This window comes from Synchiropus splendidus, chromosome 12 (assembly GCF_027744825.2).
Source record: "Synchiropus splendidus isolate RoL2022-P1 chromosome 12, RoL_Sspl_1.0, whole genome shotgun sequence".
In the NCBI taxonomy this organism is placed as follows: domain Eukaryota; kingdom Metazoa; phylum Chordata; class Actinopteri; order Syngnathiformes; family Callionymidae; genus Synchiropus; species Synchiropus splendidus.
This window is the reverse complement of record NC_071345.1, coordinates 3,461,431-3,605,609: the sequence shown is the minus strand read 5'-3', so window position 1 is coordinate 3,605,609 and position 144,179 is coordinate 3,461,431. Positions and strand designations below refer to the sequence as shown.

At 43.4% G+C, this 144,179-nt stretch overlaps 7 protein-coding genes across 9 annotated transcripts in view; 4 read left to right on the top strand and 3 right to left on the bottom strand.

Annotated features, from left to right (window-relative positions):
• Window positions 1-39,546: 39,546 nt before the first annotated feature.
• rragca (Ras-related GTP binding Ca) lies at window positions 39,547-47,949 on the bottom strand. Its single transcript, XM_053882027.1, has 7 exons — window positions 47,580-47,949; window positions 45,747-45,950; window positions 45,418-45,617; window positions 43,859-43,973; window positions 42,519-42,661; window positions 42,293-42,441; window positions 39,547-42,210 (listed from the first exon to the last, which is right to left on the bottom strand). The coding sequence occupies exons 1-7, from the start codon at window positions 47,760-47,762 to the stop codon at window positions 42,056-42,058; spliced, it is 1,149 nt and encodes a 382-aa protein (XP_053738002.1). The 5' UTR covers window positions 47,763-47,949; the 3' UTR covers window positions 39,547-42,055.
• A 2,778-nt stretch (window positions 47,950-50,727) lies between these two features.
• Window positions 50,728-53,174, top strand: mycbp (MYC binding protein). The gene is made up of 6 exons (XM_053881679.1): window positions 50,728-50,822; window positions 51,194-51,370; window positions 52,327-52,399; window positions 52,531-52,579; window positions 52,678-52,795; window positions 52,862-53,174. Exons 2-6 carry the CDS (start codon window positions 51,356-51,358, stop codon window positions 52,907-52,909), a joined length of 303 nt encoding a protein of 100 aa, XP_053737654.1. The 5' UTR covers window positions 50,728-50,822; window positions 51,194-51,355; the 3' UTR covers window positions 52,910-53,174.
• Window positions 53,171-56,487, bottom strand: gja9a (gap junction protein alpha 9a). 2 transcript variants are annotated; one of them, XM_053881678.1, is made up of 2 exons: window positions 56,108-56,487; window positions 53,171-55,027 (listed from the first exon to the last, which is right to left on the bottom strand). In XM_053881678.1, the coding sequence occupies exon 2, from the start codon at window positions 55,006-55,008 to the stop codon at window positions 53,569-53,571; it is 1,440 nt and encodes a 479-aa protein (XP_053737653.1). In that variant the 5' UTR covers window positions 55,009-55,027; window positions 56,108-56,487; the 3' UTR covers window positions 53,171-53,568. The 2 variants fall into 2 exon arrangements, with proteins under 2 accessions (XP_053737653.1, XP_053737652.1); XM_053881677.1 differs by having other exon boundaries at window positions 56,203-56,487.
• A 2,143-nt stretch (window positions 56,488-58,630) lies between these two features.
• Window positions 58,631-65,598, bottom strand: rhbdl2 (rhomboid, veinlet-like 2 (Drosophila)). Its single transcript, XM_053881315.1, has 8 exons — window positions 65,227-65,598; window positions 63,621-63,879; window positions 62,686-62,834; window positions 61,867-61,979; window positions 61,700-61,800; window positions 61,570-61,630; window positions 61,436-61,497; window positions 58,631-60,204 (listed from the first exon to the last, which is right to left on the bottom strand). The coding sequence occupies exons 2-8, from the start codon at window positions 63,846-63,848 to the stop codon at window positions 60,025-60,027; spliced, it is 894 nt and encodes a 297-aa protein (XP_053737290.1). The 5' UTR covers window positions 63,849-63,879; window positions 65,227-65,598; the 3' UTR covers window positions 58,631-60,024.
• A 12,421-nt stretch (window positions 65,599-78,019) lies between these two features.
• Window positions 78,020-112,067, top strand: kcnk3a (potassium channel, subfamily K, member 3a). The gene is made up of 2 exons (XM_053881043.1): window positions 78,020-78,376; window positions 108,483-112,067. Exons 1-2 carry the CDS (start codon window positions 78,094-78,096, stop codon window positions 109,391-109,393), a joined length of 1,194 nt encoding a protein of 397 aa, XP_053737018.1. The 5' UTR covers window positions 78,020-78,093; the 3' UTR covers window positions 109,394-112,067.
• Window positions 112,068-126,620: 14,553 nt separating this feature from the next.
• slc35f6 (solute carrier family 35 member F6) lies at window positions 126,621-132,462 on the top strand. Its single transcript, XM_053881191.1, has 6 exons — window positions 126,621-126,790; window positions 128,496-128,568; window positions 128,639-128,810; window positions 128,880-129,092; window positions 130,427-130,537; window positions 131,618-132,462. The coding sequence occupies exons 1-6, from the start codon at window positions 126,714-126,716 to the stop codon at window positions 132,103-132,105; spliced, it is 1,134 nt and encodes a 377-aa protein (XP_053737166.1). The 5' UTR covers window positions 126,621-126,713; the 3' UTR covers window positions 132,106-132,462.
• Window positions 132,463-141,044: 8,582 nt separating this feature from the next.
• hlx1 (H2.0-like homeo box 1 (Drosophila)) overlaps window positions 141,045-144,179 on the top strand; it is a 4,526-nt gene continuing 1,391 nt past the window's right edge. The window contains exons 1-3 of one of the 2 annotated variants that reach the window (XM_053881354.1): window positions 141,045-141,559; window positions 143,395-143,577; window positions 143,662-143,846. In XM_053881354.1, coding sequence (XP_053737329.1) covers window positions 141,133-141,559; window positions 143,395-143,577; window positions 143,662-143,846 — 795 coding nt within the window. In that variant the 5' untranslated portion in view covers window positions 141,045-141,132. The remainder of the gene's footprint in view (window positions 141,560-143,394; window positions 143,578-143,661; window positions 143,847-144,179) is intronic. The other variant, XM_053881355.1, reaches the window with a different exon arrangement.

The window sequence follows — 144,179 nt, the reverse complement described above, 5'->3', positions numbered from 1 at the left end:
ATGTTTAATATCTGACAGATAAATGGAAGAATGAGATGGATGAAGGCAAAGGAAAGTGAAAAACTAGATGTCCCAGCATGTGTCTGAGGATGGGCTGGATGAAAGAGGAGGGCAACACTCACAGGAGCTCTCAGGCGTATCCAGAGCATGAGCCCAGTACTCCAACCAAGATCACGTACACGTAAACACACATTCGCACTCCCATGCATGCACACCTACATTCACCACCCGCCTTCTGACACACGGGCTGAATATTAAACTCCAGACTTTCTAGCTCCGGCACAGTTCTCGAGTGAGTCTGTTCCAGCCGCGGAGATTGGCGAGGAAGGATGAAGTCAGAATGAAACCGTTACAAATTTAGGAGTCGATTCTTCGACTCTTTTAAATCAGATTTTGGACATTTTTCAAGGGAAAACGTGTTTAATCCGAAGAGAAAAGCAAATTTGTAAGAATAATTATAATTTCTTGAGAGAAAAAAACAGATGTCTTTTTCTGAAAGACAAGTTGCTGATGTTCAACAACTAAAAGGTTGATATTCATTCAAAAAGTTCAGGTTACCAATAGCAGCTGGTCAATACAACTTGGTAATGAAGACAAAGTACGGTAAATTCCAGACTATTAAGCGCACTAGAATGTTAGCCGCACCCACGAAATTTAGGACAGGTAATAGATCCTGTCCATACATACGCTGCAGCGGTGCAGTGGTGCTGTCTGAGCCGTAGAAAGGTCAGTGAGGATCCCTTCAAAACTAGTTTTGTAAACGGGGTCCAGCATGGAGACTGACTCACGAAACAAACAATGGGCAATGTTCAGAACTTGAATCAACGCGTGACATCTTTTATTGAAAAATGCGCTGTTTTCGTCCTTGTGTCCAAAGTTCCAACACCACAGCTGCTGCTGCTGCTGCTTCTCGCCTCTGGTCCTCCAGGAGATCGGCTCTGTGGGCGGAGCCTCGGACACACGAGCGAAAACAGTGCATTTTGAGCGTTTTAAGGTCAATAAAACTGCTGCGATTTCATCGGTTTGATGCGACAAGGCTCAATATTTTGGCAGCATGACGCTCTTTAGCTTGTAAAAATCCCTAAATTAGTTGCGGAAGGGATGAGAGAAAAGAAAAAAAGCAGGTTGTAGTTCGTAAACTATGGTAATAAATTGTTGAAGATCAGTCACAGCATAGCCCAGGAAGGGCACACTTGTAGCTTGTTAAACTCACGGAGAGGACACTTTTTAGCTTTACCTTTCAGGGTACGACCTGAAAATGTTGCAGCAGCAGCCTATGTTATATAACACTACTTGTCGGTGGTTCACGGGTTGCCATTTTGGGTCTTTGGTTCCACAGTGTGTGTATTGAAAATACAGGCAATAACGCAGGTAAACCCACGCATTAGAGTCGCACCCCGCGGAGCTACTTGCGTTACAATGTTTTTATTTGTTCAGCTTGTACATTTGAATAGACCGATTCACTTCCCCCACTTTTATCAGTTCACTTTTTCTCAGTTCCAAAAAGGTTCTAAAATGAGCACATGGGACCTTAAACACAGGTCAACATGGTTCAGTGCAGTACCATCTCAATACAGCACAGGCTTAAATCAAAACCTTTGCTGGCTGTAGAGTTGTTTGGTCTCCAACAGTAGAAAGGCAGGATGAAAAAGCTCTAAGAATATTAGACCACTAATATACAGAGCCAACCGGAACCAATTGGCAGCTGATGAAGTGAGCTGACTGAACCTTGTCGAACACAAATCCATGTCTTACACCGGGGCATATACACCGCATCTTTGCAATTAAATAGTAGATGGATCAATGTTTGTATATGTTTGTGTGTTTGGGGGGGCCTCAGGGGCCCATCCTAATGAGCTATCTGTGTGCATTTCTAACAAGTGCTTGGTGCAAGCGCCCACGGCACTGTCATCCCAGGCCGCGGCTGACCTTGCTCAGCTTCCAGGCTGAGTGTCGTTTGCTATATTTATGGCACAACCACCACCTTGCTGTGTGTTTCTGGCTGTGGGAGTGTGTGTGTGTGTGTGTGTGTGTGTATTCGCCAGTGTGAGCATTCCATGAGGGTGGGAGTGCATGGGGGCTCACTCAGGAAGCAAATACTGTGTATATCAGCATAATGAATCAAGTGGCAGAGGAGAGAAGGAGTGAGAGAGAAAGAGAGTAAGGGATGGAGAAAGCCATTATCCCTCTACTGTTTTCCCTCCTCCTGGCAACCAACCCCTGTGGTGCCTTTTCTCTCTATTCCACACCGGCTTTTTCACCATTTTTTTCCAAGTCTTTGAATGCGTTTGATCACAGTGTCGCTTACTACCTTGAACACTATTAAATACTAGACATTCAGGAAACGGACTGGGAACGGACTCACTCAGAAGAGTCAATACTAGTACAGAATATTTTTAGTAGAAATGAGGAAAAACAGAACATTATGTCTTCGGTTCGTTGCTTTGTTCGCTTGTCAAGAGCATTACTCTAAAAGTGACAAATGGATCTTCATCGCTGGTTCAGAACTTGTTCGAAAGGGGTCCAGTTTTAGAGATTCCAAAGTTTGTTTGGTTTTTTTTGCGATCATCACACAGCTGTGTTCAGAACCATCTAAAAACCCAGAAACGTCACGCAAATGTGGCCATAAATTGTGTTCTTTAGTCATCATGTTTGGTCGGTGCCACCTCAGAAAAATCACGCCGGCTCAGCTAAAATGATCTCGCAAGCGTCGTGCCTTTGATGTGAATTTTGTTCATTTTGTAAAGCTCTTTCATCCCTACGCTATGATCAGCTATAGACAATGTAAACACGATGACATCAGATAAACCAATTTATCCACCGCTAATGCTTTCACGCTGTTTTACGGCCGGGCGATCCGGTTGAATTACCATCGGCAGGTAATTTATAGCGGGTATGTGGTGGCTCAACCAGACCCCTGCTAGTTCTCATCGCAGGGGAGATTGGCCAGTGCGCACGCACGCACGCACACATGCACTCAGACGTGGCCTCAATATGCAAAGCTGGCCTGTGTTGGGTTAAAGAAGAGGGGCACGCTGCTGCGAATACTCATCTGAGCCTGGCAGAGGGAGCGGTGTGTATCCCCCCATAACCTCAGGGTGAGGGGCAGTGGAGGGTGCGCCATTTGTGTGGGACACATTTGCCTACACATGCACGCTCACGAGCACACACCTACTGTAACACCCATGCATACACACATGCCGGAGATAAGCAAAGGAGCATGATGGGGAGGGGGTGCCGTGACCAAAAGTAAAGTTTTAATTCGGTCCTCAGGGACAATGCTTACTCATCCAACTCCCCCAAGGACCGACTTCCTCTGAAATCTATTCAAATCACATCTCTCCTCCGCCTTTTATTGCGTTTCTCATATCCCCCCATCACAAAGTGACAAATCACCACACACTTCACAAAACCAACATCGGTTTTTCTCCATTTCGAGGGGGGTGGGGGTACATTTTTGGCAGGAATAACTTCTCAAGTAATTAGGGATATTCACCTTCCATTCCTGAACGTCTTTTTCTTATGACAAACGTTACCTGCCAACAATTTGTAAAATGAGAGGAGAGGAATCCAGTCAACTTAAACACTTGTTTTCATGTCTTTTTTTCCCTGGTTCCTGGAAATATTTAACGTTCCATTTCATCTGTGTTAGCAGAGTGATTATACACATGATGAAATGGATTCACAAGTGGGATGTTTTGGCTGCGGTCTCACAGCAAGAGTGCAGCTTGAAAAGAACCCTGGTTTGGGGTGGACTTGGGTCCTTAATGTGTATAGATCCTGGTCTCAGTCAGGTAAGTTGAGCTGCTTATGTTTGTTGGGTCAGTGAATGGGAAACTGTCTAGAAAGCCTAGCAAGTACTTCAACTTTGGAGCGAGGTGTCTATCACTGCCAAGAAGAAATGATGAATATGTGGTACCCAAGTCACATGACCAAAGAACAACTATTTAGTAATGACTATCCCAATAAACTTTTCAGAGGTCCTGCACCGGCGGGTAGAGTTCAAATACATGGCACGTGTACAGATAAGAACTTAAGGGAGAGACTGAGAACATAAAAATGAGGCCTCCTCCACACAATGTCTGGACAGTCCCTTGTGCGATACGTTGCAGAGTGGAAGCCACAGATTGAGACCTATGATTGCCACAGGGACACCTAGGTCTTTTTCCCCATAGAGAAAGGTCTGAGGTGCCATGACCTGTACTTGGTAGGAAAATGGATGATTGTCAACTACACGTATTGGCGCTACTATTTTTGTTTTTTTGGCTTGGAGTCAATGGCTGAAGGCCGATTTCCTCGTGGTATCTATAATGGAGAGGCCATGTCATTTTTATCATATCAGTAGTTCAAGTTACATTCTCTATTAAAATACAAAAACATCAAAGTGAAAGTCAACAAATTAAAATAATAGGTGCAGAGCTGAAAAAAAAGTTGGATCAGCAGGTGACATAACCAAACACAAAAATGGTTTTACAGTTCAGTAACCAAAACAAGGCCATATTTTATTTACCATACACAGCCCCTGTTGGCAGAGCTGAATATGAGATTCATTCCTCCGCAAAGCAGGATTTTAAGAAACGTAATGAAATTCTTAACTGAATTCAGATTATTGTAAAGTAGATTTCTGATTTAGCTGACTTGTTTGACAACAAAAGTGATTTTTAACACAAATATTTGTATCGAATAACCCCCCCACATGAGGCAACAGGCATTTATACCACTCTAATATCCATTAAACAATAATCTCAGCGCACGCACTTCCCCTCAGACAGGTGCATGAGCACCGCAACTCAAGCCCAACATCAGCGCCGGTGTTCCTCAATCCTTTCTCAATAAAGCAGGTGATGAGAGCGTCAAGGTCTAATTAAGTTTACTCAGACGTATGAAGCTGGTGGGACAGACAGAATTGTTATTATTTCCCTGCCAGCTGCGCGCAGACAAGTGTGAACACGCACACACAGCACAGTGGCGCTTGCGACGTCGCCTGCCGTTTTCCCCGACCACAGCGCTGAAATGGTGCCGGCGGATGAGAAAGAGACTGTCAGAACCAGAGAATCACTGCGAGAGCGCGAGAGGAGAGAGGGAGAGAAGCGGCACTTGATATATTCGTAATGTTCCTTAATATTTTCATTTTGATGTAATTTGTGGCCCCGGTTTTTTAAATATCCGCTCTGTAATAATGTTTAATTTCAAGGGTCAGTCTGCCAAGGAGTATATTAAAGCTGATAAAACTCATTTTCCACAGGCCCAATATCGCGCCCAGATCAGGTTAGGAGGCCAGCCTCCCTGAATATTTCATCTTTTATCATGCCGATAATGTGAAGATGACAGAGGCGCATTATTACAATGAGAGAATTGCTCATTTTCCGGGCGGGGAGGGCTGCCTGGCTGTTTGGCAGCCGGCTCCATCGCCTGGATGGCACTCCAAAAAGCTGAGAGCTCCATAGAGTGTTTGTCGCAATAAAAGCAATTCTTTCCTGGAAGAAGAGAGGTGAGGAGGCAGAATAAGAAATTAGAGGCGAAAGAGAAGAGGAGAGACGGAGAGGGGGGGGTTTGGGAACTTTCCTCAACCACCTCACTTATTTGATTGCGATGAATAATAAACGGGTGGGCTCGCAGACGGGGGGCGAGCAGTGTGTGTGGGGGGGGCTAGGTGATAATCAGAGATTTGAGGAGAGGTCTGTATTCTGAATTAACCTGTTTAATTGAGACATTAGGATAGAACAAAGCTTTGGCTACAGGGCAGGACGCGGGGGGCACGGCGGCCCGTCAGCAGCCTTGGGAATGGAACCTGCCCCGCACGCAAATGACTCGCCGGACCGTCTCTGGCGCCACTGCAGCTTAATAAATGGACCCAATCAAGGCTGGTCGAGGGACCACCTGTGTCCCGCACAGGTCAGAACCATTAGACCCACATTAGAGGGCTTTGATGGACGCAAGCGCCGCGGCAGCCACGCCAGTAATGAAGATAATATGAGCAGCATAATGGCTTATTTACGGGCTGGCCAGAAATAGCCTGGCTGGTGAGTTTTTGGGCCACTCTGAACCGAAGAGAGTCAGACTGACAGGTTCAGGGAGAGGTGGCTTTTACATTTACGGAAATCAGCGATCAATAGGAAGCGAGAGTGCGGCAGCCTTCACGGTACGGTCTGAGGAACTGGGTCCACTTCATGTCAGGATAAGTTTAATGTCTACGAGTCGGACCAAAGTCTTGGCGATTGACAGCTCAGTTTCTCACCTGCTCTGCTTTTTTTAAAGGCAGGAGATAAATATATTTAAAACGACTATTTAAATATAATTTAAAATTTACATTTAAATGGCAACCAGTTTATTTGGGGTTACAGACCGCTTATAATTATTACTAAAATGTTTTCCTAGCAGAGTGTAATTTACTCGAGGTTTGTTTAAAAACTAACAATGAATATTTTTCATGTTTATTCATGTTGATTTCAGTTGCAGTAAAACAGAAATGAAAGCAAGTAAGTTGCTGATGTCACTTTCACATCACACGAGTTATGTATCATTGTATATATTGAATTTTTATTGCATAAATATGCCGACATACACAACCCCCCCGTGCTACTGTAAAATTGATAAAGCCGTTGACTTAAAATTAGAAAGCAAATAAGATCAATTTGCAGATCTAACTTAAAAAAAGACAGTGGCAATATTAATAAAGTTACTTCCTAAATGTCTGTACTTTAAGAAGAGAATCAGGGAGTAAAAAGTAAGTTCAAAACTGACCAGTGTGACTGCCAGAACCCCCCGTGGCAGGAGAGGATGGACGAAATGTGACTGTACCCACATGATCAAAAACTAAATCTGTCACGGTGGTGGAAGTGTTGGGTGGCTGGTTGAGCGGTGGCGGGGGTAAGTGCGAGTGGGTGATGGTGGGTACCAGACTAGAGCACCTCAGGGGACTTTGGAGAGGAAGAGCCATGCACCATGTCTCCTGCTACCAACCGTTGTTCCCTCATTTGATTGTGAGGCCATGAATAATGCATAACGGATGGGACTGAAGGAGGGGGGACCTCAACCTTAAAGGGGCCCTGCCACAGTGGGAGTCATTACCGATGAACAACCACACTGATGAGCCACATAGAGGGAGAGAGCAACATCGAGAGAGAGGGTGTGAGTTGAGGAGAAAAACAAACATGCTATAAAAAAAAGGATGCCCATGAAACCAGGCTTCACAAACATTTCAAGTGTGCCGCTTATCAAGTGTTTTTCCCTCATGTTTTCATCATTCTGTCAATGTTTTGTTGTTGTTTTCATCTGATCGTTTGTTTATTTATAATCCAACTGTGAACGACACTCGGTGTCTTTTTACTGCCTCTTCATATTTGTCGTCAAGTACGTTTGGAGTAGGGGGCCTTGGCTTTAAAGCATTTGAGCTGGAGTTTCCTCAACACTTCTCCACCTCATTCCAATGACAGGATTACAGAACTGCACGGGCAAAATGTGCTTCTGGTGTAACACTAGCTATTCAATATACTGTAATTCTTGACGTTGCAGGACGGTTGAGATTAGTACACAAAAAATACATGTGACCACAGAAGACATTTTTCTAAACAAATGCAGTGAAGTTTATTTAGAGTGACACTCATCGACCACTGTTACACAGTGATGGGTTGTTGAGGTTTCGAAAATAGTGTCCTCATTTTTACAGCACTGTCAGTGGAAATCTTGGTTGAAAAAATACACCTAGTCACCTATGACAATGTTCCACGAAACCTCAAACCACTACAACACATTAAGTCATTAATTCAATAGGGCAATATCATCGTTGTGACGTGCTCATACGCCTAGTAACTATCACAATTGTGAGTCAGCTATCAAAGGTTATCAGTTTCTCTCATCTCAGGAAGGAACTAGAAACAAAGTCGCTACAGAGCTTAAGTCGCGCTGGACTGTATGTGGTATTTTTCGGGGGGAATTTACTCCCGGGTTGAACTGCGACATGGAACGGAACATGGCTAAGAAGGGAGCCACCTGAAAAAAGACTTCTGGCATAGAGAACAACCTCCTCATTCGGTGGTAGGACAGAATCCAGATTATTGGGGTGCATCACAGGTGATGTTGGTCAGTCTGAAATAACATTTAAGTGAAATGGTATTGTTTTTAATGTTTGAACTTGAGGATTTATCACAGTGAAACTTGAAATAGAACTTCGACTTATAGGCCCGTAAATATGGTACTGATCCAAACTCAGTGTGGTCACTGAGAAGACACACAAAACACATTTTTAAGCCACATATGATCAGTGGAGTGTAAAGAGTCACAGCTGAAGGAGGTAAAGACTGTCATTCTTCAACACCACGAATCAGTGCGAGTCTGGAGCTGCCCAGAAATGTACAAGGTACATTAGCATTAGACACAGTATCCACATCCAAGTTTGAAAAACCGATCAATATGCTCGAATTTGTCAAAAGTTACCATTAGCTTCAACTCCATTTCTTCTTCCGGTTGATGAATTTTCCATCTCAGCATACGTCATGCTAATCTGGGCAGTGATCGGCTATCACAGAGAGTTCAGAACTGCATGTCACATCCCCCAACTCCATATTGCAGCATGACACTTTGCGGCTTCCCATTAAAAATATTAATAAATAATGAACCTGCTTTGAACGCATAGTTTGCGTTTGGTGCCAACATGACTTCAGAATGGATGAGATGACCTCCGCAATGGTTTAGCCAACACTTCATATCCCATCGTATTCACCGATTCAAATGAAATTGCTACTTTATGACAAGATCCATTTGAGCGTTTTAACAGTTTGCCAAATCATTTTGAACTCTAGTACCAGTACTATCAAGTGGCTTCACATAATTCTAGTTAAGGCTCAGCTGCTCAACAAAGAAAAACCAGTCCTCTCACACCTTACAAATAAAGTATTTTGCAGTCCTTCCTTAGTCTGCCATTCTTTCAGTCTTTATATCACTATTTCAGTGTGGCGCGGCAAACTAGCCAACCTTGACGGAATACGATGCAGAGCTTCTCTATTGCCGGATGGGATTTGATAGATAAAGAAACAAAACAGCGAAACTCAATGTTTAACTCATTTTGAATGGAGGGTAGCTAATGGGTGTCGCCATCAAACTGTGCAACAACTTCTTCATTCTAAACAGACCAATACAAATCGCATTGCTCTCACCTCTGGACAATGAAGAAGACGCACACCATTTATTCTTGGAAATCTATTGAAACCCAATTTATTCCTGCATATGCAAGTTGAATTGGCGGAAGTGGGAGGGAACAGGAAATGAGCAGTGTTGCTGCTCTGAGCAAAGCGTGCATATGTCTGCGCAGGTGTGCGTCTCATGTTTTGTGTGCACTGGAGAGCAATTCCTGCGGCGGCAGCTAAGGCGCTGTAGTAGGACTCGGTGTTATCACTCATTCTGATTCCGTATTACAGCATGACGGATGGGCCCCCGCGGGCCGGCGAGCGACACCGTGCGCTTATTACCGCAGCCCTTAAGTGGAAGTTGATTTAGCTTAAATAGGTTGTTTCATAAGGAGAAGACACCGGTGCTGTCACCAATGCTCTGCTTCTCGCTACAGCAAACCGCCAGTCTAATTGAATAATGCCTCCTCTACGTAGCTATTAGTGAGCTTCGGTACACAGTGTGCCCCAATAAATGCTTATACGATCTGGCTAATTTGTATTTCACCTTACACACACACACACACAGATCAACATTAAACACACTCAAGGTCAACTCCACCTTCGTTTTGGAAAAGAGTGGGTTTTAGAGACTCAATGAAATCGAAATATTTTTCAGGTATATTAGCGAAACAAAACAAATGGGTTCGTGTTCAAGCCATAAATTGAGGATTTGACACGGCACATCTAATCTAAGATTCCTTAAACCTGAAACCAATCTAATCCATGGTTTGTCAAAGCTATTAAGGTGCAAATGGGCCTGCAGTGTAGAGGATTAGTGTTTCATTAGCATTTCACAAGGAAATTCCTTGACTTGCATGTTTTGACAATACAAGTTTCATGGTGTTTTAGCGTGGACCTGGTTTATGACAGGAGGAGGTTCAGTCGAGGGAATTTCGATGAGCAGGAGCTTGATCCGTTTCCCTCTCGGTTGGCTTTGAGAGATTATTGCTGATGTAACTGTGCAGCGGCATGTGAATTGTGCGCGGCTGTGAAGTGGAACCTGCGCCAACTCCGTAAGTGAACAAGGCATCATGGACTCTTGCCAGGAACATCATCCTCCCGGGAACGCCAAAGTTTGCCGTCAATCATGAGCCATCAGATGGAAACAGACCCCATTTCTTTCCCCCAGCCCAGCGCACTCTAAGCACTGTTTACACGCAGTAGTGACTCTACCTGTGGGGAAAAAAGTGGGCGACTAAATTGATGAGAAGAGAGATGGGGTTCAAGCAGGCGAGCTTAACCAGCTGGAGAAAGCTTCTGCTCTTTTGGGGCGGGGGCAGAAGGGGAACTTCACTTGGTCCAGGTAAGAATTACTTAAGCCACATGCTAAATAATTCCTAAATCAACTAATACATCAAACTATAATCACTTAATGTTTTGGCAAAAAAATGTATTGACTTGTTTTTCTTTTGACCTTCAAGCAGCATAAAGATTTGCTTCAATATAGGAACAGTCTGAGTGAATTTTATTTAAATAACCTAAGTCTGATACACAAGATAAAGGTTGTTTCTCACAAGTAAGTGTTTTATTCTAACTTCTATGAGTGAACTGTGAGGTGTTTTGTATATCTTCACCTAGATTAAGTTAATACACAGAAACTGTGGAATGGTAAAATGATGCAGAGACAACCATTTACTACACTTCAATAATGTCAATAATGTATTTCACAATGTATTTTGTGTTTCTAATTTATAGCCGAGTTGCCGCAGGACTGTTGAGTCGGCATTCCTTTAGAAGGAAAGCGCCGAAACAAAATGGTACATCATCAGATTGCTAAGCTAATTATAGCATTAAGCATCTGTGTGGCTAGTTTTAAAATAAATGAATTGCACTGTACCCTCACCAGCAACATCCTGGTTTTCCTGGTTGAAGCACATGCTGCTCATTCCCATCTTTCATTGGTTACATGTTTGTAAATGTATATATTCCTACTTGACCTGTATAACAGCTGATATTTCTCATAGCTGCTTGCTAGAAATCGCCCTGTTGACTGGTGAAACTTTAGTGCGCATATCTTTATTTTCAAACGGCTTTAATTCAGCCCTGAATTGAATTTTGAGCCATCTACATGTACTTCAAACTCTTGTAGGCCACATAAAAAGGATGCACCCAATGGGCAGCTTCTTATTAGCTACTATCATAGTTAGCTACAGCAGCTCAGGAAGAAACCTCATGAAAACATTGCCATAATATAGATAGAGTATACTGTATAGGGGAGCCTCACTATATAAAGCTTTATCATGTTATTTGTCTCTCAAAAGCAGGCGAAAAATTGGGCCGATATGAGTCATAAAATAATTTCCTTGAACTCTATGAACAACCTTTTTTTAAATTCTGAATATATTGTTTTTTAAATAAATAAAATAATTGCGTTTCAGCTCATACAGGGGATACAAAAGAGGTATATATAAAAACTGTACATACACGCGCTCGCCCTGTGGCTCCTTCGCTGTGCCACGGCGTTCACTTCCCCGTGCACGCTCACTGTGCCCTCTGGTTGGCGATGATTGATGACAGTCGTGGCAAGGCAGATCATTGGGGTGGCCCCTTCCACACAGGACGTAAATCAAATCAGCACCGCTAATGATTCTCAGATGCTTGTCTGGCAGCTACAGCGGGAAAACGATCAGTTCTTTTCATGGAGGGACAAAACAAAACACCAATACCGACTGGAACCATTTGACCGGCTCTTTTGGAATCAACTTCAGACAGTCATCACCTCTCGCGACACTTGCACCGACCGGAGCCACGACGTGCTCCATTTGATCTCAGAGTCCTGGTGGAGCGAACCCTGTTGCTGGCCGTGTCGTGATTGATAATCCTGATAGGAATAACTGCTGCAGCCATGGCGCCCCGGGGGGTGACCCATTACAACGTCGCGTTTAAGCCTCAGTCAATTTCAAGAGTCTTGATTTGTCCATAATTTACGATGCAATTACAAGACAATTAGTGCCAACATCCGTGTGCCCTTCTCCACACGCCAGGACCTCAACAGAGGCCGCTGAGAGATCATGTGATTTTCAGCATGTAGCCCTAAAATAGAGAACATGAACATAGCATGCATTGCTAAACTTCAAACAGAATTCCTCATGTTCCGTTTGTAGCCGTTGCTCACGTATGAATCCTTGCTATAGATTCAAATTGCATTCCAGATGTCATGGCGTTTTCTGCTCCTGAATTCATCATTTATCTCAATGTTTTTTTCCTTTAAAAACTGCTCGCAAAAGTTAGTTCAATGAAAACAAATGGACTAACAAACAAAGATAATGAGGCGAAAGTCAAGAAACACAAAACATGTTTTGACTTACAACGACTTTCTTCCTTATTAAGTTATAAACCCATCCATAATGAGGCATTTGCAAAAGGGAATATGATTCAAATATTGGTGGCGTTTGAACACAACAAACAAAGTTAACTTTCTAACCGAGGGGCTGAAAGCAAACAACACCTTAATCCATTCACTACTGTTTTAAAATCATTCATTTTCATTGCAGTCTTACAGGTAATAACTGGGCTTGTTAATCAATTAGGCAATTAAAATATACATTCTTAATGTTTAGTATAAATGGTAAGTGGAGATCATTGTTTCACAAATGGTCTTGATGACGATGACATTACTGACCATTGAAGGTGAAGTTCCCGTTTGCTCAAGAAGTGCTCTTTTCATCAGCCTTTGTGACCGATGCGATCACAGCTCACGCCACCTCCCAATTTATTCTCAACAAACTGCTGCTGCAGTTCATTTAAGATGCATTACTTCTGAAGCGCCACAGGATTTCACCCCTGACTCCACATGTGGAGAACAAATAGGTTGAAATAATTGCTTATCAGTGGCATGGAGGGAGGATGTGGATACACCACCAGACAATGTCATTTACACTGATTCCCAAAGTTCTGCTGATGTGATGGTGAGCGGCTGGACGGAGCAATGTACAGTTATTTACAGTATTTGAAACAAAGACTTGTTCATGCACACCTCATCCTGGTGAGAGCGTCAATTATAGGGGAAGGTTTTCCATTGAACCCAGAATTGTGGAAACCATCTACAGGACTGGATAATCTATTACCGCTGTGGTCACTTATATTGGCTTCTAGACTTCTAAACGCAAACCACAAAAAAGATTACAGGGGAAAAAAATCATGTAATTTGTAAGGGACGGACAAAATCAAGACAAAAAAAGCCTTGTTTTCACAGTGACTGTACATGGGCTGTCATTAATATTCCATTTATAGCATACATACCGCACATACCAATAGATAAATGGTGGTACTTCCTCGCTATATTCATCAGTTTGACCAAAGCGGGTGGTTTACAAATTGCGTGCATTAGCGCTTCTGCGATAGCAAGTGTGTTACAGCGAGGCAGATTGGGACTGTCCTTCCTCAGCAGCATGTCTATAAGATTGGATGGGAGGTGGTGGGCTTTTTGGGGGGGTAGGGGGGTCTCATCAAAGCCAGTTCACCCATGCATGAAAGTCAATCCACTGCTTGTGTGTGTTTTATTTATTCATTAGTGACACACGGCTTGAAAAGGAAGCAGAAAAAAGACAAGAAAGTTCCATTCAAATAAGCATGGCCTCCCTGGAGCGGCATGTTGGGAGAATGGGTGTGTGTGTGTGAGACGATACGCATGTGTGTGTGTGTAACCGGGCGCAAAAGGAAAAAGGAGATGAGGGCGCAGAAGAGTGGGATGACTTCTTTTAATTTGGGGGAAACCCTCAAGGGAAATCGGGTTTGTGAACACACAATTATGACAGTCATCAGCCAAGCGCACACGTGAAAAAGTGGGGCGTAAAGACGAGGCAGGAAAATTGAAATTGAAGTATTATGATCTCAACTCTCACCCTGGCAGCCCTTCCCATCGACATTAGGAAAGTAAATGCCAAAAGGACTCTTGAACAAACACGGATGACACGTTACAGTGAGCGGATTCCGTCCACGAGTGGGGAGAGGGATGGAGAGAGCCATCATCATTGGCCAATTATCCTCTTATTATGGGTGTTAAGCTGCCTCATATCAGGGTCAGCGCCCTTCATTTCAGAGAAAATCATTGTTAACCCCTGTAACAATGATATATAGAAACTATTTAACACACCCTAGGGGGATCTCATCTGGTCGCACACACTCACAAACTCGCACACTTGAGCGGATAATGATATCACGTTTCACTAAGATAATTTATTTATTTAACACCATATTGAGAATGTCCATCTTCATATTCAGCACAAAGAAATATGCTCGGTTGCTACCGGAATCACGGTGGAACTACATAATATCCAAGTTTCAAAGGATTATTGAAAACTTTTTTTTAATTCAAATCATATTGTTGAGATAATGGAGAGGTGTCAAACTCAATCACACAAGGGGCAAAATCTTCCAAGTCCACAAGAAATGTATGTTTATAGAACAGTGAATGACAGGAATAAACACAACAGGATGAAAAAAACACAATATAAACGTCCCTTTCAATGACCAAACATTACAAAAATGGGTGGTTTCAAAACGTATAAATTGTGCCCTCTCCATCATCACCAACTCTACGTCCACCCTTCAATCTTCCTCAAAGTTTCAAGATATATTCATGACAGTATTGAGCATAAAGTATGAATATGCATTGGTAGTGACAGAATAATAATTAATTTTGAGCCAACTGTACTAAAATCTCTTCATTAAATTACATGGCGCACCAGATTTGGCCCCTGTCAATCTATAATACTTCTATTGTCACTTGTACAATAGACTTGTAGATTGAATAAATAAAACAATTTCCTTGTTTCATTTCCTCATTCTCGACAATATAGCCTGTGATCTAATACTGCTATGATACAAATCACTATATCACTCACATGAAAATGATGAATCAACTCCCACCTTCTATTTTGGCGTGGGCAAGACAAACAGGCCACATTACATATTGTGATCAATGTAAGCCAAATGTACTGAAGTCAAACTCTTACATTTTACGACAATAGCAATATAAAATGAGGAGATGAACAATATGTTTGATTATAATTACATTGTAATAGTACACATCATAAAAGCACTTTTGACATTTGTTATTTTATTTCACTGGTCATGTCAATATAACCACAACAGACCGATAAAATGGGAACCTAACAAATAATTTATTTTTGAAATTCAAATCACAATGAGTAAGACATTAAAATTTAAAAAGTACAATATGGGAATTTTGACCCGACTTCCCGAGTCACACCTCACCCACGTCTGATCTATGACTAACTTATTAATTTGGGAAGTGACTTTTTAAAGTGATCAAAACTTTCACTTGTTGCAGGAAGAAACCTAATTCAGATTCGACCGCAACTTCTAAAGCAGATTTCCATCTTTTGAATGAAAATTGGAACTCCACAAGGATATACGCGGCGCTGCAATTCGTTCAGCGGCTGACAGGCAGAGGGACGAGACCTGGTGAAGTGCATTTTCCAATAACTTTTCCTTTGAGTCAGGTAAAACTAAATCCACTTAGCGTGTAGACAGCCGTCAGTCTCATATGAATGACTCTCCTAAGTTGGCCAGCCGTATCTGATTTTTGAAAAACGCTACTTGCAAATAACTTTCAATTTCTCGGCAGTTTAAATTGTGTTTTTCTGAAAATTCTCTTTGTGTTTTATTGCATCTGGCTACAGGGCCTTTATTGCCCGGCTCCCATGTGGGCTTTTATTGAGGAAGGCCAGACCCCAGGGTCCTGTGTCGCCTCTGGCTTATATTGAAGCAGACAATGAATTCACCAGCTCCCCAAGTAGCTCTCACTCAGCAAATCCTCTAAGTGAGTTACGTGTCCAGGAAGGTGGCTTAGATAGAATGAAACACTCACTTGTCACTTTTATTAACCCTCTTATGCTCCCTTTCCCCTGTTACATCACCCGCTGAACCCCACAAGCCTGCACTCTCGCTCTAACCCTCTTCTTCCCACCAAACAAATCTCCATCTTTCTTTTCTTCTCTCCCCTACATTAACCCGCAATTCTCCCTATCGTACCCCCTGAAGCCAAAATCATCTCCATTTTGCATAATGCTCCATTTAAACTGATAGCAGGGACATGAGCTGAGGGCAGTAGGGATGGATGGAGAGGAATGGGACCAGATGAATCTTTGGCCCCCTGCTCTCCATCAGTCACTCCCTCCCTCTGAGGCTAGCAGTAACACCAGGCGGAAATTATTATCCACAGGGTTGCTCCCTTGTCCCAAGAGCCGGACACAACCTCCACTAAATGGTGTCTGCCAACAGACCCAAGAAGCCATGAACAGGAGGTCTACATATTTATCTGGTGGAATGTTTTTCTTCTTCTGAAGTAATCATATATTTAAATTCATTTTTAAATGCATAAACTTTTGCCGAAGAAGCTACAACTGAGTGTGGTCTGTGGCTCAATAGCTATGGGGCACCAAAGGTGCTACGGTGTTGGGCTTGTGTCGCATCAAACACAGGGCCCAGGTGCCAGTCGGGCCAGCCAAGTCAGAGCTTGACACATGTATGTAGATATCAAAATCAGATCCGATATAATTTTCAAATGCTAGAAAAGCAGATCCTGTGACAGATGAGACGGCAAATACAATACAATACAATAATACATCTATTCAAAAGTTTAAAAAAAAGGAAAAATGGTTTGGATGATTCCTCATATAAATTCGTTTTAGACAACCCATCCTCGAGATATTGACGTGGATTTTGGTGTCCTATACTGACACCAAAGGCAGCCTTCAGCATTGCACGTTGACGTATATGCAGAGGTGTTTCAATGGACGGGAAAAAACGTTTTCCTTTGAAGGTGGCGGATGTACAGTATATGGTGTGAGAGGGGAGACTCCATTCATTCCGACCTCTGTCTTTATTTTGTACGTGTCACACTGCTAAGGAAGGCGGAACACGTGCTTCAGTTGAAAACCTAATGTGTCAACATCCAACACTGGAGCTGCCTGCCTGGACGCAGAAACACAGTCAACTTTCCCAACGTCAACAAATCACGCCACATGTTGCGACCAGGAACTTTGGCTCCCTTAAAACTCGACCAGTCTGTTTCAGACACCTAAACATTATTGGTGCTCTCGGATAAGTTTTGCTTGGCTGTTTCAAAAGCAGCAGGCACATGATCAGATCATATAACAAAGGCCTTTTGTAATGAAGACTAACAATTGATTTTTGACCATAGAAACTTGCAAAACAAGGATAAAGGGACAAAACTGATGTCTCCATTTGTCTTGCTTTATGTAAAATAGCATGCATTGTCTTGCCTTAAATATTCCAATTCTGGAGTGGGCAGAGGCGCAAAGCAACCTCATGAATTCAAATGGTGGGCGCCTGGCTATGGCAATTTTCATGCTTTCCTGCTGCTACCAATTTATATTTTCCATACGGGTCCTTAAACGACAAATGGAAGTCAGTCTTTGCCCTTCTGCCCCTCCCTGCTTCTCCCCTGGAAACCACACTGGTCAAAAGTCAAAGAAATTCTGATTCCTCAGCATCGCACACCAAGGGCACCTAAATACAAGCCAAACAGCACCCACAATGCTTCAGCGTTGGCAAACTTATCCTGTGTGCTAGTATTCTAAATGGTAATTATTGCACACACCCGCTGGTGTGCACGCACACTTCAGGACTGTATGGATGAAATGCAAAAGACAAAAAGGACACAGGGAGGAGTTTATTGAAAGACAATAGATCAGGAACAGCGTGAAGAAATGGAAACGTTGAAAACAGAGGGAAAGAAGTCGTGGATATGTAAATGCGAAGTCAGAGAGTTCAAGAGGAGAGAGGATTCATAATGTGACAAGCTGACCTGTGCGCTGCAAGGCGGAGTGTCCAGGGGCCGGTGGGGGACGCTGGCCAGATCTCAGTGGTTGTCATTACGGCGAGGAGAGGTCTCCTCAATCCGTTCCCCTGTCCATCTCACACTTTATTTCTCTCTCAGGACAAAACGCAGGGGGCCGGGGGAATGGCGGAAGGTAAAGGGTAATGCGGGGCAGGCGTGAGGTCGCAGGCTGTCGTTAGCGATATAGCTTGACCTGCTCACCCCTAAGTTTAACTCTGCCAGGTTTTATCTCATGTTTCTGTATCCTGTAACAGTCCAGGATGTGAATTTTAACGTGTCAAAGCAACCCTCAATAAAACTCTAGGAGACAAAAAAGATGTTTCGATTCCTGCCTCGACAACAGGTGCCAGCAATTCATTTTTCCATGGGGCAACATTGAGGCAGAGGCAGGAGAGCGGAATATCAGATGGGAAAAAAATACCAATCAATTTTTTAAAAAAGTGTAAAAGTAAAAAAGCATAGGCCGAGTAAAGGTACTAGGGGATGTCAAAACGACTCATAGCACTCAAACACAATTAGTCATCCAGCAATATAACATTGCCATGCCTCAATATTTGCAAACATTGACCTGCATTTTCTAACATTGTTTTCCAAACTTGCAGCAAGAGCGAACAACTTCCTACCATACGCCACGTTTATATTTGAGAACGCAAGAGTGTCCATTGAGGAGTTATATATCAATGTCATAAGAATCTCTGCACACATTGCAAAATAACTATTGAAAAACTGAGTGAGAGAGTGAGGATTTGTTAGGCTTAGTGTACTATAATCATCGACTTAATTCGTGGCCAATGTGTTCACTAGTCATCTAGTCGTGGTGTCATCATTCTCCAAGTGCCGTAAAAGGAAAAATGCCTGACGCTCAGGGACCACCGCAACCAAAAAACCATTTCTTATGGTCGAAACCTTTTTCACCACATTGGGAGAAATTAAAATTGAAATATAAAGTTTCAAAACATTTGTCAACGTCCAGTTGAACTTGCGCAACACCAAAATGTAATCATCTGCTTCATGTCCGATTTTTGTTTCCTGATAATTTCATTGAAATTAAAGCTCTTTTTTTCCATTTTGTGAACAGACAAACACAAGCAAAAACAGTGTCTTTGGATACGGAGAAGCAGTACCGTGCATGGCTAGAATATAACAGCATCCCCTATGGTCAGTGTTGCCATACCAGTTAAGAGGTTATATTTTTATTCAAGGGATTCATTTCCGTCCAAGTTTTTATATGAAAGAGATGATCACACTGATGGCAAAATTACAAAAAGGCTTGATAAGGCGATAAAAAAAGAGCAGTTCAAGTGGGAGAAGACACGCGTGAAGTACCCCGCATCTTTGATCTGAACGATCAAACCGCACTCCGTCTAAAACACATGCCACTTTCCGCAGATTAGAGCTCATCTCTGGCTACAAAAGCCTCACGGCACAAAAGGTGTTCGTTCACAAAGGCGAGGCCAACGGCGTAGAGATGAGCCCGGGGCATCTTTTATTGTCAAGCTTCAGCTTTTTCTTTTCTTTCCCGCCAACAACATACTCCTCTTTATCAGCGCAATTACGAGCAAAACAGACCCATCATTGAGCCAACCGTCCTCTTCTGACGTCTCACTTCTCACATGCAACCTAATTAGTCCGAAGAGAGACGAGAAAGACCAGCTATCGTGTCCGTGCGCGAGCCATGTGCTTGTGTGTGCTGTGTTTTCAGACCCTCTCTGTTGTTCTTCCTTTCTTTCAGTCATTGTTGCCCTCACTCTAGCGCCTCTTTTTCCCGGCGAAAGAAAGCCTTCAAAGGCATGAATGTGCAGAGCAGCTGAAGTGGTTTGTTGGTAAGCGGACAGCGGAGCATCACAACAAACATGGCTAGCGCTAATCAGGGGTCCCGGCTAATGTAAACAATGTCATTTTTTGCCCTTAATGAGCCAATTTTCCGCAGATACGAGAGGGCTAACAATTGGGGCAGCGTCTTTGATGTGATTCATCTGAAGGTTTGTTTGTGATCGCGTGGCACTTTTTGTTGGAAGCCCTGCGCCCAGCTGCTTTCATCTGCTCCTGAAAAGGGAGAGCCACGATTCACTTGGGTACAGAGGGAGGGGGGGGATAAAAAATAATCATTTTCTTTACACCCCCCCCTTTTAAAGACAACCTCCCTGGCCTGTGTTATTATAACCTAATCAGCTGACCATCCCCTCCTTCTTGTCCCACCCCAGTTTTGCCACACACTTGTGTGAACGGCTACAGATGCACAAGAATGATGGAGCATCATCCGGGCGGGATAAGAGAAAGAAAAAAAAAGAGCATCATTGGTGCCGGGTCTCTACAGTGATCAAATAGCGATCTCATTAAAAGGCTCCCTGGTGTGCGACCGGTGGACACTGACAGGGTCTTCATTAACATGGTGCTGACAAAAGATGGTGAGGACCAAAGAGGCAGCCGGCTGGCCAGGTGTGTGGAACCTTTTAAGACAGCACCGGCGCCAGAGGCATACAAGCCTGGCAAATGGGAGACCAATCAAGCCGAGGCTCTTCCCAGAGAGTGACATGAAATATTGAAGAGATTGTTTTACTTTGTGCTGGTTAAATAAGTCTACTTACTCACCAACCAGTTTCATCGACAAAAAAAGCCTTCTGCTTTTGTGTTAGTGAGCTGACAGACAGGTTCTGATATGTTTAGTAACTGACACTCTCCATTAAACACTTACACAAGACACATACACAAGATGGTACAAAGAGGAATCGAGGAGAAAATATCTCGCAGGGTTCCATTATGCTGTGACTCAGGCGGAGGAATATCAAAAATATCGATCAAAAATAAGTTAACTTCTTTTTAAGTTTGCAAAACGAGAACAAAACAGGGCTGAGGGGTTATATTGATGTAATGAAGGTAGTCAAAGGTAGCGACCGAAGGCAACACATCACCCCATGTCCAGGCCGATTCAAATCAATCACTGAAACTGAAGTGAACTCAACTCCAGGCTACTCAGTCAGCCTGGCCCCGGTTACATGCCGAATACAGAGACAGACACTCACCTCTGCCGGCCTCTCTGGTCATGAGTCAGGGCTCCTCTAGGGGCCAAACAAACACACACACACACACACACACACATATATATATTTACACTGCACCTGCTGGGCCCTGCAGTTACCAGCTGTCAACCTCACGTGTTCTGACGCCGTCCGAGGAGAGCGTGTTGTGGAATCAGACGCAAGTGGAGCAAAGTTACTAGATATGAGAAACCACGGACAAAATTAGACAAGGTGGACTTTACCAAGAACCCAGAGCTCCTTTGAAGCACACAAAGTTGCAGAATCAAAGTGTAAAAATAAAGTCATTTTCTGCTTTAATTATCTATTACTTTTAGGTCCAGAACAAATTCATTCTCATATTTCTGATTTCTTTTCTTGTACTTTACTTGTTTTCTACATTTGAACAAATATCATTGGACAGTAGGAAACAGCGCTCGCAAAACAAAACGCAAGCGTGAAGAAGAGTGAGGAATCCTCCACGACGTTTGTGGCTACAGAGGACAGACCTCTATTGTGTGTAAGACCAGCAATATTGGCCAAAAATCACATTGAAATATGTAATTATTTGTTTTTGTGTTATTTTGCTGACAGAAACGCAGGCCATCATATGACCTTGATGGTGCAGGTTTTTTAACTTGTATACATCACCTGTTCAACAGCTTTGTCATGCTATATATATTTTGATTATGAAGACAAGTTCTGCTTTGCCGAAATAGCTTCATATTGATGTTTCATATTCACAGTAAAAGCATTTTTTTAAATCTTTTTTTTTGCTGTTATCAGCTGAAGTTGAACGCTCTACAGCTTCACACAGTTCTCAAGTAGTTCACCAGTTATCCAAATATATAAATTATTTATCAAAGAGACAAATGTGATGATTCAAACCAATGCATTTGGAATAGAAGCTACTTCAGTTTCAGCTAAGATCAGTTTCTTCTCCGTAGCTGCAGGCATCATGACTTACCGCACTTAATTACAAACTGCACTTTATGAAGACTATTTTCATAACCACACTTAACTACTGTTCTTGAAGGTGCCATAAATGATGCAGCCGAACAGAATTTTGTTGCATATATGCAATCTAACAATAAAGATTCTATTCTATTGGCAGGGTACTGCCGTCGTCCGAAACTCCATCCCTGCATCTGTGACACAAAGATGGGAGGCTGGTGTGGCGCTACATTTTAAAGGAAGCCTTTTTTGGTGTAAGAAAATCAATAATGTGTTATGATGTGAAACTGATTCCCCACTGGATTTGCCCGTGCTGTGTTGCGAGCCCATTTTCGGTGTGGCCCTGAGGTAAATAGTGTACTTTGTAACACTGCGCGGCAGTAAGCCTTGGAGACCTGCGCGACGATTAAGCCGTACTGAAGCGCATTACGCCCTGGCCATGTCACGGCAGACTAAAATGGGCCTGGCAAGGTGCCGGAAGGATGAAAAGAGAGGCCACACCACAGGGAAACATACTATGAAAGACGCTGAAACAATGATAATAGCATTAACATTTCACAAAAACATCAAATATTAAAGAAATCGCCACGTAGACCTGCACCAACAAGTCATTTTGATTAAGATTAAGAGCTGCCGTCAACTGGAAATGGACGGAACGAAGAAGTCCAAGCTGTTGGAATATTTTTGACCCAAAGTTTGACTCTCATATTTTAGTTGTTTCAGCGAAACTTTGCTGAATTACCATCTCCTAACTCCAGGATGGTGGTAGGCTATCAAAATGGCTCTGGAAGGAGTTGGCCTCATCCTGTCCAGATGGGCCCCTGAAAGAGAGCCATGGTGTCACTGCTGACAGTAAGATCGAGAGACAATCCAGATGACTAACAGAAGTGAGGGAATGGCGGATGCCAGACTGAGCGGGAGAGACAAATCTCCTGCTGATTGCTGTTTACAGGCTATTCCACCTCCAGCAGAAACAGCAGGCCTTAACCCCTTTTCAGATTTCCTTCTCTATAATTTCCTCTCTCCTCCCCTTCTGTGGTGGATCTCCCACGTTTGCATAACGGTGTGATCAGTAGAGAGACAGTGAAAGACGTAACCGTGGATGATGACAACAGAGAAGACAGCTTTTGTCTGACCATCTTTCCCCTGGTAACACTCAGTCCCCCTTTTGGCCCTTTTCACCCACTTCTTCCCGCCCTCCCTTCCTCCCATCCAGCCGTCCGACTCTTTCACTTTCCCCTTTTCTCTCCTTCGCTTCTGCCCACCCCTCTGCCTCCCGTGACTCTCTAGGAGGCAGATGTCAATCATGTGCGTCTCCCACAATCCCTCTGGAGCTCATTGTGCCCGCGGTCGCTGGCGGAGGCAGGCGTTGCGAGGCGGCGGAGAGCCGCAGATGGAGGGAGCGCTGTCAATCATTGTCACTAATTATTAATTTCTGTCACTCAGGCCCCCGTGGCAGCCACATAGTGGGGGCCTCTCATTCCCTCCCTGCCTTCCTTCCTCCTCAAGCCGCCTCCTCTCCTCTCGTTGAGCAGGTTTGTCCCTCCCATGTTCAGTCCCTCCCTTGTCCCTCGTTAGGTCTCTGCGTCTCCACCTTCATTCAGGTCTCCAGTTCTCCTGCCACACTCCCTCTCTCTCATGCCCTCTTCTCTCCCACCACTACCAGGGTTGCTGCTGCTTGGTATGCAACCCTGACTCCAAAAAGTTCAACCTTTCATTATGTGGTGCACGTGTACAGAGAAGTGCCCCTATCCCCTCCCCTCCGCTCCCATCACCAGGTCAGTCCCCTTGACTCCCTTGCTCCCTTTTAATTGTATTCTGCCCCCCCCCCCAGCACCCCACCCCACCCCTCTCTGACTCCCGTTCCTCACCCTGCTATATTCTCCTATCATTCCACAAGAATACCAAAAACAAACCTGCTTTCTCTAACATCTCACTAGGTCTCAGTTCGGCTTCCATTCGGCGAACCCGCCGTCTTTAATTTGCTCGCTCATGTTTCGGCCTGTGATGTCACTATGATGTCAGATAATGAGGGAGGCCTGACCTGCGTGTCGTGAAAACCGGCCCAGTCCACTCCACTAAGGGTTCTGATCTGTTCACCTCATTACCGAAGGTACCAGATCGGAAGCGGAGAGACAGAACAAGTGAGACGCAGGAAGGAGGCGGTAATTAGGATGCGCACACATTTTGTAAAACACACACACTGCAACATTCAACATAAATACACACAGAGAAAACAGTTATCTCCATTTATGACAGTCCAACATGTTAAATGCACACATTATTGACACATCACATACACTGTTTACCACTCTTTACAAACTATGCAGACCTTTTTTTAAACAATGATTACGTAGTCAGAAGCAATTTTACCTGCTCCAATATTGCAAATAAAAACTGGTGATCTGTAACCATTCTACCAGTCAAAGTAAATTCTACTAGTGTGACCACTAGTAATGACCACATGTCAAGCTGCCAGCAGTACAAGCTCCAACTTATTTTGAGTAGACTGCATAAAATGAGCATTTAAGGTTATAAATGTTGATGATTTTGCATTATCATTCATGCACACACACACTCACGTTTGTATCCATCTTTGTGAGGACCACTCACACCCACCCTTGCCTAAAACCAATGACCAAACTTAAACACAGTGATAATAACCGGATACCACCGAACCTCAAAACATCATGCAGACCGGCCAAAATGGCCTCACAAAGCCAAATGTCCGACCAAGATCAGTCCACAAAAAACATTAATACTTACACATGCACACACACACACACACACTTGGACTGCTATTCATAACCTGTGCTGCTCTAATGAGGGTCAGCATAAGAGGCCAGCTGGACACCAATGATCCTTCACCTCCTTCCAGCCTCGCTCGCTGCATCTATCAAGCTCCCCGCCCCTCCACCCACACACCTTTGCTCCCACAAGCAGACCCATGCCCCTCATTCCTGCTATGCATAGAGCCATTATCACCCCTCTACCCCAAACCTTCTGTCTCTGCAAAATCCTCCAGCATCCTGCCTCCTGGTTCCTGTCTGCTTTCTTTCCTCCTGTCTTCTCTCCTTCCTGTCGCCCTGTTTTCCCAGCACCTGTCACTCTTTCGCTCACGGTCTCCTCTGCCCCCCCAGTTCTCTCATCTCTGTTGTTTCTTTTCTCTCTCATCTTCTCTCACCTGTCACTGTCTGTTCTTTCCTATTTGATTGTCTCTTTACTACCTTTATCTATCCATCCTCTTCTGTATTGCTAGCCAGCATGCACTTTCTCCATTCCTGTGTGTGTGCGTGTGTGTGTGTGTGTGTGTCAGCATTCAGCACCTCAGTGGAGACAGGGTTTATTGGGGTAATGCATTTATCACTGCTGCACGCCAGGGCCTCACCTCCTTCTTTGAGCCGGTGAGTAATGAAAATGGGATCACTTCTGACAACACTCTGCAGAGACACACACAAATGCACTTGTGCACACACAACAAAACTAAAATGCAGATCTGGACTTGTTGGGACCGGTTCGGATTAAGATGTATTTGCTGACACGCAACATAAAAGACCACAAACGCAGTGCACGATAAAGGCAAACAATACGTCTATCGTCAAGAGGTTCTGATTTAAATACTTGTGATGATTCTTCGAGAGTTGTAAGCTGATGGACCTTGAATGATATAGGTGCACTTGGCGAATGTCTTTGGCAGTAAAGCATTTCTAGAACCCAGTTTCCTGCAGAGGTGTGCGGTGGCATGGCGTGCAGCGGATGCACCTCTGCTGCATAACAAAAGCAGGAACGGCTTGACACAACTTGATGAATCTTCGCCAGTGAATGGCAAAATGACTCTATATTACTTCTGCTTTTGAGTTTTCACGATAACACTCTTCAAACCAAATAACCAATAATAATCGCAATTAATACATTTTCATTGTATTCCATGTGTTGGACACTACAGTCGCTCTTGAAAATATTTTATGATGAAACTTAACGTGGAGTTTGCCTCCAGCATCATTATTTGTTTATGTTTAAATATAATATTTAAACTAAGAGATGAGACAGTCAATGTTTCACGTCTCTGGTAGAACCCGTACTGTCTGACAGACTGCTCTGCCAGATTTATTTAGGGGTTAAATTGAGCCGTTATACAAACTGCCAGTCCTTTGTCTTGTGTGATGAAAAACCTTTTCACGATTCTCTCCCCTAAAATGGTTGTTTTTCATTGCCTTATTGAAGATTTCGCTAATACTTTGAGGCTTTAGAATTTGTTGATGGTCCCTAATTGATGGCGGCTCATAGCATTAGCGCTGCCTGTGAGAGTGTGTCCGCGATCAGTGAACCCTAATGGGGACGCGGAAGAGGACGCCGCCGCCAATACCGGAGCTGAGCTCCGTCCAATATATTGGATGGTAAAAAGACGACTGCGTCAGAGAACCTATGAGGACCACTCCATCTAATAATAAACACAGATCCTTGAGTTGACTCTGAATTGACCAGTGTAATTATCAAAGGTTCACTGCATTAAAAATAAGTTTAAAACTACAATCGTAAACCAAAGTCCACCACACTCTCCTCAACTGTCACACGCCGATGTCGGCAGTCAAATGTCACAGAGCTGGAGGTGCGTCGTCGCAGTCTGGTCATGTTCGGGTGTCCGAGTCCAATGCGTTGAGTGAGCCGCGTGTTTATTGAATTTATCTTGAGATGCAGAATTGTCATCGTGGAGATTGTGTTTGGCTGTATATCGTGTACGATAAGTTATCGCCCATCACTAAGGGACATGCAATCGTTTTACAAAGTTTCTTTACCTTTGGAACATAGCCGTATAGTAGCCGCAAGCCTCAACGCTGGAACACAATGTATCTGCGGTGAGTTTGGCTTCAAAGTACACACAGCAAACATCTGAGGTCTTTGGTTTAGCTGTGAGAGAAAACATCAAGATGGTGGCCAAAAGATTAACATCACACGAAAACTATCTCCAACTATTCTGTGCAACAACATCCAGAGTCACCGAGAGGCAGCATCTCCACCTTCTTCAAGAGCGTGTTTTTAGAGTGATACAAAGCAGGTAAGGATCAAGCGCTAATGGCCAGGGGTGCCTGTCTAATCTCATTTGATCCAGCAGCGGCAGGGTGAGTGGGGGAGGTCTTCACCACGACCATCACAACAGGTATCCCATCTCAGCCCAGATTGTTCTTGACAGACCAAAACATTGCTGCAGCCATCCACTCCTGCAACTTCGGCTGCATCCAGTCAAATCGGCAGTGACAAAAAGTTTAGCTTGAGAAACAATCCGCGCGAGACAAAGCGGCGCTAATGTGGCACGAGCCGATCAAAGAACTGCTGACTAATGTGTCGAAATTGCTCGAAACACTGCGTGGTACTGCAGACGGCACAAGTATTTGTTATTCATATGACCCTCAAGGTGCATCTCGGAGGCTTGTGTCTCCGAGTGTGAATTAAAGTGGGTGACTTGTGCTGCATCCGCACTGCTGAGGATGCCATTAATGCTTGCTGCTGATCGGCCTCCACATTTAAATAACAATAGTGCAGTCAGAGAAAGCACCGGTGTGAATCCAACCTGCAAAACACCCAGGAGCTGCATGCTGTGTTCCTGCTGTGTGTGTCTCCAGATGAGAGTGTGTGTCTAAACCTGCATGTTTGTGTAGAAGTGTGATTCACGTTTTCTTTGCAATGAAAATGCCCTCACAAACACAGGTTCCGGAGGAGATGGTGAGCTGGACTCTGAGGCGGTAGGAAGGAGCACACAGTGAAATGCACTTCTTAGTAACGCCATGCTCTAGCAGGAGGATCTGCAAGTGCAGAGGATCCACTGTCTTGACCTGAAGTTCCATTAAGGTTGCCATAAAGAAAGTGACCTGTGTTTTATACTTAATTGCTGTTGCTTCAAAACATAAAGGTAAAACTGAAATTTCTATGACTGATTTTCTCCGTTTATCCAAGGGCAAGAGCAGCAGGTGGAGCAAAGTGACACAGACTTACCTCACCCCAGAAACCATCTCCATTTCTTTAATGCCGAGCGATATAACTTCCTAAGTTCCACTCTAGATTATTAAATTGCACTTTACGTTCGCCTAAATACCGTAACTTTGACATATTTGAAAGCTATTTTAAGGCCTTTTTTCCTTGGGAATCTAACAATTCTGGCACCCTATGTACTGTTTCCACCAGAGGCAACACTTTGTTTAGGCTGGGACGTGGATCTTATCACACATCAAAGGTCATTTTATTCATTTTTAGCATGTGGTTAAGGTCATTTGGATAACTGATAGGAAGGTACTTTACTTGCAGTTGAAAAACATTTTAATCGACTGAAGAGTTCTAATGCAAACCAGTTGAAGCACAATAAATGGCACATTTATAAAAAGACGAAAAGCACCAGAGAGGTGACACAAAGTCAACTTGAAACAAGTCATCCCCACTAATGTGAATCACACCCATGCAACTGTAAGAATAGCTAAAAGACTTGGAACGACTTTCAGGGACAAGTAACATTGAAGCCATGAGAACTTCTCACCAAAACTGCAAATACATCAGAGGACTTGCTTCTGCGATGTGGGATTAAAAAGCAATCCATCTCATATTGTATCTTTAGAAACGTACTTATCCAGCGTTTTCTAACCATGTCACATTGGACTAAGAGGGACAGCCTGTTGGGGTCACCCACGTGCTATATTTGGACACATAGTGGCAGAGGCCGACTGGTTTAGCTGCATGACATCTTATTTTACATTCCATTAACTGCTATTTAGAAGTTGCAACTGTTAACTTGAACAGACATTTTATGAAACTTGCTAACAAGGAAACAGATTCAGAAAGGGCCCTATGACAAAAAAAACAGTTTCAGAGCATATGAGCTACCAACATCATATAAAGTCAGTTTCTGCCGAAATATAAGGCACTTACTTTCAGAGATGAGGAGAACGGGCAGCAGAAACAAGTGTAACGAAGGCAACACACAGAATCTCCTCCTCAGTCCTTGTGGAATTCAATTAACTCCTTCTGTGACTTCATTGTCAGTTAGATCTGAAAAAGAAAAGAATAGAAGGTGACTGTGACAGCAATCAAATACTTTACATGAACATTACCTTTGAGTGTGAGCGTGTAGACAGAATGAAATATAGTACTGTGGCTTTGATACAATCACTCTTGAACTAACACCTGCAGCAAAATAAGTTTATGGTTTTCCACATGACAAAAATGTCCTCCTGTATGACGACGTTGTGACTATTGTTAGAGAATATAGCTCACACGACGCACATTATTCATCTAAAAACGAATACCAACGTTACGAAACCGGTGTCTCGGAGTCTTCTTGCACAGACCAACGAGTGAAACTAGCGGTTATTAGCGTCGAAATGTCTCTGACTCCATCTCAAGAAGTCTCACGCCGGCAATACTTTAAAAATAAAAAAGGGGATAATTTACCTCAGTTCATTTCACCACCTGATTCTTTTTAGCCGATGAAAACGCGCTACTCAAAGGGGAGTTTGTAAACAGCTGCGTCTGGATCGCGATGAACTTAATTGGCGCATCTTACGTAATTGACGTAAGCTAAGTCTGACGTAACTGGAGCAAAGAGATGCATCAAAACAAATAAACATCGAATATAATCGTAGGAAATATTAGATTAGATTACATACGTATTTCGTTTGACTGTCATTTCCTTTATATTTAAAATGCATATTCCACGATTGACGATTAAAACAGCGTTTGTTGTGTGTCATAAACGCTCCTGCAAGGGTCATATTGTTTTATGATATTTCATACCTCAATAACGTAGTTTTATGTCAAAACCATCCATTATTAACCATTATTAAAAAAAATAAATAATAGTGCATCACTTATTTATATATCATTGGCATAGTATATATAATGTTACCAACATGTTGGTATATTCTTATATATAGAGTAAACATCTCTCTGCTTCAAAAATGTGAAAGAAACTTCCAGATATTCATTTTCCATTCCCGCCTCTGTTCTCATAATGTAACTCATCCACTGCTCAGTGCCAGCATCCTACATAAACCGGCAATCCCACTCGCAAAAACAGGATGCAGTCAGCCTTCTGTCACACTTTTTTTTTTTAAGGAAATGTTGAACGCCCACCATCCTGTGAGTAACTCTATGATAGTCACATACATTTCTGTGAGGACACAGGCATCCACAGACGCTGTTTTCACCAAAATATTTTATCTATTATAAACCGAACGCAGGGCAAACAGTCATAAGCTCAGATGGTTCCTTCACTTGCAAGGTTTCTTAGACTGTGTATGGTTCCGTATTAGCTTGGCGGGCGCATACCATATCCAAACCCTAAAGAGCGGCATCCTATGGCTCAGCTCATAAGCTATAACCTAAACTCATAAGTATGGTTTTAGCTAGTCTTTCTAACGTGTGCCACTGCATTAGCAAATGCAGTGAGGAAGGAAACATTTCAGAGTAAGAATGTGTCACCCAAAAGGGCACCTAGTCTCCGTGATAAAGGCGTAGAGCTCAGGGGAGAAAGAGGAAGTTCATGACTTCATATCATTGTTTTACCTGCAGTGCAAACGAGGCCACCCAAAGGTCACCATCATAGCTTGTTTGCAGTGACTCTTAAAAATATAGGGCACAGAATGAAGGCAAAAAGCCCATACTACGGCAAAACCTTGTAAACCTTGTGTAGCATCAGGCCTCAGAAATATTTTCATGTGAGCCTCAATTGGCCCACAGGCTGCAAGTTTGACACACAGGGTTTAGGTCATTTCAGTGGCCTGTCATAAGTTATAAACTGGTGATATCAAATTACTGGATTGAAAATTGGACATTAGAGGGATAAAAAAAAAGGTGAACAACCCCACTGTCTGAGTTTGGGAAGAAAGGAGAGAAGTCCAGTCAGGATCATGACACAGAGCGCGCGTGTCTTGTGGTGTCATTAGAAAAGAGGGCAGCAGGAGTCCGTGTTGAACAGTTCTGCACTTCACACTGCATCACCGTCAGCAGGGACCGGTGCTGGTACCACTCTGTTGGAGTCTGACACGCACACACACTCGGGCCTGTGTGTGGGTGAGCAGCAGAACCGTGGTCCTCATTACTCAGCCGCTCTAATGTGCTCTGCTTTTCTTGCTCCCCACATCGGAGCCGGGTTTCTCACTGCTGGCTCACTGAGTAGGAGAGGACCGGCCTCGGCCCGGGTTCTGAATGCATTACCACTCATCATATTTCCAATCTAGACCTGAGCACTGAGTCCTCGGCTAGTCAGTCGTGTGTATGTGAGGAAGGTTGCAGTAGCTGCGCTCCTGTCCTGGACTAACAAGTCACGAGGAAGCGCCAAGCCAGACGGGTCAGAGGGAAGCCGATAATCTGCATTGAATATTTTTAGCTAATGAAAAAGTTCCCTTTCCAGAAGTCAAAGTATAGCACACTCATCCTCCATCACTATTCCATGAGCTTGGACGCCTCATTTTCTTCCTTTATTAATGTTGAAACACTGCTCACTAGTGGCGGGAGGTTGTTACTTCACAGATATCGAGAGAATTTTAATTCAGTTCAACCATTTAAACTCCACTCAGTGGTTGTTGCAGTCAGTCACAGCTACTTAAATTTATTTGATTTTAGACACCTAATTAAAAGTTTTAATGTAAGATCACACCGGAATCTCATTTACGTTTTTGATGGCAGCCTCGACCCCCAGCGTCTTGGTGTGTAGCCAAATTAAATGAAAGCATCCATCACATATTTCTCCGGGATTCCCACCGAGTCAATAACATTAGACGACACACAGAAATCTCCTCCTGCATCTTTAAGCAGCTCCTAATATTTCAGCCCAAAGTCCCTCACATCATTGTGGGACACTTAGAGTTTATTAGCCCCTCCATTAATGTTGTCCTTTTTTATGCTCCCTCTTTGCCGCCCGGCCGTGTCCTTTGGCGATCTGGGTTTTTATTTTTCATGATTTAATGTTCCTAAAGAGATCGGCGGCAGCCCCAAGAATACTGAAGTAGCTGCTATTAAAACAATAAATAGGCCCTCTGCTGCCGATCAGCAAAAGAGCGGTAATAGCTGTCAAAAATGGCCTCGGAGGATTCCACGTCAGCTGCAGAAGGCGGGTCCAAGTAGTGCAAGGAAAACTGTTGGGAGAAGACAGAATGAACGTGAGTGGAAGGTTAGTAGAGGTGGTTTTTTTTTTGTCAAATGTCTGAATTGTTTATTTGATGTTCATCACTTTTTAATGTGTTTGTATCATTGGGATTTGAGCTCAAACATGAGTCAACGTAAAGCACTTCATGAGGGAAATGACACTTTTGAGGAGCCCCCAATTGAATCTCTGCTAAGAAGAATGTCACTCAAAGATGCATCCAGAATGTCTCACAGATGACAGAGTCTATATCAAATTTGCTGTCCATGCACTCGTCTTGTGAAAGACTGGAACAATGTTAAAAATACTTACAACTAGAGGTATAACAACATAGATAGATAGATGGATGGATGGATGGATGGACGGACGGACGGATAGATAGATAGATATATAGATGGACAGACAGACAGACAGATAGATAGATAGATAGACAGACAGTTAGATAGATAGATAGATAGACAGACAGACAGACAGACAGACAGACAGACAGATAGATAGATAGATAGATAGACAGACAGACAGTTAGATAGATAGACAGATAGATAGATAGATAGACAGACAGACAGTTAGATAGATAGATAGATAGATAGACAGACAGACAGACAGACGGATGGATGGATGGATGGACGGACAGACGGACGGACGGACGGACAGATACATAGATAGATATATAGATGGACAGACAGAGACAGACAGACAGACAGACAGACAGCTAGATAGATAGATAGGTAGATAGACAGACAGACAGACAGACAGACAGACAGACAGATAGATAGATAGATAGATAGATAGATAGATAGATAGATAGATACTTTACTAACTAACGTGTTTACTAAAAGTAAACACGCACCAAAATAACTGCATTTTTTATTTTTCTAATAACTAATTCTAATAAAATAGCAAACAAAAACAATAAAACAAACAAACAAAAAAAACTGAAAAGACAGACTGAAAATAATGCAGTAAAAAAGGAAATCAATCTAAAATTTGGGGTTATAGCTGGATTTAAACTGGTAGTCAAAAGTTAAAAAAAAACAGCTATTAGTTGTCAAAAACATTTCTACATTATTAGTATTATTGTGTGACGTCATGGAGGCTGTGTAAATGCAGTCGAGAGGCCATATGGGCCCTAGGCTTGTTATGAATAGCAAACGCTTTGCAAGTCACATTTGATGCATTTTTATTCAAGAGGAGAGGAAATTGTGTCAGAAAATAGTGATGGTGCTGACGATGACTTGTATGTAGAAAAGCAGTGGCAGTTTCATGAAGTGATGTACATTTGTGTACAAAGTTTAAAGTACAGACTTGTCAGTAATTATGAACAAATTCAGCAAGATATTTGTGAATAAACAAACAGCGACGTGCCAATACCACTACGCTTTATTTTTACATGATCAAAAAGGTCACATTTAACATTTCGTGATTCTTCAGCCGGGAAAAAGTCTTGAGCTCTGAAACATATTCAAAATCCTACCACTGCTTCTTCCTTCCTTTTCATGACAGTATAATGAGAGGAGTAGCCTGATTAGTCTGGCGCCATCAGTGTCAGATTCTCAGCGTGACATCCACGTGTGTGTTTCTGTTTTGTTTTCCTGACTATCGCTCTATTTCCCCATCTTGTTTCCGTCCTCCTCTAAGCTCCCAACACTCTGATCCGTGTATTCACTCAATCTGGCAAATGACTGGAGGGTCTCTCACTCCAGTGTCAGCACGCGCCGCCACAGTCAATATCACTGTCCCATGTCACCGCGCTACACTGGCTAAAGCTCACATTTCTTATCCTTCACCAGAGGAAAAAAAAAATGCTGCTTAACAGCCCTTCTCTGCTTTTCCTCGCCAATCCTGTTAAACATATCGCCATATCCTCCCGCGCACTCTCTCCCCCCCGGACACATTTTTGGTTCTCCAAATGACCAGAACATCCTTGGATGAAGTGAACGCTGCATAATTTAAGACCAAGAGTGAAATTTCGGGGACCCAGTGTGGATTTTTTGGCGATGTCCCTGAATCTGAAGCGAGTGATGGGTGACTGATCTAGCTGTCTCGCTGTAACAAGACATGTTGGCTGCACACAGGAACACACACACGAATTGCATGCGACCATTTATATACATGAGTGTGGGCATGAGGTGCACTGGAGCTCAGAGAAGTTACAGAGTCTCCTCCCTAATCCACTTCTTCTCTATCATGTTTCATTAACCTCACAGGAAGTCCACATCTGTCAGCGTCACGGCCGGTGTCACCCGCCACAGTTTTTTCCGGCGTGAGGCTGAGATAATGGCATCCGTCGCTGTGGCTTTTTGTCAACCGGGTCCGCGGCCTCTGCTCGCTGTTGGTCCCCATTAGCCGGCTGCTGGCCTTCCCTCAGCTTCTGTCCCTTCCTCTAACTCCCGCTCCATTGTCACGTTACACTTCATGTCCTTCACCAGCACCTCCCAGAGCACCGCTGCAGGTAAAGGTGACTGAGTCGTTCAGGGATTTCTTTGATGCAAACAAGACGAAGAAATCAAAAGATGTGGTTCAAGTATAGTTGGACGGGAAAGGCAGCGACAGGTGAGTCGTTCAGATGGTGCCACATAAGAAACACAAGTCATTTCAATGGGGGCTGAGCTGAGCCTGTGTGAAGGATCCAGTGGCATCCCAAACAGAAGATTCAAATGAGGGCCACCTCATAAGAACAAAATCCCTTTTCACGAAACAGCCAGAGAGAGACTCTCATTTTCAGTCATATCTCGTCACCTGAAGACAATTTGAGCATATAGCATCTCTGTGGTTTGTTGTGATGGGTGATGAGGCTTCATGAAACACTGTCCTCATTTTCTGCGCCCAGACGGTGGCGCCGTTGGCTTAAAAATGAAGTGAGGCTTCATTGAGGTAGTTGTTTGAAGCCAATGATTTGAGAGCAAACAGTGCCATCTGGTGGGCTCTGAACATAAGGACACTGTTTCATGAAGCCTCACCAGCCCACAGTAGTTTGTGTAAAAACATCCCGTTTTGCTACTGACTCCTCTGTCTTTGTGGAGAGCTATTTATGTTACTAGTACTTGCGGTCCATGATGGGGCAGATTTGGCGTATTAACCTTGCGTTAGTGCACTATAGCATCACGAAAGTTTGCATTTTTAACTGGGCCCATTTGAAATTATTTGGCCTGATCTTAAATAATGGTGGACATAGGAAAGAGCGCCATCAACAACTCTGTGGACACAGCGAAAAAAAGTCCTCATTATCCCAACCAAAGACTACGGTCCCCCACTGGAAGTTCAATGGCTGGTCAACAGGGGGCACTGGGGCACAGGTCCACACCTTGTAGAACCTGGATAGAGCCGTATGGGACATTTATTTTTATTTTATTCAAGGAACATTTATTCATTCTTTTAATGTTTTTATAATCATTAGTGTTTGACAGAGAGGGTTCAGACTCTTTGTGGGCTAAAACAACCTGTTTTGTCAGGAAAACTCACCCATAAATTCAGTCACAACTCTTTTCTGCTTCCGTTATTTTTGACATTGCCTTTAATACGAGAATGGTGTGTTGCTGTTCTGCTATTTTTGGTCTCACCTTGTTGCTTTCTTTCACAACAATATGGAATGATATTATTACAAAAAGTGAAATGTACTCATCTTATCTGATAACGAATGAAAACACAGCGAGGGCGAACAACTTCATGGTTGTGTAACCTTCATTAGTTTGTTCCAAAAACTTATTTTCCATTTAGTTCAAATTCCACTGAACATTTACTCAGACATCCAAGTGAGTAAGGCAAGTTTCTTAAGTATATTTGCTGGAAGGGCACAGTATTCACCGTAAAACGCTTCATGCACTTCCTCTCAGTGTAACACGTGTATTACCACTTTCTTCTGAATAATTACACACCAGCCACACAATACAACAAATGAGCTCTGTATTGCTTCTGTGGGTATCTGCGACGTCTAAAGTCATTTTCGCCTCATCTCTCATAAGTTAATAAAATGTACAGATGAGAGATAACACGGAGGCTGACCGAGTTTTATTAAGGATATAATGGCAATATGATGACGGCAGGAGGACGTGACATCACTGCCGAAGAATGCGCCACCTGCAAGAGGCACTGCCGCGTTTGATCAATAACATTTTCACAGATGTTACTTTTGTCCATTATTTAACTTGTTTCTCTGCTTCTCCTAACTGGAGCAGATGTTCGACTTTTGCTTTTTTTCAAAGTGAAGACTGAGTATAAGAGGAAAACAGCATCATCTAGTGGCTTCATAATGTTTGTGCTTTTCATGATAATTATATTTTACATTGTATTTTCAGCAGTGAGTTTAAATGAATTTGGTCTTTTATCAGCGTTATTTCACGTTATTTTTTTTGAAGAACCTAAGACACAAACTCAAGCCATATGACTTACTGTTCAATCCTACACACCAGCACCATCTTTTACCCACAAAAACTTCAGTCGGAGGTTTCATAGTGTGTTGTCAAGCATTCGGATATTAGTGATTGTTTTTTCTTTTCTTATGGCATGAGTATGTATTAATGGAATTCTGACTTTTGGATGACTTTCACATCTGTTTCCACTCATTCTGAACTAATCCTCACAGACATTTCACCAAATATTGTAATGTATTATAGGACAACGTGGTGATGTAAATTTTCAATATGCCATATACTCATGATATTGACTTTCTGATTTATTTTCAGCAATATGTTGAGCAAGCCTTTAGTTACAGCTTTCATAATGACACATTTATTTCACACTAATACTTGTTGCCCTGCATGATCTTATAATGTGTCATTTGTATTTTGATTCACCGTATTAAGTCTCTCATTATATGACCTGCTCTAACAGTTAGTGTATGTCATTTTTCTTCATCTGATACTAATAATATTTATATTTATATTTTTTCTATTATTCGTGGCATCATCTACAATATTTGTAATAAACAAATTGGCATAACTGATTCGCCAATACGTCTTTATTTCCTGGTTAATAAATAGTTTTGTTTTTTTTTCTCATTGCTAAAACAACCTCCTTCACCATTAGGACACATCAAAGACCATGTTTAACATGAGTTTAGCTTGTTTTCATTGAGCACATTCATTTCTTTTATTTATTGAAACGTTTTTATGGATCCAATTGTTAAATTCCACCTTTGAACATTCATTCTTTAAGTTCTAGATATTCTCACTCCCAGTAGCTGCCGCTTATCCCAGCTACCCAGGGCTAGAGGCAGCACCTCAGTTAGTCCATCACAGGCACAAACCTGTACATGCCACTCACACTGTCGAAGAAATTACAGTTACCAGTAGACTAAACCTCCTCTGTGGGAGGAAGCCAGAGTATGCTGATCTTACACCTATAATAGAGCAATAAACCAAGCGTATTACCATCTGTTACCAAGTGAACATGTGTGAACACCAGAGCAGAGCAGAGTGACGCCACGAACGTGACCTTTATGTGCCTTTCCACGCCTGTGCTAGATCTTCCTCTGGCCCAAGAGTGTCTGCCACCAGCCCTCGGAGACTCCCCTCTCCGCTTTAATTCTCCATCTTTCAGGGTGTCATGCTTTATATTCCCTGGCAGAGCTCGGCTACATGTGGCTGCATAATTCATCTCAAATTAGCGCCTATTTGAGTGAGCATCAAAGCCAGGCGGCGCTGGTAGGAGCAGAGCTTAAGGAACGGCAGGAGAAGCATCAGCGGGATTAATGCAGGAGATTTTTATAAGAAATTACTGGCTTAATGAAGTGGATAAAAAAAGCTGTCAGTGTTTTATTGCGCCGAAATTGCGTGGAAGTGGTGTTTAGTCGCCTGGCTTTTCCCTCACTTAATGGGTTATGACAGCAGCTGTGAGGCTGCTTTCGCTTAAGCAGTGAATGCATCACGTGTGAGGCAGCAGTATGGCGTATTAATTCCATAACATTATGAATGGAATCAGGGTTTAAATACAACACATCATCACTGACCTACGAAACTCACTGGAAGAACATATAAATACCATTTGAAAAAAAGCAAGGCTAGTGCCTGTAACTTATTTATAGTATAACAGAGATTATTTAAATAAAGAACAAGGCGGTCTTTATTTAAAATAAACTATAAATACTATTTGTTATCCATGGAGGAAACGGTTGAATGAATAGCGATGCTACACTGATACCTAGTGGTCATCAAGTGTACTGCAATATGTTTGCAGCGGGGGCGCATATGTAGTATGGGACTTAAGCTAAAAGTATGATAAAAGTACGACACATTCGGACACCTACAGTTAGCTTGCTGGTTGTTTAAATGCATTCGTAGTAGCTGCACCAAGTAACTTAATCTACGTCGTCCTTGTCGCTAGCCAATATTAAGGCCGGTAACATGACATTTCTTTTAGATATGAACTTATTGTCATATAAAATAGACATTTCGTGACATACCTTAAACGATGATACGCAAGTGACTCCACATTAAACTCCTTGAGTCGTACAGTTGCAGTTCTCCCAACTACGGTGGCCTGAGGAGGACAAAAAAACTGACGTCTGATCAACAATTCGTTATGTAGAAACGAAATTCTAATCTAGTGTTTCGTGTATGGTGTCACGTAACAATGAATACCATTAAGGCCGTAGAGGAAGTTAATGAACTTCAGTCTTGTTTCAGAGGCAGAAACAAATGTATTAGTTAGTTCCTCTCAACTCAAATGTTTTAGCGGAACCATAATTTCATCGATGTTCTGAATACTACGGAGCCCTGGAAGTGACATGCATGTGTTTATTTTTTAGGGATGTGGCATGCATGACTTCATTTTTTTTTTGCCCGAGATAGCAATTACCTCGAGATAATTTTTATCTCGTGATAATTTTATCTCGAGATAACTGTTATCTCGAGGTAATTTTTATCTCAAGATACAACCGTGAATGTCAGCGCCTGCGTAACTGCATCTCTGGCAAAGCATTTTGTCTACGTCCTCCTGGAACCACTACGCCTCCCATGGCTTCGTAACTGTTTGTCAACGTTGTCAATCACTGTCTGCAAGTCTGTGCGCTTTTAACACTCTGATCAAGTGCTTTATACTCAGAATAATACCATATGTGGCGAAGCTATACGCATTATGCGTCCCTGGGAGTGACATGTAAGACTTTATTTTTTTTTATCCCAAGATAGAAATTATCTCGAGATAACTGTTATCTCGAAAAGAAAGTCATTACTTTTAGTAGAAGCCACTTGATCAGAGTGTTAAAAGCGCACAGACTTTACCATCTGCTATATTCTGACTTGCAGACAGTGAATGACAACGTTGACGAACACTTACGAAGCCATGGGAGACATAATGGTTACAGGAAGTAATCGTTTCTTGGGATAAAAATTTTCTCGAGATAACTGTTATCTCGGGCTAAAAAAAAAAAATAAAGTCATGCATGTCACATACAAAAAAATAAACACAAGCATGTCACTTCCAGAGCTCGGTAGAATACAGCTCTGAATATTTTGTTTGTATCGGAGTGAACCCAGAAAACCATCACATATTAACATAAATCCCTGCTTGCCGTTTACTCGGACCTACGGACCTTCAGTCCTGGAAAGCCTTTTGAGATCTTTTCACGTGTCACATGTGGAGAGTTGTGCTGCTTGTCACCTGTGAGAGTCACCAGGGAACTTCTGTTCTTTCAGCTCTTTTATGATGAAATCATCTGTGATGAAACACCAGAAAATCATACCAAAAACAGAGCATACCAGGTCTCCCTGGTTGTGCGATTGAGTGCAAAGACATCGGTCAACAACGTGTTTATCAACAGGTTGCATCACCAGCGGTCTTAAGACTGAATCCTGCCTCGGGGTCCTCGTGTGTGTCTTACAACATTCCTCCAGTGGGTTGCAAAAGGCTTCACACCCATGACCAAAACCTCAGTTTCTCAGATCAGTGCAAAACGATCCACCACGGTTTTTGTTGGAAAGAACTCTTTACTGTGAATTCTGTCGTTGCAAAAGTGTTCACACCCTTGCACAGATGATATTTGGAGTTGAAAATGATTGCACACCATAAACTATTTGCATCACAGTGTCACAGCACATTTATATAGGCCTGATTTCTCCCGATAAATAGTGTCCACTATGCTCCTATCCACAGTCATCCTATGCTTGTCAGTAGTGACGGGTTGATGAAGCTTCATGAAACAGATTTTCAAGGGCCACCAGAGGGCACAGTCTGCTGTAAATTGTCTGGGTTTGAACAACTAATACCATGGAACCTCACATCATTTGTAAACCAAGAGCGCCATCTAGTGGCCTCTGAAAATTTCATCAACCCTGCAGTACTGTTTCATGACACCTCATCTCAACAGCCATAAAGCTCAAGGAGGTGTCAGAAGACCTCAGAAAGATACTGTAGCTGTAGTTGAGAGGGGCAAGGCAATGCAGTAGTGATGGACAGATGAGGCTTCATGAAACAGTGTCGCCAGTTTTTCAGCCCTCTAGACTCCCTGGTCAAAAATCTTTGGATTTTGAACAACCATTTCCATGAAACCTCGACTCATTTTTTATCCAACAGCGCCACCTACTGAGCTCTCAAAACAAGGACCCTGCTTCATGAAGCCCCATCAGCCCATCACTACTTCTGAAGAAGCAATACAAGATGAAACTGCTCAGGGAAGCCAAACCTCTTGAAGAGTGACAGTGAGAGATTTCTCCTTGTACCAGGAGAAATCAAGCCTGTAGTCTCACGTGACTGAACACAGTGCTGACACCATGATACAATAGTTTATAGTGCACTATCGTTTTCAAAAACCTTTTCACAGCCCAGAGTCCTACTGAACAAAAAAGCATTGTGTTTGTGACTTTTCCTTCTGTCTACACTGGAGAAATTTTTTTCATTTTTTTTCCTCTGCTCAGTTCTGAGAGTTTCCGTCTTGGACGTTTGCAGCCCACTGCACATGATGTCAACAGTAGTATCTGTGTGCCTGATGTTATCCGTACACCTTTCAAGAAGTGGTGCAACACACTGAATCACTTCTCCAGGTCGGTCCAGATGTGCATGTGTTTATTTTTCATTTCGTTTTCGAGCAGTACTGAAGCAGAGGACTCACATAGTTCAGCAAACCTGCCAATCCTGCATGACCAGACCAGCTCCGCCTCCGCTGACAGCATGTAAACAAACTAGGATGTTGTGACTCTGCTTCCGTGTTGGTTGAACATTGCTGACACGTACACGACGACAATCACACATGGAATGAGTACATGTTGATCTCAGACGGTGAAAGTGGAAGATTTGAAGGATTCAATGTGGGAAAAGACTGATGTTGTAGCCATGTTTCAGATCAGACAGAAGAGTAAATCAACACAAGCCGCTTGGTGAAAGTATTCTGGCAGTGCATTTCCAGCCGTTTAACAGGAAGTCGATCAGGTTCAGTGGAGCACACACTGATCGCAGAGTTTATTAGCTAGTGGTTAATGAGAATGAGCACGCGCACATAAAAGAGCTGACACATACATTCATGAGTATCTACAGGCATCCCTCTCACGCGACAATCCCTTTTGGTGTATCCCTTCAGAGGTGAATTGTGGGCAGCATCCAGGTGAGCGAGTGAGAGAAAGCGTTAGCTTTATCTACATAAGGCCATCTTTGAACAGGTTCCAGTCACTGGTGTGGGTGTTTTTTCCTTTTTTTTTATTTCTTTTTTTATTTTTTTAAACACGACCTGAATCCTAAAAACTCCACAGTGAGGAGACGACAAATGTTTGCTCTCGTTGGTCATAGTCGGGGACCAGCAGCAGTTAAAACGCTCCAGGAAATCTCAGATTTCCCGTCGGGTAAAGCAGTTTTTGGATTTCCTCACATCCAGCAGGGCTCCTCGACATGGTCCCTGGTGATTTCAGTGTTTATCCCACACTGTCTTGATCCGTTTGAGCTAGTGGGAGCGAGGGGTGGTGAGCTCCGGGTTAAGAAGTCTCTGCTACTCGGGTTCCTCCCTGCGTCTGTTCCTATCTTGCATCAGTGTTTAGACGGTGTTACGGGGCGTGCCGTTGAGGGCGACCGCCTTGGCGCAGGGCGAGCCCACCGCCTGAGGGCCGGCCGGACGCTGCGTGGACACGCCAACCTCAAATACCTCGTGGATGGCCTTTCGGAAACAGTGGAAGTTGTAGTCTATCAAACCTGGGAGGAAAAAGACCACATCATTCCTTCCGTCTATGTGCAACTCATGAACCAAAGAACTTAAACGCCGCCCATGTCTCACCTTTGCGCTCAAAACTTTCTTCACGCAAGATGCAAACCAGAGCCAGGAACTTGGTGACTTCCTTCAGGTAGAGCACAGTTGTGTTGTTGAGTTTGATGATAGCCATGGACTCTTTGTCGTAAGCACTGCCACTGCCGTCTTCACTCAGACTCCAGAGGAGGAAAAAGAAAGAATCTTTTAAAGGACTGTGAGGTAAAGAGGGCGACAGGAGGGGAGCCAAACTTACCCATAAATACAAGAGACATCGATGACCACGTCGATCATGTCGCAGCACAGCTCGTACGACTGCATGTCAACAGGCGAGCTGTCGGTGGCGATGTAGATCTTGCTGACCACGTCGAACAGAAAGGCTTTCTCTATTCCTGAATTCTGTTGGACGAGGAGAGAGAAGAGTCAAATGGACAGCTGCGATGAGAACTGAGTGACAAATAAGTCAGAGATGTAATGAGAAAAGAGGCTGAGTAGGACTCATGGAATTGAACATTACACACAGGAATGTGCTTTGATTCACTCACTTTTTCACAGACAATATGACTTCATTTGAGGAATATTTATGCATGGATTTGAATGGTTTTAATCACAACAATAGGGCTCATATGCCCTTTAAAAACCAAGTTATAGAGCAAGAAGAAGGCTTTAACAACGTGGAGGAAGACTGGTCTGCATTCAGTTCTACAATGCTCTGCTATCTATGAACTTAAGTTCAAAAACAAACTGGATGGATGATGGCCTTGGAAGACTAATAAAATACAAGACAGTTATGATATCACATGAGTGACCCCTCTTTAAAGTTACAAATGAAGCCACATACAAAAGGTTAAAACAGACCTCACATTTTTGTGATTGAAAGTTAAAATGTTGAATACAAAAGTTTTAAAAAAGTGTCACGGACAAGAACAAATGCCAATAAAAACAAAAGTTTTAACCAGTGATTGTTAACCACAGGGAAAGTTTTTGTTTTACACCTTTGGGCTGTGAGACACTCAGTTTTACTACACATATGGCAGTAGTGTGTCACTCAATTGACTTGACAGCTACAAATCTGTGATAGTTACCAACTATGGAGAAGTTCTTGAGAAGAAGAAAAAATGATAAAGAAAGTGATGGCGCCCACAACAGTGGAAACTGTTCATGAAAGCACCTGTTGAAGCAATTTTGAAAATTACTTGAAATATTGGAGTTTTAATAAAATATATTATTTTTATCATATGATATTTCATTTTATTATATTTACTTTAGTCAGAATTTTATTAATTTTTTTTCCATTTTTTGCATCAAGTGTATTTTTTCCCCTTTTTTCTATGGTAAATTTGATTCAAATGACTTGCACCTGGTTCTGCTGCTGGTTGGACTTATGATCACATTTTACCACGTTCTGGTTTGTTTACCTGTGAGTCGATTAAATATGGTTATTGATCACAAACAAAATCAAGAGTAATGAATCACTTCCATTTGTTTGGGGAAAGGTGGGCATCGAGGTCAGAAAGGTTCAGAACCCCAGGTTTAAAGTAAACCTGGTACAGTTTGTTTACCAGTGGAAAAAGGACTCCAAGTCAGTTGACTTACAGAAATGAAGATATTTAAGAGGTTCTCCAGCGTGGGAAGCTGAGGGATGAGTTTCTGCACCACTTTGCTGAAGGCCTCAAAGATGGAGTGGTCGTAAATACTCGTCAAGTAGAAGCTGAATGTGGGAGGAAGAGAAGAGGAAGTGAGTCGTCGTTGACATCATGAGAGAGTTTTCCTTCCTCAAGTCACGCACACTGAATGTAGATCAGCGACATCTAACACACACATCCACATCCTTTATCACAGGTGTACGAAAACATGTGAAACCTAATAAAGTACATGGTGCCGCTGACAGAGGTTCAAATCTCCAGAGAACCTTAATGTTAGAGACAGCAGCAGCGAAGACAAAGGAATTCAGGAGTTCAGGAGTAAGTAAATGCTGACATTGTAGTAAATGCTGACATTGGAAGGACCCGCAGTCAAATGTAAAATACATGCTTCATTTTTGGGTGATGAGAGCAAGCAACGTTTTTAGATTTGAATCAATCATATAAAAAAAGCACATACTTGGAAAAAAGTCCATTCATTTAAAGTTGAATAATGACTATGGGAAAGAGAAACAGTTTGTGCTTCCTTGTACCACCTGACCCTCACAGGAAACATCCGCTCCTCCACTGGCTCGGTTTCTACATTAGGAGGCTGAAGAGAAATGTCACGGAGGCCCTTCAAATATGCTGACGTCAGCACGTGACTTCATAAACAACCCAAGAAAATGCCGTCTGATCAGTCTGTTCTGTGCAAACACAGTGAACAGCATATAATAAAGTATTCAAAAGACCAGTTCCCAGGTCACAAGGCGAGTTTATTGGGCTCAACTGTGAGTCCAGTTCCGCTCACTCTTGTTTAAATCACTATCTGATCTACTTTTAACTCATCTAAGCTTGAAATGATGAGCAAAACATGGATAACATCGAGGAAAAGGCGACATTAGTAACTCCAGCGTCAGTTATAAAAGAAGTGTGAAGCAAAAACACACCTTCATGCCCTCAAGGTTCCATTTCTACAAGCCTCAATATTGAGAAACGCCAAGACTTTTCTCTTGCTCAACGTGTCTCCACCACCATTACAGCACAAGTGTGGAATTTCATGAACGCACTGAGTTTATTAATATGTAGGTGGCGCTAGACTTGCTGAACACCAGGACAAGCTGGTCAGGAAGTCATCAGGACACTTGTTAAGCTACTGAGGAAGTAAGTTCACTGTTCTAGTTCCTCACATCCAACCGACATTTGTACTCATGAAACCAAGTGGATTAAAAAAAAAAAAAAAAAACACACACACACACACACATTTCAGTGCCTCGGAAACTCGCAAACTTTGTTGGTTTCATTCATGAATAAATTGCAAATGAATGTTATTATTAATGATGAGTCATCTATTTACGGCCAGAGTTTCCTGCCAGATGATCCGGTCCCCACATGCTGACAATGGCAAAGCATTCAGAACAAAAATGTCTATGAATAAATTTAACAGATTTTTTGTTTAATTTCCTTGTTGACAGATGTTCAGTTTGATCTAAGGGACCAAGTATTGAAACTGGTCAGCAGGATTTCTCGTACCTGAGGTGGAGCTTCTCTAAACTTGCGTCGGCCAAGTCGTCGTTGGCTCTCTGGTGAATGTCTCTCTGGGTCTCGATTTTGTGATCGTCCGAAAGGCCGTCCACCTTGTGGATGAACACCTCGAAGTTGATCTCGGGGTTGACCCGGTAGGCCCGCGACACGGTGAGGTGCAGTCTCCCGAGGGCCTCCACATAATCATCCTGAACCAAATTTCACACAATTCAACGCCGTGTAACACAAAGAAACAACACCGCGATTCAGTTTAAACCCTTTAAATTGCGGTGGATAAGTAGGATGCCGTAAAAAAAAAGAAAAAAAAGGTGAGTCACCTGAGCGTCAATGACAAATATCAAAGCTCCCGTGGCTCTGAAGATCATCTCATAGTCAAAGGTGGGGTCGAAGAAGTCCACCTGGCCTGGGAAGTCCCAGATTTGGAAGTTGACGAAGGAGGTGCTGGATATATCATCTTTGTATATCTTGTTGGTGCTTTCCAAGAACAAGGTCTCGTTGGGAGACATTTTGTGGAAAACTACCTGAAAGAGCAAGGGAGAGAAATGTGAATTTTAAGAGCAGGAAACAGAACAAAGGCTCTCCTGTGGAGCAGTCATATGACATGTGAAAGGTAAACGTTGACAGTGAGTGCACGTTGCTGCCAGAGTGTGTGATTCCAGTGAACCAGCAGGAAAGCCAAATCACATGCTGTCCAGCCCAAACACGCTGGAACTGGGAAATGAATCTGCAAGCTCGGAGGATCAGTGGAAGGCGGTTGTAAGAAGAAAACTATTAAATCACTCAATGTACTGGCAATAGAGAGCAATGGTTGGGTTTTAACATTAATAATACATGGCTGGCATGACAGCGTTGCATACAGTTTTCAAGCAAAATGAAGTTAGGCCCTTCAGGTCCCCTCACAAAATCTTTTCTGATGCTTTTAACTTCTTTGTGGAAGTAATTAACCACCTGACAGGAGGAGAATTCAAAGCGTTTCGAGGGCAATGGAACCCACTGAATGTTTCTCAAGAAGGTTTAATGAAATAAAGTTCTGGTACCTTGAGACACCTGATGCACTTCTGCCACTAGTCACAACAAGCGAAGCATCTCACTGGTGCTCACTTCCAAAGACAATTCACAGAATCCCCCCCTGAGAATTACCACTCAAGTTCCTTCCTTTGACTTCATGTCCTCGGCCTGGGTGGGCATCACGGGAGTAGCTTTTTAAGATTGACTACAAATCTGGATTATCAATCCCTTCATATATCCTTCATTTCTACCATTGAGATGCTTCTAATAATGTGATGAGTTCAACCGAAGTCTTTCCATCACAAAGGCTGAGCGCCACAGGAGGTCCCGTCGTCCTGTGGCAATAAAACTGTACATCATTGAGGAGTTTTGGCACTTTGTCCTCCTCAACGTGCTATTATATTTTGCATATAGCCTGCTTCCATGTTCGTCTTTATGTCCACTATATGCACAGCCTTCTTTCCACTTTCTTTCACTGTCTGTTTAAAAAAAAAAAGAGATCATTTCGTATTTTGCATTTTATATTTTACATTTCATATTCATATTTTCATTGTTTACGGAGCATGAACAAAATTTCTATGGGGATTAATAAAGTTTGTCTGATTCTGATTCAGAAAGTCTGTGATGTAACCTGGATGTAGATCGCCAGATAAAATGTAATACCTTAATATACGACAGGGGTTACAGCATTTTATTTGGGGAAAAGGGCCCATTTTCCTTCTTCAATAAACCAGTAGTATGAGTCAAAGTCTGCTCAGGAATATGCCCGTCACTTCGGCCGAGCCGTAAAACAAGGTTGTGCCTTGTGATGCTCGCTCCTTCTGCGTTCACCTGACACTTCCTGTCACCTCTTCATCGTGAAACTATATGAATGGAGGTTCTGACGAGCAGGATGGGAAGGTGGGGCTGCCGTCATGTGAGGCTCCAACATCACACACTAGATCTGGCATGTCGGACAAGTTAGCGACACAGATGTCGATGCTGCAGCGCTCAATAATCGACTGCTCCGCCACAGACACACAGCAGCTGGTGCTGAGTCGAGAGAGGGCAGTGAAGGCACCACCACTCTGCGGCTAAGTTGCTATCCACTCCAGCTAACGCGAGTCCGAGGGAAGCGCCAGAGACCTGGCGTCTCTTCGTACCTTCTGAATGGAGGATTTCCCACTTCTCCTCAAGCCCATGAGGAGGATTCGCGGCTTGCTGTCGGAGGGAGCCGGGCTGTCCTCGATGTCGGCCTCTTCCTCTCCATAACCGAAATCTTTGGGGAAGGAGTCCGCAACCCCGTAGCTGTCAGCCAGCTGTTCCACCTCGTACTGAATCGACATTTTGACCCAAGCGGCTGTCGCTTTCCCCCGGTCCCCCCCTTACTCACACTTAGCCGCAGCCGTTGTGTCTCCGGGTGCCCGCTACGCACCAGCGGCGATGGATATTTCGCTACAAACGTCCCGAATACTTGTCCAACAACCACATTTCCACGGGATTTCCTCACCACTGAAAACCTCCCTCTGTTGAGCCCACCCCTCCGCGCCCCATTGGCTGGGGCGATTACATCCCCTGACGTGATTGGCTGTTGCGCTGTCAATAAACTACTGCTAGTCACTGTCACATGACTAGTACTCAGACTTGTTTTGCGACCTGACGTTTGTGTGAGAGGCCAAAACATATTTCAGACCTATTCATAGCAGACAAACCCCAACGTTTATCATACTTCAAGCGATTTTAACCGATCTAACGACACGCAAAACATTCCATAACAATTACCAAACAGTTGTGGCGCATTCTTAAATGAACCAGTAGATGGCGACCAACGCTTCAGTTTTGTCGTATTATTATATATTATATTCAATCATAAAATACGTTTTCCATCATTTTAACATTAGGTAGAAACCCTAATGTTATTTAATTCATTGCTTTACATTTGCATTACGGGGCATTTCACCAGGCGAGCATCAAACATCAGACAAAGAAAAAATAATTTCAGGGAAAATGTTCCCATAAACATGTATTTTATCATTTCCTCAGATGGACCATGGTGAACCAGAACAATGATTATATCACCTGCCGTTTCTCGCTCATGGAAGTGGCATTCTTTCCCCTCAAGATGAGCTAAATCCCTTTATCTTCTGCTACTGAGTACATCATGTCACACAAATAGTTGTTTGACTCAATCTTCTTTGACAACATCATTTGGCAACAAAGTCAAAATGGTATGCTATCATTTCATGTATGACACATTTTCAATATTGTTCATGATTGACAAGAGTGAAATGAAAAAGTTTCCCTCCCTTTTGCTTCACTTGTAAACTAATTTTTGTCCGTGATAAAGTAAATATTTAAGACGTCTCTATTGGCTTCTTGTCTTTTTGCGACTCTTCATGTTCCTGGATCTGAGAAAACAAAAAGCAATTTCTTCGATTAAGATTAAAAGACTTAAATATGTATATATATATATATATATATATATATATATATATATATATATATATATATATATATATATATATATATATATATATTTCACAAATAGTAGACACACTACCTTTGTTTTGAGCCTGTTGTTTTCAGCCTCCAAAAACTCACACCTCTGCTGAAGGTCAACGACCTCCTGCTGCAGCTCGTCGTCACTTATGGCAACTCCAAGGTGAGTTTTGAGAAATCTTTGCCAGTTAAAGATGCCACAGTAATGACAATGGAGAAGCAAGTTTTCAACTGAGAAGTATTTAAACTTGAAGGAGATGTTGGTGACTTAATAACAAACATGGTGAAGGATACTCAAGAGGGTTAGCAGGCTTTTCGGGTTGCTCATACATGTTCACTAATGCTGAAATCAGAAAACCGTTCAGGATGGAATTTGTTTCAACAAAGCAGTGCCACGCAAGAGCTGTGGAAGTATTTATTTAAACTAAACTACTTTCTTCATCTTTCAGTTGCATAGTAACCACTGTTACAAACATAAACATATATTTTGTAACTTGCATTTGTCATTTTTATTATTCAAATGCAGTAACAAAAAGCATTTCAGCTTTGATTTGCATGCAAAATTATTGACATATATTAATTTCATCTGTATAAACAACAGTTTCGCAGGATTTAGAGAAGTGATCTGATGGCCTTTCCAACATGTTCAACACTTCTGAGGTTACTTTTGCTAAACGCTAGAGACACAAGCAGGTTTAAAAAAAAAAAAAAAAAAAGTAGTTAGTTTCAAGCATAAAATCCAACATACCATGGGTTAGGCCATCAACAACACCTCCTTTCTCCAGGTACTTTCGAAAGTATTCTCTGCTAGAATCAGTTGGCTGCAAGATGGAAACAGTTCAGTGAGAAAGACAAATGGATGATTCAAAATAAAGCAGCAGCAATTCACTTATAATTAAAAAGTGCTTGCTTTTATTGTGTAACTTTACTTCAACATTGTTTCATAATCATTACTATATGTTTGCTTATTAATGTATATTAACTTAAATTGTTATTAATTTAGCCCAAAGATAAACATTCCAGTTTATGAAGCCTAAACAGTAGCCGAAAGATGTTTCTCAATAAAATGGACTGCGGCTACTGAATATTATTTTGATCAACAAAATGGCATCTTTCATGCATTCGTCACATGTTGAATCTGAAACCAGAGGTAAAAGCACTCACTCTCTTATGTGCCATGCTGTTGCCGTCCTGTTACAGTGTTAAAAATCCAGAAATTCAGTTGAAGTCATTCTGGTTCTCCTCCCCGACTTCAAATCTCCTCGGCTCTTTTGTAGCAGTTAGACTGGGTCAGATCTGAGGGGGAAAACGTCAAGCAACTGCAATAAACTGCATGGAATATTGAAACTTTATTGACTAAATCTTTCTTTCACACTGAAAAAAAAATGCGGTGAGCACAATTATCCACTAGATGGCGCTTAATCGCCCTCCACAAGTTGAATACGGACCTATCGACTTTCGCTCTCAGCAGAGGTCAATGTGTTTTTATTTCACTTTGGTCGCTCCATTAATTTTTGGAGTCCTCAAATAAGAATATTAATTGTTTCTCCCCTCCTTCAAGATTCGGTGTTCATTTAGGTACAAATATTTGCAATGGAGTTGTGAAATGGACTCATATTTATACGTGCTGATGGAAACAATAAAGCCAGTTTTTACACAGCAGCGTGTGGCTGCAGTGAGAGAGCGGAGGGAAATCCGCGCCTGGCGGACGGAGCTTATCAAACAGCGCCATATTTAAATCCGTCCAGGCCGTGCGTTTGTCTTTTTTAGCTCATGCGCCTTGACATCGTGGTCTTTGTTGGTGGTTTGACACGCCGTAATGACCTGGCGCCATTAAAAAGTATAAGTACAGCCACGGGTCGATGTAGCAGTTTGCATCGATGATTATCTTTCTACTTTGCAAAGAGGTGTGTGATATTTAATTATTTAATTCAGTTCCTTTTGTCACAGCCGCAATAATGTTCAATTTCATTATTAACTTTAGTCTGATTTTTTTTTTTTTTTCGACGAAGCGGAAAACTTCTTCCCCTCGGCCGTCAGACTGTTGAATTCGTGAACAGCCTTGTTGTTATTTTTATTTTTATTTTTATTTTTATTTTTATTTTTATTTTTATTTTTATTTTTACACTTTCCTAGTTGGTGGGCTCCCCACTGACCATGGCAATAAATTTAATTCTGATTCTGATTCTGATTTTAAGCCGAGACAAAATTCATGGTGCTACATATAGAAATGTTGACTAGAATGTGTGGCACAGGATCAATGTATTTGTCGCCTCAGATCTCATCCAGTCCGTTTGGGGGCGGTAATGCGCCGTTAAGGTTAGAGCCCAGCAGCTGAAAAAGCCAGACGAAGAAGCGACAGACGGCGTTTGGGAGGAAAACCGTCCACTTTGACTTTTCATTTGGATAATTGACAACACCTGGAAGAGCTGGCGACACCATGGCGCATTATAGAGTAAGTTCTCACAGACTTTTGGCGTTTTATATGACGAACTGAGTGACAGCTTTGGTAACGTCACGTAATCCCGCATTTAATCGACTAAATAGCGTGTCTAAGTCACGATATTGTAGTGTTTAGTACTGAATTGTTGCGGTAGTTTGAATAAACAGGTGTGTGCGTGTTGGAAAAACACATTATCAATGTTTCTTGTTTGTTGTGGTTACGGTTACCATAGACGCTATTGCTTCAAAGCGACCCCTTTGCTTCAACGTGTTTCGCATTAAGGCACCAGAAACCTGCACTTTTCTCTTTAAAACCCTGCAACTCCTTATTGTGAGCAAGTGAAATACATTCTACCGTGGTCTCGAACGTCAACCGAATAACTACAGTATACTCATTGTTATGTATTCATCCATTCTTCTCTCAAAAAATGTTAGCGTGTAGTAATTCAGTCCTTCACTGTATGTGCCACATGAATATGGTGACCATTGTAATTACACAGCTATTACAAAATATGAATGAAAATCTGATGAAAATATTGAAAACAGAAATGTCTGAAACTATTTGGTGTCGTAACACCAAGGAGAGGCCCTCTTCAAGTGGTGTGTTCTTCGTATGTTTTAAAGACGCACAACAATGAAGGACTCACTGATTTTTACATGTCGGTAATTAGAGGACGGTCCCTAGAAGGGGCTTTTCACCCGTCTACATAGAGATCTGTGTAATTCATTCAGACAACAAGACGCACGTCTTCCTTTAAAGTCCGACTGTAGTCGATACAGCATGTGACTCGTAAGAGCCAAGATATAAAATGCGAATGTCGAATCTTGTCGAGCCAACTGAACGTAAGTCTGCTGCTTGGTGGTCAGTTATCCATTTATTTGTGACGAGTTATACATGAGAAATGATGAAAAATGTTTTGGAATAAGATAAAATAAACGTACTCGAAGTAAACTGTTGACACCCCACAGGCATCTGACTCCAGAAGAGAACAGTTTAGGAAGTACCTGGAGAAGGGTGGTGTTGTTGACGGACTCACTAATGGTGAGTTACACTTGTGTCTAAAGAATCATAGGGATATGAAGGTTATGCACTTGTGTAGCTAAATAAAATACAAGCATACTGAAATTGATTTTCAAATCTAATGTTTTGGGTCTCATCTTTCTTCATTTCAGTGCTGGTGACGATGTATGAACAACCTGAAAAACCTGCCGACCCTCTGGAGTATCCTTATATACTGTATATATAATAACAGCTCAATAACTGGGACCAGTAGTTTGCATCGTGAGATCACTTGTGGTCAGCTTCTTTAACCGCCACAGATTTCTGAAAACCCACCTCGGAGTCGCCTTGGGTGATGAAGAGCTGCAGCAGGAGGTTCATGACCTTCGGCAGAGATGCGAGTGTTTGGAGGCTGAAAACAAGAGACTCAAAACAAGGGTAAGGTGTCTGCTATTTGTTTTTGTTTGGTCAGATGAATGATTTTAATGCTGCTTTGTTTTTCAGCTTCAGGAATATGAAGCACCACAAAAAGATGGGACTCCAACGGAATAGACAAAAATCTGCCTTTATTATCAATGTTTTGTTTCTTTAGATAAAAAAAAAAACATTTTTTCAAATATTTGAATGTTTCATGTTGGTATATGTTCCCACTTTATTTTGTTCAAGAAAAGCTTCTCATCATTATTAAAATTATTTATGCACTATACTGGATTTTTTTCTTTTGTGATTTAGTGTTTAACATTTAATTCATTTTCTGATCTCAAAATTGACACATAAGGGTCACACAAATGACAAACAAATGGCATTAAAAGTTATAGATTTCATCCTGTACAAACACATTTATTAAACATCCTGTTCAAAGAAAAGCAACTTTGGAATAAAAATAAATAAAAAATGAATTACAAAATGTTGAAATGGTGCAGCTGCGATTGAGATATGAGCAAGTTATTGAAAGGTTGGCAAACATTTGGCTCCTTCACATGACAGCAGGTCATGGAAACGTGAAGGGAATATAGGCCACACAAGAAGATGATGGCAGCCTCATGTTTTTATCAATTTCTGTGCTTTTTGTCGATTGGCGTTTCACTCCCTGTTTGTAAAACATCATCAAAATGCATTTTGGGGTCACTACTGTGCAGAACTGACAGCTGTTGTGCCCATTTTCCTCATCTCAGTCACAGATTTTAATCTACTGAAGGGTGTTCCGAGGTTCAGATTTGCAGGTCTGAGGCTCGCCTGCTGCTTGCGATACTAGCCATGGAAGAGGACGGTGGCCTGAGCTGATGCTCTGACTCTGAGCTGTAGTTCTCCTGGGACTCTGGGGTGGGCGGCTGAGTGTAATGTTTGCCGTCCGATTTAGTCTGTGTCAGCACCACCCCACATCCTGTGTCCACTCCTCCATACGAGTCTGTGTCAGAGCTTTTCCCTTCAGGCACTGTGGAGCAGTGGTAGGAACCTTGCGCCCGCCAGGGTTTTTTAGCCGAGCTCACCGGCAACGTGGGGAATGAGGTCCCGATGGAGCTCCGCAGGGGGCATCTGTCCGGGCTGCCGTTCTCTTTACTGCTCGGGGAAACCCTTGTCAAGTCCTCGAGATCTTGCTGAGCGTCGATCATGTAGTCGCGACACAGAGAGCACGGCTCGATGGTGGTCGACTCGCACACGTACGCCGTTGGACTTTCGGCCACAACTTGGGCTCCTTCCAAGTTCCCCTGAGCTGCTCCTTGAAAGGGCAGCTCTGAGGGTCGGATCAGGTTTGGGAAAACGTTTGTGGTTTTGTCTGACCAGATGGTAAAATCGCCGGGCGCTGAAACCGCCGTGGCCTTCCGGTTGACACATATTTGCGCCACAGATTCCTTCTTTGACTTGCTCGCCATGTAATCCTCAAGCTCATCTCTCTCCTCTCTCAAGTGAGGGTAGAAGTCCAAAATGCCCTTCTTCAGTCTCTTGTAACTCAAGTGTATGATTTCCAGGATGTTGAGGAAGAGGGAGATTCCCGCGATGCACTGCATGAACACCATGAAGACGCTCTTCTCTGTTGGTCTGGAAACGTAGCAGTCGACAGAGTTGGGGCACGGCTCTCGCTCGCACTTGAACAGAGGGTAGAGATGGAAGCCGTAGAGGAGATACTGGCCAGTCATGAAAAGCACTTCCACAATGGAACGGGTGATGACGTGCGCGACATAAGTCCGGAGCAGCGAGCCTCTCAGGGGAGCCTTGTTCAGCTTCCCCTGATCCAGTTGCTTCATCTCCCGCTCAATCCGCTTCTTCTCCTCGGCCAAGTCGTCCCCCACAAACTCCAGCTCCTTCCGAAGGAGGGCCTTCTTCTTCTGCCTCGCCTTCTCCAAAGCCCGGAGCCTGTACAGGGCGTGGCCCATGTAAACCAGCGACGGCGAGGAGACGAAGATGACCTGAAGGACCCAGTAGCGGATGAGGGAGATGGGGAAGGCCAAGTCATAGCAGACGTTCCTGCATCCGGGCTGCTCCGTGTTGCAGATGAAGTCGGTCTGCTCGTCGTTCCACACGTCCTCTGCTGCCACGCCGAGGACCAGCATGCGGAAGATGAAGAGGATGGTGAGCCAGATCTTGCCCATCATGGTGGAATGGATATGCACCTCCTCCAAGATCCCCCCGAGAAAGTTCCAGTCACCCATCTTCACTCTGCCATTGTGACTGTCAGGAACACAAAGATCGCAGCTTATCGGAAGGAAATCATTTCTATCTGACCCACTCCGTTCCAAAGCAATGAACCACTGACATCCTTTCAGGCTAGTCAAAACCTAGCAAGGAGGCGTCAGAGCCTCTTTTTGTCATGAACTTTTTTAGCCTGAGGTTTCTCTGTGGTGAGCATCGCCTCCTTGGCCCCAGGACAATCTGACTCTGGTTTTACATTCATCTCTTCCACCATTTTCAGGAAATTTCCAGGTGAATTCTTTACATTTATACATAAGCTCCTGCTACGAGCTTGTCAATGGGCAAAGCTTGACCGCTAAACTTTGTCGGTGATCTAGTTTTGCCACACTTTAGTTTTAATTTGATTTCAACTATATGTAGTTATAGCACTTGCGATAAACATTTGGTGGACCAGGTTTGGCCCCCAGTGCCTGAGTTTGACACATGGATTCTTAGTCCCATCCTGAATTACCATTTTGGATGGATGAGTAGACAGATGGATGGATGAACGGACAGGTAGATGGATGACGGATGGATGGATAGGTAGACAGATGGATGAACGGACAGGTAGATGGATGACGGATGGATGGATAGGTAGACAGATGGATGGATGAACGGACAGGTAGATGGATGACGGATGGATGGATAGGTAGACAGATGGATGAACGGACAGGTAGATGGATGACGGATGGATGGATAGGTAGACAGATGGATGGATGAACGGACAGGTAGATGGATGACGGATGGATGGATAGGTAGACAGATGGATGGATGAACGGACAGGTAGATGGATGACGGATGGATGGATAGGTAGACAGATGGATGGATGAACGGACAGGTAGATGGATGACGGATGGATGGATAGGTAGACAGATGGATGGATGATGGCTGGACAGATATGCGGATGATAGATGGATGGATGATAGCTAGATAGGATGATGGATGGATGATGGATAAGTAGATGATGGATGGATGATAGGGTGATGGATCACATAAAGGAAAAATAGCAGGAGACAAGGCTGCCTTTTAAACTGCTGTTTAAACCATAAAACCCAAGTAGGAAAAGTAAATTGAAAATACCTGGAGGCAGAAACGCCATCATGTATTTGCAAACAAATCACAGACTCGTACGAATCATTGAGCCATTGAATCCTCAGCCGCGGCGCGTGGTTTACCTTGCTGCAGCATGGACAGACTGCCGGTGGTGACTCAAATCTCCTCGGGTCATGCAGCCCAGACGAGGTCAGCCAAACAGTTTAGAATACTCCACAAGCGATCTGGGACATCACCCAAACTTCAAGTGACCCGCCTCTTGTTTGGTGCTGCCAGAAACAAAGTGGGAACAAGCGAGCGCTCAGAGTGCCAGCCCCACTCTGGCCACAGGACGTCGATACAGATGTATTTGGATCATGGCCCCCGCAGCTATGGCTTTACAGCCGCAGGACACTCGGGCAGCGACCTCAATCTCAGGGCGACAGAAAAGCACGCAGCGTGAGTGAAGCGCGTGGACAAACCAGGCCCTTCCTGTACTGTGTGACATGAATGAAGAAGTCAGAGCATCAGCATGCGGCACAGACGACACTCTGGGACAGAAAAACAGGTCCATATTTGACACTTCAGAAGTGAGACTGTGCAGGCGCTCAGCAGAGCCGACAAATAAAAAAGTTGTGTCACCAACAAAGGCACCAAAACTCCCAACAACTCACAGTTTCCTCAGTATGTTTTGCATCGTTACACTGTTGTTACAGTGTAGCAGAAACACACACGCTCCAGCTGAACCCCCCTCATTGATCCCAGGCCAGTTCTCCATACTGTCCTTGTCAAAGCACTGTCAACTGGTCGATGAGTAATTATGTCTCTTCCACACCCTGCTGCTTCTCCTGCCACAATTTATTCATCCTGGAAAAATACTGGGAAATCCTCATAACAGCTGACGCTGAAATGTAGTTGTAATAATTTAATAAGACTGTTTGAATCGCTGCAGTTTGCAGTAGCTTAGCTTTTAGCGTCGAAACATGGCGTGGCCCGGGGGCCATATGCGGCCCGATGCCTGTATTTTTGTGGACCATTTTTGTTTCTTTTGTTCTCTTTTAGTCACCACCACCACTTTAGCATTAAATATATATTCTTGTTACAAGAACTTTTCATTGGACATTTTTGTTTTTCTTGTTCCTCAAAATACATTGAAGGAATATTGACAATATATTTTGAAATAAATTGCCTTTTATCTGGAACATCTGGTCCGTAGTTATGTTGATTCATATTCAAATTAAGTGCATATGAAATGAAAATATTTCAATAGTTTTCATCGCATATTTACACTTCTTACTATCCTTACTTACATTTAATCTCTGTATGTCAACTTGACCTTGTTACTTAAGCATATACAGTGGTACCTCGGTTTTTGAACGTCCCGGAATTCGAACAAATTGGAGATCGAACAAAAATTTCAAGATTTTGTTGCTTCTGATTTCGAACGAAAATCCAGAACTTGAACGCCCCTGAAAAAAGCTGGAAAAAACATAACGCGCGTGGACCGATCAACTGACCCACGACGCGCTTTGTTATTGTGTATAACGCAGCCTCTGTATGCAGACGTGTCCCGTTAGCTCCATTTACTGACTGTTTTTTCTTCATACTGAGGTGTAAAACCTTTCCTGTCTCCACACTGGACCGTGGTAGAGTGTCACAGAGGAGGTGCTGGAGCGCTCACTCCAGGGTTTGATGTCCTGTTGTGGGCTGGAGCTGGGACAGGGATGAGGCGAGTCTGGGACAGAGCGTGACTTGGTTTATGACTTTGTCACAGCCAAACTGCACAGAAGCGCACATTCAGAGCTGGACACGCACCGGGCACCTCTTCACTTCTGGAGACGTCACTCACTCGGCAACCCCTCCCACATGCAGCGGCCACACACATAGAGGAACAGCCACCTGCAGCAGACACTCTACATTCACTCCTACAAAAGCCTGTTTTAAGGCTTGGAAGGCATTATTGCTTTTTCCATTCATTGTAATGGGAAAAATCCATTCAGATTTCTAACAAATCACTTCTTGAACGGCCGCCTGGAACAGATTGTGGTCGAGAACCCAGAACCCACCACTGTATTTTGGATATATTTCCAGCATGTTTTGTGGTCATTGCTGCCTTTATATTTTGATGCTGGTCTTCACAACAGCTACATTTTCTAATGTGGCCCTTCAGGAAATGTAATTGGTGTAAACTGTATTTAAGAGCTTGTGAAGAGTATTTTTAACATGACAATTGCACAGTTTGTGTTTTTAACTTTTCTGCTCTAAAACAACAGTTTTCCATTTTATATACAATAATGTTAAGAATCGAAGCAGATTTTTCAATGATAATTTTAAAATAAAAAATACAATAAAAAAAATAAAAATTTGCATGGATAGTAATGAAGGGGTGAACTCAGCTTCACCACATGAAATCAATTGACCAGGGTTGAGGAAGGAGTCAGTGGGGTGACGGGGAAAATGGCTCCACAGTTGGCAGGAAATGACTGGGACGTGTGTGAAAATGAAGCATTGACGACATGAAAAACTGGTTGGTTCGGTGGGGGCGCTGCAACTTCTGGAGTCATGTGCGCTCAACTTTTCTGTGGAATTGTGCTCGTAATGAGTCCTGTTTTTTTCTAACTTCACTGAATAAGGGTTGCTGAAGAAAAAGGCCTGACGCCAACAAAGCAGTTGACACTGATATTGATGAATATTGATGCACTTTGCAGCGACTATGAGCTGGAAGCTGAAGAACTTTCCACCAATGGCAGACAAGATCAATAATGCAGATATTGAGTTTTTATTTGACACGAAACACCCAGGATATCACACAAGTTCGGGTCGGAGTCACATATTTTATTGATACTGGAGATGGCATGAACACTAGCAATAGATGGCGCAGGAAGACCTAAGAAACATGGGATGTTCTGGTTGAAACATCGTGGTGTCTGAAGTATATTTAGGAATAATCTGGTAGTGATTTAAAAGTGTTTGAAATTGAGGTGGCAGACCTCTGAACTGGTGGCAGAACTCTGGCAAACCATGATGGGAACTTTCAAAGAAGTCTTTGCTTACATCTGCTGACCATTTCTTTTATTCCCTCATTCACTTCTATAGCTTCCGGTCCCATGACCGACTTAGAAATAGAAAAAAAAGGTGGAAATTTAGAGTTCACAAAACGCAACACACAATTGAATTACTGAAATAAAAGAATTTCCATGCATAGAAAGTGACAACAAGAGGATTTACTGATGCTTGGAATTTCCTTAGCATGGTAATGCTACTGCCACTTGCTCGCCGATTGAGCATGAATATTTCTGACACGAAGAATGCGGATGAAATACAAATAGAATGTCATTGCGAGGGCAGAGCGGCTTGGCGAAGGTATGCACTGACCCAGTGCCTTTAGAGTTCACTATAATTTGTTTTAATAGAAACGTTGAAAGGGACAGGACCTCAATAAAATGCAGCAAATGCAGGCACACAATTGATCCATCAACATCTTATCTATCAATTATTATTATTATTGTTGTTATATTATTATTATTATTATTCCCAGTCATCCTGGAGTCAATTCTAGTTACCGTGTCAGCTATTTTAACACTGATTTTTGTCAATATTCCACAAAGTAGAATTCAAAGTCAATGAGTGACTATGGGGAGGAAAACAAATCCAGCAAATACGCACAAGTAATTCTAGAAAATATTTATTCTCAGTGTTCCGATACGACATTTAAAAAGACTCCACACAAACCTGTCAAACCACCTGACATAAAAAGATAAACACTAGATAATGAAATGCATCAGTCCCTCACAGAAACATGTCATTCAGACTTTATAAAAATAACTCGGTAAAAAAGGTGGTACCATTCACCTGGACTAAAGCGAAGATTAAGAAGCCAAACACTCGCTGGATGATACGTGTTAAAAACGAACCTGAGATCAAAGGCGTTTAGTGTCAGCAAACCAAAACACTGCTTTGTGTTTCTATGGTGCCGGTGAGAGGAAGATGTTGTACATCACCGCGAAGATCACAAAGATGAAGTATCCAGCGATGCATATCCAGAACAGAGGGTTTTTCAGAAGCTTCTGGTTATACGCGCTGAAGAAGACATAGCCGACCGTCATCCCGGCTATGATTCCTCCGAAATGAGCCACAAATGAAACCTGGAACAAACCACAGAATTGGCTTTAGCTGCTTTGCTTCAGGACTTTGTTGCACAGCTAAAGGTCCTACATGATATCCAGATCTGGATGGAGCTGTCCGTCAGTGCTCCGCATTAATTTCATTCATATTTATGCACGTTTCCACAAAGCTTACAGATACGGACCAAACGGAGCAGTGCCACTGAAAACCATGGGGGCAGTGTTGCTGTTACTATCCATTATGGAGCTCTAGTGAGACACAAAGAAGACATGACAACCTCCAGTGGTGATATATTTAACGTCCTCACAGACCACCACCTCCTTCGACACTGCCTCCGTTTCCTCTTTAGAGCAAGAGCTACATGATCAATGCTTCTTCCACTGTTGCCATGTTGGTTTTGGAGTTTGTCGTGGTCATAAAGTTTTGACTCTGGGCTGCTCCTCCCAGAGGATATATTGGTGAACAGCAAGGAGATAAGCAATGATCAATGAAATAAAATAAAGGAAAACAAAAAACACCCTTCAGATCGATTGTGTTCTCGTGGACCTGTGGTGTGGGTTGCGACAAGAGATTTCACTTTCACCTTTGTGGTCTTCGGTAATAGTGTCTCCAGCACTTATTTTTTACTTTAAATATATTTTAAAATTTATAACACTTTTCCTCGTCAAACTGTAACACTATTTTGTTTGGGTTGTCGGTGCAACAGTTGGAGCCCAGAGGCCCAGGACCTCCCTCTCCTAGAAGCATCCTCCAGCTGGTGGAATACTGATGTGTTCCAGGGCCACTCCATCTCCCCCAGGTGTCCTTGGTCAGTCCCGGGACCTCCTCACAGTTGGCCCATGCCTCCTTCAGTCCCTATACAGTCTGTTTGTATCCACATTTCAGTCACCACCCAAAGCTAGTGCGAGTTGGAGCGTGGGTCGACTCGAGACTTTTGCCTTTTGGCTCAGCTCTGTCTGATACGAAGCGCTCATGACTGAGAATGTCACGTCAATCCCTCACTCGAGAGCAAGACCCTTAGTCAGGTATTCAAAAGCACTGAAAAGCAGAGAGTAAAAGTGACCCAGAGAGGGGCCTCAGAACCGGTTAGTTAGACTTGGACTGGTGCCCAGTAAGAGGCAGGATTTGTCAAGTTCTAGCAAGAGTTGCTCTTCACCAGTATAAGTCATGTCAGGACAAATCAAACATAGAGGGAGGGGCATCTTGTAGACACACACAAACAGCCTGTTTGATAGCTAGATGTGACCTTACGTTCATGCCGGACCCGTCGTTGGCAAATCTTCGGTAGAAGGCGAAGCCGAAATCTACGCCCACTGCAAGACACCGGCGTGGATTTAAAGGTCTTCAGTCTGGCAACAATGGCAGCGGCGACGGACGACACCTACCGATGACGATGATGGTGAGGATGCGGAACACTCCCAGGAGAGGAATCATCTCGCGGAAATTCTGCAAGAGCTTAGCTTAGCTAAGTTTGTAGACACATTAAACACCTCCAATGTACTTGAGCTCACGTACCACCACAGCGTTCATCAAGTATCCTCCAATTAGAGCATAGACCCCACCTGAAGCCCCCACCAAGGCGCTGAGAGGGTCAAAGATGGAGCTGGCCAGAGACCCTGAGGAGAGACACGCCCCCTCATCATCCAACCGGTGGATCCTCTGTGACAACGCCAGCTGCTCACCTGCCAGGACCCCGGCCATGTAAACCATCCCCACTTCAAATCCTTTGTGGACCAGCTCCAGCGGGATCCCCAGCAGCAGCTGCATGAAAAGGTTCCCCAAAATGTGCTCCACACTGTCGAGAGGAAAAGAGGAACAGAGGAGTGTAAAGGCTTCAACAAACCACGAGTCGCGCTGGTGCAAACTTTACATAAAGGAGACGCAGATAAAAAGATGAACCAGTTAAAACTTTGTATCAGTGGCTGATGCAATGTCACATTTCTGGTTTCATGAGTCTTAAATGGTTAAAGAAAATGTCAACACCATCAGTGAATGTATAAAACATGGATATAATAATAACAATAATAACAACAACAATAATAACAAGAACAATAATGGAACAATAACAATGGATCTTAAATTCAGAATTAAAATTTTTCAGAAGAAGTGTGTGAGAATTCAATCTTAACTGGAATAAAGTCTGCATTTCTTTCCTATCTTGCGCAAGTTGCTTTTGTTTTTCGTAACTTCACTGCAATATTGTTCAAATCTTAAACACAATGTGTCTAGTTTCACATCTGCGTGACACACAACTCATATCATTTGTAGTGTGACAAAGCATTGAGTTCAGTTTTGTTTTCACGTCAACAGTCACAAGTTCTTCTCCTGTGGTTTACATGATCACGAGTGTGACTTGGCTCACCACCGCCCCCACACCCCTCTGTTGCATTAACTACGCCTACAGACAGTCAAGTTGTTGACTGGAGAGCATTGGGATTTCCTGTGACCGCTGCCCTGAGTCAGGCTTGTAGTTAATGGAAGGCGCAGCTTCCCACACTCACCCCGCGTGGACAAACATGTATGAGATGAAGCGCCATGCTTGCTCTCGCTCCTCCGGCTTGTAGGTCAGGCGGCTCTGCCAGATGCCCTCGTCCAGAGTCACCCACTGCTTCTGTGGCTTCCACACCGCGTAATAGATAAACACTGCCAGCTGGCGAGACACAGTCTCATGTTAGTTTAAGACTTGGACTTTAGTGCTCAGTGTCAGAGGGAATTCACCTTCAGCTGCTGTTTAAATATAGAAAACAACCTCTGGAAATTCCCCAAATGTATATAAACATTTAAATTTAACGTAAAGCTTCTGTTTTGCTAGATCACTTCTGGATTTCTTTTAATATGTACTTTATTTTTATGTATTTAATTTCACAAGTCCGATATTTTAAATAGTCTAAACAACTATGGTTCAAAATAATAATTCAGATATTTCCAAAAGTATTAAAAGAAATAAATGAAAAAACATGAAATCTTGTACATCATTTTTAGACCTTAATGGACATTTCAAGCGATATAACACATATTATTATTATATGTTTTGTAAAATAAATAAGGAAGGGGAAAATACATTTACAGAAAAAATAGGGCTTAATCGTTTTCACAAATGACATGAACTAGAAAAAGAAATATAATGATGAAAAAAGGCAAGTAAACATATAAAACTAAAAAATAGGATGCTGAGAAAGACTTCAAAATACAAACAATTGAAATGGAAATTGTTATGTACTTTCATATTTCTGAAAAAAAGAAAATCTGAATTATGCCAGAAAGTAAATTAAATAAAAGATAACTAAGTAAAAAGTTATTCAATGACACACATGTCAGTTTTATATATAAAATCAATGGATTTAAAAGGACGACTAACATCCCGGGGATGAGAGGATAAAGTGACATTAGATATTTCACAGCTCTTCATATCATAGTAAGCGTGTGGCCTTCATACCTCTGCGATACTGACGAGGATGATGAAGATGGGGGGCGGACAGCAGTTGGCTCGCTCCAGGTACGTGCTGCGCAGCTGCTCTGGCAGCATCCACCGGGAGATGGACCTCTGGAACTTCTCCAAGCAGCCCACCTGCCTGTCTCCGTCCGGCCGGTCGTCCGCCCTGGACTTATCCCCATCTCTGTCCACAGGGAACGGTTCCTGTTGCTCCAGGTCGATGTCTCCCATCACTGCAGCAGACCTGAGTCAGAAGGTGCATCTGGAAATGACACAGACAAAAACATAAAAACAATGTCAATTATGAAATGATACAAGTTGTCAAGTAGATAACAGCAAAATATGTACAGTTGTGTTCATAATAATAGCAGTGTGTTGGCAAGGTTTTGCCTCATGAACAGCATTTTTTATGTCAGCCCACACGTTTTCTATGGGCTTGAGGTCCGGGGATTTTGCTGGCCACTCCATTACTTGAATTTTGTTTGTCTGGAACCATTATTTTGCTCGCTTGCTGGTGTGTTTGGGGTCATTGTCTTCCAGTATTCTGATGTACTCAAGCTGATCCATGATCCCTGGTATGCGATAAATAGGACCAACGCCGTAGTACGAGAAACATCCCTATACCATGATGCTTGCACCACCATGCTTCACTGTGTACCGTGGTTTGAATTCAATGTTTTTAGGTCGTCTGACAAACTGCCTGTGACCCTTCGACCAAAAAAGAACAATCTTACTCTCATCAGTCCACAAAATATTGCGCCATTTCTTTGTAGTCAATGCGCCCCTTGGCAAACTGTAACCGCTTCAGAACAATGGGACTTCGTTGTGGGCTTCTTACTGGAAGCTTGGCTTCACACAGGTGTTGTCTGGTTGTTGCAGTACTCACAGGCAACCTGAGATCTTCTCTGATCCTCCTGGAGCTGATCATGGGCTGAGCCTTTGCCATTTTGGTTATTCTCCGTTCCATTCGAATAGTTGTTTTTCTTTTCCGACCCCGACGTTCTGAACCTCTTTATAGGTTTTCCCCTCTTTTATTAACTTCTTTATCAAAGAACGCTCTTCCTCTAAACGGTGTCTTGAACGACCCATTTCTCTCTGTTTTTCAAGGACAAATGCACAGCCAGCATGAGCAGCGTCCGTAGTCTTGATCTCTATATACAGGCCGCCTGTTTTTGTCACACAATCTATGAGCTCGGTAATTGAGCTCAGCACTGCTATTTTTTTTTTTTTAACAAAATAATAGTCAGTTAACGCTTAAGTTAATGCTTCAGTTTCACGGAAACAGCAGCATGCACGTCATACCTGTTGGGTCTGCTGGTTTCCTATACCTTTCTTAAACCTTCTAGGAACTTACTTGCAGTGTAGAAGTTGAAACTCTAACAAAAACATAGATTTATCTTGCTATTGATGTGGGACGGCTATTGTTTTAGACACAGCTGTAAATGTAAATAAAAGCAGACCATTCATTCATTGGTGGAAGCCACGCTCCAGGAGTCAAGGTGTGGTATGATTATGACTAGAATTAGTTTGAGGAGTACATTCGAAATGAAATGTGTTATTTACAGATGAACTATAAAGCAACTATCGTGACAACGGATAAGCTACTCACCAAAACAAAACGGTCAACAGGAAGCGTTTCTCCTCACCGCCGCAGCACAAAGAGGGATTCAAGGGAGTGCAGGAAGTGTGTTAGTTCATCAATTAAAAACATTCAAAGCTCTTTCCAAGCTATAAATCGGTGTTCAACAACATCCCCGCGGACAGCGGCGCGTTCCCGTCCTCTTCTTCTGCTGCGTTCTTGAGCGACTAAACGCACAAAGCTGGACTCGGGTAATTACAGCTCTGTCATCCCGGTGTTTCCCGGAGGGACGCGTCCTTCCTGCGTCAAAAACAAACAGCTCCGGAGCCTTCTGAGTGCAGTTTAGCCACAGTTTCTTCTTCCTATGACGCCAGCTAGCAGACGACAACAGCTGCTAACCTACCTGTGCCACACCTGAAGCCGTGACGTCACCGACGCTGGGCCGACCTTCAAATACAATCGTTCCGATTCGAAATATTTTCTCTTTTTTTGTATAGTTGAACACTGATGTAATCCCCAAAAGTAAGACACAATATTCGCCAGAGAGGGGGGAATTAGATATCGAATTAAATCACGTTTCTATGCGATGCGGATCTACACCGCGTGGTGGCAGTAGAGCGCACTAAACGTGTCATTTAACAGCAGTTAACATGTGATTTTTGCGACGTATTTAAGCTTTAAGCGGAACACACTCTTTCTTGTACGTTTTTACGTCTGGATTAAAAGAATTGGAGCTTTTGTGCAGTGTTTAATAAACGTGTAAATGCATTACATTGATCTGTATAATTGTTTATAGTTGTTTAAATGAGCACAAACGGTTAAATATTTGAAATTGGTCACATCTGTTGAGTCAATACAACGCTATTCAAATCCCATCCTCATCGCTGAGTTCCTTTTCAATCTAACCTCTAAAGAACTACACTAAGATCATGCACCTTCCATTGTTGTCCACTAGATAGCGCTGTCGTTCCACTTCCACATTCAGCTGCAACATGTCCGTTGAACTTCTGTGAGATCTGAAATGGTGTTTCAACTCAAATAAAATTGGCATTCAGACACCAATTCTTTAAATAAAGTTCCACACTTGGTCGTTCACGTGTTGCTCTATTTTGACTCTCAACAGTGTCACAACCTGAAGCAGCTGCTTCAGACTTCTCAGTGTGATAATTGCAGGACTCTGGATGCAGTGACCTCTGGCCAGAACAAACATCCCCAGGTTATTCGCTCTGCCTCATGTGTGTGCGCAACAGGACGCAGTCGCATCTGCGGCGACGTGTGTGTCTCCAGCTGGACTGAACTCATCTGAACTGGACTGCCACATGTGACAGTTCAGTCCGACCTTCAAATGAATCTCAGACTCCTTTTTTGGGAAAACACTTGAGAACATGTCCAGAACATACTGAATTGTTAGATCAATCTTTTATGTCCGGTCTTGAAACACCCTGGATTTATTCCTGATCTACATCCCTTATTGGACTTCAGCCTTGGTGTCAACTAGCATTCCAAAAAACCTTGGTCTTGTCTCCTGCTAGAGAAACAAGAAGTCTATGTCTTTTCTCATGGTCTCACCTTCATCTCAGACTCTCTCTTGAGCTCCACTCTGAAAGGTCTGGAGTTTTGTCTTGTCCTGCATGGGCCTTCTTCTTCATGCATTGGTCCTCATCCTCCAGTCATCTCTGACTTGGTCTCACCTTCATCACAGCCTCTTATGGTCCAAGTGGAACTGTGCTCAGCTTACAACCTTCTTCTCCTTCTGGTCTCCTCATTTTAACAATAATAAAGTCATGATGTTTCCTCAGTTGTCCTCTCCTAAGTCTTTGTCAAGCTGTCTTTCTTCTCAGTCTCCAAAGATCTTGGCCTTCTATCCAGAAGCAGGGGTGCATTCTTCACGTCCGCCCACAACAGTCTGGAGTTCGGTCTTGTTATCAGCTTGGGTGCGGCTCAGTGTGGGGTCAACTTCATCTCAGCATCTAAAGGTCTTGAGGTCCAACCCTAAAGTTTGGAGTGCTGCTCTCCACCCGAGGAGTTTTGATTTCCTTTGATCTTGCTCTCCACTTGTTTTCCACAGGTTCCTCTCCATGATTTCTGTCCTGACTTGTTAAAAACCCAAGTTTTCCGTTGATCCCTGTCAGTAAACCCCCTCAGCTGTATTGGCCCATACATATTTTATTGTTGCAGCCAAAACTCAAAATCAACAAACACAGATTGATTCAGTTCTTGCGGCTCCGAGGTGGACCAGCCGTCCCCACTGCACCAAGCTCCACTTGAAAGGCAGTGAAGGACTGCGACTGAGACCTGATCGATAAATAATGAATCTGCCAGAGCAGCACAAGGTGTGTTTAAAGAATTCATCAGCTGACAGCAATACGTCCCCGGTGAGCCCGACTGTAGGTGCATGTAAATCTGAGCTGCATTATTCATCTGACATGACTCAATCCTCGGCACACTCTCTTCAAATCTTCAGTCACAGATGATTGTCCTGCTGCATCTGCAGTGGGGTCACATCCTGCGCTCCAACCCGTCCAGCTGTTCCCTTTGTATTCACACGTCGGCTCAGAACCTGAGCAATACCCTGATGTTTTCCGCCACAGTCCTCATGTTGTTGCTCGCTTTTACATCCATGATAGAGAAGGACGATATCTCACTGCAGACTAGTGCTGGAACCCAACTGCAGGTTCCAGTACAGCTACAGGTTCAGAGGTTAGGGTCAAGGTCGTGACCTGCAGCATAAAAACGTAGTCCCTAGTAGGGTTAAGTATTTTGTGCGGTAATATTTTCCCATGTTGCTTTGCTTTCTAAACATGGATACGAGCAGCCCATAAAGCTAGCAAGCGCCCCAAAAGTTAAGGGAAGAAGGGGTCGGCGTACTGGGGACCGTGATGGTATCATGGCCCCCAAAATCATCACCAGTCACAGTAGGAGATGCGCCCACACCTCACACAGTTCCACATAGATTTGTTGATGGAGCTTCTTCCCCTCGGCCGGCTGAACAGCCTTGTTGTTATTTTATTTTATTTATTTATTTATTTTTATTTTACTTTATTTTATTTTATTTTATTATTTATTTACTTTTTGACTGCACGTTATTCCAAAACACTTTCCTAGTTAGTGGGCTCCCCACTGACCATGGCAATAAATTTGATTCTGATTCTGATTCTGATTCTGATTCATTACATATTCTTTATTGTTCGATCTGTCATTTGTTTTACTCAAACTTTTCAATGACAATTCCAGTTTGCAGTTCAAATGTGTTCCAAAATTGTAGAAAAGAACCCCAAAAAAACAAAAAACAATAACAACTCTTTAAAAAAAGAAAAAAATAACAAAGTAGATTTCCTTTTGTGTTTATATATAATATTTTGTTGTGTTTAATTGAAATTAAAATAATTTCTATTTGGTTTTCAAATGAATTCATAGGGCTGTCAGTAGATAAAAAAAATTAATCTCACTAAAACTGAGTTAACTCACGATTAATGGTGAATGAATCACACATTTTGTATCTGTTCTAAATGTAACTTAATTGAAGAGAATAGCAGGGATAATGCTTTCCTCATGCGAACATCTGTTTACTCAGAGGCACTGAAGAGGCTCAGCAACGTGCTAACACCATAGCATACACTCATTAACCTCTGTATGTGTTTGGACTGTGGGAGGAAACCAGAGTGCCTGCAGGAAGCCTACACAAGTCCACTGAGAAAGGACCTGCAGATGCTTCTTGCTGCGAGGCCGCAGCACCAACCACTACCCCACCGCGTCGCCCCGCGGCTTCATAAACACGCTAACTTTCCAAAACTATTCCCACGTCGGAATCCTGATTTTCGGTTGTGACTCTTCCGAATCGCTCCGACTGTCAAACATCCAGGATTTGTCTGGTGTTGTCCTCTCCCCATGCTTCCACCTCTGACCCCGTTCAAAACAAACCATCCATCTCTGCATTTAAACATCTTCTGAAGTTCTAATAACAATGGAAATATTTGAGTCCGGAGAGACGTTTGCTCGGCGAGAACATCCCAGCACGTTTCCACGCCGCCACAGATGTTTACACGGATCTAAATACATAGCGTACACATGTTTCTGCCGAGAAACGGGGAGGTGAGGAGATAATGCTTCTGTCACATGTCCTCAGAGAAGTCTCGGGAGCAGCCTCTGCTTTTAGCGCCAGCAGCAACACTTTATCAATTATTCCTGCAAAGTGCAAACGCCGCTGTTGTTGAGAGTGATTTTGCTGATGAAATAAAGAGCGTGGAGGTTACGTGGTGATGGCAAACGTGACTTGAGCACAATGTGTTACATTAAAGTTTAATTGGAAGCTTTTTCTGCCGTCCCCAACCTCACCTGCCCTGATTCACCGTCAACTTCAGTGGTTCCTGGTCCAACTCTCTCTGCCCTCGACACAAACTTTGTCTCCAAACTTCTCCACCTGCCCCTCTGATGGGCTCATTTCTGGTCTGGTCACAACCTTAGTTTCTTCATCTCTGACTCCTCTAACTAGTGACCACTGCTGTCCAATCAAACTTCCCTTCAGCTACTCAGTCGTTGCCACCCTGCCTGCACTCTCTTCTTCACCTCCCTTCATTTCAGTCCAGAGAAGAAAAAAACCCAAACAGATGAAGACACATTTCACCCACCTAGTAGAACACATGATCATTACTCCGCAAACCACCCAGTTGAATGTGTGACACTTTTGCTTCATTTTTCTTCATTTCAATTTTATTTTTTGTTTATTTTTTGTTGAAAATTGTCAATGTTTCTTCTCTTTTTTCAGTTAATCTATCTATCTATCTATCTATCTATCTATCTATCTATATATATATATAAATTAATAAATAAAAGATAGATAGATAGATAGATAGACAGACAGACAGACAGACAGACAGACAGATAGATAGATAGAGAGATAGATAGACAGACAGACAGACAAACAGACAGATAGATAGACAGATAGATAGATAGATAGATAGATAGATAGATAGACAGACAGACAAACAGACAGACAGACAGACAGATAGATAGATAGATAGATAGATAGATAGATAGATAGACAGACAGACAAACAGACAGACAGACAGACAGACAGATAGATAGATAGATAGATAGATAGATAGATAGATAGATAGACAGACAGACAGACAGACAGACAGATAGATAGATAGATAGATAGATAGATAGATAGATAGATAGACAGATAGATAGATAGATAGATAGATAGATAGATAGATAGACAGACAGACAGACAGACAGACAGACAGACAGACAGACAGACAGATAGAGCATGTTATCAGAACAATGGCAGCCAAAGTTCTGTTGACTGGAGACCAGTTTTACTGGCAGATGTCTGTAGGCTGACCATAGCTACATAGAGGAATAAATGGCGGGTAATTTATCACTGGAATCGACAACAGAAGTACAGATGGAAGGAAGGAAGAGGAAAAGAGGAAAAGAAAAGAGCAGCAGAACCAGCAGGCTACATAAAGGAAAAATATAAGGCACCCCAGGTCTCTCAGGTCGGCGTCCCCTCTTCTGAGAGAGAGTGAGCGAGGCTCTTCTCGACCCTCTCATGGGGCAGTTGAGTCGGCCATCGTGGTGCCCTCAGGGACCGTTGTCATCATTGAATTTTATTATTTAGGCTAACATTCCAGCTTGTTACGTGAACTGCTCTTCAAGCCACCCCCGTGGGTAGACCCCCCTCCCCGCTGGAGAAGGTGTGTGGGCTCAGGTCTGAGGAGGCAAAGGTTCCTGGGCTGCGATTGATGAACAAACAAGGATCAGTTCCAGTGATCACACACTGAAATATGTGTCAGATTTCATCGACTTTAATCCAGCAGGGATTCTCAGCGCTCCTGTTTCCCGTCGCCCGTGAATCAGGCACAAATGAAAGATGTAAACAAGTCCTCTCCTTTGAGTGACAGACCGACGGCGCCTGAGCTTTCAGCGCCCGGGAAACTCAGCTGGAGACCGAAGAAGCTATTAACAGACTCATTACTGCCGATGTGAAGCCGTCAGGAAGCGACAGAATCGATCAATCACTCCCACCGTGTTTGGACGAGGATCAAACTGTTGGAGTGCAAGACAGTCAGTGACGGGAGGCTCTGGCCTTGACCTGGGTCACTGTGCCCGACTGTGGAATCTGACAAAACACAAGTTAGACGAAGACAGGTCATCGCTGCAGTGTGTCCTGGGTCTGTCCCGGGGCCTCCTCCTTCACAAGGGAGGCACCAGAGAACTGGCTTCTCTCAGTATGGAGGAGCAGTGGTTCTACTCCCAGACTCCAGACGCCCTGAAGTGAAACGTCTAGCATCTTATCGTCACAGGTGGTGATGTTCTGATGAGGCTTCACGAAACAGTGTCCACATTTTGAGAGCCCACGAGAGGGCTGTGTACTGTATATATATATATATATATATATATATATATATATATATATATATATATATATATATATATACATACTCAGAGCCCACTAGAGGGCTGTATCGTTTTAAAATTCATATATATATATATATGAATTTTAAAACGATACAGCCCTCTAGTGGGCTCTGAGGGCATGGACACTGTTTCATGAAGCCTCATGAGCCCATCACCAGTCACAGGTGAGAGAAGAAATCCACTGGTCAATGGAGAACTCTGTCTTTTGGCTCCGCCTTTTCTTCACCAGGTAGGGTCCTCTTGATCGTAGAGCCTGTACTGATCCCTCTGTCCATCTCTGTCTTCCCCTCACTCGTGATCAAGAACTCCGCCAAAAAGAAGAAGAAGAAGAAGAAGGGTTTTATGATTCACAGCATAGTTTGCTGTTATTTCTCCTTCAGTTATTCGACTTTTCAAGGTGTATCTCAAGGCTCAGTCGTTGTTCCTCATTTGTTCAGGATGAACAAAGGATTTAGCAGCTCATACGCCGCACAGTAGTTGTATCAGGTGTTGCTGGTGTTGCAGCCACGCTCCAAACCCTCGTCACTGACTGCTGAACAGAAGTCCCCCCCCCCCCCGCCAGACTGGAGGTGGGTCCTCCTGACGGCCGTCTCTACATCACTTCACGCTTCTATTTTCCTCCCGCCGGACTCCTCATTTGCTCATGATTTATTATCGTAGTCATTTTTAGCTATCGATCCACTCTGAGCTGAATCAATACCCGCGAAGCCGCCACTGACCTTTCCCACCTCGGGGGTTTAATGAGGTTCACGCTGTCAATGTTTATCGTGGATCATCAGGAATAAAGGAGCTGTTGACAGGCCCAGCGACGGCCGCTGAAATATTCATAGAGACGCCGCTTATGTAATGCTATAGACATGTGACACGGTGGATTAGCGTGGCGGCCGGAGGATGTCAAAGATGGCTTCACTCGCATGAGAGCGACAGTGCAGGCTGTGATTGACAGGCTTGATGTCGCGCTAAAAGGGAAGTACAAGTCGCTGAGAGTTTACTCTTCCATGCTTCCATCTTCCGGGTATCATGGTTACTGTGCAGCCGTGAGGTTGGTGGCGAAGCGGCGTGGAGGACCACATGATGGAGCTGACTTTGTTACACCCTCAGCTCAGCAACATTCTCCTCATGCTCTCCACCTTCAGGGGCTCAGCTGCGGGTGTTTTGCTGCCCCACGTCGGGCGCTAATGTTAGCGCGCAGCTGGAGGTCTTCAGACGTCACCCTCCCCTGGTGATGATCCTCCTCCAAACTCGGGCCAGCGTGGCTCTTGTTCCAGTCACTCGCTTCAGAGAGGCGTTTGTGTGTCTTGGTTTGGCAGTCAGCCACGCCCCTCCCACCACAGCCGGCGGGGTTCACCGTGCACGAAGCCCTCATCATCATGGTGAGAGCCGGTCTCTGCATCTTCATCCCTTATGGTGACATCATCACAGTCATGTTGGAATGACAATCATCATCATTTTCGCCTTAGTAATGATCTTCTATTGCAACGCTGTCTTCATCGTCATCTACGTCTTCCTCTTTTTCTTGTTCTCCACCAACACCACATCATCATCATCTTTTTCTTCAACATCATCATCTTCTTTTCTTCAACTTCGTCGTCTTCTTCATCTTCGTTTTCTTCTCTTTCATCATCTTGTTCCTTGTTCTCCACATCTTCATCTTCATCTTCATCTTCACCTTCATCTTGATCTTCATCTTAAACATTATCTTCATCTTAAACATTATCTTCTTCTTCTTCATCATCATCATTCTGATCATTCTCTTCATCTTTTTCTTCTTCTTCATCATCTTGTTCTACATCATCCTCATCATCTTCATCATCATCGTTGTCTTCTTCAAACTCGTTGTCTTCATCATCTTCGTTTTCTTCTCTTTCATCATCTTGCTCCTTGTTCTCCACATCTTCATCTTCATCTTCATCTTCATCTTAAACATTGTCTTTTTCTTCATCTTCACCATCATCATCATTCTGATCATTCTCTTCATCTTTTTCTTTTTCATCATCATCTTATTCTACATCATCCTCATCATCTTCATCATCATCGTTGTCTTCTACAAACTCGTTGTCTTCAACAAACTTGTTGTCTTCATCATCTTCGTTTTCTTCTCTTTCATCATCTTGTTCCTTGTTCTCCACATCTTCATCTTCATCTTAAACATTATTTTTTTCTTCATCTTCTTCTTCTTCATCTTCACCATCATCATCATTCTGATCATTCTCTTCATCTTTTTCTTCTTCATCATCATCTTGGTCTACATCATCCTCATCATCTTCATCATCATCGTTGTCTTCTACAAACTCGTCTTCATCATCTTCGTTTTCTTCTCTTTCATCATCTTGTTCCTTGTTCTCCACTACCACCACATCTTCATTGTAATCGTCATCCTCATCTTCATCCTCATCTTCATCTTCATCTTCATCTTCATCTTCAACATTATCTTTTTCTTTCCCATCATCTTCATCGTTTTTATCATCTTGTTCCTTGTTCTCCACTACCACCACGTCATCATCATCTTGTTCTACATAATCCTCATCATCTTCATCATCATCGTTGTCTTCTTCAACTTTGTTGTCTTCATCATCTTCGTTTTCTTCTCTTTCATCATCTTGTTCTCCACTACCACTACCACTACACCTTCATCTTCATCTTCATCTTCATCTTCATCTTCATCTTCATCTCTATTTTTGGACAGAACATTCTACATCATTGACATCTTCATAACCAACATGATCATAATCTCCAAATTCATGCCCTTCTCTTCTTGATATGATCATCTTCCAATAGCATTCATTACGATATTCAATCATTGCAATAGTTTTATTGCTGGATGGGACCTAACAACAAAGCCTCTCTTGAAGGTGATGAAGAGCAACAAACCAAGTGGATCTCCCAGCGTGAGGAAACACAGGAGCATGCGTGTGGCCTCCCCTCGCCTCCCAGCCTCCATCACACACAGAGGACTCTACAACCAGATCAAGTTGAGTCTTCAGACGACAGCAGGGGGAGTGTGTGAGTCGTGCGGGAACAGCCAACGTTGGGAAAACAAAACGCTTTAATTGAATGTCAGTAGGAAGCTGCAGGTCATGTTGAACTTCATGTAATGAGATGTATGCAGCTGAAGGCCAGGCCTCCCAGAATGCTGTGCTGGTCGGGAGGAGGCTGGGTGAGGACCGGAGGGGAGGGGTTCGGGTGGGTACTTGTGGCTGTGGCATCGCCTCAATGATGTCCTCAGATCATGGCATTATGTAACGTGCTCTCCAGTAATGTTTACTCAGCCTTTCGGTGGCCACAACATGAAACTGCGTGAGAGGGCGGCGGTGGGAAAAGACATTTACAGTCAGAACAGATTTCACTGTCAATTCCTGTAATGTTGCACAACGACACGCCGAATTTTGACTTGGATTCTTTCCACTTTCGTGCTGCAACAGGTGCTGAAACATAGTAAGTCGACCATCCTTCACAGCTGAAATGATAAACATGAAAATAACATGTTGGAACATATGGAGCCCATTGAGACGCTGAGGCAGATGATGCTGGACGTGTTGTGTGTCCTTCCCTTTAAGGTCAAGAGAGATGACCGCTGAAGGCCCCGCTGCCGCTTTTTCACTTGATCCGCTTCAAGCAAGTCGTGGGAGTCGCTGGGATTTCAGAGCCATTTGGTGACAGAGACGAAGAAGTACGTGTCGTCCTCTGAGCTCCAGCTGGAAATGTCACTTTTGTGTTTGAGCCGTGACTAACACAGGAGCCTCGGGAGAATTCTCATTAATCCACCATTCAGAAACATATAGCCCTGATTCAGACGCATTTGTTACTTGACTTTTTTTTCAAATAAAAAATTACGTATTAATGCCTATTAAAAGATTTCTCACTAAATTTGAAACATTTACAGTTTAATTTTAATTTGGTTTTCACTACAGATTTCTCTTTTTAATCATGTTTTTTTTCTCGATATAAAAAAACTTTAAAAAATAAATATTAAATATTAAACAAATATGTTATTTTATTCATTCTGGTCCTGATTTTAATTCATGATTGGATCTATTTATTTGTATTGAATATTGTTAGGTGTATTACACATATATACATATATTTTTATAGATTTATTAATTTAATTATTTGTTTTCAAATACAGGTATTTATTAGCGTGGTTTCCTGATGCTTAATGTCTCTGATGACCATGGAACAACCTGGAAAGGTCTCCAATTGTCTCCATGGAGACAGACGTCCATCCACAGAACAGCTTGGGTTTTGTTTCAAGTTTTGGACTGCGGGAAGAAAACAAGTTGGTTGGACTTCATGTCGCAGAGCTACAGAAATTGGATGCTCAAATATTAAAGATTTTACTTTTGTTAAAAGTCTGTCATCACAGACTCAGGCTGAGAAGATTCAAAGTGCATCAGAGATGAGCAGCGACCCATTACAGTCATGAGAATCCGGCTTCTGCCCTGGGTCAGCACCTGCCACCGGACAAGTCCTGATCTGATGTGGGTCACAAGGAGCTGAGCGGTTCTGGAGGCAAAGATTGAGGCAAAGATTTTCACTGAACGAATTTCACAAATTAACTTTTGCTTTGTAATAACAACTATATTTAAATGAAGAATTAAGAAATATTCCTCCGCCAAGATGGTGGTTCTTTATACAGTGGTACCTCGGTTCTCTACCCAATCCGTTCCAGACGGCCGTTCGAGAAGCGAATTGTTCGAAATCGGAATCGATTTTTCCCATTACAATGAATGGAAAAAGCAATAATGTGTTCCAAGCCTTAAAACAGGCTTTTGTAGGAGTGAATGTAGAGTGTCTGCTGCAGGTGCGCTGTTCCTCTATGTGTGTGGCCGCTGCATGTGGGAGGGGTTGCCGAGTGAGTGACGTCTCTCCAGAAGTGAAGAGGTGCCCGGTGCGTGTCCAGCTCTGAATGTGCGCTTCTGTGCAGTTTGGCTGTGACAAAGTCATAAACCAAGTCACGCTCTGTCCCAGACTCGCCTCATCCCTGTCCCAGCTCCAGCCCACAACAGGACATCAAACCCTGGAGTGAGCGCTCCAGCACCTCCCCTGTGACACTCTACCACGGTTTTACACCTCAATATGAAGAAAAAACAGTCAGTAGATGTAGCTAACGGGACACGTCTGCACACAGAGGCACACACACAATAACAGTAACACACAATACACAACAACAGAGCGCATCGTGGGTCAGCTGATCGGTCCGCACACGTTACGTTTTTTCCGGCTTTTTTCGGGGGCCTTCGAGTTCTGGGTTTTCGTTTGAAAACCGAAGCAAAAAAAATCTTTAAAAATTTAAGAGGAAGGTGAAGTAACTCTAGATCATATCCGTCCCTGTGGGCCTCACTGTGAGTGTCTTTTATTGTCGCGATGAAACAACACACGTTTAAAGGCCGCAGTCAGCATCATCAATTCTTGCCTGGTTTCCTTCTCATACAGTAACTCATCTGGTATTTACAGCCCAAGTGGTGGAGCGAAAACGCATCGATACTGCTCTTTAGCTCCACAGATCTCCACTCAAAGGCCACACGTTTCTCTCATGGATTCATCGGCGTATTGATCACGCTCCGGCCCGCGGCACTTCAGCGTTTGATTGGAGGATTTACACCAGCTCGGTCACACTCGACACCGCTGACCTGTTTATTGAAGCTCCGGGCTATTTTTGGTAGCGGCTCACGGCGCGGACCTTAAGACTGACCGGGATCAATCGTCCACCATCGAGCTGGAGAGGCGGCGCTGTGAGAAATATGAGGTCGCACGGATGCTTAGTTTTCCGACTTGGACTAGAATCATTTTAAATAGGAACATTCAGATACCACGGCTCATAGTTTAGAAAATAACAGCTTCAATATTAAAAAATACGTTTGATAACTTTGTTTATTTATTTATTTATTTTACAAGATCAGATGAAGATGAACGAATGAGAATGGTGAGAAAAGTAGACGCAACTGCTTTAGTGAGACATTTTAAAAAATAAAGCAAACATACTTCATGAAAATGATATGACAGAAACATTTTTAGAAGACAACAAAAAAAAGTATGAAAAAAAGAAAGAAAATGATAATAGTAATAAAAAAAATGTAATTTGGTAAAGAGTAAGCATATAAATAAATATAAATAAATAAAAACAGGCACCAGAAGTTTTGGGTGTATAGGAGAAAAGTGCAATAGTTTCCATAAAAAAACACAAATGTATTGTTTGAAGGAAGAAAAAGGAGTGGACAATGAAAATACGTTGTTCAAACTGTTGCTACTTTGGGGCGAAGAACCCCATCTGTGACGCCACCTGTGACATCACTCGTGGTGGGGGCGGAGGGGGATTCCTGCGGTGGGCGGGGCTGGTGCTGAATGAACAGCTCCTCGGCTCCTCCAACTCCTCAGATCCGAGCGAGCAGGTCAGCCATGAGCCAGCCCAGCTCCCCGTCCTCCAGACCCCGGGCCTGCCTGCACCTCTGCCCCTGACGCTCGCCGACCACCATGAAGAGGCAAAACGTGCGGACGCTGGCGCTCATCGTCTGCACCTTCACCTACCTGATCGTGGGCGCAGCGATCTTCGGCGCGCTGGAGTCGGAGGAGGAGACGCGGCAGGAGAAGGAGCTGAGCGTGAGGAGGAAGAAGCTGCTGGCCAACTTCAGCCTGACCGACGCGGACTTCGAGAAGCTGGAGAAGGTGGTCCTGGAGCTCAAGCCGCACAAGGCCGGATTGCAGTGGACCTTTCCCGGCTCTTTTTACTTCGCCATCACCGTCATCACCACCATCGGTAAGAGCGCAAACTTTTTGTTTTCTCTCTCGGCGCGTGGAAGTTCGAGTGAAGTCAAAACCAGAGGACCACGAGGTCACGTGACGCTCAAGTTGTTGTAACGTTCGCGGAAACTGTGAGGAGTCCGTGACCGGACTCTTCCAGAGATAGTTGGCATTTAAAATTCTGCCTTTTACTTTCGGTTATTTGACATAAAACTCATGTAAACAGGAAGCAAGTTTACAGGTTATCTGTTATTAGACATTTTTAGAGCAATGTTTATGCCTTTTTTTCTAATAAAAAGGTTATATTGTGCCTGCATTTTTCACATAAACATAATATTAAACAAAATATCATTAGCTGAAAATATGTTGCACTAGATATGACTCATATTTGTTTTTGATGTCTGTAGGTGATTTATTAGATATTCTAAAAGACAGTTTGACTTAGTGGCTGCTACTTTCAAAGTAATCCAGTTACTTTAGAGTAATTTAAAATGCAGTGTAAGTTACCCACCAAGAACGTCTTCTAAAATTCAGAAAACAAACATGATACTCCTCCAAACGTGAATGTGCATGTTTATTTTTATTAGTATTGTTGGTTCAATTCCTGCCTATGGTTTGCGATTATCTTGTTTTATTTACAGTTTTTCTTTCTATAATAACAACAACAATAACAACAGTATTTCCCTCAATAGTCCATTATCAAGCAGAAAGGAAACTAGACTCAAAGCCTAGAGGAAGTGCGAGGCTTTGACTCATCTGATTGATGATTGACAGAGTCGGCGACTCGAATGTTGCAGCTGAATCTGGATTGTTTTGTGGTACAGCTGTTGGCTGCTGATCGACTCATTTGAGGAACTTAATTGGTTGCTGTGGAGACACCACGGAGTGAAGGTCCAGCTTCTGTGAACCGTCCACTGCAGGTTGGACTCCAACAGAGGAAAAATAACTTGAGGTCATGTGACTTTCAGGCTCTTAGAAGGACGTGGTGTTTTGTTTATAGTTGCGAGCTCTTGATGTTTCTGAAGGACAGAAGAATAGATGTTTGGTTTTTTTATGGTTGTGGAGGTGGAAGCTCTTATGTAGCTGGTGACGCTGTAATCTGGCCCTCGGTGCTGACCGGGATTCACGCTGACCTCATGTTCTCGCTACACTGATCATAATACCTTTTCACACCACCATCATGTAACTGTTCTGTTCCTCCTTCGCTGTGTGGTGCGGGTCTGCCCCAGCTGCTCGGGTGGGAGGCAGGTGACAACTTGGACAGAAGAAGACTGAAGTAGACAACAAGGACAGCGAGAAGTTGAAGGCCATAGCTATTAGAAGTTGAAAACCAAGCATGAGAAGTCGAAGACCAGGACTGAAAGAAGATGAAGACCAGAACTGATCAAAGTTGAATACCAGGACTCTGAGATTTCAAGACCACAAATATAAAAAGCTGAAGACCAGACCTGACTGAGGTTGAAGACTAGGACTAAAAAAACTAAATCTCAGAGCCGTACGAAGTTGAAGACCAGGTTTGACCACAAGTATGAGACCACAAGTGCAAGTTGAATTTGAAGAGTGTGGTGAATGTTGAAGAGCAGAACTGATGAAGGTTGAAGACCAGGAGTATTAAAAGTTCATGATCAGAACCGTCAGAAGATGAATGTTGTAGACCGCGAGCACAAGAACTTGAAGTTCTTGACTGTTGCAGGATGAAGAACCAGCAGTGAGAGAAGTTGAAGACCACAACTGCTAAAGGTTGAAGACCACGAGTACTTTTAGGCCAGGGATGTTAAAAGTCAAGGATCAGAACCTTGACCATGAACCTTGATCAGAAGCATGAAAGAGACTAAGAACTAGGACCATTAGAAGCTCAGGACACACAGAAGTTGAAGGCCATGAGCATGAGAAGTTGAATACCAGAGCTGTTGGAAGATGAAGACAAGGTTGAGCACCAGGGGTGGGACCACAGCTTCTGGAAAGATAAGCACAAGTGGAGGTCAAGACCATGAGTTCCAGAAGACCAGACCTGGTGAGGTACCACGTTTTCTGAAATACAGCCAAGAGAAGTTAAGTTGTGAGACTGAGCCAAACCAGCGGTTGTAACTCCAAAACAAGGCCAACGTTCCAACCACAAAAGCCCCACAACATCCCTTTGTTGACACTCTGCTATATCCAGTGACCGGGCCAGTTGTCGGCGCTGACCTGTGGCTTGAAACCCTAACCAGATGCGGCCCACTAATTGCAGACTAACCCAACCCCGCGCTGTAATCGTGAACCCCGAGTCCACGGCATCACGCCGCTCGGCTCTGAAGCCCCTGGTTAAGTATTAATGGGAACACCAGAGCCGCCCTGTTCCGTTGCTCTGCTGGCACACGACATTAGCACTTCTCTGACTGTGTGCTCAACCGACACCCTGCAGCCATGACTTAGGACTCAGGACTCAGGACTCAGCTGCCGCAGGGATGAGAGGCTCTGAGCACCGTATGGACTTCCTGAACTAAACATGCTGTCAACGATACTAATATTTGTGTAATATTTGTACAATATATACACACATATTCACCTATAATATGTGTACAATATTTTTGTATTTATTCAAGAATATTATTTATGTTTCACATTATTTATGAAAATGTATTTATTTTAAAACTTTACTGTGTCAGAAATTCTCATTTTAAAATCAAATTTTAAATAATATAATAATTAATTTACAATCATGTATTTTTTCTTTTCAAGTAAAAAATTTTTGTTACAACATATATTTGAGTAATACTAAATAATACATAATTCACAACAAAAAATATGTTGTAAAAACATGCAGTATAGCATTCAAATATTCATGATTAACTTTTAATCTGAAACAGATTTGTTGTGATTTATGTATTATTTAAAATAATTTTAATAATTAAAAAATCGGAATTTAGATGTTTCTTTCACAATATTTGAGTTTTGTTATTTTTCATAAATTTTACACTATAAAATTTGGGGTGATTTTTTAACCTTTAAAATATACTGTACATATTTTCTCATATAAATCAAACATATTCTACATATCACATAAACCTCAAATTTAAGTCAAATTAAAAAGAAAAAAACCCTGAAAACAAATGTGATATTGCTCCGTACATAATTGTACATATTTTGATTCATATTTACAGTAAAGGTTGCTGGTTCAACTCCTGCTAGAGGACGCTTTGTCCTGGGTCGCTGGCACATGGCACCAACATGTGTGTTGAAGAAGGTCCCTCAGGCGCTGGTGACTCCTGTTCCTGAGATGAAGGGATGAATCTGCTGCAGTGATGGAAACAGATTCCTGCTATTAATTTAACATAAGCAAAGACGGAGGCGACGCTGCGATCAGTCATCACTTTCCACGCAGCCACAGGGCGGTGTACAGTGTCGGTTTCCTGGCCCACCGCGCGGCGGGAGGCAGCATGACAGAGAGGAGCATTCGATCTTGAAGCAAGGCAGCGCTGTGGACCTGTCAGGAGATCAGCTCCATGCATGGTCTGGAGCTCGCAGACCTACGAGGGGTTCAAGGTCATCTGCGTGGTGAAAACACGACTGCGGGTTCATGTCCTCCCTCGGTTATCTGATGTGGCGTTTGACATTTGATGAAAGCTGGAACTCGACACGGAGCTTTTTAATCAAGGCCCGAGTGGTTTGGGAACTGAACCCAGAGTGGACCACACTGATGGATCTGACAAGACTCCTTCAAGTCATAGAGGGTTTGCCTGGACTGCAACAATGATCAAGAGCAAATTGGTTAGCAATATTGGTTCAAGTATGATAACACTGACTTTAACATCCTGAATTCCTCCATGCTGAGCTCAACTGTCAAGCATCAAGCTCAAAACGTTGAGGATTATCTTGTCAGTCACGCTGCTGAGAAGCTCACGTCGATGTTTGGCCGGTGCTGCAGCAGAGGTCCAGGCGGTGACCAGAGAGAGCATTTGAATTCCTGCTGACGGTGACTCAAGAATCCATCACTTCAACTTGATCTGATTCAAAATAAACGATTCCCTGCTTCGCTGGCGAGCTTGAATGCAGCAGTGGAAAGTGAAAGTGAACCTGTGTATTACACTGTCCGGGCTGTTTTTCTCTGTAAACATGGGTGAAACTTTGGGAGTGTTTTTGAGGCAAATACATTTTTAAGTTGAATTTCAACAGCTTTTTTTTTTTTAAGTTTTTAAACTTTAAACTAATATGGATATTGCATTATTTTTTGGATTATTTCATCTACATTTAAACAGTAAACAGTAGATTAGATAGATTTAGTCATAATTTTAGTTACAATATTTTCTATTTACTTGCAGCAGTCTATTGTTTTCTTTGCGTCTGCCCTCCAGTGTCTCCTCAGAACTGAGACACGTGAGAGTGAGTGCTCTGCATTTTTCTACTTCTACTTCAATATTTGTTTTCTTGATTTCCTTCCTCCCTTCTGTTATCTGCGCACAGCACTTTGAGGTGTGCACCTGCATGTATGGAAAGTGCTTATAAATAAAGATAGAGCTTTTGAATTTTGACACATTAGTTGCAGAAACAGATGTGACAATGAAGAAAGGAAGATGGTAGCAATGATTGGGGCTTTTTCTTTTTTTTTTTCCTCCCAGTGGGGGGTGTCAGGGAAGTGAACACAAAGCAGTGGAATGTGAAGCGGCCGACTGAGGTTCTCGCTGGGAAACAGGTGGATGCTCCAGTCCACACCAAGAGCTCACTTGAGTGTCCTCTGAGGACGTCCTCTGGGAGTCCACACAATGGAAGCTAGAACTTTAGACTCCACACAAGTCCACGTTAACTCGAGATTCAAACCTTCCAGTTGCCAGCCAGTTTGTCACCAGCTGGTCATAATGAAGTCCCCAATTTAAGCAGTGACAAGAGACCAAGGAGTGCAGGAGAGCTCCGAGACTCTGGGGAAATTCCACTTAGTCACACACATTTATCGGACACAAGTCAAAAGCCTTTTGACCTTTTGTTTGAAACACGGATCCTCTTGTCGTCCTCTCGTGTCCGCTGTTGGCTAAATATTCCTGAGCCCTGTCATGATTTCTTCCCTCTGTTGTGAGTCACGTCCTGTATAATGGTTTTGGCTTCTCGCCTCTCGAGTCAGTGGAGCGCTGAAAATCTGCTGGATGGCTAGAAAGCGCCGCTCCTCCATCACATTAAGAGAGTCTTGGATCAGAACGCTGAAGCTCCTCCAGCTCCCGTTCACTCGCTCCAGCGGCAGCGGCACATCATTTGGAGCCGCTGGCTGGGCCGCCGCCGAGCGTGAAGTGGCATTAGCCAGTGCAAAGAGACTAGACGTGTTCAGCCCGTCCCTCAGCCTCGCGCTGACTTATCTATTTATTACCATTCCAATCCAGGGCTTCGCTGAGGAGCCACTTCAGGCCCTGTTATCCAGACGGCTCCTGAATAAGTGATGGTAATTACTCATGTTAGTATCGTCATTATTATTCAGGGAGGTCACAGGCGTGAGCGTGAAACTCTCACTCACTCGTCACACGAGATCCCAATGCTGAGGATGAGTTCATGAGTTGAACAATATGAAGTCAAAGTTCTGAGCGGAAGCTCTCAAATGAGCGGCAGAGCATGTTGAGAAGTTCCAGTGGTTTGGACTTATGGTATGTGATCGGCATTTGCCTCAAAGCGCGTCAGGTCACCTTCATTCAGAAACCTAAATCCCGGTTAGGGTTCGGTCGGACCTCCGCTATGGTCCAGTGAATCCAAAGTCAGTGAGTGCACCCTGAAGTAGCTCTCAGCGACAGTTGAAAAGTGATTGAACTGTACTACGTCACTGAAGACTCGGAGTAGAGCTGCAGCCGCGACACACTCAGGACACTCGGGAGAGGCTGACTCAGGGTGGTGCAGCTCAAGTGAAGACAGGAGTTGGTCTCAGTGTAGCTCTGTCATCTGCCAGAGACTCGGAGTGGACCTGCTTTGACACAGTGTAAGGAAGCAGTTGAAGTCGCCCATAGGTCTTGGCATTTTACCTCACCTACTTCCGTTGGACATCGATGTCCATCTGGATAAAGACAAGTCAGAAGTCCACTCTGGTTGGAGGACATCTTGTCAGTAAGAGCTTTCTGTAGGAGCTAATAAGAAAAAATACAAACCAAACTAATAAAAAAGTGGTTCATAGTTTGTTTTTTCTCTCTTGGATGTACGGTTGTTGGAACCTTGGGCAGTAACCTGGCCACCAAGGTGACCTTGGGAAAAGCCGCATCATTGGTCAGATGGAGTGTTTACACCTGGATATTCTTTTTGAATTTAGGGCTCAGACAGATCTGAGACTTGTGGTAGAGCTGCAGTTACGTTGAAGGAGAAAGTCATGGTTGTCCATAAATGTTCACCACCAAATCTTCTCCTCCTGTGGTCGTCTGAGACTCGGAGTGGAGCTGCAGCTATATTGAGTGACAGCAGTCATATATGACTCGAGCATCAGTCTGAGTTGCAACTGGGTCAAGTCCAGCCAGTTAAGTTGACATTTTAGACCTGGTTTTGGAGCCAGCTTTGTTAAACTCATTGAAATCACTGAGCTGACTCGTGAAATCTATTCACTAGAGGGGCTTCTAGTCCGACACGAAGGCAGAGCACTCGTAGCCATAAGTCATCATTTGACCTGAACAAACGATCAGTTTCTCAGTCGCATCTTCAGCTTCTCATCCTCGACTCGACTCGCCTCGCTCTTCCTTCATCGTGGCTGTCTGACGCATCACTACCTGCATCCCCGAGAGAAAATTGGAAACTGTGAAAGTCAGATGGATTTGTCAGTCGACTGAACCGCCGTCATGCAAAATCGCATTTGAACATACATGTAGTTATTTCTGAAGGTCACGCATGACAGCGTCTGCACATGAAAACAGAGAAATATCACCAGGAGATGAATTGGAGGGAGATTTCCTGGAGTCACGTTGAGGAACCTTCCGTGCCACAGTGGAGGAGAAGAAAGAACCAGAGCCAGCTACCAGAGTAGCTCCTCCACACTTGAGGTGACTCAGCCATGACCTTGGAGAGAAGCAAGTCAAGGTGAATCTTGTCAGAATGTCTGCAACACGCCTTCTCGGTGAGGTGTTCCAGAGGGTGGGAGACCCAGGACACACTGTTTTTCACATGGAAACACCTCAGAAGCAGCCACAACTGGTTCCTTCAGAGAGAAAATGTTGTGTCTCTTCACTTCAGCTGCTGCCTCTGTGACCTCAGAAGAAAAGCAATCTCGGTCAGACTCTCCAAAAGCAGCTCTTAATGTTGAAAAACAGTCGGCAGGAATGCAGAAGAACATGTCTCAAACATCGCCGGAGCTGGACGGACGGCAGATGAAAACACGCGGAGCACCAGTGTGTTGATATTCTCTGAGAAAGGGAATAGAAGTCAGGCCACATGACCAGCCAGTGTTTACCTTCTCCGCGTCTGTTTGGTGCTCGGCTGACTCAATGGAAAGTTGACTCACAAAACAAACGTTACTGGACGTTAATAATTCAGTAGTGGGATGATGCATTCGGAGCAAATCGGAATGGTAGTGGGAGATAGATCTTTTTCATTTGACACTAAATAATGTGCAATGATCCAGCGAGGCCTGGATATTTGTGGCACCCATCCAGTCAAGAGCCCAGCTGATGTGTGGAGCTCAGAGGAGGGGGGTACGATGAGGTCGTGTCACCCACTGAAGGCGTCATTTTAAAAATAAAGCAGCTGAATGTGATGTTGATGTGAGACCTTCCTCAGCAAAACGTCATCGTGAGTGTGTTGGAAGAGACCAATCACAGCCCAGAGTTTAACATGGCGTACGCAGAGAGGGAAAACGCATCACAAGATGACGGGAAATGGAGGAGAAGCTGGTCGTGGTGGGTGCTAGCTAGGAACCCCTGACGCTTTTGTGTTTGAGTAGAAGCCAGAAAACCAAACTAATGGAACTGAAGAACAAACGTATTACAGACTCATTTTCACAGACACCAAAGCAGCCAATAGACCTCTAAATTCTGCTGTTTTGCTGTCTTGAATTTGAACATTTTCTGATCTTTGCATTGTTGTTTAGTTAGACAAACAAACAAAGAAGTTACCACAATAATATCAGACATTTTTATCATCTCTTACAAACAATAACAACAACCGGTAATAACACAAGAGTTTAGTTTAGATCAGATTAATATTGAATTGTCTTCACCACATCATGTTTCGTAAACCTGACGTTGACTACAAAATAAACTCAACAAGAGAACACCGAATTGAAAAAGGAGTCACTAATGTAGAGTTGTTGGGAGTGACACACTTCCTGTTTGGAATTTGTGTACTTCAAAATAAAACATGGGGACTGGTGGAGCGGGACCAAACAAGCTGCTTCAAGGCTCTTGATGTGAAGGACGACATGCACAGCCAGTATAGAACATGTCAACATGCTGTTGCTCCCCCAAAAAAGTACCAGAAGAAACATTAAAGTGCAGATCAAGTACCTGTAAAGTGATTTATTTGAGTTCAGCCACTCAAAAAATGTACTCAAGTACAGTACCGAGGTATTTGTTACTACCTTTAGCGGTCTGTGCCTCTGTTGGCACCCGGCACAAACACAGACGAGTGTTTCATATTAATCCACCTCAGTGTAGACACTGTTCAGACTCCGCCCCCCGCAATCCGAGACTCGTGTCCGTCCTGCTCAGGCCCCTGAGTTCCATACATCCTTCATGCGCCTTCTCCTCCTGCTCTTCCTCTCCCTGCACTCTCCCACGCCCTCTAGAGGCCCCCACATTGAGAAGGGGTGGCCTCTCAATGCTCGTGTTCCAGGGTTCTGCAAGGATTTGAGGTCCGTTCAGAACCAATTGTGGGTGGTGAAGGGAAGCACCAGCCGACAGATCGTCGCTCCTGCTCTGGTTCTGTCAGCAGAAAGTGGTCCGGCTGCTAACTTTCATCTCCACTTCTTTCAAACAAAATCTGCTGAAACACAAATCATGTTCGGGCCCTCAGGTGGAACTCATAAATGCAACATGAAGCGCTCCGGTTTGGTCTCGCTCAGAGGGCGAATGAATCACAGTTGTCCGACCTCAAAAGGAAAAGTTCTGAGCAACGATTCTGAGAACAATGAGGATCTGACTTCATCCAGGGTTTAGCAACACACGGTGCTGCGAGGTCTGACACGTCTTAAGCTGCGCATGAATAAATAAAGCGGTGACGTCAACGCCGCGTCTGAGAAGAAACACTGCGAGAGAGGTGGATGGAGATTTGCGGGGAAGTGGGGAGCTCTTAATCTGCCAGATGACAGCAGGAACAAACAGGAAGCTTCACTCAGGTGAGCGACTGAATCGATGCGAGGAAACATTTCTGCTGACCTGCCGAGGAAATGATGCAGGGCTGAGACTGACACACGCATAAACCGCGAGCCGTGTGAAGAGGAACGCACAGAAAACACGCACAAACACACAGTGACTCAGAGACACACATTGCTCCATTACAATAGTCCCATTTCACTTCACCACAAATGTGTATTTCGGCTGGTCTCATGATCCTCATGAAGTCAGCGAGCTTCATTTGGAGGGGACATATGGGTGGCCCCGGGCAGCGCTCCTCCGACCAAGGTGACTGGCCAGGGAGGCAGACTGGAACCTCGAGGTTGTTAGAATGATGGAGCTTGTTCTAATTTGTTCCCTGAGCTTTCTCCGGTCCGTTATCAACGATCTGATCCCGATGAGGGAGATCAGTGAACACCTCCTTTAGATCCTGGCCTGGATTCAGCCTCGACACAGGAAGCCTCCGCCACTCACACTGACACCGCACACTCTTCAGTGACAAATACAATCACAAGATGTGAATGAGGCACTTTTGTTTTAACAGAATTATTAATATTTCATCATGACATTTTAGGAGGCAACATATATTTTGGAGACATGAATACAAAACAGGAGTGTGTTGTACGTTTTATTATTGTGAGTGTGAGTGTTCTACTTTCAATGGTTTGAAAAAGACAGGAGGCAGAGCTGGAGGTAGCCAAGATGAAGATGCTGAGCTTCTCTCTGGGAGTGAACAGGATGATGATAGGATCAGAGGGAGAGCACATGTGCTCAGGTGTTTAGGAGACCAAGTCAGAGAGGCTCGATGGAGATGGTTTGGACATGTACAGAGGAGAGAGAGAGCCAGTACATTGGTAGATGAAGATGTTGAGGTTGGAACTGCCAGGCAGAAGGTGGAGAGGAAGGCCACAGATGAGATTGATGGAGGTGGTGAAGGAGGACATGAGGTTTGTAGGTTTGAGAGAAGAGGAAGCAGAGATGGAGGAAGGTGATCCACTGTGGTGACACCTGGAGGGAGAAGCCCAAAGAGAAAGAAGAAGAAGTTCCTGTGTTGTATGACTGTGCATAGAATGAAGTCTTATATACAAATCTGATCTTGTTATTTCATGTTATTCACCAACACTTGCATGTTAGCATTAGCTTTGTAATGGGATTCTCCTTCAATGTTAGCATTAAGCTAGCAGGGGTTTTGTATGTTATTTTCCTGTCGTGTGTAAGTGTACATATATTGTATGAGATGCCCAATATACACTTGCATGTGTAGTTTTACAGATAAATTAAAGATTTTTAAGAGGAACCTCTGCATCTTTTTTGAAACCTGATTGTGGTCATACACAGAGCAGGAGCAGAATAGAATTTGTTGGGTTTTTAAAGAGCGAAAAACAGAAATATGGCAATTACATTTTTAAAAAATAACTAATTGAAATATTTTATATATTTTTTAGACATTTTATATTTGTAATGTGACAATTTATTTTAAACCTAAGAAGTAAATACCAGTTTTTGAAAGATCAAAATAAGGAATGACTGTGTGCTCCCAATCATCACGTACTCAACCAGTGCTTTTGTGTGAATGTTTCTCTGTTATTTGCTCTGGTTGTGACTCGAGAACAGAGTGACAAAGAAATGTTGACTTCCACCTGCCAGGTGTTCGGTAACATGACTCCCGGCACTTCTGTGTGGCTTCCACTGTGCAAATAGAAGTGGAATGACATTCATGTCCTTTGTGTATGAAGAAGTGGCACTCAGTGTTGTCGTGTGTTTCATGAACTGAGCTGCCGCGTTGGAGCTGGTCTTATGTACAGGTTGGAGATGAATCCCCCTCCTCAGGTGGGAGACTTCATGTCACCTATGGCAGATCAGAGGTGAGGACCCTGTATCAAAGCACAGAAAGAGCTGAGCCAGAAGGCAAAGCTCTTCACGGATCAGTGGATTTCTGCTCTCACCTGAGATCACCTGCTTTATAGTGACTCAGACGACAAGTTCCTCAGCACTCGCTAAGACAGAGAGCATCCTGGAGAGACTCAGAGTAGAGCCTTTGAGCCTCCCACAGAAGGCAGCTCAGCGCTGGACAGATCAGTTATGACCTGCTGCTCCCATGACCTGACTTTAGAGAATAATGGATCCACTTTCCGAGGTCTTAATTCAGACATGAGCTCATGAAAAGAGGCCTTATATGAAACATGAGAGCAACATGTCTGTCAACTTCTCAGGCAACCGTAACGTAACGCCCTGATTGAACTTTTAATTAAAACCTTCTACGACGCGACAGCGGCGGCTTCTGTGTGCTCCAGTCCAACCCTCAGTAAACAGAGTTGTGTGTTGTTGACCACACTCAGCCCGGGACATCTGCTCGCTGAATGAAACCGAGGAGTCGGGTGACGGCGGGACACGACAGGTGCAGCCACAGAAAACACTGGACCAAAATGAGAGAGAAAACTTTCTGAGGCGAAAAGTTCATTCCTGTGCCAGAGTGGCATTTCACCTGGAAGGACAAGTACACCTACGGGGTCTGGACTCGTATTTCATTTCCAGCCTCAATCCGACCTCTAGGTGTCGAGGAGGAGACGTCTCACTTAACTTATCCCGAGTTTCACTTCTGCGTCTCGTCACATGACTCACTCACCTTGGCGAGAGAAAGGTCATCTATCAGTGTTGCATTTCAGTCATGGGTTCGTCATAGTTTCCACACAGAAGAGTCTTCGTCATCCTCGGGAGCATCGTCATCACTGACATTTGTGCTTGATGATGCTGACTGAGGAGGAGCAGGTCAGCGCGTCCTTCAACTCTTCCTCCATGTAGCCGCGGCTCAGACTGAAGCAGGAGCGGTCAGTGAGGTGGAAGGCATTTAAAACATTGTTCACTTGGGACATTACAAAAGGTTGACAGTCGCCTCTCACTTTACGTATTCTATATTTTTACTGAAGATATTTACATGCTTTCGTCTTGTTATGTAAAATGTATTAGAAATGTAAACAATGATATAAAACATGAAACTAAAATAAAAAATAATAATCATGTTTTATTCCACATTAAAGGCCTCAGATTAATAAAACGCACAAAGCACAAAGCATGTATAAATGTATGTATAAAGAATCCCTAAAAATTGAGTGATTCAATTTAAATATTACAACAGACAACGGACAAAGTTATTATTATTATACAATCATGTATGGAACTGAGAACAAAAAGAAACTACTTGAAGTCATTAAAAAATATATAGAAAAGATATTTCACACTCAACAAGTAAAAAGGAAGTATTTCAATGTAAAGATGAGGATATATACTGACAATAAATAAATAAAATAAATTCAGTTGTATGAAAAAGCAATACAAATTTGGTAGAAAAATACTATAAATTGAACATCAATATTGATGTTTATTTTTCTGTCAGTATCATTTAACTTACAAACTTGCAAAAATATCTATATATTCTTAAATAATTTTAAAATATATAATTAAACAAATGTGTCATCACTGTTCTCTTCTAGTTGTAAAATAAGAATAATACCTATTGTTATTATTCTGCTTCACTGCTCATTAAATTGTCACAGCCCATCAAATAGACAAGAGTGTTTTTATTTTATGAATTCCTCCAACAGCGAGTGATGCTGTGTGGACAGAATTCGAGCTCTGTGATGCTGAAAGTGTGAGGAATGGCTGGCTCATGAAGGCTGCGAACCCGTGACAGCACCAACCCTGCAACATCTGCACCGCTGATCTCCAGCTGCAGCGTTAATTTCCCGGTCATGCTCGGGCATTTATTTCCACTCTGGGCTCCGGAGTTGTGATGACTGAATATTGTTATTCCTGGCAGCGAGAGCCCTGGCAGGCATCCTGCGAGCGTCACGCTCGGAGAAAGAGCATCTGTTCCCCGAAGAAACTTCTTCAGTTTCACGTTTCCTGAGTGTCCCAGCTTTCTCCTGCTGCTGTGACTGACACGTCTGTCACCCGAGCCGCTCCTCGTGGTCGGCGTGGGAGTCGCCAAACTCACGACATGTCAATTAATTCCTTCATATCTGCGGCGCTTGGATGAGGATTTGAGATGCCAGCTGCTCAGCCTTCAAGCTCTGGTCGGAGACTTCAAAACTAGTGAAGCTTCTCGAAACAGTGTCCGTGCCTTCACAGCCCACTCGAGGCCAGTCTCAGTTTCAAATCAATGTGAGGTTTCACTGAAACAGCTGTTCAATTCTGGAGGTATTTGGGCAAATGGGGCCCTGAAAATGTGGACACTGTTTCATGAAGCCTCATCTGCCCATCACTGTTTGAAACTAGCATCTGAGCTCTGACATTCTCAATTCTCACCTAGTCCTGGTCACCCCATAGTGCTCTAGTTTTGGGATCCAAAAATGACTAGTTGTGACTCAAACCCAGAAAATAAACTGATCTTTATTGGATTCAAAATACAGTCAAGAAAAAATGCATTTCAAGTAAAACAACAAACCAGTTTATGTATAGTTTAATTTTTTTGTTCTTGCGACCCACTTTAGGGTCCAGACCCACCGCTCTAAACCCTCCCTCATGGCAGCTGTACGATCCACGCTGACGTCGCACTCGTCTCCACCCCGGCTGCACTCTCTTCTTCACAATCAGGTTGAACTGTTCCACAAACTTCCTCTGATTACGAGCAGCTTCGGAACATCCCTGCACGTCCAGTCCAGCTGTGTTGTGAGTGTTGAAACAAGCGCGCATCAGACGTGAATCAGGTACATAAATCACCTGATTTATTCAATTAGCCGGCTCCCACAGAACTCACGCTCCATCTGGAATGCTGCACTCGCTGACCTCATGGAAACTGCTGCCTGCCAAGGTTTCCGCTCGTATCCCCTAAAAAGGAAAGTGAGGAGCAGGTTTGGAAATAGACTGTTTTGTGAGCAGGACGGTGTTCTGGAGACGTTGTGTCAGACGTCAGAGTACCAGAGGCCAAATCAAAGAAAGATGTCGACGGGCTATTATCTGGGCCTCAGCTGTGAGTCGGACCCGACCTCCTCGCGCCTCATCCTGAGAACAAGCCAACGCAGACAAACACCGCCACTGTGTCGTCTTCCTCGCCATTACATCACATGGGGTCTGATGGATACTTCCTGCGTCAGATCTGGTTCCCACACTCGGCTATGACTCAGATTTTGGACCTTTTTGTAGCTTTTGGACCTGCTGTTAACCCCATTTAAGGACGGTTATTTGGGTTGTTCCGCTTAGATTTCAACAACCATATAAACGTGATGTGATTCCATGAGCAACATCTGGTGACTTCTAGGAACTGTTTGAGATTCGGCTACAAAAAGTTGTAAAGGAATTTCACGAGAGCGTTTTTCCACACCATTTTTGTGGTGCTGGAAAAGCCCATTTTCTCTTTGCCGTCAGTGTTTAGTACTGACTTTCTAATCTACAAACAAATACTACCACTAACAGCTCTGTGACTCGGTTAAGAAAAGATGGAGGGCATGACTGGGAAGAGTCATAGTATCTGAGATCCTTGTTCACTGGGAGAAAAAAGTCTTTTTGCAGACACAAAGTAGGATTCACAAGTTCCTGTTTTAGCTCAGCACGGACTTTAGAATGTTGTGACACGACATGTCAGCTGCCTACACTGGCTTCTCTCCAGGTGCTGCCACGAGCTGTGTCTCTTGGCTCAGCTCTTTCTTCACCATGGCGGACTGAAGTGGAGATCTGTCCGTCCTTCCCTCACACGAACTCCTCTACCTGGGTCAGGATCACATGGAATGAAGACTGTCTTCTACCATGCTTCCTTATCACACGCTGCATTCACACATTCTGAGGGACAATTTAAAGTACTCAACCTCTGCATGGTTTTGGACTGGGAGGAAACAGGAGTAAATCCATGCGACTGCATTCCAATGTCATTTAAAAACCTACACTGAAGCCTGTTTCCATCCTGACATTGAAGAACGCTTGGTCCTTGTCCCCCTCTGATCCCATCCTTTCACACACAGACAAACACACGGTGACCTCCGGGGTCAGTATCTAGGCGCAGTAATGGAAGGAGGTTTGGGGAGCAGCGCTGTCTGCATAAACAATCACAGGGTCGTCCAGAGTTTGAGGCGTCTGGGGAGTGAATCTCCTTCCTTCATCTCATTTCGCGTGGAAAATGAACTTTGGTCGTAAAACTTTGACTCTCAAGGAAACGCTGGCTGCTGAGTTAGATGTCTGAGGTCACGCCAGACGGAGATGAAAGCGAGCTGCCACTGAGGCATGCTGGGAAAAAGATGAGCAAATATGTTAGATGGAGCCAAATGTGTCCTTGATCTCCGGCAACGCTGATCGAAAAATCGATAAAAGTTCCAAGCTTTCCTGTAGCCGAAGTGAAAAGGCACCAATCAATTCCCAGAGTTACTGTAGGTTGAAATGACTTTTCCACTTCATGATAGCAAAAATAGCAGCTGAGTCTCACACACACACACTCAACAGTTGGTGGTGGCCACTATCAGGACCACTCGATGTATTACTGGCAACTCAGATCAACCATGCTGGTTTGGAATCTTTCTGCATGGCCCCACGAGGCTTGGTGGGCTTTTGAACCAGAACACTAGCGACTACCCAACGTTCTTATTTCCTTCAGCAACTGGTGGAAAACCCTTAAGTTGTCTCTGTTTAAAACTTGTCGTGTTACCTCAAAAGCAAACACTTCCTCTCCTTTGTTTGCTAATATTCTAGTTCTTTTTCTCTCAGTGAAACAACAACCCAGGAGGTTCATGGATGTGTTGAGTGAGCACATGAAGAGGTGTCAAACTGAAGCCCAAACGGGCCGTCTGGGGTTCGGTTTGACACCCCTGGACCGGAGGATGGTCAAGACAAATTGAGGCGGGGGAGTTGAGGCAACCCCTGATGGGAATTTACCTGAATTGTCCCCCAAACACACCAAGCCAAGATGGCAGCTTGCCGCACTATGATTCTGAAATAAGGGTTTATCGAGCTACTGAGGTCTATTCTGTCTTGGCATCAGGTCACAAGGAGCTTCACTACATTTTACTGAACACATTTGGAACTGAGAGGGGGAACATAGGGGAAGGCAGAGAGGGATCTGTGATGGGACGGCTTCAAGCCCGACATGTTGCCCATCTCAGACTAGACTTCGACTTCGACACGAAAACACAGCAGGGAGACCTTGGCAACGAAATGTTGTTGCTTGGCTTATGGTTCTATTCATATTACTTGCATAATAATAATAACTTACAATACAATAAATACTAAATAAATACTGATGAGTTCAAAAGTAATACTACTAAGTGCAAGTAAGTAAAGTAAAGTGAAGTGTGAAACAGAAAACACACTAACAGAATGACCTGTATGTAAACTGTAGAAACAAAAACTGAAACATTGTAGCAGCTGGGAAGTTACTTCCATCCAGTTACATCCATTGTTGTATTTAACAGTCTGATCAGAATCAGCTTCAGTGCCAAGGCCAGTGAAGATCTAATCTAGATGTAGTAATGAACAATAAAATAAAATAAAATCTTGCCATGACACAAAATTGACCAGTCCAGTTGGCCAATCCGGTTCTGAAAATTGGCCAAAAATCTCAAAGTAAATGTCAGATGTCGCCCCCATTTTATGACCCTTCTAACCCTTTTTTTGGTAGCCCACCAAGGGGTCCCCTCCTAATATGGCAACACTGAGCGTCTTGCCACTGTGCAGCTATAAATAATGTCTGCATCAGTGACAAAAAGATTCATATATCCCTCCAGGTGAAGGTGGTACAGTAGTGAGCAGTTGCTCACCGAAGCATGAAATAAATAAAAAGTATTTTACGTATTTAAATTACATTTATATTGGTGAAATTAAATAAAAAAATTGAAGTAAATAATGTCAAAAATAATGTTTCAAATAACAACATTTATATAAATAATTGGGCATATTATTGTTTATTCATTCATGTTTTACATGACCACACAGCATTGTCCTTGCGTAAGGAAACATTTTCCCTAGTTTGATGAGTGTAGTGGGTCCTTAAAGAGCCAATACAGTATGAACAACGATGGAAGCAGCGGCAGATACAAGCTGGGGGACGGTGAAGAAGCCAGGTTGCCACAGGAGGAACAAGCCTGGAGACATGAGAGATGCTTGAGAATATAAAGACAGCTGCTAATCCGCAGCAAGTCTAAGTTGTCAGGCTAATTGAGGAAACAATCAGGAGGGAAGGAAATCCTGTGAAGATGTTGAGAGAAGTGTGAAATGTTGCCCCAGCATCAGCCATAAATCCTGGCTGCCTGGCTGTTGAGCACATCAATCCTTCAGTCTGACATGTTTCCACCGAGGATGTCTGATAATAGCTCTGTGTTTCTTATTGTGGTGACATTTTTAATAAATGGTGCGTGAAATTGAATTGCTTTATTCGCTAATGTCTTAGCTTTCCCCTCTTCATCAGATTACAGCACCGTGTTCCGAGGGCTTGCGATGAGCGGAGCATCACGACGCCAGTGCACGCGCACAGCTCGCGGATTTCAAAACACGACTACTGAAGTCCAAGGCCGTTTCTTGTCATTCCTGGTTGTGGGACCAGACACTCCACTTGAATTCAAAGATGGGATAGACTGGTTCCCCCGAGGAAAAGTGCCTGAGGAGTGCTTGGTGAGGAGCGTTCTTTCTGGGGAACGCTCTGTTTTTGGTTGAAAAGGTTGCATTCCACTCAAGCTGAGGTCAGAAACTATGACTGCCTCTGTTTGCAGAGCTTCTGCAACCAACAATCTCATGAAGATGTCGCTCAGTGTATGAATGATTTTGACACAGAGCAAGTTGACTTTAATCCCAAACTGGTCAAAACACAATCCTCAAATCATCTCGGTCTGTTCTTTGGGCTAAAATAATGGACTTCCTAGCACCTTTCAGTGGTCTCAATAGACAAGGAAATCCATGCCCTACACCCATTCCTGTCAACTTATACGTTTTCCCCGTATTCTATACGTTTTTTTTTTACAATTTCAAATCTAGTACGGCGTGTAACAACTTTCATATGGGGAAAAATAAATTAGAACAAAAGAAATTCGCACTGACGTTTCACCCCAGACCGATATTGACTCGCCAATTTCGGATCCAAAACGGATCGTCTCGCCTCGCTGGTAGTCGTACGACAGTCGCCGCATCTCACCAGCACAAGTTATCGGAGTGTTGTGTGCGCATGCGCGTTGCACTGCGGCCCACATCCGTTGTTTTGAATTGTGTTGCAAGAGGAATCATTCAGAGAAAAATCATAGAAGTACGCATGGAAGATTCTCTATGATTGTTTTGATTGAAAGACACTGTGGAAGAATTATTTATTTTAAAACATGCTGCACGTGGTAATGCAAGAGCTTTTATATATGTTATCTTTCTTATCATTTTCCAGTACATTGTCTGTCTTGCTGTGATGTAAATACTAATGATAAAATTAAATATAAAACAAAAAGTATTCATTTTTCTTAGTGATTCAGGTCTAAAGAAAGTTCTTTCTATGACGTATGTGCAGAATACTTGCATTACAGAATTGGAATGGGAGGCTCAGTTTGTTGTGCAACTGAAACAGTTCATCACAGGACACACACTGACTCAAAATTTAGGTCTCAATAAATTGTATGCTTTTGGGTAGTGGGAGGAAACTGGAGAGCAAAATGTGAAGCAGAGGCTGAAAGGGAACATATATACTCCCAGCAAAGAGAACCAAATCCCACAGTTGCCTAAGGCTGGATTAGAACTGTCTCGATGTGAGGCTACAGCCCCGCCTCTTTCTCCGTGTAGCTGGGAAAGGCTCCGCCCACTGCAAGTCCATTAGGGAACAAGAAGTTGTAAATGTATGAATGGACTCGACCACCAAAGGCACTGCTAACAATTCAGAATATGCGCTACTAAATTCTTAAAAGAGCTGAGCCAGAGGGAGTGCTGCCACTGGTTTGACTCTGTTGAGGCTTTCCAGGGGAGTCAGTACCATAACATAGAATAAGATAGTGAGACGATGCTCTGGTCTGGATCAGGAACCGGCAGCTCACGGTCACTCTGCATGGAGGAGGAGTGGCTGGTTAGCGCACTTGGTAGCATCAATGACTACAAAGTAGGAGGTCATGGGTTCAATAAGCAGTGTGGCCCTGAGGCAAGGTCGCCGATGCTACTTGCTGTGGATGAATGTGTTCGCTAAATGACCAGAAACGTAATGAGACATGACTATTTTTCATCTGCTGACTTTGCGATGATTTTCATGCATAAGAGCGAAGTGAACATTTTCCTCGCAGCTCTGGGAATCTTTTATTAGATCCACGTTGTAGCCAACATTGGAACAAAAAGTCCAGTCCACCTGTCTTCTCCACACTGCAGCATTTTCAGCCCAGTCAGTTGTGATCAGCTGCATGCTGATCACACCGCGCAGGCGAGTCTGACGCAAAGAGATGAAAATGACTAAATCAGAAACGCTGTGGTCAGAAATACTAAAAAGGTGGGATGGAAAATGTTTTGATGAAAACGGTCTTCAGGGTTTATCGACACTTTCGGTCAGACTGAATTCAATAAGGACAGAAAATATACGTCCCCTGCATGGAATACAAATGTGGAGCTGAATCCATTTCATGGTGTCGTAGGTGGCACTGCTGGACTTTGGATGGAGCGTGAGTTTTGTGTCTTTAAGTGTCCTGCTTTCGGTGTCTGAATGTGTGTGCATAATCGTCGAACAAGTGACAAGTGGTGTCAGGAGCGGGATGGTCATGCGACGCCACAAAACGTGTGTGGATTGATAAGCACCAACCACATGATTCCAGTGGTGAGGTTGAGTCTTTCGTGGTGAGATGCAAGTCATCTTCCTCCTCCACCTGAACCTATCCTCCTCAGACTTGTGTCATGACATGTCAGTGGTGGGAGGGGCCTGACTGGAACTCGCGTTGACTTGAGCATAGATGTTAGCGTGCATCAAAACATTGATCATTTTCAAGCTTACACACCAAACCAATCAGTCATCAATGCATGAAACATGATCAATGTATTTGTTTCAGGTCTATTTTCAACTATTTTCTTTTTTCAAATGTATTATTTTTTGGTGATGATGGTGAAATGATTTTTGTTTTATGATGGATTTTGGTTCTTAGATGTTGTTGAATTGATGTAATGGAATGTTTAATTTATTCATTCTTTTGATTTAAAAAAAATAGTAATTATAAATATAATAATTATAATAAGTTCATACCTGACGTTTGCAAGGTTTTCGTTCCGCACCCGCCGTCAGTCTCCTGTGGACTTTCATTTTACTGTGATTCTGTTCAAAATATCAAACTGAAAAACAAGGCCATTAACTGCCTCTTTAACAACCAATAACTAATCCACAAGGATCCTAACATTTCTGTCACTGACTGGGTCAAAATAGGGAGCCAACCTGAGGAATGGTGTCAGCAGTGGGATGTGAGAAATGACTGGGTGAAGGTGGACTGGGTGATCAAGCGCAAGTGTTCGACACAGACCGCGAATGTTCACTGACAGCTGCGTCTTTGCTGTTTAAGTCAGTTGGAAGTGTGTTTCCATAATGTCTGTGTGAGAGACTAGTTATCTTTCACGCCATGCGCTCAAAGGTTGCATTGAAGAGCATCCAATCAGAGCTGAGCTGAATATAAACACCCATGAAACAGTCTCCACTGATAACGGAAAAGTGCGTAAACCACATGAGGCGTCTAGAGGTGCAGGATGTGGTTTATATTGAACAAATCCTTTGTAGATCATTTTGATATGCATCATTCATAACAGCGTCACGTTTCTCCCTCCACCCAGAGAGAATGTGAAATTCTCAGTCATCCAGGATATTTCACACCGACTTTCTGCTGCTGTTCAGAGGGAATTGTTTACATCCAACTATCTGAGCCGTTGAGGGAGGGAGATTAAGATTCTCCAGCAGCAGAGTTAGCAGACGCGCTAATGAATCGGCCACATGAGACGCTCTATCCTTTAATTATACCTAGGCAATTATGCAAACAAAACAAAATCCGGGCGTCTCCGGTTCTAGTGGATCCATGGAGAGTCAGTCCCAGAAGGATCCAGAATCAAGTGGCCAGTTAGCCACCAGCAATGTCTGGCGCTAGGTATTCTAGCTCCACACTCCAGCTCCCACATGCCATTGTAAAACTAAACAAGCAGCGGGCAGGTGATAAGCAGCTTAGCCTCACCGGAGCTGTTCAGCTGAAGGTTGCGAGCAGCGGTGTGACTCCTGCCCGAAAAATCAGGATTAGTGACGAGGCACAAACCTACGAGAGGCTCAAGAGGGCTGGAGACAAGCCAGGGTCTTCGTCATAGCTATTAAAAATCATTGCCGAGTCACAGTCTTTGACTCTAATGTGAGGAAGTTGTCATGATGTGTAGTACGTTCCAGGATTTCGAAACTCTCGGAGACCAATGGCATCAGAAGTGGGATGGTCACATGACACCATCAGATGCTTATCTAGTAGGATTCAAGTCACAGATTGACGGCACTTGGGACATGTATGTGGGTATATTCCACATGAGGGTCTGCTGGCTGAATATGTAAGTTGGATGCAGGACAATGATGAGCTGCTGCAGGAGAAAGTAACGGGACAATGGTTCACCTTTCAGGAGCTTGGGCACTGAAGTAAACTGGAAGCAAGTGAGACAGGGGTTTTGCCACCTTGTGGTCTGGGTAGGCTCGGGCAGTTACCCGTATCAGGGCATTTCCATGAGCTTTGCCAGGGATCCCATACGGTGCCGCAGATAGGACAGGAGGTAGATAACAAAATCGATTTGCAACGGCAGCCATTGTTGTTTACGAGCATTTATTTTTCCCCAATAATTTCACTTGACACTGCTCCTAGATCTTTGGAGGGTTAGATGTGTCCTCTTGTATGAAATGGACAAATGTCCAAATGTTCATTGTCTTATGAGTCCAATGGAACCTCGACCCGGTCTTGCGGTCCATCCTTGTTATCATTAGCCACAACCCGAGCTGGAACGTCTTGGAACTTTTGTTGAAGCAGCGAACGGAATAGGAGATTGTCTTTAAGTCGTCGCCTCACATTGCTGAGCCCTAAGAGGCACCAGACACAAGACCGGCCTGGGGAAAAGGGAATTGTGTGTCCAGGTGCATGTCCAGGTTTGACCAGGGGTTGGCGCCGGATTGGGACAGGCATCATCCACTCTGAATTACAGGGTTCCCTCGGCATATCGTGGTTCACCTTCTGCGATACACCACTGTCTCATCACTCCCTTTATTCTTTAACAAGAGCATAAACAAAACAGCTCTCCAAATCTACAAACAACTTCCTTCTCACATATAACTCCTCCTCCAACTCCTCCCACCAGCCTGCACCTCCTCCTCCCTCACTTGTCACATGATCAAACTCTTAAAGGGACAGTAGCACATCAAAACTAGAACATTCGGGTGCTTCTACTTTGACAAGCAACACCTGCATTAAAAGAGAGAACTATGTAGATGGTCTCAGAAAGATGGTGGTCACTTGGGTGTAACAAGTTGGCAAGGCCTGAGTGAGAGTTGTGAAGGTTTGGAAGTTCCGCAAGGGGTAGAACAGTGACCCACCACTGCCAGTAAAATTCAAGCAGCTGCATTATCATAGCAATGTTCCCCACCTCTCTGTGACACCTCACTTGGCTAACATCGAGGTTTGCTGTCAGCAATTTAGGAAGGCAAAAGAGCAGGACAGCGACAGGACATTGCTATCGTCCTTATCTGTCCAAATAATATTTCTTGAGTTAATCGTTTCTTTGTGGTTTTTAATGAGTGATCTTAAGAAGAATTATTTTGATGATTTTAATGATGTGTTTTACCCGAAGCTGAGCGACACTCGAGCAGCGTCGCTTCTGAAGTGATGTGCTCTCTGATGAATCTGACCGAGCTTGTGTTGATGGGCGAGAACAAAACCGCGCCTGGTCATCAATGGAAATTTAGTTGAGTGACGGGGAACTGAAGCCTCAACAGGCACATTATGCCGCTCTTTGATGTATTTTCCAGGCAGGCTTTTATCCGCGCCTAATTAATCAGTGTAATGACGATATTAGTGCGGCGTTCTGTTCTGCAGCCACTGCAGACCAGGGCCTGTCATGCGCGGGGACGCACCATCAATCGCGGGAGTGCAAGGCGAACATGACACGGGGCCGAGCCGTGGCGTGGCGAGGGCAGATACTGCAGGCTTGGAGCGGCGCAGGAAAGAGTGAATGTGTCGCTGGAGCGAATAAAGCTCCGCTCTCATCTGCTAAAACCAATACTGGCGGATTAAAACTGTGTCATGACTGACGGGGCGCTGGAAAAATGCAACAGGCCAGATTTGGAGTCTTGAAATGTAATCTTCAAATGCTGTGTTGAATCTGCGAAGGATATTAGTGTTTATTTCTTGGAAGGAGCCGCTTTGAAGCCCGGTGAATGCCTGCAAATTATGGTTCCCTAATGAGAGTAAGCAGCGAGATGCAGATGAGAGCGCTGCACCTGCGCGACGTTTATAAGCCAGCCTGCCTGAAACGGGCCTATTAAAGCCTCTTTCATATGTTAACTCTCCGTGTCACGACGATGTCACACAATGATCCGCTGCTTCTATTAAAATGTTTGAAAACTGCTCCAGAAATGTAATATAGTCTGTCGTTTTTAGCTTCAGGCTGTCGCATGGAGCCGCGGGGAGAGAGCGGCGCAGAGGTTACAGGTTCCATCTCTGCCACCGCAGGTGATCAGTCAGAGAGCCAGACCTCATTTTGTCATCCTTGTTCAGGCTGGACTCTGAGGTTAAACTCCGCAGCTGCAGCGCAGCATGGCAATTTCCAGCCGGTAGCTCGGTGGCCTTACTGCAAGAAGGTTGGAACCTCAGGCTGTGGTGTGCTGCAGTGTGTATTTGGATCTCGACGAAGAGGTATCACAGGCAAGTGGGCGGAGGCCCAGGGCAGACCCAGGACGTGCCAGAGAGACTATCCCACAAGCAACATGGTAAGACGCATCTATTTGGAGCTGGTGCGACATGACACAGTTTTAGAAGCACAACTGGAAACTTCCTTGCTGTTTATGAATGTGAGAAGGACTACAAACTTGGCAGTGCAAACATAAGGCTCAAGTTTGTACTGATATATGTGTTTGATCTTTTGGAAAGAGCAACATACCACAAGAACTTCAGCATTATAGTACCTTTTGTTTGCTACAAGTTAACTTTTCGACTTAGAAATTAGCTTAATTCCTGCAATAAAAATGTTCTGAGTTGTTATTTACATGCAGTAAATATGATAAATAACGAATCAAATAAGAAAAAGTGTAAATCACGAGCAATGTTGTTATTTGTTGGTAGCAGCTAGCTGCTGGTAAAGACCTGCTTAGCAACACCTGCCTTTGGCTTCACCATAGGACGCGTTCACTTTTCCAACTCAACTGTGAGCTGAATGTGAATAGTATGTATAGTATGTTTTATTACAATTGCACTTGTTAGCTGAGCAATATTAGCATCCCTTCCATAGCATCTTCATCGTAGCGTCATTTGCTACCCTGAGCTATCGGTGTTCAATTGAAACTGAAACCGATAGCAAACGCATAGCTAGATAATTCGCATTGTTGAATGTAATTGTCGATTTCATACACAGAATTAAACATGGACTCCTTTGTTTTAATGTTTTGCAGTAGCTAACACAGCCACAATGATGGACTCCAAAGTCCTTGTCTTGTCTCCTAAGACCCTCTTTGGCCCACGGGCCGACTCTTTTTGAACAGCCAGCTCTGCAGTCGTCTCAGTCTTTAACCTTTCAGAAGGGCGAGGCTGCACTTTTCCTTCTGCTGGTGGCAAAAACTGACACGCGTGTAAACAGAGTCTGGAGACGTCCCGTGTCACCACGAGTGCAGCAACTCATGCAGGTCTCCTCGCTCTCACTGTCAGCGCTGGCTCGACTGGACCTGTCACCTCCAGCGATGGCGTCTGTCGTCCACGAGAGCTGCTGTCACCGTGGTCACCCGGTGGCCTCGACGCTCTCCTCCCAGCAGCTGACGCTTGCTGACAGGCGGGACGCAGACCTGAGCATGGTGTCCTGCTGCAGCACAGCAGCCGCCTGTGAAGGATCAGCCTGCGAGGAATAATACTCTCTAGTACACTTCTTCTGCCCAATGAGAGTTGCTTTAAATTGTCTTATCTTTTATGTAGAACTTACGCTGCAGGCGTACAGAGGCACCTGAGAAGTTTCATCTTCGGGGTGTTAAAAATAAGGAGCAATATAAAATCTGTCTGCTAAGTTATTAAAAAAACTTCCCTTCAAACTTCAACTGAGTCTCGGGAGACTTTGGTGGTTGTCTGGTGCAGGATTATTCAATCTGAGTCGCATTCGTTCTCCTGATCCTCGCTGTGCTCCGGCGGTGACGCGGGACTCTCAGGACGAACTTGAGTCTGACCTGAATCACGATGTCACCATCGGATGAGACGCTCACGTTTGACCCTTCAAGGTTGTTGATCTGAAACAAGGGCCACGAGAGAATGGAGCAGATGCGCTGTGACATCATCGCTGACATCATGCACTCGTCTCACCATGAGAACGAAATGGGTTTTTTGGGAGGACAACGTGTCGGACAAGTGTTTATTGGCAGGTTGACTGCGCCTGAGTGCCGGCTGAGAGGCCACGTGTCTGCTGGGCGATCGACAGCTGACTGATCCTCCGGTGGGATATAAAACACAATTACAGGTTTATCAAGTTCATTCCAGACTTCCTGTTTGCGGAGTTCAATTTGGATTTGATTAACTTTATAATGAGCAGGACTTCCTTCATTACCGGGTCCAGTTTACCAAGTCTATTTCGAAGTTGTTGATCAAGTCTAAATCCAGACTTCCAAGTCCACCATGTCTCATTTGAAATTTTAAACTACTGTGGATCTGTTGGTAAACCAAGTCTGTCCCAGACTTTCCATTTGACCCAGACTTCCTAGTTTTTCTAGTCTTCTTAAAGACTAGAATAGATGATCAAGTCTAGTCATCACTTGCCAAGTCTAAGTTATTATTTCAGCTAGTCAATTTTGGACCTTGAGTCTTGGGGTCTCAAGCCATTTCTTAAAGAGCCACAATGGGTCCAGGTTTTTGTTCCAACCCTGCAAAGCACACACAGGTTAACCAATCAGGTGCCAGCTGAAACAAACAGAACCAGACTGACCATCGACTGATAACAGTCAACAGTTACGTGTTTGGCGAGAAGGTGTCCAGGGGGTTAGTTGGAACAAAACCCTGCACCCTCTGTTTCAGACTTCCCAGCTAAACAAGTCAGTTGAATTTATTACTTTGCCAAGTCTATTTTGGACCTGAATCTAATCCATATTTACCAATGAATCAAGTCTGACTGAGACCTCAGACCGCCTTGCTTTTCTCGTCTATTCCAGACCTCCTAGTTTACCAAGTGGACTCGGGTCATCCTGCTCTTTGTTTACTCCAAACTTGGTAGTTCACCGAGTTGGATTGAGTCTATGCCGTTCGGTTTCATACTTCCCAGTTTCCCAAGTCAGTTCTAGTGTGATGAGTTTATTTACAGATATATTTTGTAGTGAATCAAGTCATTTTTTGCTTACCAGGTCGATCCCATTCACAGTCGACAAGTCCATTTTGAATTTTTGTTTTGTACTTGCTCTGTTTTGTACGTTACCCATTATATTTCACACACCTGAGTTTACCAACTTTATTCTGACTCATGTGGCTTACACGTTTGTCCAGTCTACCACTAACTTTTTTTTATTCATCTGCTATAGTCTCAGTCACCAATTCCACATCCAACAAGCAAAACAGTCCCACCACAAAGAATCGTGAGCTCAGACTCGGGACCCTCATTCAGCTCCTGAACTACTTCCTGCAAGTGACTCGGCTTCTTGAATTTTCCAGAATGTCCAAACACGTTTGTGTCTTCAGAAGTGAATTACAGCCACCAAACTATGAAGTGACTGGAGAGACGATCATAAAACCCGTCACTCCTCCTGATGGTGCTAAAAATAAGTGATGCCACTGAGCTCCGCGTCTGAGGCCCGACAGGTCGCGTTGCTCCCGACATCAACAGATATATATCAGCTATAACGGCTCCAGTTTCAGCGCCAGCGTCGCCTTAAACAGATTTGTCCGCCGACAGACAGATGGTTGGACCGCGCACACCGGCGAGACAATAACACCAGAACACCAGGAATTAAATCAGCCCCCTCCTCTAGAAGAGTAATTACATTCTAAATATCCGTCACGCTTCTTTCACGACGGCTGCTATCAGGTCATCTCTGGGGTCGAGACGTGGAGAGCGCAACGTGTGAGGGGGGGCGAGAAGATGTGTCCTGGTGCTGGTGGGAATCATTTATTGGAGAGGAGAAGAGACTCAAGTGGGCGGCAAGGACCTGGCCAGGGCTCGCCTCAGTGGCTCAAGTGTGACCAGAAAGAAGATGTGTTTGAGAAGAAAGAGAAGAAGATTATTGAGTTTGCTCTGCAGATACACGTCATCACAGGGGGACTCAGACCCACTGAGGAAACCATCCCAATATAACAATACGTCATGTTGAAACCTGTGAGCCTGTGTGGTAAAACACAGAGCTGAGGGTCAGTCTTCCATTTTCAAGCCAGAACCTACAACATGACGTGAAGGCATGAATGTATAACTGAAAGAAGAAACTTGGCAAGTGTCGCTACAAAGCCGCAGCATTCCTCCCCACAAGCCCAGCAGGACTTGTGCGTCTGATCCACATGACTTGGCTGGAGTCCATTATGACTCTGCTGTACAGGTGCGCTTGTAAAGAAGGATGTCACGAGCCCCCGAGTCCGAGTCTGCTGTTGAGTTCCCATCTGATACTTGAGCAGTGCATAATCGAATCGAAGAGGACACTTCTTCCAAGATGTCCTTGAGCCTGTTCTGTGGGCTGTTTATAAACGACAGCGTCCAACATCATCACTTCTTCTACGGCTCTTTTATCAGAGTTTTTTTTTTTTTCTTTGCAGCCCTGGTTCAAACCACATAGACTGTAGAAGATGTAAAATAACATCTCAGCATTGTAGAGGGAAATAACTTGAGATCGGCAGCAAAGCTGAGCAGTGACATCAGCCAAGTGAGGGTTTCTCCGAGTCTCTCAGCTCTGGCTGGGGCTGGGCCCCCGAGGTGCTGCGGGGTTGGTGCTGGTTTAAAAGTTCAATACAATACTTTTCACCTGATTCTGATCCCTGAAAAATCATATGATCAAATCCGGACGTCCATACTCCAGGACTGGAGTTGAGGGAGGTTGGGAGGGTGGGTCTGCCATCCCCCTTTCCAACACTCCCCTTTTTACAGTAATTGTTCCAAATATAATGTAGCAATCTTTAATCCAAAAAAGGAATCAATTTTTACGGCACTTCCCCGACTCAGCAAACCGTATCGACTATTATTAGCGTCCATCACCTGAACATGGCGACAGACAAGTCTCAATATCGCTGCACACCGACAACCAGCGATCCCAACTGGATAAGACGGAAAACCAAAGCTACTCCTGAAGCTGCCTCACCACTTCCCCTCCCACAGGCATGAGGCTTGGGGAGGGGGCCGGTGCTCAAGATAGAAGAAACATCATGCCTCGCAAATGTATTATTATTGTAGTTTCTGAAATATCCAACTGTAATTTGTCTGTTTCAAACAAATACATTGTGAAATATTTCACATATTTGCATCCAACCTGTCAGTGACCGAGTGGTTAATAAGTGAAGCGATAGGTTCAGAGGCTTTTAAATTCACTTCATTAACTTTGAGAACATGTTGAGAACTTTGGTATCAATACAGAGATGCAGCAGTGTTGTTAGTGAGTGAAAATAATGGTATAATTCGTCCAACCTCATCCACTGATCCGTCGCTGGGTCGTGGGCCAGTGAAGGGATATAATCCCTCCATCTGGTCCTGAGTCGACCCCTTGTTCTCCTCCCAGCTGGCCGTGCCTGAAACACCTCCAAAGGGAGGCGTCCTCATGAGATACCACCACGACTCCTCTCAAGGCGGAGAGGCAGTGGCTCGACTCTCGAGTCTCTCCCGAGTGACAGAACTCCTCACACTGTCTCTAAGGGAGACACCTGCTACCCGTCAGAGAATGCTCATTTCAGCCACTTGTATCCGGGATCTGGTTCTTTCGGTCATGACCATCGGTGAAGATGAAGATTGATTGGAAAATAGAGAGCTTTGACTGTTGATGGTCCTTGGGGGACGGTCAGGAATTCTCAAGGATATTGGTTCAATAGTGAACACGAAAACCTTGGAAACCTTCCCAGTAAAATCTTGTCGACTTGGTATGGGGTAATAACACTTCACCTTGAAAGCATCATTATTTTCAGTTCCTCTTCCTGTGATTCATTCCCTCTTTCTAAATGTCATGTTTCATATGGCTTGTGCGTCGCCTCTTAACAACGGCGCTCGCAGTTCTAAGAGTCTACACGCAGGAGGAGGAAGACATTTGTTCGCAGGCGTTAGAAGTTCATCCACTGATGCGCGGCAGACCTCACGAGTCAAATCAGCCCAACATTTCCAAGAACACGCGACGGACAGCTTTTCTCCCAAAACGGACCTGGTGGTTTCCCCTCCTCCGGCTTGTTTATCAGGAATAATGTTGAAGGCTAATTACCAGCAAAAGTACTCATTAGCCGGGTCCACTCCTCGGAGAACAATGGTCAATGAATAATTCAGGCTCTCTCTCCTCTCGCGTCTCCCGCGTCAATAGCGCTCTGCATCCTCATCTCCAATTGCATTCTGCCACTGTGAAATGAAGGGTCTCCGAAGGCAGCGCGGCCGACGCTCGCAGCATGCAAATCACTTCTATCTGTCGACTCCAGGTCGCTCTATCGCCGCCGCCCGGAGGATCCTCTCCGCGGACCCGCGTCCTCTCCGCTCCGCTGTGGAGTTAATTAGTTCTGCCTGGCTAACCTGCTCCCGTCTCTCCCGTCTCCCCCTCAGGATACGGCCACGCGGCTCCCAGCACGCACGGAGGGAAGGTGTTCTGCATGCTGTACGCCCTGCTGGGCATCCCGCTCACCCTGGTCATGTTCCAGAGCGTGGGCGAGCGGATCAACACCTGCGTCAGGTTCCTGCTCCACCGGCTGAAGAAGTGCCTGGGCATGCGGCGCACCGAGGTCTCCATGGTCAACATGGTCATCATCGGCTTCATCTCCTGCATGAGCACGCTGTGTCTGGGGGCGCTGGCCTTCTCCCACTTCGAGGGCTGGAGCTTTTTCCACGCCTACTACTACTGCTTCATCACCCTCACCACCATCGGCTTCGGGGACTACGTGGCGCTGCAGAACGACCAGGCACTGCAGGAGAAGCCGGAATACGTTGCCTTCAGCTTCATCTACATCCTCACCGGCCTGGCGGTGATCGGCGCCTTCCTCAACCTGGCCGTGCTTCGCTTCATGACCATGAACGCCGAGGACGAGAAGCGCGACGCCGAGCAGCGCGCCCTGCTCTCGCACAACGGCCAGGCGGGCGGACGCTTCCACTGCGCGGTGGACCCTTCTTCCGCCGCCTCCACGCCGTCGGGATGCGGCGCGGTGGGCGGCAGCAGCGGCGGAGCGGCGAGTCGCGGCCTGCGGAACGTTTATAATGAGGTGCTGCAGTTCCAGTCTATGTGCTCGTGTCTGTGGTACAAGAGCAGGGAGAAGCTGCAGTACTCCATCCCCATGATCATCCCGCGCGACCTCTCCTCCTCGGACACCTACATGGAGCAGGGTGAGGCCTTCACCAACCCGCTGCACTCCAACGGCTGCATGTGCGGCCTGCAGCACCACTCGGGCATCAGCTCCGTGTCCACTGGTCTGCACAGCATCATGACGGACCGAAGACTGAACAAGCGGCGCAGCTCCATCTAGATGGTCGTCCCGTCGCGGCCGCAGAACTGAACTTCCTTCCTGGTGACGACGAACTTGTCGAAGCTCCTTCCGCGGTCGCAATCTGTCCGCCGACGCCCGAATTTCTACCTCTGACCAGCATCATGTTGCTCTGACTGTCGGTGTAAATCCATTTCATTGTCACGTCACTTCTGCTGGCTTGGTTAGTGTCTGTGCTGCGTTCAGGACAACGGTACGCTCAGCAGTCCTACAATTCTTAGCCTGTCGGGCCTTTCAAGAGGCGGGACAACAGCCTGAGCTTCATTATTCACAGTCTGCTTGGTACTTTTTTGATAGAAAACTTTTGAAAAACACATTAAATGTTGTATGAGTGAAGTTAAACAAGCTAAGAAAATATGACCATAGTGGCATCCACCGAAGAGAATCATGGAAGCTTTTTGGTCTCAGAACAATATTTCACATTTCTATGTAGAAACACTACGAAAGACAAATTCCCAACTTTCAAAGTGCATCTGAATGCACCACCCATTTTTCCTTTAAATGAAAGTGTTCCAATCTATCAATATTATTTCAGTAATATTATCTTCCCTCAGCATTTTTTGTCTACATAAAATAAAAAAAACAAAAGGGAAAAGAATTTGATGTATGAATTTCAGTTTTATTATATTTTGCAAATTATTTCCAATTTTTTTCTGTATATATTGCCATAAAATCCCTACTTTTAAAGCACATGTGAACGCATCATCCTGTTTTCATTTCAAATAAATTTATATGTAGCACATATGGATCATTTCAAGATCAATATATCAATATAGAGTTTAATTTATTTTTTTGATATTTTTCATATCAATTTTTTTCCAAAAAAAAAAGAAGCTAGAGTCAGAGGAGGAAAAAAGCCAAATATTTTGCTCACAGCCTAATTTTTTTCCAGAATTATTTCATGTATTTCAAATAGTTTTCAAAAAAGAAGCCATAAGTTTTACTCAGAGCTACGTATAATTATTTATTTTCTATGTGTCATTAAACCTTTCAATATAAGAAAATATATACTTTTGATATTTGATGCTGAATGTGGCTGAATCCTCCGTATTAATCGAAGAGTAATAACAGTGTTTGTCACTCTTGGAGCTGCGACTGCTGAGTCTGCTGTTGTGTTGAGCGCAGTGACCCTGCGACAACATCTCGTCGTCAGTAACAGTCAGTCGCTCCAAATGCTCTGGAAGCTCAACAACCTGTGGCGCCTCTGAATGGTACAATGCTGTTTCTACTTGGGTCACAAAGGGACAAACTCACTGTGAGAGAAGCTCTGGAGGGTTTCGCTGTACATAAAGCCCCGCGGAGAGATCATTTATTTATCCAGCCGTCCGACACGTCTCTGTACATACTCGAGTATTTTCACCCAGAGGAGAGAATATTTTTTCAGTGGAGTCGTCTGCACAAGCCGACTTCAGATTTAGGCCAAAACCTTTAACATGTTTCGTCTCGGCTCCACAAAAATATGAACACAACACTCAAGGAATTGCTGAAGGAATATTATTTTTGAGCTTCTGAATGTTCTGTGGAGAAATGCCAATATCCTGGTTGTTTTTCATGAGAATTTCTAATGAATTATTTTAGAATAAAATATTGAATTTTTATTTTAAATTATTTACAGAGGAGGACTTACACCTAAATATATTCAAAGAAAATATTTGAAAAAATATATTTGAAAACAAAATAAATACATACATTACGTACAAGATAGATATTTTTGTGGAATTAAATTATTCTTGTTTATTATTATTATTATTATTATTATTATTATTATTATTATTGCAATGGATTTTCAATGCAGACACCATTCACTTCAAGAATGAAAAAATATGAAATAGAATCTCATGAGAGCAAATTAAAGATTATGATCTTAAATATAAGACCATAATGAATTAAATGGTTTACATTCTTCAAATATTAAACCAATATCTATTTACATTTATATGAAAAAAAGTCATATTGATATAAACATCTGAAAATTACATGTATTATTCCTCACTAAATGACCGTTATTTAAATCAGTTTATCTTGACTTATTTCACTAACTCACAGTGAATTCAAATAACTAATAACATTTATTTATTTTACATTTTTTAACAGACAGAACAAAGGATCTGTCTTCTGTCTTTTCAGACATAAATTGACTTGAGTTTTCAAAAGGGTTTTTTAAAAGTGCATGTATGACAAGATACTTGCTGGGAATCAAAAGCAATTCAAAATAACGTCAAATGTATAAAGTATTTTAAACATCCAGGCTTATTTATATTCATTAAACATGAAAGTGAAGCCGTTCTCCCAGCAGGCAGGGAAGGGCGACGCTTGTGTCTGGACACCTTCGGTTTATACGTTTGTTGAGCTCGTGTTTCCATCTCTGACACATGGAAAAGCGAGTTGGATCGTGCGTGATCGCAGACCTACTTTGTGTATCTCTGTTTGTTGCTTCTTCTGCTCTATTTTGACAGCTGGACGAAGTCTGTTCCGCAGAGTTCACTGCTGCACCTTACACCGACGCTTCTGGACACTGAGTTTGTAAGTGGTTCCATCTGTGTTGTCTGGCGATGTTTGTACCTCATGCACCTCAGGAGGGACTGAGACACACTTGATTCAGCCAACGTTGGGCTTCAAACGTTGCATTTCTCTTTCCAAAAATGGCTGTTTTACTGGCGTGGTTCCCACTGGAATACATCTGCGATGTGCTGACGTTTGTCTCGACGTGTGTTTCATTAAAGTTTATTTCCATTGTGCTGTCTGTGTGTCACTGGCTGTGTTGACCCCGGGCGGCGAGGCCGCGTGGCTCCTCCTCACCTCCGCTCTCAGGAGACGATCCGTCCTCTCCCTGACTCACCTGAGTCAGAGCAGCTGTCAACAAACATTTTTATACGTCAGTGACCTTTGACCTTTCTTACCTGATACGATGAGCTAGTTTCCAGTTTGTTTATTTCAACATTTGTGCATTTGCCTTCTTTATCGCTTTATTGCGACAAAAGAAATCACGTATCAAAAATATGAATTTGTGTTTCACTTATCCACCATTTTCCATGTTCCATTGTTGCCAATTTCACAATCGGTCATTGAAGTACTGATCACATGGCAGACACACTTACTTCTGTGTATTTCCACACTTTTTTTTGTAAGTTGCAAATTAATGTGCTGTTGTTTGTATTTTTTATGTTTTTTCATTTATTTTCCTCATCACAAAATATTAATATTTACAATTGTTAATGATATTTATTTCTCTATTTATTCATGTTTATTTACTTATTGCCCTAATACTTTATTTAACAATTCAAATATTTGTATTTCCTTTATAGTTTATAGTTTTTATACTTTATAGTTTTTTCCATATAGTTTTCTACATCATAAATTGATCTGCTTCTGTATGTATTTATTTATATATTTTATAATATTTATTTATTGATTTAATTCATTTATTTCTCCACTTTTCTTTATGTAACTTTCCATACATGTATTTATTTCTATATTTATGTTTTTATCCCCCAGTTACACACATTTTTTTTATTTATTTATTGTTTTTATCTCTTTATGTATTAATTTGACTCCAGAATTTAATGGATAAATATTTCCATACTTCATATGAAATTATTTAATGAATTCATTAGTTATTAAAAATACAATAATTTGTTCATAATAACACTGAGATGTTTGCCTATGTATGGAAATAATAATACAAAAAAGCTTCTCTTAATATCCATTAATGTATAAATTCCCTCTCCATTAACATCCATGCAACTTATTTCCTTAGTCATTTAAATCCAATATTAATGTATAAAACTTTTTTAATTTTCAAGAGGTTAAGCCACTTCTTTATTTATCTGTTTCTGCATCTCTACATCAGGACCAAAGCGGAGTGCTTCGTCCGACCTCCCGAGGGAAGCGTCCCCACTGTCAGAGGAGCCACGGCGCTTGTTGCAAAATTAAGGGGCTTCTTATCAGGGGACATGTTTCCCAACGTGTAACCGGAGCCCACTGCGATTACACAACACGCAAATGCGTAACTCAACACAAACCGCCGTCTAGTGAATAACTGAATCTCCTCTCTTCAGTAAATGTTCCTCTTCACAATCTCAGAACCTCTGTTTTCGTTGGATTGAAATTCATCGTGTCGGGATGTCGGGGTGCACTCCTGTGTGTTCTGCACACCGCTGTGACACACAACACTCCGCTTTAATATTTGATGTGAATTCATCAAGTGGCGCCGGTAAATATGAGCGGCGCAAATCTCAGAGCCGCTGTGTTGGCTTTCATTAGGACTGAATTTGCAGTCGGGACTCCGCGTCACGTTGCATAAGGCTGGAAAAGTCGGGGTCAGGCTGGGGTCGCTCACCCGGGTGGTTACGCAACCGGCGAACCTGCAGTCTGGCTGTCCATCAGAAAAGACCTCTTCACTTCACACGGGTTCCACTGGGAGCTAAAGCTCATTTCTACTTCATTTTGTCACTGAATTTAAAGTCACTCACATTGCTTGGAATGTTCGGGGTGAGGGTGAAGGCCACCCTCCAGTCTAGTGAGCGAGCCAAAAGTTCTTCGGTGACTAGTCGATGTCTACTCCCACCTGTGGTCACTGTGGCGACCGACAAAACAAGGTCTAAGGAGAAGCTCTGTCATCCAGGAGAGACTCAGAGTAGAACCGCATCTTCATAGTGAGGTGAATAAGGAGGAGGCCCGGGGCAGACCCCGGACACGTTGGATGGATCATATGTCTCAGCTGGAAGAGGCTTCAGAGGAGAGTGAATTCTGGGGCTCTGAACCTCGACTGCTGCCGCCGCGACCCTCAGCTCACAAGCGGAACACGGATGGAAACACACTGATCTGAATGGAAGCCATACAGTAAGGATCGACGCAGCAACTGAAACAAATAAAAGCAGATGAAGGCGATGGAGAGGCGTTTCAGTTCAGCATTCTTTTTTCATCATCTGGTTGAAGAGCTCCTCATCACCCTGTCTGTTCAGAGAGGGCAAGAAAACACAGCGTAATCACGGTATCGATTTGAGGCGAGACACCACGATCCCTCCAAACAGCCTCTTCTCATAACCTGCCGCGGCATTGACTTGGCTTCTGGGAGCGAGCAGCTGACTGAGTCGCCGCCAAGCTGCCGTCTGGCAACCGCTGGAGCTCCTCAGTGGTCCCAGCTAAATGAACGGCTGATGAGTTTCCTGCCGTTTTATCTTCCACACTCGCAACCTCTGAATGTCCCGCTTCCATTAGCCGACATTAAGCCGACTCATTTTTCAGCGACCTTTATCACGCCAGCAGAGCGGCGATAATGGTCCGCTCCAGTCGGGTCATCTCTCAGAGAAGAAAATGTTTTTGTCTGAACTCAACTTGTGTTTTATTACCCGGCTGCGTCGGCATTACAAATAAAGTCTGCTTCTCTTTGTCTGCTGCTGTGACCCATCTTTCTGAGGGCCACTGTTAAAGAGTCTCAGAGACTCTGGTGGTGAGGTGCTACATCCAAATGTCTCAGTCTCTTAAGCCACATGCTCCACCAAGACTGTGTTTTCAGACCTTTCTACTCATAGTAATAAGGTCCCAACTGTACCCCAACTGTTGGAGCCATCTCCATGATGATGCAATATCTAAAGAAAAAAAAAACAATTAAAGAAAAAAAGGAAAGGAAAAATATATAAATAATTAAATGCAATTAAACATACGATTTAAAAATAATAATAATATTAAAAAGACAGAAAAAAACAAATGAATCAGAATGTTGTTATTTTTAAAAATGGGGCGACCAGGAAAATTTGGGGTTAAATAAATAAATAAAATAAAATAATAAAAAAGAAGATAAGAAATCTAAAGAAAAATAATATAAATAAAACAAAACCATTTAATATTTGATTTTTTAAAAATCATGTAAAATAAATAAAACAGAAAAAAGAAATCTTATCCTGAAATGACAAGAAATTTATTTGGAGAAATATGAAAAATCACAAACAAAGTCTCCAGTCAGTAAGTGAAGTAAGTAAAACACGGAGGAGTCTCAAAAGAAGGATATGTTATATGAGATAAGAAAGAAAAATAAAATCATATGGAAAAATAAATAAATATATGGGAGAAGGCATGCACTTTTTCTCATACATTTTTAGGTTAAACAATGTATTTAATAATAATAATAATTATTATTATTATTATTATTATTATTGTTGTTGTTGTTGTTGTTGTTGTTGTTGTTGTTGTTGTTATTATTATTATTGTTGTTATTATTATTATGAAAGCATGTGTGCTAATAGCACCTGGAGTAATAATGAGTGATACTCTGGACTGTCATAAACAGTGTATCAATTTGAAGATCAGATGGACCTGATGGACCCTCTCATGTGATTATCTCAGCTGATACAGAGAGAAAATGGCATCCAGCATGAGGGGGACGGGGAGGGTCGCATCTTATGTGATGGGCTGACATTAGCGGCGTTGCATAACTGTGACCCGCGGCTCTGCTGCCGCTGACACGGGTGCGCTTCTCCCCCCTGACCTCCCATCTCCTGGTGTAATTATTCTGCTTGCTCGGCTCCTGACACGGACCCAGCGTTGCGACCACACCAGCTGCCGGCGGCGGGCGAGTCGCTCCCTCCGGGGCTCTGGGGAGCAAACAAGAAGTCACACTTGGAATTGTGTTTTAGTCGACTTCAGATGTTTCACAGTGACACTCGGGGTGTCGTTGTTGCAAAATAACATTTGTGTTGGAGGTGTGAGATACAGAGCGACCGCTGCTGCCCGAGAAGGCGCCCAGTTACAGTCCACCTCCAGGCAAATCCAGGATTATTGCCATCCTCGACCCGGGCTGTAATGAGTTCAGTTCTCATGAAAACACATTGGCACCGTGTGTGAGCCTCTGCGGTGCCCAGACTATTGTCCGCTGCTCTGCTGAAGGAGGTTGTGTCTGTACCGGCAAACATGGGTTTGATCAGTGGTCTTTATGGTCGCACCTCCACTGTCCCTCTATACCAGCCTGCAACTGCCCCTGTGCCACCCAACCAGTCAGCGGCAACGCACCGCTCCATTTCGCCAAAACGCTTCCCTGCCTCACTGTGTACCATCACCTGGTAGTTATCCTTGACTAGGCGTTTTTCACCATCACTGAAGTTCAGCTTCCGTGCCGCTCCACACCGAAGTGGCGCACCATGATGCCGCAGTGGCACGAATGTGCCTCTCCACTGTGTCTTTAGGCTGAGCTCTATCGCCACCACTGAACCATGCAGCTCCTTCAACGTTCCACCAATGTAGGAGCCACCACAGGGCACCTCCTTCATTCCACGGCTCCTGTTTGTCTTTTACAAGGGAAACATCATGACTCTCCGCTTGGATACCGAGCTAAACCGAGACATTGTTATCTCCATCACATAGCCGTTCCGCCGCAGAGCAGTTCCACTCGGCACCTTCCAATGTCAGTTCTGCGCCAATACCTGGTGCCACCATGTGGCTCCACTTGGGCTTTTAGCTTTGCCATATCACAACGCCACTCCACCGCAATAGACACCGCGCCGACTCATGGTCGCCTAACAGCTGTCACACGCGTAATCGCACCACTGTTTCTGCTGAATCAGCAGATAATAATGCGGACGATGAGGTCAGATGTTGCCGTGATGGACAGTTGTCATGTTTCTTTTAACATTACGAAGCATTTTCAGCGGGAGAAAAACTCTGCTCTGGTGGGAAATGATGTGTCCCACATGCTGCACCCTGTCATTAGAAGACCCAAAGCAAATGACATTCAGTTGGCATGTCGCGTCACAGCTCTTCTCTCAGGTCCCACTCAGTTGTTGCTACCTTGTGAGCTGAAGTAAAAAACACAACGCATCTGAGTGAGTCACAACAACTGAGGCGGGTCAGTAGCGCGAGTCAAACTCCATCACATAGCTGCTCCGCCACACTGGTCCTCCGTTCTACACTAATACCAGGTGCCACCATACAGCTCCACTGAGGCCTTTAGCTCCACCGCACTGTTCGACAAAAAGAGGTTGCCACCAAAAACAGCTCCCACATTCTAATGTTTCAGGACTTCCGGCACACGATAACTGTGGCATGGTTTTTAAAAGTGTCTGCCACACCACAGGCTGAATTATTGTCCCCAAGACCTGGTATGGACGATGAGAGACCGTCCAGTGAAGGTCTTCTCCCACACGTCCCGGAGATTCTCAGCGGCGTTACGGACTGGACTCTGTGGCACCAAGCATGTGTGAAAATGAAGCCACGATTTGAGCCCAAAAACTGTTGGCATGACCATCTCTTTCAGAGTCTTCAGGTGGTTTGATCTCACCCAAGTTGATCTGTCTCCATCCATGCCTCGCTGGAGAACAAGACCAACAGGAGGTGGATGAAAGGGAACAAAGGAAAGTGCCGGTTGTGAAGGACGACCCTCCTGTGTCTTCATCACAGTCACTTGTTCTTTCTATGTAAATGGAACAGACGTGTCATTTTTAGCTGCAACTCTCAGATTCCCGCAGAGTCGATACAAAAGTCAACCTCAGTCATTTAGGCCCCAGATAGACAGACTGCGGAGCGGCTGATTAAAGCGCTGATGCATCTCTGCGGGGCGTCTCTGTTCCGTGGTCCGTCTTTGTGTTCCAGAAGACAAATGAGGAGGAAGTGGAGAGAAAATAGCAGACGGCGTGCGTCTGTCCTCACGGCAGGCGTAATCGCTGGGTGGATTATGAAATCACCCGATACGTGATGAACCACCGTTGGGTGTGTAAGTGTGCCGAGTGCCCGCGGTCCGCACAGCTTTTTTTTTTTGGTTGTTTTTTTTGGCCTCCTCTTTACTTGACAGTTTTCATCCCACTGTCACGGCACATCCAGTTCAGGCTCCCACCGGAGGAGCCGGCGCTCCGGGGCGCTTCTGTCACACGTCAACCTTGGAAGCTTCAGTCTGTTTGGAAACACATCAGTCTCCGTCCCCCTTGTGTGAGACCGGCTTCATTTGGATCAGTCCAAATTAGACTGCGCTGAGTCAGCTTCCTCTATTTTGGTCGCTAGTTCCACAAAATCCATCATGTCAAGTTTCCTGAAACCTCTAAGCACGGAAGCTCTGCTGACTGCTGAAAACTAAAAAAAAAAAAAAAGTTCAACAGACATTTTGGGTCCATGATGTTGCTCTTCTGTCAGAGACCTGTGGGATCAGACGATTGTCACAACAAATTTGAGCATCTCAAATTTGAGCAACTCACTTTTTTGTCTTCAAAATTCAAAATATCGAACAAATATGTGTGTCAATGAAAATTTCTGTTTGGTTATTTGGTTCCATAGTTCATCTTATGGATGCAGCAGCTCAGTCAACAAGTGGAGATCCGGAGTATGACCTGTTCTTAAAGGTGTCTAACTGGCAGAACCAATACTCGTTCACACAGATCGTGTAACTGGCACTGAGGAAGCACAAGTGACGGCTGTTTTCATTCTCACCAGTGGTTCCAAATACCCGAGTTACCGTCCTTCAACACCGCTTCCCCTTCATAACACCACAAACAGCCTTCCTTATTTTGAAAAAACTGCTGCAGTTTAAGGCAAAGATTCCAATCCTCCTATGCCATGATACCATTGAATTTAATTGTAAACCCAATCTTTCTTCTGAAACTGGCCTGGTGGGGCGGATTTGGACCCCTGTAAGTTTGACACATACAAGCCAGAGAACGGCGTTTTCTGGTCAGGTGCGGGTGGTGGAGACCTCCATGTTTCCATCTGTGGCTGAGGAAAGGGACCGTTGGAAACCATCTCCTCTAACGCTGGATCTCAGACTGACAGTTCCAGCGGACACACTCGGGTCGACACCACGCCGAGCTCCACTGGACACATGGTTGCGTAACAGTTGTCAGATGCGTAATCACGACAGGGGTTCTGCTGAATCAGCAGATAATAGCGCAGACGATGAGGTCAGATGTTGCCATGATGGATAGTTGTCATGTTTCTTTAACTTTACGGAGCATTTTCAGTGGGTGAAAAACACTCTGCTCTGGTGGGAAATGATGCGTCCCACGTGCCATTTCAAGACCCGAAACAAATGACATTCAGTTAGCATGTCGCGCCACAGCTCTTCTCTCACGTCTCACGTCTCTCACGTCCCACTCAGTTGTTGCTCCCTAGTGAGCTGAAGTAAAAAACACAACACATCTGCGTGAGCCACAACAACTGAGGCGGGTCAGTAGCGCGAGTCCAACACACCCGAGTGACTCCCATTATCTTTCTAGACAGTGACTGGATTAGCATCATTGTTGTGAACGTCACAAACTGCACAGTTTTGACTCAACTTAAAGTAAACGAATGAGTCCTTCGTGCCTGTATGAGTCCCAGGCTCAAAGAACTGGTGTGCCCAAAACATTTGTGTGTGTACATGAATCTGAGACAGACCTTGTGACCTCAGTTGCAGGATAGGACTCAGGAATCCCACACATGTGTGAGACCCAGTGACTCACATAAACGCTTTCAATCGTGCGACACAGGAGCTACAGACCCGTGTGTGTTGTTTCCTACAAGTCAGCCAGGAGTGGCTTATATTTCAAGTGAGGGCAAACTAGCTTCAAAGATCTGAGTTACTTCCAAGGTTTCTCTCAGAAGGTTGAGTCATTTCCAGGATCCGTGGTCCAAGTAACGAGTCATCGGCGTGATAGCAGTGGTCATAATCATCATTAAACCTGTCTGGCTCTGTGTAAACAGCAGATCTCCAGTCCAGAAAGGCCATGATGGAAACCTCATGTCTGCGTCAGCGCGGCCAAATAGGGAGTCGAGCTCACAACCTCACGTGCGCCCAGATAAACCTGCTCAGAATAGAACTTTCCACACATAAATATTCCCTCGCATCTGCATTCTTAATCTGACCTTCCCCTCATAATCCCACCCTCACCGTGTCCGAACCTGACCTTTGCCCAAGAGGCCTGAGGAGGAACGCTTCAATGTTTCAGCCGCAGGAGTCTGGGCGAGTCAAGGTCGGAGTCGTGAAGACGATAAATTCGATTGTTGATATGAATTTACAAACAACGTAGGTCACATGAGGAGGAGCGTTGGAGGAAGGCCACGCAGCCCCGGTGATGAATCGCAAATCCGAGAGCCATAAATCTTCGGAGGAAAGTGATAAAGTGGGCGGCTCGCTATTTGATCCTCGCCGCAGCAGTTTGGAAACAAACACTCCTTTATGACTGCAGTTGGTTTCTGACTGAAGATACGTGTTTTAAATCTCAAGTGTCGGCCGTCGCTCCTGTTGTTGGACGGATGTTTGGCCACGAAGGGAAGATCGAACATCTGACAGGACGTGGAAAAGATTCAACGCTGCGTCATGTAAACAATAAAAGATGAATTAATAGCGGAAAAAAAAGTTACTGAAATACTAGACTTAGTACTTAGCCAACCTCCACCAAGCAGCTGATTTCCGCCCTATTCTAAAGTAAATTTATTGACATATATTTTGTTCTATTTTTAGCATTGGATTAATATTTACAGTCGAATTCAAACGGACCAGCAGGTGGTAGCGACGTTCCGGACATAGACACCCAAACTCTAAGTCTAATTCCATCATCAACGCTCCAGAAAATTGAACTGAAGTAACTTTTTGAGTTGTTTTGATAAACAACAGATGGACACGGACAGACTGGAAATGCATCAGCTCCATCGTGGGGGGAATAAAGCCGACAGTGAAAAAGTTAGAGGATTATAAAATATAATTAAAGATAAAATAAATAAATTCAGAGGTAAGTTGAGAGAAAAAGAAGCTTAATTATGAAACAAAATGGGAAAAAGAAAATCAAAATTAAATAAAAAGATTATGATGAAGAAGTTTAAAAAATATATTAGTTATTAGATCAGAAAAAATCTACAGTGGGAAAAAAAGAGTTGAAGAGGAAATTTGACTTGATATATATAAATAAATAAATAAATAAATACATAAATAAATAAATGACAAAGTCTATTTAGTTTAACATATTGAAGACAAAAAAGGAGTCTCCTTCAACTTCTTGAGGGTAAAAAACTAATGGGGTGTTTTCTGGTCTCCAGATGATGACGCGTGGCCCAGACTGAGTCCAAGTGCTTTCCGGAGCTCATCCGAACATCAGCCAGTTGAGATTCACGCAGCTCATATCAGAAGGAGCAGCGATGACGACGATGATGTGAACAAACCTGACAGGGTTGCGAGGACGAGGGGACACTGGCGGCGGCGAGGGTCTGACAAAGGTACTAAAAATAGCAGCAGATTATAAATAGCAGAGAGTCACAGTCAGAGAGAGGCGCAGCGCGTGAGATCACCGCAGCATCATCGTCTCAGCAGCAGGTGACGGGAGGATTACAGTCGCTCACGTTCCGCCCGCGCAGGAGCCTCGCGCTCACGCAAGCGCAGCTTTTTTTTTATTTTGGGCGGGTTCAGTTTGTTGCTGTGTTTCTTTCATTTGCAATAGACATGAATTGATTTAGTTCAGTTTTCTTTTTTTCATTGATTTCACATGAGAAATGCGGCAACATTTCATTTAAAATGGGATTTAAATATAAGCCTTCAATTTAGAGGAAGGTAATGTCAAAAAAATAACTTATTAAATACATTTAAAAAAACGCAAATGTCAGGAAATTAAAAGAAAGTAAATATTCTGAGGAACGTTAAGATTTAATTGCGAAACAAAAAATAAATAAATAAATAAAAAGATGTCAATTGAAGATGTCAAAAAATGTTTATAGAATAATATTTTTTTTTAAACTACAGTGAAATATGATTGAAATTCATGTTAAATTATACATAATAAATAAAACAGTAAAGATTGAAATGTATGAAGCGCTGAAACATGTTTTGACCGGCGCAGGCAGCACAGACGTGGAGAACAAATGAAAACTCTCCTCCGACTTTTAAATTAACTTCCTCTTGATCAATAGGTCTGCTTGACCTTCAGGTCCTCGCTTGATGGAAGTAGAAGGTCAAAACAAAGTGATGGCCGGAGGAGAGTCGCGGAAGATTCATGAGAGTTGATCCTGTTTATGATTGATAGCCGATGGCCATGTGATCATCTTAGAAGACTCTCGACACATCGGCGTGACAGGAGAGGAGCATCTCCAGAGCCTCGGCAGGTTCTCACAGGCCTGTGTCTCTTCAGCCATTCTTCTGTCCAAGCATCCATCCATCCCTCCATCCCCTATCCTTCCATCCTTCATCCATCCACCTACCCATCCATTCATCCCTCCCACTCTCCCTCTATCCATCCATCTATCCATGTACCATCCATCTATCATCCACCTACCATCATCCACCTACCCATCCATTCATCCCTCCCACTCTCCCTCTATCTATCCATGTACCATCCATCTATCATCCACCTACCATCCATCCATCTACCCATCCATTCATCCCTCCCACTCTCCCTCTATCATCCATCTATCCATGTACCATCCATCTATCATCAACCTACCATCCATCCATCTATCTACCTATCCATTCATCCCTCCCACTCTCCCTCTATCATCCATCCATCCATCCATCTATCTACCCATCCATTCATCCCTCCCACTCTCCCTCCATCCATCATCCATCCCTCCATGAATTCACCTACCCATCATCCCTCTATCCCTCGCTCCATCATCCCTCCCTCCATCCCCTATCCTTCATCCATCCACCTACCATCCATCCATCTATCTACCCATCCATTCATCCCTCCCACTCTCCCTCTATCATCCATCTATCCATGTACCATCCATCTATCATCAACCTACCATCCATCCATCTATCTACCTATCCATTCATCCCTCCCACTCTCCCTCTATCATCCATCCATCCATCCATCTATCTACCCATCCATTCATCCCTCCCACTCTCCCTCCATCCATCATCCATCCCTCCATGAATTCACCTACCCATCATCCCTCTATCCCTCGCTCCATCATCCCTCCCTCCATCCCCTATCCTTCATCCATCCACCTACCATCCATCCATCTATCTACCCATCCATTCATCCCTCCCACTCTCCCTCTATCATCCATCTATCCATGTACCATCCATCTATCATCAACCTACCATCCATCCATCTATCTACCTATCCATTCATCCCTCCCACTCTCCCTCTATCATCCATCCATCCATCCATCTATCTACCCATCCATTCATCCCTCCCACTCTCCCTCCATCCATCATCCATCCCTCCATGAATTCACCTACCCATCATCCCTCTATCCCTCGCTCCATCATCCCTCCCTCCATCCCCTATCCTTCATCCATCCACCTACCATCCATCCATCTATCTACCCATCCATTCATCCCTCCCACTCTCCCTCTATCATCCATCCATCTATCTACCCATCCATTCATCCCTCCCACTCTCCCTCCATCCATCCATCCATCAACTCAGCCTCACTTGTTTTCACCCTTCATATCAAACACAAACATCAGCTGAAATCCAGTCCGACCTTGGAGCGTCTGAGATTGGTTGTATTATGGGATGTGTTGTCGACATGTGTGCGACTGGAGAAGCTCTTACATAAGTCGACAGGTCGGAGGTCAGTGGAGTGTGAAATCTGTCCAGGTGAGCATCACTGAGACTGTCATGAATTATTCTCTCGAGGTTCCTCCGGACGGCTGAGCATCTAGGAACCTGAGCCGGTCACGTGACCCGTCCGGCACGACACGAAATCATTCCTCGTCTTGATGGGCTTCAGAAGAACGTCTGATGCCGTCAGCTGTCAAAACTGAAGGCGTCTTCAGATGAGAATTTAACAGCGTCTGGCTGAAGCATCCCTGCAGAGCTGACGTCCTTCATTCATTCACATTTTCTCTTCTTTCAGGCCAGTTTGAAGTTGTCCTGCAAGAACCTCCTGACTTTGACAGACTTCTGAGATTTCATGAATAAGAAATGGCCCTCTATATGCTGACTTTAATATTTAAACTGACCCTCTCTGACTTACTGCACCACTTTAAATCACCTGCGAGTTGTGTGAGCGCACCCCCACATCATGTCCCCGTGTCAGAGGTGAGCCAACACCAGTACTTACAACTCTCTTGCTGCATTTCAAGGGAGTGAGATTCGCATTTTAAAATGATGCTAATTCTGCTGCAATAAAACAAAACTGTGCTACAACGTCCAGACTAATGCTGAGGTGACATCCACTGCATAACAAAGTGCGCATTAAAATTTCACAACTAAATGGAGAGTTTTCAGAAATAGAAAAAGCCCAACAGTAACTACACATGTAGCTGTTCTTCTAAGTTTCACCTTGGTTTCATTGATCCTAATATTCATTGATCATGTTCTCGATACTTTGTAGCATTATTGCATCCATCTTGGTGAGATGGGCAACTGGGGGACGGTCCACGGCTGCTCCACTTCAGAAGAGGTTGAAGTGGCATCATGGATGGCAGAAGTCTGGGCCTTTTAACTGACACTGCTGCCCCCGAGACCCAAGCTCAGATAAGACATTGGAACGAAAAACACAACTATTCATCATATAAATATTGTGTTCAGTCACGGCTCTCTCTTAAGTTGGGATGGTTTCAGTGAAAATCTAAGCATATTATAATCATGTAAATATTATGGACGTTCATTGCCTTTGCTTGAGGAAAAAAATAAATAATTTGAATTCATCTTTTTCTTTGTATTTTTTATTGTAATTATGTATGTGTGTCTCTGTTTGTTGTTGCTGTTATTGTTGGTTTCCTCTGTTTTTAAAAGCCATTCATTTATTTTATTTTTAATCTGTCATGCTTTATTATGTAATTTCCCCCTTAGTTTTAGGATTTTTTTATTTTTTTTTTCTTTATTGGGAAGGATGTGTCATCCACAGGAGTTGCCTGCATGTTGAAGGTTCTAGAAGTATTTTGAAGTATTTTGATTACTCAGGAAAAATACCAAGTAGAGGGAAAAACAGAATAAAAATACTCCTTGAAACCTTGAAATGAATTACTCAGAAAAACTTAAAATGAATGAATGATTGTATATTTCAATACTCTAATACATTGTTGATGTTAATAATAAATCATTTTCGTGTTAAAACAGAAATTATGTGGGATGTTTTTGTCTCGTAATTCAATACGTAAGTAATAGAAATTCATTATTGTGTGATATAAAACCTTTTAATAATGAAAAAATAATAATATCACAAACATTTTAAAGACGCAAGTATTCATCTGTGACTTGTTTATGACTCTGATATTTCATGTTCAATCACGCTGTCATTCATCCGGGAGACGATTCTCCTCCAGCAGTGCAGGAGTCGTCCGACCCTCTACACTTGAGCTGTGATGATAATGGAGGATGAGGCCCATTGTTCTTATCAGCGATCGCCGCTGCCTTGATGAAGAGCGGGACATTAATCAGCACTAACTAATTGATGGCCACTTTCAGTGATTAAAAGTATGATGAAGTTGCATTGTGTCACTGAAATCAAAAGGATGTTTGACCTCAACAGAAGCTTTGTGAATGAACATCAGTGCTGTGATTGGAAATGTCATGTTGTTTTTTTTCATGATCTTTTCCAACTCTACATTTTTCACGAGGATTGTTTTGTCGCAGGCCACAGTGAAGACGCAATACAGGTCTATATCTCCCCCTGCTGTCTCTTCTGAAGCTTGCTGCGGTGTTAGTTCGTAATTTTTAGTGTTTTATTATTATTATTTAATACGCTTAAGTTAACCGCAATTCACAGTTTGCAATACGATATAATTTCTTATATTATTATTATTATATAAACAAAAATTCTAGGAGTCGGTGTGTTACCATCATAAAGGTCGTTGACATTATATAAATAATTTATAGGCATAATACGTTGAAATGATTCCGATAATGACATGAAAGCTATTAAAATAAGTTGAATATTGACCTTTTGAAATGAAGTATTAAACACAGCGTGCCACATTCAATTAGCTGTGACCGCCTGTTTTTAAGGAACGATTTATAAATCATTGAAATATTTTTTGAATATTTCCAAATACACTGAAAAATGATCATTTAATCTAATAAATACATGTATTCGATAAACACTGTATTAAACAGACAGAAGAAACTATCTTCTAACTTTCATTTGGGGGAAAAGAAAATACCGATCGCGAAATTAAATCCACCAACGATTGATCATGAACAGAGACTGCGACTGTTAATCACCACTAACAGTTTGTTTGACTTCTGGTTTCGTTATTATGATAATTACCGATACTTACACGCGATTGGTCGGAGGCTGGGATTTCCGACAGCCCTTGAACGCAGCACGCAATAAAGCACCGAGGTCAGCTGACTGGTTCGTCATGTGCCGTTCACAGCCAGCAGCAGGAGCAGCTTCACTGACCACAACAAGCGGGACCTGCTCTGACCTGGACAGACCTTCTGCTCGCGACTCGGACGACATGGCGTGGACCAAATACCAGCTCCTGCTGGCGGGACTGATGCTGACCACCGGGTCTATCAACACGTTATCGGCGAAGTGAGTGACCTCATTCCTTCTGTTTGTGCCGTGAGCTCGTCGTTAAAAAGTCAACTTCCTGGATGAAAGGGGCGAAAAAGTACAGTGAGATATTCCTATTAGCCTGGTAGCTACAGCGTTATTACACATACATGAGCGTGTAACGCACATGAAAGTAGCTAGCCACCGATGCTAACCTGAAGAAGCTAGTGTTTTCTTTTGTTGGTCGTCATCGATATCGATGATCGGGTTGCGATAGCTGGTAGAAAGTGTTGCAACAGAAAGGTCAGTGAGACAACACGTCAAATGAAACTTCCAGGCGAACTTGCGATTCATTTTCACTTCACTTAAATCAGATTGGCACAAACGTTGAATTCATTTCAATTGAAGATCAGTGGGGAAACGACTTGGATTTTTCATAAATGTATTATCTTAAAAATATCTAACTTTCAAGTTTAATAGTTTTTATTATTATTATTATTATTTCAAATGTATCTTTGTTATTTTATTGCTGTTTGAATTGTATTTCCAAGCTTAAGAAACTCTGTCCTGTTCATTTATTGGAAATATTAATAAGGTCACAGACAGCGTTATTACCTCTTGTTATTACAATGTCATGAATTAGATTAGATAAGCTTTATTAGTCCCTCAGTGGGGAAGTTGGACTGGTCTTTATTGAGACAGTCTTGTGAGCGTAAGATGTTCGTAACTAAGAGGGCGATTGCGAAGTCTGTGTCAGGGTCAGAAGAGACTGTCGCAGGTCAGCATGTTCCAAAGCATCTGCCGCGTCAGCTCTCTCTCCGCACTCACTTCTCCACGCTCTAAAGTTGCCACCATCCAAGATGCGTGTCGGCTGAGGTTTGGTGCGAATGCGTCACGCCAAGTCACGCCTCCGACCAAAGGAATGCAGCCACATTCTGATCAGCTGAGATGTTTGATCAGTCAGGCAGATTGTGAGGTTCAAACCACTGTTCCAGAAACTGCTGCGTCGTCAGGTCTCCTTCTCTTTCTGCTCACATGCCTCTGTCCGACTGTGTCGCCATGTAAAAGCTAGTGACTCATTACAGAGACGGCGTGAAAAAAGTCTTATCTGCAGTCAGCAACAGTGGAGAGCATCATGTGGTCCCATCCGACCCTGTCTGACCCCATCTGATCCATACTCTACCGTCTATTACCTGACCCGTCTGCGAAGTGACACACGGCCCACCTGCGTGTCAGAAGTGGCCTCTAATGGCATCTTCACTTCATGTGTTGAGAAGAACAATAGTCACACGCCTGATGTGACGTCCTATATCTTCATGCTTCCTACATCCTTGTGTGAGCGCCCCATACGTCCTCACACGGGTGTGTCTTATGTCATGCTCATGTTTCCAACATCACTTCCTGTATCCTCATGTTGATGCTTCCTAAGTCTTCATACTCCTGTTTCCTACGTCCTCATGTAGTTTCCTGGGTTCTGCTTCTCTTCCTATATCCTCGTACCAATGCTTCCTACGTCCTCATGTTAATGTTTCCTTGGTCACTTCCTATATCCTCATGCTAGCATCGCCTACGTCTTCGTGTTAATGTTTCCTAGGTAGCTTCCTATATCCTCATAATAATGCCTCCTAACATTCTCATGTTAATGCATCCTGTGGCTTCATGTACATGCATCTTACCAAAGCTTGATCCGACTTGCTCGTTGTCAATATCACCAGCGTGCTAACGTTGTTTGTTTCCTTCACAGATGGGCAGATTTATTCACAGCGAAAGGTTGCCATGACGACCCGGCACATCAGTTCTCTCACCCGTTTGTGCAGGTACAGTTACAAACAAAGTCGGCATCTCTGAAAAGTGTTGGCGATGCTCACGCTCTCTCCTGGTTCCCAGGCGGTCGGGATGTTTCTGGGCGAGTTCAGCTGCCTGGGCGTCTTCTACATCCTGCTGTGCCTCGACAAGCGCAAGCCCGAGCCCACCATGAACCCGGGCCAGAGCTTCAACCCCATCCTCTTCCTGGCGCCGGCCATGTGCGACATGACGGCCACGTCCACCATGTATGTTGGTAAGTGATGGTCCGATGCGCCTCTGACACAGAACTGGATGGTTTTGGCTAAACACACCTGTCCGGCAGCTCTGAACATGACCAGCGCCTCCAGCTTCCAGATGCTGCGTGGAGCCGTCATCATCTTCACCGGTCTGCTCTCCGTGGCCTTCCTGGGTCGCCGCCTGGTGGCCAGTCAGTGGACGGGCATCTTCATCACCATCCTGGGCCTGGTGATTGTGGGACTGGCCGACTTCCTGAGCGGCAACCACGACTCGCACAAGCTCAGCGACGTCATCACAGGTGAGGCTTCGCGCTCCTCTTCTAATGCTTCCTACGTCCTCGTGTTCATGTCTCTTAGGTTGATTCCTACATCCTCATTCTATTGCTTCCTACATCCTCATTCTTTTGGTTTCTACGTCCTTGTGTTAATGTTTCACAGATCGCTTTGTACATCCTCATACGAATGCTTCCTACATCCTCGTGTTAATGTTTCCTTGGTTGCTTCCTATATCCTCATACAAATGCTTCCTACGTCCTCATGTTAATGTTTCCTCTGTCGCTTCCTACATCCTCATGTTAATGTTTCCTCTGTCGCTTCCTACGTCCTCGTGTTCATGTTTCCTCTGTCGCTTCCTACGTCCTCATGTTAATGTTTCCTCTGTCGCTTCCTACATCCTCATGTTAATGTTTCCTCTGTCGCTTCCTACGTCCTCGTGTTCATGTTTCCTCTGTCGCTTCCTACATCCTCATGTTCATGTTTCCTCTGTCGCTTCCTACATCCTCATGTTAATGTTTCCTCTGTCGCTTCCTACATCCTCATGTTAATGTTTCCTCTGTCGCTTCCTACATCCTCGTGTTAATGTTTCCTTGGTCGCTTTCTACATCCTCATACGAATGCTTCCTACGTCCTCGTGTTCATGTCTCTTAGGTTGATTCCTACATCCTCATTCTATTGGTTTCTACGTCCTTGTGTTAATGTTTCATAGATCGCTTTGTACATCCTCATACGAATGCTTCCTACATCCTCGTGTTAATGTTTCCTAGGTCACTTCCTACATCCTCATTCTATTGCTTCCTACGTCCTCGTGTTAATGTTTCCTCGGTCGCTTTCTACATCCTCATACGAATGCTTCCTACGTCCTTGTGTTCATGTTTCCTAGGTCACTTCCTACATCCTCATGTTAATGTTTCCTCGGTCGATTCCTACATCCTCATGTTAATGTTTCCTCGGTCGATTCCTACATCCTCATGTTAATGTTTCCTCGGTCGATTCCTACATCCTCATGTTAATGTTTCCTCGGTCGATTCCTACATCCTCATGTTAATGTTTCCTCGGTCGATTCCTACATCCTCATGTTAATGTTTGCTAGGTCACTTTCTACATCCTCATGTTAATGTTTGCTAGGTCGCGTCCTACATCCTCATGTTAATGTTTGCTAGGTCACTTTCTACATCCTCATGTTAATGTTTGCTAGGTCACTTTCTACATCCTCATGTTAATGTTTGCTAGGTCACTTTCTACATCCTCATGTTAATGTTTGCTAGGTCGCGTCCTACATCCTGGTGTCGATGTTTCCTCGGTCGCTTCCTACATCCTCATACTAATCCGGTCTCCTCCTCATCCTCCTCTTCAGGGGATCTTCTCATCGTCATGGCGCAGGTGATCGTGGCCGTGCAGATGGTGCTGGAGGAGAAGTTTGTCTACAAACACGACGTGCACCCGCTCAAAGCCGTCGGCACTGAAGGTTTGCTGACGACTCGTTTTTTACCAAATTATATAAGTTCTGTAAACGTCTGGCTGCTGTTGACAGTAAACTTCAAACTTTGGATTCCTTCTCAAGGCTGACGCACTCTCTTTACCTGTCGCCGCTCACATCAATACAGCAGAGGTCAAAGGCCAAACATGCAACTGTTGCCAAAGACATCACTGACTGTCAATCATTCCATACATTCTTAGTTCGATTCTAATGCAACTGACAGAGCAACATCGCTAGTATGATTCACCATAATATTTCTAATAACCTACATCCTGTGGAAATAAAAAAATCTGCAGCCACAAGAGGACTCTCTTCAATAATTTATTGTATTCATTAGACTTGTACACTAAAACATGTTTTAAATGTAAAGATATCAGTTAATTGCCTTGTAGTATTGGAAAAAAAATATTGTGACTATATTGTGACTTTTAATATGAAGAAATGTATTAAAATTCAGTAATATTGGTATATAAAGAAAAATTGTAGAACACTAAAACAAAACAAAAAAAAAAAATATATATATATATAAGCTGTATTTTGAGTTATAATAAATGTAGTCGTTCTTGTTGAATAACATGATAATCACATGACGGAGTACGTTACCTTTGTTAGTTTCTTTTTTTAATCTATAAAAATAAATAAAGAAAACCACAAACCATACAAGCATATCTATATACAGGGAAATGTAAATTATAAAATGATATTTGTCATAATACAATATTTTAAAATGTGTTTGTATTTAAGAATAACAATAGTAAAAGTAAATAAAAATACCATTTCAAAAGGTAGTGCTGGGTCGGCACTTAAAACCTGAATAATTTTTAATAATAAATGAGGTCTTATTTTTTTGTTGTTTTTTTTTCACCTATGGTAAAATAATAAAATAAGTGTAAGTAAATGAAACACAATATTCACAGTTAAGTTCCTACATCTACATATAATGTTTTAAATAGAGCCAAATAAGACGTGAAACAGAGGCCAAACCTTTTGTAGCACTGAGACATTTCCAACATGGAATGTGAACCAGAGAATGTTAATGTTAAAGCTGGCTGTGTTTCTCTCTCCCAGGTTGCTTCGGCTTCTTCGTCCTCTCCCTGCTGCTCATCCCCATGTACTTCATCTACGTGGGGAACTTCGGCAGCAACCCTCGCCACGTGCTGGAGGACGCGCTGGACGCCTTCTGCCAGATCGGCCACCAGCCGCTCATCCTGCTGGCGCTGCTGGGCAACACGGTCAGCATCGCCTTCTTCAACTTCGCCGGCATCAGCGTGACCAAGGAGATCAGCGCCACCACGCGCATGGTGCTGGACAGCCTGCGCACGCTGGTCATCTGGGTGGTCAGCCTGGCGCTGGGCTGGGAGCACTTCCACTACCTGCAGGTGCTGGGCTTCCTGGTGCTGCTGCTGGGGGCCGGACTCTACAACGGACTGCACTACCCCCTGCTGCTCAGGTGCCTTTCCTGCATCCGCTCCTTCAACCTGGACGTGGAGAGAAACGCGGGAGAAACAGAGAGACTCCTGGGTAACGGAAACGTTCCGACCCGGGACGAGAGCTAGACGACGCTGACGGATCCTCCTCATCGAACACCACCCATACAATGACGTTCTTAGATATTTATTCCTCTGATTCCTGAATCTGACTCACGTCAGGTACTCACCTTTCATTTTTTTAGATTTTTATTTTCTTTTTTTACATGAATACGGGGGGGGGGGGTTTGTGCCAAAGCCATTTCTATACGTGCAATCCAATGAATCGCCAAGAGGGGGCGCCACTTGGACTGGAATTCAACTTCAGTTCGACTGGATCGCAAACTGAAAAGGGAACTATTGATCGATCACACTGGCTGTTTTCTTCTCGACACTGAAACGTTGTTAAAAAATGAAATCATGTTTTTTAAAATAAAAATGTCTATTGCTGGCAGACCGCTGTTTGTGTTTTGTTGAATGCAATGTGTTTACATGAGTATAGCTGCTGTTTTGCTCATGATAATAATGTTTAAAGCGTGAATTTGGCGGGTTGGTAGACGCTTCTGGCTCAGCTCTTTTTCAGGCCACCGGCCGGCTGTGTTTCCCAGCTCTCCAGAAGCTCGGCAGAGTCCAGTGTCACCAGCAGCTGACACCTGCCGGCCGCCCTTCCTGACCAGAGCCCACATCCTCCCCGAGGACTGCTGACTGAGGTCGAAGGTGAGACTCGGGAACCACCCGGGGATTGTCCTCTTGACCTCCTCCGGCTTCAGAAGCCGGGTGTAAGAAAACATGCCAATTAGCCTCACAGACAGACGGATTCAGCCGAAAACACTTAGACGGCGTGATGGTATTTAATGGTATTTAATATTAACGTTCCTGCAGTAGTGTAAATAACTGATGCTTATTCCAAATTATATTTTCAATATAGTCATTCTGTTATAATCTTAAATAATTCAAGTTTTTAAACCTCCAAAAATATATATTTATGCCAATATATGTTTTCTTGTTTTATTTTGTCTTTATTCCTTTGCTTGTTTTTACGTGTTTTGTTTAAATATTCAGTAGCTTTTTAAAATCAAACTGCAGCTCACAAACTTCCAGTCTTGACCACTAGAGAGCGGTGTGTCAACAGAAAATTGGTTTCACGTTTGAAATTGATATTCGTGTCCATTTACAAAATATTCGAATGACCGAAGAAGCGAAAATAAAGAAATATGTTTTTGAAAAGGTTAATTTAACAGCAACATTGTGATTTTTACTTCCTCTTTTTCTGGACTAAATAAACCACGTGATGCATCGGCTACAATAAAGAACCGAAACGGCATAAAAAAAATAGCGAATGACGTCACAAGTTGTCATGAATCTGTTCTTTGTAATAACGACAATAAACAAATCCAGCTCCGGGGACTTTGAGGGGAAAAGTTTTATTGGGTCAAAATGGCTCCTGTGGGATTTGGGATTTTTCAAACTAAAAATATCAAACAGTTTACGCAAATATTTGTTCTGGCCGGGAAGATTCGACTTGTATGAAACTGTTTTGTTGTGGGTGTCTGTAATGAGTCATAGTTCTATGAATTTATATGAGTTGTTGATACCATAATAATTCCAACACAAGATGTGAATTTGACTGGAGCAGTTGATTCATCACGAATTACTGAAGATGACAGCGCCTCTTGAAATCTGAATGCATTTATTCATAAGGTAATAAAGCCTATATCGTTTTATTTGAAAATTTGATGTCAACATTTCTTTATCATACCTCAATAGTTTTGGAACTACCCATTATTTTTAATGAAAATGGCATAAAATATTTTTAAATTAATTTGTCATATGTTTTGAGCCATTTTAGAATGGAGTCATTTGTTTTTAAATCTGTCAATTCTTGTTCATATCTGATTAATTTCTTTTTACAGGATAAAAAAAAGCATATAGGTTAGTGTTTGTTTGTTTTTTTCTCACCACCAAATAGAGACTTAGACTTATACTTTCTTTATTGTCATTGCACAAAAACATATCACTATATCATGGCAACGAGATTTCGGTCTGAGGCCTCCTGTTTCTAAAAATAAAAACTATACGTCCAAAAATAAATAAATATGAGATAAACACTTATCAGAAAGATGTACAATGAAAAATATATATACTAAATATAAACAAATAAACTGTATTGCAGCCATTGTCTAAATATAACCATACATAATTTTCCATACACATGAATTTTAATTGCACAAAAAGAGCACAAAGATAATGTGCACTATTGCTTTTAAAATCCCGAAATCTCCACAGGAATCTTTTACACAGAAGTCAATGAAGTAAACAGTGAAGTTCAAGTTATCTGGAACTCAGCACTGCGCCTCACACCCACCACAGAGACATGACAGATGTAACAAAAAGGTCAAGTTTACTCATCAAAAGTTGATAATAAACTTCTTTTTTGGGGGGCGCGCAGATTTTCCCACACTCTGTCTCCATGTCAGCGACCAGCAGAGAAGAACCGCCGGCCTTAATGGTTTGTTATCGCGACCTTTTCCATTAGTCACCTCTGGTGATTTAGCCGTGTGTACGTTTGCGGCTGTGGAGACCCGCGGACCTCCGAGAGGAACTTTAATCTGTCCCAACGTAAACAGATGGTTGGGGCTGGTCGGCTCGGAGTCACCCTCATATTTAAAAGCTTCCATTAAAGCTGCTCTCGGCTTTGTTTACAGCGGAGGGGTGAGTGTGATGAGTCCGCCACTCCAGCGTCCAGCTAACCGCCACTTAATGACTTTACTGTGACACGGCCGAGCTGCCAGTCACTCCTGAACTCTCCCACTCGCTCGTCCCCGAGCAACTTTCACTGGATCCAAGCGCGCTTCGACGCCGAAAACCACGACGGGGGCGCTTCTCCCCTCGCCGCGGAGCCGATGGCGGCGTGCCACACAGGAGGTTGCGTACAATGGACGCGCTCCCATTAACTCGGCGAAAGTTCCTTCCTGAGGCAAACATTGCCAGAAATAGTAATCTTGGCCCTCAGTGGATCCCGTACGTGGGGGAGCAGTAACCCCTGGTGTAATAATGGAAATCGTTCACTTGGGCCCTGCCTCTCTGATCTCACAGCGCTGCTGCTCATTCAGTTTTCCTGCGGCTGATAAGACTTCCTGAAAAACACCCGGCCGGCAATCAGGCCTCAACAATGGCCTCGGCGGACGCTGAGCTCCAGGTAGTCAACAGCAGATTTGTTTTCGCCGGCAGCGTTCAAGTGACTCACGATTGTTTTGACATGTCAGTTTGAGCAGCGCCAGCCAGCTAATTGACTCCTCATCCGTCATGACTCGGCATTTCTGGCGTCTGATTCGGAATGTGGCAGCACCAAAACTCGGTCAACAAGTGTCTTAAAAAAGGAAGAACAGGGGTTTGGGTTTGGCACTTTAGCTCCCAGTGACTAGCAGAGATGCTAACAAACGTGAAAATGACAGCGGTTGGCATGAATAACAGCACACTGGCTGAAGATAATGTGTGGAGGTGAGTTGTGTTGTTCAAAGCAGTGATTCTCAACCAGAGGGCCGGGGCCCATGCTTGGGCCGCGAGCTCCCCCTAGAGGGCCGCTTAAAGTTTTGTGTTTTTCCACCTCTCAGTTCTAATACATGAGCCACGTATGGTGGCAGTAGTGAGTCACTGAATGGACTTGACAGCTGCGAATCTGTGATAGTTACCAACTATGGCGAAGTTCTTAAAAAATGATATAGAAAGTGATGGCCTCCCCAACAGTAAAAACTTATCATGAAAGCACCTTGGAGTGGTTTTTAAAATTAAAATGAATTAGAATTTTTTTTGGCAATACTTTCATTTACACTTTACTATTAAGCACTTTATTTGTTTACTTATGAAAAAGGAAATATTTTATGATATTTAGACGTTGTTTTATTATATTTATTTTATTCAGAATTGTTCAACCAGGTTAAGAACCCCTGGTTTAAACATTAGCTCCTGCTAATATTAGGAATCAGTGGGCTAAATTGGGTGGGTTAATTTGCATGTACGTGGAACGTGTCCGTAACTTTGACTCCACTGAGGTTTGAATCAGATGTCAATGAAGGAAATAACTATTGAAAAAAAAAAAAGAATTTAGCATTTAGAGCTAACTGTTATATTCGCTAAAATGCTAACAATGAACTTTGTATCGCCACATCTTACAGATATGTTTTTTTTTATGGAAAAATATGAAGACAAAATCTTGGTCATTTCATTTTCTCAAAAATCTCAAATGTCTTGTGCATTACAAACATATTTTTTAATCTTAAATCTAGTGGGTGTGGCTTATATTCCGGTGCACTCTATAGTCTGGAAATTACGGTACATCTAAGGACTGGACAAATCAACTGGCTGAGGCCTGAGAATACAATGCTTAGCTAGCTAGCTAGCTTAGTTAGCTCATTAGCTTATAGTACAGAAGGTAGCAGGCTAGTTAGTGGAGCTATGTAATCTTCATGTGTTAAGGCTGGTTAGCTTCTTATCTGTTGTTCAAAAACAACTTTTTAAAATGTGGTTTGTTGTTAGCTGACATGCTAACATTGGATAAGTTTTAATGAAACATATATAGCATTGATTCAATAAAGAGACACTTGGGAGTAGCTATGGAGGAGGTGAGTTGTAACGCTGTAACAGAACAACAGGAGGGATAAAGTGCAACATATTCATCCCGTGGAAGATTGACAGCAGGACCACCTCACCCGAGACGACGTACATCACCTGTGTTTTATATCTATAATAAACGACTCCATGAATAAAAACTCTGTCGAGCTAAAAGCATAACTCGAGAAAGATTTATTTAATCAGTACAATATGTTTCCAAATAAAAGGAGGATGTCGGGTTCGGGTCGGGAGCCGACGGTGAAAGTGGAGACGGTCGTCGATGGCACCAGCAGCTGTAATCATTTACACAAATCCACAGAGAAGCTGCCGAAGAGAGAAATAAAGGTGAATAATAGCGGAGCTCTGGATGGAGACTTTATTTTCACGGGAGATTTAGAGCTCAAATATCAGCCTGCCGCGCAAAAGAGGATTCAGGTTGTTTGGCTGAAAATGTGATGAATCCGTTAAGCACACCAGGAATAGCTTCACGGTGTTGTTGGACCGTCAATGTGTTGGATCGCTTTACAGCAAAGGAGCTGCTGGGTCATCAGTTAGACACTCAAAGAAGCAGTCACGTCGTGGGGAACTGATGGAGAGAAGCACAGATGGGTATAAGATATATATAGATGGATGGATCTGAGGAACAATGGATGGACTCATGGATGGATCAAAGGAACATGGATGGACTCATGGATGGATCTAAGGAATTGTGGATGACTCATGGATGGATCTAAGGAAATATGGATGGACTCATGGATGGATCTAAGGAACATGGATGGACTCATGGATGGATCTAAGAAAATATCAATGGACTCATGGATGGATCTAAGGAACATGGATGGACTCATGGATGGATCTAAGGAAATGTGGATGACTCATGGATGGCTCTAAGGAACAATGGATGGAGTCATGGATGGATCTAAGGAACAATGGATGGAGTCATAGATGGATCTAAGGAAATATGGATGGATCAAAGGAAAGATGGACGGACTCATGGATGGATCAAAGGAAATATGGACGGACTCATGGATGGATCTAAGGAAATATCGATGGACACATGGGTGGATCGAAGGAAATATGGATGGACTCATGGATGGATCTAAGGAATTGTGGATGACTCATGGATGGATCTAAGGAACAATGGATGGAGTCATGGATGGATCTAAGGAAATATCGATGGATCAAAGGAAATATGGACGGACTCATGGATGGATCTAAGGAAATATCGATGGACTCATGGGTGGATCAAAGGAAATATGGATTGACTCATGGATGGATCGAAGGAAATATGGACGGACTCATGGATGGATCTAATGAATTGTGGATGGACTACTAGATGATGCAACCAAAAGATGAACTTGGTGGACCTGTAAATGATGAACACATGGACTTCAAGATCCACCCATGGAATCAGGATGGGATGGAGCTGGTGGTGGACCCTTAGATGGGCGGCATGGATGGCCCAATAGATGAGTCCTTTGATGGCCTCATAAACCTTGAGATGAATGGATCCGTGGAGTTATGCATGGGTCTATGACTTGACCCAGACATGCACTCGACTAGAGTTACTCCTCACTCGTGGATGGTCCAACAGATGGACTTTCGATAGGTGGCCCTGTAGATGGCCTTGTTGATGGACAGTGTGTTGGGTGGATAGGCCCTCAGAATCTGGTGTCATGGACCCAAAGATGGCCACATTACTGGGCCTAGTGACAAACCTGAGAGATGGACTCATAAAAAGACCAGAGGGTATCATGGACCAACCAGTGGGTCAGTGGAGGAACAGGTCTGCATCTCGAGGAGCCCATGAATGGATCGAGTCAACAGATGTTTGGAGGCGTGATGTTGAATGTGTGGTGTAGTGGGATGGATGGATCCAGGAATGGGAGAAGAACGGACGGCTCCAGTGATGGATAAAGAGTCATAAGAGCAGATGAATGCGCTGATAACCAGACCAGAGCAGTGTAAAGACGTGAGAGTGAAACCGATCTGCGTTTCTGATCTGAGGTCTGCAGCTGAAGCACCTAAACAAGAGGCTGCCACTTCCTCTTCCCTGGATTGTTTTGACTGCTCCATGAAGGACGGACACTGAAGGAGACCTCTTTCTAATTTTAAATCCGGAAAAGTGTCGGTCGAAAAACAGCATGATAGGAGGCAGCCGGGGTCACGGGTGGATGAGTGGAGACCGACTTCAGAGGCCATTGTTCTGGAACAGTGAGCGCGGTGGAAAAATAAAGCACGGAATAACAGCAAATGCACGTTTTCCATTGAAATAATTTGACATCTAGATTTTTTAAAATTATTATTAAATTGTATAATGCTTAAGAGAAACACAAAATCAGTGCAAAAAATAACAGGAATTAATTTTAATGGAAATTTGCTAAAACTGCATACATTTATTTATTTAATTTGCAATAAGTGATAGTTACCAGTGAGTCTTTTTGTTTATTTAAATAAATTTAAAGACTTTTTTCATTATTTTTATATTAAGATATAAAAAATATAAATGGATAAGGTTTCAAATACTGGCTATACTAGTATAAAATATAAATATAAACAATACTACTAATAATAACATTAAAGAAAAAATACATAATAAATGTTTTATTATTTTATAATTTTAATTACTATGCCCAGTGTTAATATTTCCTCTAGCAATGACAAAGAATACATTGTAAGTGATAAACAATGTATTAGCAGCGTGTGTGTGCACGCGCGCGCGTGCTAGATTTCCTCTGTTTATTATGCGCCTGGCGGCGGATTTGCGTCATGATGCAACTTGCGGGTCGAGATAAAGTTGCACAAATATTGAAAAAGGGAAGTTCTAACAGTCATTATAAAGCCCCCTCCACCTCCCCCCCGCTGCTCCGGAAGAAATAAGGATTTGTGTCGCATCCTAAAATACTTGAACATCATCTATTTTGGGGCGAAATCTCGCAGGAAGATCCGCTCATTTAACACGAGGCCGCGTCCATCAATAACAGGATGCTCATAGAAGCGTCGCCATTATTATTAGCAGCTCCGCCCTCCTCTCTTTGTGTCTGCCCTTAATTGCGACTTTGCTTTTACCTCTTTTATGTCATTGAAAAAGTCAACGATTCATGTTTGTTAGTTGTAATTAAATTGTTTAAAACTCTCTTTACAGTTTCTTTCATCATGTCGCGGACTTCGGTGTCGCGTCAACGACTTTGTTCGTGTTGGCGCGCGTTCTCACTCTGGTTTCCTCCCACTGCAGAGTTCTATTCGATGGCGTGTGGACTGGTCTCTTGCCCAGGGTGACTCCTGCTTCTCACCCCAGGTAGCTGGGACAGACTCACGTGACCCCATTAAGGTAATAATCATAAGTAAGTGAATGAGTGTCTCGCGTGCACCAGCATATTTCTCATCATCACACACAGTGTATGAATTCACGTCATTACAAACCTCGGAGATAAGAATTTCCAGACGATTTAATTCAAGTTATTAATAGGATTTTTGTTTCCAGATCCGCCAAAACACCGTGACCTGTTCTTATGTCTAGGAAACAAACGTATGTGCTAGTGTTTTAAATCCAGCTAAAATCTCTTGCATTAGTAGCAGATCTTCCGTCCCTTTTTAGTGCAGTTATTCATTCTACATACACTTTTAGTGAACATTTATTTTACTGTTGACTTTTTTTGTCATGGTTGAGGACTTTTGTTAACGTTATTCTGCTGTATTGTATAATGACTTTTTCATTTATTTAGGTTCTATTTCTGTATTTATTTTAATAAAGGTGAGACACTGCTGTACTTTAAACATTTGCTAACAGTTGGCAGAGCGTCAACAGAAATAGTATTTTATTATTTATAGATTTTCGTTTGTGCTTGGATGCCAGCATCTCTAGACGCACCTCATGATTCTTTTTTTAATATTGGTTAAACGATGAATAATCTAATCTGTAGATTTATTTTTGTTTGTTTGTTTGTCTGAATGTTGAAATGAAAGAAAAGCTCAAGTGTACTGCTTTTATTAAAAAGAGTAAAAAGAAATGTAGACAGTCAAATGTAACATATTACAGTTAAATAAAAAAAAGAGTATATTTGAATATAATGTAATTGATGAAAATATATTTCTATATTTTAAACGAGTTTAACTCTTCTATTGTTTTTTTTTTCAAAGCAGATATTAAAACTAATATTCATACACTGAAATGAAGTAGGCTTGTATAGTTATGTATGTACCGTGCGTGTGTGTGTGTGTGTGTGTGTGTGTGTGTGTGTGTGTGTGTGTGTGTGTGTGTGTGTGTGTGTTGGAGGTGATGGGGACCAATACAAAACGCTCATTGGTTTAAAACGCAGCCAATCACAGCTGGAGCGCACATGAAACTGTGCAGTGGAGTTGACACACACTTCCCTCACACACACACACACACACACAGAGCGAGAGAGTCAGGAAAACACACACCGCGAGTGTGACAGAGAGAGGAGGCTTCCATCTCATCTTAGTCCATGCCACAGCGACACCAGAGCCACTCCAAGCTCCGGGATGTACACGGCCGGACTCAGCCCGTTCTACGCGTCCAACTTCAGCCTGTGGTCCGCCTACTGCGCCGGGGGCTTCTCCGTGGACTCCATGAAGAAGCCGTCCTTCTGCATCGCGGACATCCTGCATCCTGCTGGAGACTCGGAGAACCTCCCGGGACCGGCCGCCCTCATGGTCCACATGGCTCCCCACCGTGTGCCCGGCTCCCCGCTGCGCCCCGCGCCCGTGCCTCCGGAGGCGGCGGTGTACGGCGGCGCGAGGGTCGGTCCCGGGGCCGCCTACCACCGACACGGACTACAGCCGAGCTCCAGGACCGCGTTCAACTCCCAGCAGGTCCCCGCGACCTCCAGCAAAGACCTCAAGTTCGGAATTGATCGGATATTGTCGTCAGATTTCGACCCGAAGAGCAAAGAGAGATCGTCCCTGAGAGGTGAGCAGAGATTCCCACCGTCCTGGAGGCCACATGCGTCTAACGTGAAGAACAGGACCGATCCCGGCCGCGTCTCTGTGAACAGACCGCAGACGCTTTTAGCAGCCGTTCACGCTTTATTCGGTTGCGCAATATTCCTCGAAATAGATCACGTCCTCTGCAAGGCACACAATGCAGTATCAATAACTAAATAAACAAGCCTTGTATTTCATTTTTAAAGGACAATTCTGACCATGCACCGAACCAAAATCATTAGAAACGGAAACAAAATAAAGTTAGTTAGTTAGAGTGACTTTGTCAGCAAACAATAAGTCGTTATTTGATATTAATCATTATTCATATTATGAAATGCTCATTAACACGCAAGGAATCTGATTTAATGTGGTTTGATAATCATCTTAAAATATTTATTACCGTAATGTTTCGGTTCTAATTTCCTGTTTATTGAAGCCCTAATGACGAAACATCAAGGGTCAAAGTTCAACATCATCCCCAAACACACTTCATTTATTTATATTTCTTCTAATATATATATATATATATATATATCATCATGAACATTGTAATATGAAAAGTAACATTTGTTAAATATAAATGAAGTGGTGAGCTCTTTTGGTCCCACTACATGTTGCAGGCTGATTGTTGTCTCACATTTGAAGTCAGATTTTTGTTTGACAACCTTACTCATGTTCAGCAACCGCACACATCAATGCTTTAATCCAAGAGATCATTATGAGACAAACTCGAGTGATGACGGTGGACAGACGTCCATTTCACTGTAGCCATATTTTAAATGAACAAGCACAGCCTCAGCAAGTGTGTCAACAAATCCTTTCGCTCCCAGATGTTGTTTGTGCTCCAAACTTCCTTAAATAAGCAGAGTCCACGCTCTTGTGCAGTTTACACAAAAGCTTGGGATCATTTCCAAACAGCTGCGAACGGCGAAACTATAACTGCATTGTTTTATAGACAAAATAAATCTCCATGTCAGTTGCACTGTTTCTGAGAAGCCAGCAGGCGATTACTGTGAATCATAAAATCGAATGCGCTCAGAAAATTGAAACACATTATAATTTTTCTTTTTCTCAAGAGTGAGCATCATGTCTACAACCTGAAAACCTGGAACCTTTTAAATCAAAAATGTGAATATTCACCTCATCGAGGGAGAGCTATTTTCAATAAATGAAAATAATTGAAAAATAATATTGAAGTCTTACCAGCTAAATAACAACAATATATTAACGTGCACATTAAAAAAAGCACGATCAAACACATAAGCACGGCATGGGAAGACATTCAATTAAAATAAACATGAAATAAGTAAAAATAAATTAAAGGTGTGTATTGAGAAATGTTGAAATCTAATAAATTAACAAATAAATAAGAATTTTCATGACAGGTGAGAATCATGTAAACGATATAGTAATCACTAAAAATAAATAATAAAAATGATTATGAATCATAAGGCCATCACAGATCTGCAGAGGCAAGAATGAACATATTAGTAAAATGTTAATAATAAATCATAAAATAAAATAACAAAAGTCATAGGTGAGGATAGATATTTGTTATTAAAAAAACATACATGAACATAAAACTGTATTCAAAAAAAGATTGTCAAAAGTACAGCACCTGGGTTATGAAGACAAAAAAAAAAGAAAAACCTATAGCTGAGGAGATATATCAGGTCATACGTATGTAATAAATAAATTACGGTCTGATAGAGTTGAGTGGAGATTTTGCTCCGTCCTCTGATCAGAACAGGTGACTTGTATTGACAGCGAGGGTCAAAGGTCAGCCTCACTGACTGACGCCTGTCTCTTGCCCTGCACCAGATCTCAGCAGCATTGTTAGCTCCGGCCGTCAGTCAGGGGTCCACATCATTCAGCCGGCGGCCGGCCCTCAGTACTTCTCCTCCATAGAGGCCGGCATGAGCGACGCCTCCTCCATGATGAGCTCACTAGGCAGCGGCGGCGGCAGGCAATCAGGCCAGCATCAGTTTCAGGACTCCTTCCCAGGTAGACGCTCAGACAGGACCACCCCACCACACCCTCGGTCACAGAGCCCCCTCCAGATCTAACCAGGCGGCGTCCTCCTCCCAGGTCCCTACGCCGTCCTCACCAAAGACACCATGCCACAGACCTACAAGAGGAAGCGCTCCTGGTCCAGAGCCGTCTTCTCCAACCTGCAGAGGAAAGGGCTGGAGAAGAGATTCGAGATCCAGAAGTACGTCACCAAGCCGGACCGGAAGCAGCTGGCGGCCATGTTGGGACTCACAGACGCTCAGGTGAGAGTCAGAAACAGATTTCAGTGTTGCAGTGACAGACAACACGTCTCACACTGCTGCAGGAGATATTTGAACACCATCATGACGAAGAAGAAATAAAAGAAAAGTCATATTTCGTGGGAAAAAATCTGGGACGCAGGTCATGGTGGGAGGCATTTTAAAGTAAAAAACATAATATTATAAAATATTATTTTGAAAATATTTAAATGTTAAAATAAGAGTATAAAACAGTGTGCAGGCAGAAACAAAGATGGGAAATCCATGACTCTCAGTAGTAAAGTCACGTTTTTTTAACAAGATCTTTAGTTGAAATCCAAGGGCCACATTTGGCCC

Excerpts from the sequence above, each read along its gene's own strand:
- slc35f6 (XM_053881191.1), top strand. The coding sequence starts at position 126,714 with ATGGCGTGGACCAAATACCAGCTCCTGCTGGCGGGACTGATGCTGACC. Across the intron at positions 128,811-128,879 it reads CACGTCCACCATGTATGTTG|CTCTGAACATGACCAGCGCC; the intron begins GTAAGTGATGGT and ends CCTGTCCGGCAG. Across the intron at positions 130,538-131,617 it reads CAAAGCCGTCGGCACTGAAG|GTTGCTTCGGCTTCTTCGTC; the intron begins GTTTGCTGACGA and ends TCTCTCTCCCAG.
- gja9a (XM_053881677.1), bottom strand. The coding sequence starts at position 56,255 with ATGACCCGAGGAGATTTGAGTCACCACCGGCAGTCTGTCCATGCTGCA. Across the intron at positions 55,028-56,202 it reads TCTGTCCATGCTGCAGCAAG|TCACAATGGCAGAGTGAAGA; the intron begins GTAAACCACGCG and ends TGTTCCTGACAG.
- kcnk3a (XM_053881043.1), top strand. The coding sequence starts at position 78,094 with ATGAAGAGGCAAAACGTGCGGACGCTGGCGCTCATCGTCTGCACCTTC. Across the intron at positions 78,377-108,482 it reads CACCGTCATCACCACCATCG|GATACGGCCACGCGGCTCCC; the intron begins GTAAGAGCGCAA and ends TCTCCCCCTCAG.
- rhbdl2 (XM_053881315.1), bottom strand. The coding sequence starts at position 63,848 with ATGGGAGACATCGACCTGGAGCAACAGGAACCGTTCCCTGTGGACAGA. Across the intron at positions 62,835-63,620 it reads TCCTCGTCAGTATCGCAGAG|CTGGCAGTGTTTATCTATTA; the intron begins GTATGAAGGCCA and ends GTGTCTCGCCAG. Across the intron at positions 61,980-62,685 it reads TACATGTTTGTCCACGCGGG|TGTGGAGCACATTTTGGGGA; the intron begins GTGAGTGTGGGA and ends TCCTCTCGACAG.
- rragca (XM_053882027.1), bottom strand. The coding sequence starts at position 47,762 with ATGTCGATTCAGTACGAGGTGGAACAGCTGGCTGACAGCTACGGGGTT. Across the intron at positions 45,951-47,579 it reads GGAAATCCTCCATTCAGAAG|GTAGTTTTCCACAAAATGTC; the intron begins GTACGAAGAGAC and ends TTGCTCTTTCAG. Across the intron at positions 45,618-45,746 it reads TATTTGTCATTGACGCTCAG|GATGATTATGTGGAGGCCCT; the intron begins GTGACTCACCTT and ends AATTTGGTTCAG.
- mycbp (XM_053881679.1), top strand. Across the intron at positions 52,400-52,530 it reads TGTTGACGGACTCACTAATG|TGCTGGTGACGATGTATGAA; the intron begins GTGAGTTACACT and ends TCTTCATTTCAG. Across the intron at positions 52,580-52,677 it reads AAACCTGCCGACCCTCTGGA|ATTTCTGAAAACCCACCTCG; the intron begins GTATCCTTATAT and ends TAACCGCCACAG.